This window comes from Hydra viridissima, unplaced genomic scaffold (assembly GCF_058129835.1).
Source record: "Hydra viridissima isolate aposymbiotic clone 2 unplaced genomic scaffold, HvirCarnegie_v1 scaffold_18, whole genome shotgun sequence".
In the NCBI taxonomy this organism is placed as follows: Eukaryota; Metazoa; Cnidaria; class Hydrozoa; order Anthoathecata; family Hydridae; genus Hydra; species Hydra viridissima.
In genome coordinates this window covers 1,116,632-1,260,810 of record NW_028324317.1, presented here as the reverse complement: position 1 = coordinate 1,260,810, position 144,179 = coordinate 1,116,632, and the positions used below count along the sequence as shown (strand labels likewise).

The window sequence follows — 144,179 nt, the reverse complement described above, 5'->3', positions numbered from 1 at the left end:
GAACCGCCTTAAGGAGGCCAATTTAGGCTTCAAATTTTTTTGAAAAAGACAATTGAATACGCAATCCACTTATTTTTTGAGATCAGTGGCTTCATTATTTATCATGTTTTGAATATTAGTACTAATTTATGACTCATTTGACTGATTTATTCAAAAAGTGTACTTAATCCTCTGCATTATTAGTAAAAAGTAACAGTCATATTGTATAAGTTATAGCAAGATATGTTACAAATTTTGTGATTTTTAAACCGCTATCAAAATGAAGTCGTCGAAAGTAACGTATAGTGCCAATAAAGCTTCTAAAATAATGCTTGAATGGTTAAACGACGATCATAGTGAATCAGAAAGTGAGTCTGAAAGTAGTTCTAGCTCAGAAGATTTAGAAGCTGGTGTATCTGCTAATTGTGACAATGTTCATTCATAGGTACTTCTTGGAGAAGATTCAACGATAGTCCAACACATTTGTTTCGATTTTGTCCTTATAATAGACCTGAAGTCAATGCAAATCTCGATGAAAACTCAACTATTTTAGACTGTTTTAAAGAACTTTTTAGCGACAAAATTTAAGATGAATTAGTTAGATTTATAAATTCTTTTGCCTTTTACAAAATGCAGATAGATAGTCCATGTTTAAGTTCATCTATATTTTCTTCTTGGTTAGTAACCCCAATTAACAAATATGATCTTGTTAAGTTTATCAGTGTCATGGTTGCAATGGGATTAGATAAAAGACCTTCAATTAAAGACTTTAGGTCACTAACTGATATATATCGCAGTCCTTGGTATAAATTTATGTTTCCAAGAAATAGATTCGAAGTTGCTCCATCTCAAGTAAGCCATGCAAAAGAAAAAATTGAACCATATATGAAAAATCTTATTGCAAATTACCAAAAGCATTTTATCCATATAAAGATGTTTCTGGTGATGAAATGGTCATTAAATTTAAGGGTAGATGGAAAAATAAACAATATAACCCCAGCAAACCAAGCAAATACCATATTAAAACATTTGGTTTGTGTGACAGTGGTACTGGTTATGCCTTTAACATCCTTATGTATTTTGGAAGCGATACATCTTGTACTCTGACACAAAACAAATAGGACAATCACAAAAAATCTTTGAATATTTACTTAAACCTCTTGGAAAGGGTCGCCATATTTTTGCTGATAGATATTACATAACACGCTCTTTGATCTCCTATCTAATATCAAAATCATTTCACTACACTGGAACCTTAGAAACAAATCACAAGAATTTTCCAGATAATATCAAGTTCCAAAAAGGTTGTAGAATGAAACATTTACAAACAAATTATTATTGCAGTGAATCTGGAACTCTACTATAAATAAAAAAAGCTAAAACACCAGTTATAGCTGTTTCTACTAAGTTTGCAAAAAATGTTGTTGCAGTATCTTCTCATCACAATGTAGTCAGGGAAGTACTAGAAATTATTCACCGGTACAATCTATTAATGAATGGTTGTGATCGTTTACACCAATCTGTTTCACTTTACAGTAATCTTGATAGAAAGACAGTTAAGTGGTAGAAAAAGTTTTTTAATTGGCTGATAGAAGTAACTCAAACTAACTCTTACATATTATGTCTGTTAACTCGTCTGAATAATTCAAAAAGAATTACTCTAAAAAAAATTTAAGGAGAATCTTATTGAAGAACTAGTTAATTCTTGTGTTACCATGCTGCCTGATAATTCTACACTTTTAAAAAGAGTTTGACAAGTTTCAAATCCAGTCTTAGAAAGATTCAACAATACAAGACAATTGATTAAATACGTTGAAAGCGATAGAAATTTTGTAGTCTGTATTACTGCTTTCAATAGAAAGCGCACAAATTTTATATGTTCTGGCTGCAGTAATGAACCTCATTTGCATCTTAACGATTGTTTTTTGATTTACTTTCCATATAATTTTTTTTTTATCATTGGAAGTGCTTGAGTTTTTTTTTTTTTTTTTTTTTTTTTTTTTAAAGCCTATTTTAAAAATATTTGATTTTTTTTCTTTTTAAATTTTCAAAATTTAGTTTTAAATAAATCTGGTTTTAGCTTTTTTCTGTTCTCAAAAGAAAAGTAAAACAATTTTTTATTACTTATGATTACATTGCCTATGTAAGTTGTGATGTCTTTTAAAATATTTTATTCTTAAAATATATAAAATAATTATTGTCTTTTAAAATATTTTATGTTATGTCTTTTAAAATATTTTATTCTAAAAATTTTGAAATATATTAAAAATATTTAATATATAATATAAAAATATTTCTTAGAATTTTGTTTTTGATTTAATTTTTTTTCTTTCAATAAAAAACGTTTTTGAATTCCTTGCATTTTTCAGTATAAAATGCTGTGTATTTAACTTTTATATGTTTAAAAGATCTTTTCTTAAGCTTTCTTTATATATGTATAGTTTGTTGTGTTTTCAAAGAGATTATTACTTGAATTTCTATTAGTTTTGAAAAATGTGATCTTTATTTTTTTTAATTTAGAGAAGTCACAGCAAAAAGTTTTTTAAAAAATTGCAAAAGTGAAAGAGTCAAAGAAATCCATCATGATGCAAAAAACGATTAATTTGCACTTGATGAGCATTGGTAGACTATGTCATTCATTGCAATGTTACCAAAGTAAATGCAATTGGTTTAATAGACACGCAATTTGTCAAAATTCTGTACACTTTCATCATCCATGCTACCAAAATGAATGTTTTTTGTATTTCAAAATAGTGATGTATTTTTCTTGAAGCTACTTCAATATCGAAAGGATCGCCTTGAGAATCTTTTACGCCTAATCCTAATAGATGACAGAGTTAATCCTAATAGATGATAGAGAAAATCCTAATAGATGACAGAGATAATCCTAATAGGTGGTAGAGATAATCCTAATAGATGATAGAGATAATCCTAATAGATGACAGAGATGATCCTAATTGATGACAGAGATAATCCTAATAGATGACAGAGCTAAGGCATAGAAATTTGTATTTTGCAACTTGTACTTTGTATTTTATTTTTCTACATTTAATTAACAACGCAAAAGCATTTTCTTGAGTTGTTTTTAGCGTTAGTTTTATAATTCTGCAACTGACCTATTTATCCTGTTAATCCTCAGAAACTCAGAAAACACGGTTTATAAAGCATGATATTTCGATTGTACCTTATTTCATTTTGATGGACTATTTCTTAAGAGTTAATAAGCTTTCACTTTAAAAAAAATTCCTAGTTTTATATTTTGTTTAATTGAAAATCTATTTCAGGAAAATTAACCGTGTTATAATGAAGAAATCTAACAATACAATTAACGTTGAATATTCCCACGTGGATAGCCGTTACATTTAACTTTAAACTTTCGAAGCAAAAATCAATTATTCGAATTTTTAATCGATCATCTCCTAGACTAAGGTTGAGGCTCGAAGTTAAAATTTTATTTGAGAAAGAAGAGTAGAATCTTACTAAGCTGATAAAACCCACTTCATAAACCAAATTTTTTCACTTACAAAATATTAATCCGTTCTATCATGTTTTTTTAAAATTGATTATCCATTACAAGTTGAAAGATCTAGAAGAGTTAAATCATCTAATGTCATCGAACTCCTTCTCCGCAACAATCCTTTGAATATCCGATAAATAACAAGGTCATAAAATGTGTTAACGCAACCCTTGTTTTAAATAAATTAGGCTTGGAGTAAACATGTTTTTATATGAAACTCGTTTTTATATGAAACACGTTTTTATATGAAACTCGTTTTTTATACGAAATGCTCTTGGAATGTTATTGGTTTCAGTAAAAGAACTTTAAATTTATTTACACTTTAAATTTTATTTTCAAGCTATTTATTTAATCGCTTAATAGATATTTTGGCATCCTTAATATCTGGTTTTCTTTTTATTTGTAGCTTGAACTTTCATTTCAGGATTTTGAAATCCCTCATTTTGAAATCGTTTTTCTAAAACACAAGGAATAGAGTTAACTGACCAACATCTGGCCACGTGCTTATTGTTTAAAAATAAAAATTCATGTAGTGTTAAATGAATAAATAAATTAGCATATTAACAGGAATATTTAGGGATGGATGTAATTTATAAAATTTTAAATAAAATCAAACTTGATATGTGTTTAAGCATCAGTTTTTCAGATGCTAAAAAACTTAATTCTGGCCGCTTCTTACCTAATTCTAGCCATCGGTTCGATTTAGGCATAATTTCTTTTATAAATTACATGTTTTTACACACAAAAAAATTCAACTTAAAGAAGAAACATGACATATAAGCAAGAAACTAGAACACCAATATTCAAGTTGAAATAAAAACAACAAAATAAAAACAAAAGAATAACAAATTGTTCACATTTTCTTTTTTTTTTCTTTTTACGGTTTTAAGTTTTGTTTTTTTTCCTCCTGTTTTTTTCTCTTTAACAAATAAAAAATATTTTCCCTAAATAAAATTATTAATCTTTAGAATAACATTTAGAATAAAAAAATAAAATTTTCAAAATAAAAAAAATGCAATAAAATTTGCATTTTCAAAATAACAAAAAATGCAGTTTTCGTTTTTTTTAATGATTTGAGTGGGATATGTTAAAACATCAGAATCTGGATTTCCTGAAAAGGATTGATTTTTAAATGGAAATTTTTGATAGACACTTGAACCTGTTATTTCTATTTCGTTCATGGTACCATTTCCAGTATTAATATTACCTGAAGCTACATTTTTTACTGGGGATGGATCAGGAATAGTATATGTATAGTCAAAACTCAATATCAAAAAATGCTTTGTTGCTAAAGATATTGAAATAGAAGCCATCGTTTTGCCTTCGCTTTACAAAATAGTTAACAATTATAAACAGAGAGAATGAAATGCAACATTTTATTCCTTGATTTCATTCATCTGTTTATAAACCAAATGATGATAAGCGAATAACTAAAATCCATAGAAACGAATTAAAATTACTTGCTGAAATACATTTTTTAATTAAATATTTCATAACGTGAAATGTTAAAAATTAGGCGTTAATGTGGTATCTCAAGTTTCAGTCTCCAGAACGCTGTTAAGAACCTTGGTTTGTTTCACTTAGAACATTTATAAGGCTATGAATGAAAGCGAGTGCTGATCAAACGATGCTTGAAGTTCAGAGGGAGGGGGGGGGGGAGTAGAGGTATGAAATTACCTTTACACTTGATGAAGTTTCCTAAATGGTCCGTATTTGGTTGAAGCTGCGTAGAAGATAACAACTTATTTAAAGAATCTACGTGAAATAATAATTACCCATTACCATTTTTCAGTATTGTGTCTCGATTTATGGAGCCGCTATATGCCAGCATATGCCGCTAACCTGAAGAGGAATCGTCACCATTCTGGTGCATCACTTGCCAGTATGTATTATTTTTCAGTTTAAAAGTGCTTTCAAAGAAAAGTATTAACAGTAAAAACTTTTTGAAACAACATGAAAAAAAAAAGTAATAATAAAGATAAACGTCTCGCTTATCCAAGTTTTAAAACATAAAAAAGAAAATTCTATAGAATGAAATGTCTTTAGATAGAAGTAATTGAATACATGTGAAACTTTACCATCACAAAGATCCCACGGTTTTTTGAGTTTTTTAAGGAGAAAAATACAAATCTCATGAATTTATGAAGGAGCAAAATACAAATCTCATGAATTGAATACATTTTAAAAGTTGGTTGACGTAATGGAAAAAATGTTCATGAACGAAATTAAATTAAAAGTAGTTCAACCCCTGCATAAAAGTAAAACGAACATCTCACTAAATATAAAAATAAGTAAAACGAACATTGTATCTTCAAATACAACATGTGTATTTTCATTATTATTTTTGATTCAAATCTCTTGTAGCAATGTGCCGATTTTTTTTTGTAATTTGATATTAATTTATTTGTAAAAATATTTAATTTTACTCTGATATTTATTTCAAACGATGAATTACATTCATCAATGGCTTCAAAATCATTTTATATGCATGGTCTTTAGGTTCTGGTATCTGAAATAATGTGATCAACTTTATTGACTAATTTTTTTCTTAAGCTGGTATATTTGGCACCCTGAAATACGATGTCCCAAAATGCGCCCGTAATTAAATTAATTTTTGTTTAATATACATTCAAAAGAAATTTATCCCCTTTTTTGTATTATTTTCAGTTACTTTTTTTATCCATGATCAAGAGTATTTTATTAGTTTTCTTTTTAAAACTTATGTTTATTTGCGTAAATTATAAAATCAGAATTAAAAAGCATTTTTTCTGTTAAAAATACTTTAACAGATGTAACCCAGTAGGCATTGGACGTCTAAGGACGTCCAATGCCTACTGGGAAAGTAATGTTGTGCGTTTCCTCCATTTATATCTACGACTAAAAGATTGTCTCTACTGCCTTTTCCAATATAGATACAAAAAAAATTCAATTCTAAAATATATTCTCTGTTAGTGACTGCTCTAAGTTCTTTCACTTTTAAAGAAAGTAAATGCTACAGCAGAAGGAGAACCGAAGAAGACAGAAGAAAGCACGCACTTTTGTCACTGTAATAACTGGAAAAAATGATAAAAATGAACACAAAGTATCAGAAAAATACATTGAGTTTTATTTACAGCATAATTTACAAAAGACGACACTTTAAATCCTCTTAAGTCCAGAAGTCTGCAATGGTTTTGGATTCTTAATGTTAAAGATACAGTAAAAGAACATAAAATGTTACATCTTGGAACATCTACAAGTCAGAGACAATAAGGCTTTTATTGATTTTCCTAGCAATCTGTATGGCCACTAAAATTACATAGTCTGCCATAAATCTTGCTTTATGATGAATTTCTGGTTACAGAAACCGAAAATTAAAAATTTCTAATCCAAGAGGCCACCAACTGACTGAGATGCTTATTGTCTCCTCTCTGAAAATTGTCTCTCTTGAAACCCAGTTTCACAGAACTTCTTTATTTTAAGGGTAAAAGTGAAAAAAAAAACATTCAAAGCTTCACTTTATTGATCATCAGTGAGAACACTCATCAAAAGCTTTTCAGTAATCAACAACGTTTATCTTATGACTATATTACTTTCAAGTAATAATCATAGAAAAGCTAAGTATTAAAAGATGTCAAAACCTCTAATATTTAAGATATAAAACGTATCAAACGAAATGCAGTTCCATTCAAAAAATAAAATCTTACATGTAACGATGGCAGCAGAATTTAAAATAATAGACATTGGCCTTCTGAGTATTTATCTATACGCTTCCTAGATAATAAATAGTATGGTATATTTATAACATAAGTTTTCTGAATGTTAGGAACACTGTACAAATCTACACGGAATAACCAACTCTAATATGAAAAATCCCCTATGAATCATAAGAAAAGTATTAAAAATCGGTATCAACATTGTTATAAAAATAAATTTAATCTGTTCACCGTGGTGCTTGAGTTTGTATACAAAGGTGAAAAGTTTTATACGAAATGATTGCAACTTCAATTCAAAAAAACTTCACAGAAGTTTTCGTTATTACACGAAAGTAGATTTCTAACTTAGATTTCAGTATCAAAATTGTCGTACGGTTTTGGTTTATTGACATCTCCTTTTTTTACTAGCGTGTCATATTCATCAGTTGTGTCATCCAATTCCTTATCTTCTGGTATTGTGTGTAAATCATCATCTGATCCAGGTCCACGATGCATTTCCATCTCCGAGTCAGCTTCAGAAGGTGGTTTCGGTGGGGGTGGTTCCACCGGATAGGGAGGGATAGAACTGTTAACAGGCGTTGCATCTTTCTCATCGTGACTAACGGTATTGGAGGAAGCTTTAGGTTCTTCAATAGTGTGATAAAATTTTTCGTTACGCCTTCTTCTATAAATAGGCCAGACGATGTAGAGAACAAATAAAACGAGCAGAATTAGGAGGACAAGAACAATGAATACAATAATCGATAAAACTGTTGTTGTGCCAACGAGACTATCACTGTCATCTATAAAACAAAAAACTTCCAATAGAAAAAGCTTTCGATTTCTTTTTAAGCATTTTGATGTACAAAGAATTTAATTAAAAATACTATTTATAACTTTTTATGATTCACTCCCTCACCTTTTTTTTGTTCTTGTTTGGCCACTACAGGATTGTAACCATTTGGCGGAATTTCATATAATGGAGGACGGTCAGCATCAATTGTAATCGCTAAATAAAGTTTAAAGACGAAATTTAATGGTATTATACCTAAATAAACTAAAAGCAGATTGAGTTAAAGCCTGGTTTACACCATCATTTAAAATCCACATTTAAAAAAGTGATTTGTAACATTCAAAGCTTCACTTTATCATTAATAAGAACACCAAAGCTTACCAAAAGCTTTGCATCAACAATTACTCATTGAAACTCCGCTTTACCTGATGATTTATTTGCAACCATGCAAAACCTTGAGTTACATTTTGGAACACCCCTAAAGTCGTACACGAAGAAATCGCCACAGTTTTGTACGTCCACAGAAACAGAATGCTGGCATTGGCAAGGAATTTTAGGTGATTGGAAACAAATAATTCGTTGCACTAACTCGCCCTTTCTATTTGGATGCTTTCCTATCATATAACCTTGGTAATCTGATCCACATCGATGGGTCACAATAGTTGAGTCTGAGGAATTGCATCCTTCTATAATTGTCCACGGTGTATACTTAGAACCAAACCTGTATTTTCCATACAAATGTGCATCACATTTAAAAACAGTGGGACTTGTAAATGACCACAGACGATCAGGATCATGTAAAATGTTATACGAAGAAGAACAAAGATCCTTGGTTTTATGAACGATTGGCTTCGCTGGATCATTAACTACAAGCAATATATAAGAAAATTATGCCATTTAATAGTTTTTACTTATAGATTAATTAAAATTAAATGATAATTTCAAATAACCTCACCCTTAGAGAGGGAATGAGACGGAGCAGTACAGTATCTTGCATTACATATCGGAATTTCACTTAAACGATAAACATAGAAATCGCCACAATTTCTGACATAAATATTTGTGAAAAATTCACATTTGCACTGGTCTGAGTAAGAAAAACAAATTCTTCTTGCAACACGCCCTTCTTGAAGTGATGGATGTGGATCAATCATCCAGCCGCGAAACTCTGCTCCACATGATTGTCCAAACCTTGTTATAGGATTTGTGTTTTTAGTACATTGAGATGCTATTTCTGTTCCAGATTCATCTGTAAACCTTACCCAACCAATCCTAGTGTCACAAGAAACATCGGAAACTTTGTCCCATATACGAGATGATGAAGTCTCTGTCTTATACTGTGAGCATTCTATAGCAGTTGAGTTCCCTGATTTTACTAGAAATATAAAGTGAAAAAATAAGATTAGTAATGAAAAGTAATTATCTTAATAAAGAATTTAAAAGAAAACTTCATAAAACACAAAGCACCTTTAGAATAAATCTTTACAATATTTGACATTAACACTTTTCAGAAACAAGTTAAAGCTTTTAAAACAGTCAAATATGTTCCACTGTTTATTCATATTGTCTCAAACTTCCTTTCTAATGGATCACTTTGTATTTGTATGATTAAATCTTAAACCATTAAAAATTGGCATTTAAATGTTTTTATTACTGTTGCAGTTGTGGCTAAGGTTTTTAATAGGACATACAAGATCAAATGGTAAAGTCAATTCTACATGCAAAGCTTTTGCAACTTATCCAATGGTAATGAATATTATTCTACTTAATATTTTATGTCAACAGGAAAATTGGAAAGCATACTTTTACATAGTAAACAGTCCTTCTCACAATAAAATCATTCATGTAGACCAGATTTAACTTTTTATGGACAATTTAATAACTTTTTATCTACAGTCCTGTGTAAGTACTATTTGTTTGTATATATTAATTCAACTGAAGTGGTTCAAATGGTTATAGACTTTTTGATGTCTGGTTGCTATGTGTACCTTTTTTAGCTCAGTTACATTAGGAAAATGTTTTAAAAAATATTTTTATGCATACACTGCTACAAGTACAATTATTGTTAATAATTATAATAATTATAGAATTTAATGGACAAAAAAAAAACTCAATATAATATTCAATAAAACATATAAGCCTAGAAGGGCCTATCAATTATGACAATAAATTACTAAAAATGAAGGTTAAAATAATTTTACACATCTACTGTACCAAAAAGTAAAAGTGATTTTAAAAAATGCTTCACTAGTGAATCAAATGGTTTCATCATAATTGAGCTTTTTTTTGTAATTACTGATAAGTGGATCTGAGGAAAGAAAAAGATCTTGAAATCCTTGTTACAAGATTCTTGAGCTTCTTCAGAAAGCATTTTAATCAGTAAAGAAAATTGTCGTACAACTTCATGCCTTTGTATTAAAATACAATGCAAACTTGGTGGGATATAATACCATGAATACAATTCTACATATGCAACATTTCTACAGTACGTTTAGAAAGCATCAATTTGCAATCCTGAAGACAATCTTTGTGACTCAACATAGTATCTACCATTACTGGATTTAATTTACATTTGATAATTATTTTTATCAAATGTAAATTAAATCCAGTAATGGTAGATACTATTTGAGCATTCTCAAAAAACCTCCTACCAGTATTTCCATCATTAGTACCTGACTTGGCTGACTTAGGAACATCAATAAAAAGCCCATATTGTTCTTTCATTTTTTCTTAAATTTTTTAATTTTTTAATAAGACAGTATTCTTTTTCTCTTCTGATCTAGTTTGATGTTTTCCAATATACAGTTAGTAGGATATGTGCAAGACAGATTTCATGCAACGTATCCAAGCACATAATGTTAAGAAACCATACTTTAAGTTATCATGATCTAGTCTGTGAAATAATATATATGTGTCTGAGAAAGAAGTTACATGTTATTCATTTCTGAAGGTTTCACACTAAACACTGAACAACATTGACTTGAATATGCCACATCAGACAAAGCAGTGGCAACCTATCATTGTCAGTTCAATAATATGATAAAACTTGATGTTGTCAATTAAGCAAGTAGGCTGCATAATTTTTGATACTCATTGATGTACCTATTTATATAAACAGATGAATGATATAAATAATTTATAGCTATAACTAAAACTATATTCATCTAGGATGTATTACTTTTTCTCTTTCTTAAGAACCTCTAGTTTCCTTCTTAAAACAAAATCATGCAGACTGACAGCATATAGTGGAAAATGGTTTTGGATTAAACCAAACAACATACTTCTCTGACCCATCAAAATCAGATAATTCTAAAGGAACAATTCAGTTGAATCAAAACCAATTTTAGGGCATAATGGTAATTTTTTAATGTAAAGTTTCTGAAGTATCCAGCTCTTCAGCAAATCATCTAGGTGAGCAGCAATATCGCCTTATAAATTTTGAAAACTAACAGAAGCTAAGTAATCAGTTAAACTTGAGCTGTCTCTAATTTTTTTAGTACAGCTTTTGCTTGTTTATTCTACTATCTTGGCAAAAACTACAACCTGCTGCAAACAATAGCTCTGAAGATGATACAGATGCTACTAATGGGTTTAATCTTATTCTCTTTGTTTTACTAGATGCATTATCATAATTCATTGGGGGTCTGCGACATACTTTGGGTATAGTTATAATCATCTTTATTGAGAGCAGGTGGTAAAATCAGTTCATATTCAAGCTATTCTTTGTTTTTTTTCTTTGAAACAAACTTTGGAGCCTCTATATATGTGCCATCTTTGACAAAAGTGCTTCAAGAAAGTTGATTGCTTATCATTGACAGTTAAATTCATGCAACTTCATGCAAATGTTAGGATCAGCTAACTTTAGGTTTTCTTGTACAATAAATATCTATATATTTCATGGACAATATAAAAAAAAAATGATATGTGCAAATTTGCAAGATACTATAAATATTAGTATTAGTAAGTCAGAATAAAATAAACAGAATAAAAATAAATAGCATATTGTGCATGCCACAACAAAAGTTTAGTTTTGCCGTTTAGATTGTAACAATGATTAATAGAGACCAGGATGACATTTGATGATGCTCAACTAAATTTAAATTGTTAATGTACATGTTGGTGAAGGACAAAAGAATAAATTTCTGCAACAAAAGAATATTCAATCATGTAAAATTTTATTTCAGAAATACATCATCATTTGAAATTAATTTATATGACTTAATTTATTTGCAAAATAGTGTAGCAATGGTTTGTTTGAAAAATAATATTTAATTTTGTTAATCAAGCTATCAAAAGCCTATTTTTTAAAATTATTACTTACACTATGCTTATTAGTAACATAAAAAATATTAACAAATTTGGGATAATTCAAAAAACAATAAAAATTCATTTACAAAATAATCTTTTATCAATAGCTTGCAATGTGAACAGCATGATATGCATAAAACAATATTTTTTATAATAGCTTCATAGAAATAGTCAAATTTGAGAATAATTTTTTTTGACTTTTGTTCACCTGTCGGCCCACTGTGTAATGGCAGAGATGACCATTTGAAAAATAGTTTGATATGGATTTCTATATTCACATGAGTACATTCTACGACTTTGTGAATCAACAGTAAGTTTTTTTTTAAAATTATGTTATCATTAAAAGCCACCAGTAGTTAGTTTTTTAAAATTGTCAAAGTCTTATATTAAATCGATTGACAAAAATTGATTTAATCAAACTTTCTGATTACTGATTCTTGATACTTTTTTGGTTAGTGATTTTCATGAGGCTTGAGGCTCAATAGAAGAATCACAGATGATCACAGAAAAACTTGTGAATACTCAATCTTTCCTCATTACAAATTTAATGCTGTTTTCTTAGTTCTTCATAATTTTGAAACATTAGCTGTTTGCCAGTGTAATTAACACAATAATTCACTGCACCTCATTTGTAAATTTCAGTAAAAAATAATCAAAAGTAGAGCATAAAGTGAAAACAGTCAGCACACTTGTAAAAAATTAAAACTAGAGCAATATATCTTGAATTATTTGTTGATTGTTGTAAAATGACAAAAAATAAATAAATAAAAAAAGCATGACTTCAACAAATATCATAATTGATGTTAAAGCAGTAATTAACCTGTTGATTTTCATTTTAGAAGTTTTAAAGTAAAATATCAAACATTATTATAACAATAGCACACAAAGAAATACTTTTTATTAGCTTAACAAATTAGAAGAATATCTCAATTCAGGTCCTGAAATTATGTCCAATCAGCAATCAAATGCCATAAATTAGCCTTGAATTAAGAAATTATAGAATTACTATTTCTATATTACTTATATTAATTCTTCAAGCATTTTCAATAAAAAAAAAAATTTCAATTAATAAGATAAATTAATGCATACCTACTGGACCTTTCAATCCTATGTTTCCAGTGCAATACCTCATCTTTTCAGGTGATGGGAATAACCAATATACAAAGTGGTTTCCACAATTTCGTGCATAAATTGTTTGGTTTTTTTGACAAGGACAATCATTTAAAATAGTAAAAAAACAATGTCTATCTCTAAAACAAACTGTCATTTCTACAATTCCTTCTTCTTTTGTAGGATGTTCCTCCATTAATGTGCCAGCATACTCAGTCCCACAAAAATTTGGAGGTGAACTTTCTGTTCCTAGAAATTTATCAAAGCCTTGTTTCAAACTATTTCCAGCATCACCCATAATGCGATACCAGCCCATCTCTAGATTAATGTCACTAGCACTAGAAGTTGGAATATCCTTTCTGGAGAACAAACGTGTCACATCCTGAATCTCTTTATTTTCAAAGCATTCTTTTGGTGGTACTTCATCTTCAGAAGAAACTAGTACTAAAAAAAAAAATTACGTTTTGTACATTTACCATAGCAGCTTTGAGTCTTTTTTCTCTCTGCTTTTTCTTTAAACAAATGATAGTTACAACAACAAATGAATAACATACAAATTAAAAACATCACCAATGCCAGTCCAACAACATCCTTGATGTGTCTCAAAAGCACCATAATTTAAAACAAACAGTTTTTAAAAAATCTATGGTCAGAAATTTGTAAAAATCTATAACAAGAAGTTAAAAATAATCTTTATTAACATAGTATAAAATAGTGATTAAAACTTTTTTTTGTGCAAATATTTATCATTTCATGGAAGTGGTAAGTCCTATTTCAAAGCAACACCATTCACAGATTAGATAAATATACATTAGGAACACAATGTATATGTTAACCTATAAACAAATCACTGTGAACAAGAAACAAAAAGTAGACTTAAAAGAGATAAAAAAAATAATTTTGAGAAATAAAGTGCATAAAGGATTAAACAGAAGTAAAAAAAAAATTGTAAAAAATTTAAATTATTTTTATATTATTTTTGTATATATTTTAAATTATAATTTTTAAATAATTAAAATTTTTTTAATAATTCAAACTTAAATAACTCAAACTTCACTTTTTTTTTAATTTCACAAGTATGAACCAAAACTTTACTTTTTTTAAAACCTGCTACATAAAAAAAAAATCACAAATAATAAAATTTTAATAACAATAATATTAACAACTATATTTTATAGTTAAATAGCATATATTTATCAACTTCAAACTTTACTACAACCAGTGTTCATATTATACAAAAGAATAACTTTTTTAAGTCTTCAGATTTCTTCATAAAAAATCACTTTAACAATGACAATACAACACCAGGGGAAAAAACATGCCACTGTTTACATTTCTTAAGTGGTCATTTAGACCTTAAAACAGATTGATATATTTTAGAACTTTTAAATAGAAAATTACAAAATTCACCAATACATATTTTAAGTAGAGATTATTATAAAAATAAAGAAAAAAAAAAAAGAAAAGAAAAGAAAAGAAAAATTGTTTAATTCAAAATTAGATTTTAAAGCTCAACCAGATAACCATCGCTTAAGCAACAAGAAAAAGATGAATTACAAAATAAACATGTTAAAAGTTTGATTTATGTCTATTAAAAATATTTAAAACTTATTATATATATATATATATATATATATATATATATATATATATATATATATATATATATATATATATATAGTTTTTATATGCATTTATACTTTTTTAAATTACCGTAACTAAATATTAAATTTAATGAAATAAAAAGTTACTCTTAGACTCTTCAAAAGGTAAAAAAAAAAATCTTATATATATATATATATATATATATATATATATATATATATATATATATATATATATATATATATATATATATATATATATATATATATATATATATATATATATAAATCCACCCTGCTTTTCTTCATTACAGATCAAGCAAACTTAAATTGAAAAAAATACAGTAAATATAATTTACTACTATTTCTCTTTACAAATACATTAAATTTTTATTGTTGTATTTTTATTATTCCTATCTTAATTACATTATGAATTTTTATGTTTCTACCTTTTGAAGAGTTTAAGACAAACTTTTTATCTTTTTAAATTTAATATCTAGTTAAGGTAATTTAAAGAAGCATAAATGTATAAAAAAACTTTAGGAGCAAACTGAAATAATTATCTTTCCTAAAATTTTAAACTTTTTGTTTCAGTATCTTTTTCTTGTTATAGTTAAATGGCTCAACATTACAATGAACGCTACACTAAAAGCATAAGCTTTTTTCGCTTTGAAGGATTTTATAAATTCCTTTTACAATTTTCTAACCATATAGTTTGTGTGCTTAAAATTTATAATAGTCTTGTGCTATAAATTTATGCTCAATCTTGAAGCAAAGCACTTAGAAATAATTTATCGTGGCTCATCGTTTAAATGCTAAAAAACTAACTAAAAAGGTGGTTTCTCAGTGTTAAATTGCACTACATGAAATCATAGGATTTATTAACGTCAGAGTTATAAGGCTGACATAACACGCTTCTAATTTCAACTATGAACTTTTGTAAGGTCAATGTTAAGTTTAGCGGCATGAATTATTTTTTTCAGTCCAAACACGGGGGTTATACTAAAGTTAGTTCAAACTTTTTTTACTTGAAAAAATTGTATAGTAAAAGTTTTGCTTCAAAAAATTTAACAATTACTTTAAATAAACTTTAAAATAGGTTATTATTTTTACTCTAAAAATATTTATACATAAAGAAGTAAAGAAATTTAAAAATAACCCCCGTGTTTTTTTATTTCAAAAGCTCACGCAAATACCAATGAGCTTATCTTTTTAATCTCTTTCTAGACAAATCTCTTAAGTAACCAATTTTACATCAGTCACGCTAGATAAATTGAATCGAATGTCACTCTCTACTCTATCTTATAAAAAGAAAACACGGATAAACAACTCCCGTAGTGTCAAAGTAAAGGATTGGTGTTGATGTTACCCTAATTTTTTAGGTTTGGAAATATTCAAGGTCAATAGAAACGTGCTCAAAACACGGACGTTTTGTATTGCTCAAATTTCAATTAGCTCTTTAAAAAAATGTTGAGGAAGAATTTCAATTATTCCGTCGACCGTTAAAAAGTATAGATTTGAAAAAAGTTTTTTTTTTTTTAATCTATTTCTTCGTAAATTTCTTGCCGCTGGTTTGGGGATATTCTGTAAGCTCTTTTTTTGAGCTGATATAGCGTTTCCTGTATTAATTGCATGTATTATCTGGCTTGGTGAGCTCGTGAATGTATAACTCTGTTTTTCAATCCAGAAGAATGTTTGTGTTGTTCTTCTGTTACATTCAAGTGACTGAACGTCCTTAGCTCTACGGAATGTTAGTCTGATAAAGTAAACGTATTAAATGGAGTTGGGTATCTTTCTTCCATCTTATTATCAACAGAAGTATATAACAGGGTATATGGTGAGCCGGCGGTAGCAGGATTGAAGTAGCCTCTGAGATATTTTTTCTCAATAAACTGCATCTATGAAGCAACCACCATCATCAAACTTTGCTAAAGCATCAAGCACGATGAATACGTTAGTATCGACAGACGCTGCTTCAGCCGATGTAGGGGTTATATTTATAGTTACACCAATATTCTGTGGAGGGACATACTGTAAGAGTATACAAGTTGTTCCTCCCCTCTATAGCTATTTCTGTTTTTAGAGGGTTGAGACTTGGTAGAGCCTTTTCCGTGTGGCGCGCCAAATTCACGGAACTGGGACTGGCGATTAAAACATATTTCAGACTGTCACATGTAAAATTAACATCAAACAACCAGCTGGCTTGTGTACCAACTTGCTGGATCCTCCTATGATGCTGGATTTTTTCATCACACAGAGCTAAGCGTCCTTGAGAACTCAAGGCTATTTCTGCGGCAAGTAAGGCAAAGGAGACAGTCTCGAACTCAACTGCTATATTATATCAACTGCTCCTGTGTCTGTTGATATGATAGCTTGAGATTGATCGCGGAACACGACATCATACTCCAGGTGATCTTCAAAGCTAGAGGGCTGGAAAGGACCCCTCCCCGTAACCATCTCAAATTCTAGGGGAGTGGAATACTTCGAGGGATTCTTAACGTAAGCGTTAGCTGCGCCCGAACTTTAGTCCAGTAGCAGAAGCAGAGGAAGACCCTGACCTTAGTAGGTTTAGATTGCTAGGATCTGCTTTATCATCGCATCCCTATATCAAGCGATCTGAAGAGGTTTGCTGAGAGGGAGACATAAATAGGTTACGCATAGCTCAGTAATTTTCATAGGACTGTAGGCAATTTATTTCACTCCCCTTCATTTGGATTGTCATTTTCTTTACTCTTAACGAGCGTTAAGGTCTGTCCCCCTCGTAAGAGTAACATCATAGACCAAGCGTACTGTGCCAGGAACCACAACCATATCCCTACTTAGACTTGGGAACCGGATCAGCAATGACTGATCCGAAGGGTTAGCGATTGAGCTGACTGCTAAAGTTGACATGGTTATCAACCTCTCACCTCGAATAGAAGAATGGGTACTGATAAAGTGGTGATAGTAGCAATAACAATTGTGATTATAGCAATTGCAATATTGAAGAGAGTGAGACGGATAGCTGTATGGCTGACCGAGTTAGACTGATTATTAATTTAGAGCGTGACATGATCTGCCTCTCGTGGGTTGCCAGAGCGAATGGTTACGATGCGAGTTCTGCGCACCTCCTTTTCCGGATGCTCTTTTTCGCATATCCTAAAGAGGTCGATAACTTGATCGCATCTGCTTCAGGTAAATCCCGGCCGCGAAATTCTGGGGGCTATTACCCAGATCCTCAAGAAACAGGGTGCACAGATGCGGGTTGCAGCTATCGGAAACCATCGTGAGCAATGGATAGTCGAGAGTTTCAATTGTACTCTTGCTGAGAGACTATTCGGCGCGCAGTACGCTAAAGAGATGGTATTGACGGCGTTGGTCTTGAGGAGGCTATAATATTTGTATGCACCTGGCGAGCCGGAAGGAGAACGCGCGTCAGGGTAGGATTTTAAATTACCCCAACTAACTTTTTGCAGAGACCTTTGTATTTTTATTAAAACTAATTTGTTTAACTAACATCAGGAATCGTTTTTCTATAAGTTAAAAAAAAAAATTATAAAAACTTAAAAAAAAAAGAAGCATTAAAGCATTTCTCTCCTAAACAAGGCAACTGTTGCACACAATCTTGCTATGAGCCTTGCAATTGGAACGGTTGCATGAAACAGATTGCAGGCGAGTTTTTCTGTCACTTACACGAGGACACATATGACATCTTTTAATCTACTGTCCTTGTATTGATCACGCTGGTTGCTTTTGGAGTAAAAAATTATTCTTTGCAACTCTTTTTAAAATTCTCTTCTTCCATGTGAAGCCCCATTTTTATAATTTAAAGGAATTGACAAGAACACAATTAAAGCATTGTATGCTACAATATTTAAAAATTACAAAACATTATGAGTAGCCATCGATTGCTTTTTCGACGACTCGAATAGTATCTGACAACCTGGTCAAATGTGTCAACACCACCTTTATATTTATTGTCATTCTGAATGGGTGGTTTTTTATTTTTATCAATAACAATTTCAGTTTTGTTATGAAAGGTTGATAATAATATGGCAGCTTTATTTTTCTTGGGGACATAAGAAACAATAGTAGAATCATTTTGAAAACCGAAAAAATAAGAATTCACTACGGTATTCTGTGTTCCGAGTGAAGTTTTAATTTATACTAAATTATGCGTATCCGCCATGTTGGTTCACAAACAAATTATAACACTGAGCGTATTCAATCCAATAATATATTATATATACTAGATGTCTAACTTGCGGGATTTTATTAGACGGAAAGTGAAGCCGCTTTTTTTGTTTACAAATTGAATCCGCCATTTGTAATAAGGGCAAAAGCTATATCCGACGTGCGAAATAAAAGTTAAAAATGCATGTTTTTGCCCGAATTAGAAATGGCTTCCACGGCTTCACTTTTCGGATCGAAGTTAGACATCTAGTATATATAATATATAACTAAATCAATCTTTGTCTTGAGTATGGCAGAGAGCGATTATTATAAAAACCTTTCAAACCAAAGTAAAACTAGATATAGAACTAAGATCTCAAAAATTGATAACATTGATCCATATAAGTTGAAAAAGACAGATTATCCCTCCGATCCAGACTTCTATCCTAAAATCTCCCATGCTGATATTGTTACATATTTATTGTTTGCACCAAGCCCTGCCACCAAAGAAGAACTTAAATGCTTTAAAAGTTTAGAACCGTATTAGTATTTTAACTATATAAAGACAATATCAAAATAAACAAAATTCCCAATAAGACAAGAAAGAAGACATTTTTCAGTGGTGTAGGCTATTCTACGTGTACAAAAATATCTTATATATAGTTTTTATATGAATAAGAATGAATATATTAATATTAACCAGAAGCAAAATGATTAGAACAAACTCTGTAGTGACTGGCACTAGTATCGATATCTTTACGTTTTATAACAGCAAACCATTTTGCTCTTCGTTCTGTTGACAACAATTTTGTATCTGTATCATGGTGATTAATAACCTTAGGCATTCTATAAAACGACTTCTTGCAGTTTTCAGAACGATTACCGCAATTAAAAATGCAACAGAAGACCATATTTGAAGATATAAAGAGTTTATGAGTTATTCAAGTAAGACCTTTTCTGAAAGAACTTTATACAACACTTTTGTTTTGTTGTTGGCATGGCAGACAAATGTATTTTGATTTTCGTGACGTCATCTTGGAACACAGAATAAACCTCTTTCATTTCTAATTTCTCTTTCATCAAATCAAATACATCATCACAAATCAAATACATAGTCGCAAATCAAATACATCGTCGCATTTCAAATACATCGTCAAATCAATAAATTGACGATGAATAAATCTATTGATCAACAATCAATTAGTAAATCTCGTTGCATTGAGGCAGAAAAAATACAGATACCATCTGTAGTGTTCCAAATCTCTTTCATGGTTTGGGATTTAGAATGAAACACTTAGTAGAAGCAGGCCAATAAATTCATAAATCTCATAGACTGTTGTGTCATTCAATTTTTCTGGTCTAATTCTACGAGCTTCAGAATTAGTGCAGTTAACAACAATTCGAATCACTTCTGGTGTTATAAAAAGTTTAAAAGCAGCATCCACATTCAAACCACAAGTTTGAGCTGCAAGATGCGTTGAGCCACTAGGTTGTCGAATAATATTTTGGGCACGTGACTGAGTAGCACCTATCACTGAGCATGCACATGGCCCCCGAGAGGAGGAGGGGTTGATGGGGAAAATTCCAGGGGCCCCGTGTGTGTACAAATACTTTTTAAAACAATTTTTAAAAGATTTAAATAGTTTTGACTTTTAAAAGATTTATTTAACTTTCAGTTTTAATTCCTGGGTATATAGTTGATCATAATGAGAGTCCCTTTGAAAAACTTCTCCAGGGCCCGAAACTTCTCTCGGAGGCTATGGACATGCACTCCATATTTCCTCACCATTCTTTGATATCATATTTTGCTCTAAAATTTGATTATCATGATCACTTTCTTGTTATTCATCTTCATCATTGTAATCAGAAATAATAGAATCTTCTTCATCATCTAAGTCACCATTTGAGTCATCACTTGAAGATATTTCATTTAAACTAAAAACAATATTATAAGCTTCGAGTAGCATTCTTTTTTGGTCAAATCATTATTGTATTCTGTAATCTCAACTCATTACAATATATATATTCTAAAAAATATATATTTTATTTTTTTTAGTAAGTAAAAATTGTGCAATAAATATAACAAATTTTATAAATAAGTATTATCTAATGTCAATAATGTTTAATTTTTTACATAACAAAACATATGTGACATATGTGACATATGTGACATATGTGACATAAGCATTATCATTTATGACTAAATAAATGATGCATGCGGATGCTAATATTCATTCATAAACATCATGTATATGAAAAAAATAACTAAAAATAAAACAATTAATTAATTTCATGTAACTTATAGTTTATTATTTTGCTAACTAAAAATGAAGAACTTTGGTTGGGGTAGAAAAATACCCCGAGTCGTCATTAACGTAACAATATTTTTAATTATCAAATATTGTTGATAATTTATAAGTAAAGCAAAAGATTTTTACATTTAAAACTTCATTATACAATACTAAAAGATGTTCTGTTGCAGATCAAATAGACAAAATTTGTATCTGCGGCATGTAAAAGTACACCCTTCTGGGTTAGAAAAATAGCCCACCGTCCTTTAAAGGTTAACTAGATATATAATTATTATTTAAAAACAATGAAAAATATATAAACATTAATTTTATAACACAAAAAATTTATCATTTGTAACATTAGGACTTTCTTGTAGTATAGGAGTTTGTAAGGTCACACCGCGGTATGTTGTTTTAGAGTAAAAAAAATGTTGATTGTGGTTTGAATGTGGTTTGAGACTATGAAACATTTTACTTTTTCTTAAAAATCAATAGAAAGCCTCTAAATCATTTTTTAGTGCCACAAATGAAATTCCCCATCCCTAGCAACGGTCTTAGAACCGTCACTGTTTATGAGGACTTTTTTCTTGAAGTAATAAATCGTTTCGATCTTTCCCTGTGATTGTTTATCTATTTTTTAAAGGCATGTATAATTATGGAACGCATAATTTTTACCGCTCCTATCTTGTGAGGCCAAATATCTGAAAAATTTTTTGCTTCAAAATTTTTTCATGCAAAATTAGTTATTTTATCATTTTTGATTGAATCTAGTTATTATTTTGGGATCGAAACGCAAAAAATGGTTTGGAAAGTTGCACCACGCAAACATCGTTTTTGAACATAATATACTAAAGCTGTAGTAATGATAATACAGTAATAATATTGTAAAACAATTAATATAGACCCAATTTCTCAGCTTCTTTTTGCAAAAGAAATTTTTAATGACAAATTTTGTTTCCTCCACTACATGAAAATAATATCGAAAATAATATAGAAAATAATATAGAAAATAATATAGAAAATAACATAAAAATGATATAGAAAATAATATAGAAAATAATATAGAATATAATGTAGAAAATAATATAGAAAATAATATAGAAAATAATATAGAAAATAATATAGAAGATAATATAGAAAATAATATAGAAAATAATATAGAAAATAATATAGAAAATAACATAGAAAATGTTATAGAAAATAATATAGAAAATAATATAGAAAATAATGTAGAAAATAATATAGAAAATAATATAGAAAATACTATAGAAAATAATATAGAAAATATTATAGAAAATAATATAGAAAATAATATAGAAAATAATATAGAAAATAATATAGAAAATAATATAGAAAATAATATAGAAAATAACATAGAAAATGATATAGAAAATAATATAGAAAATAATATAGAAAAAAATGTAGAAAATAATATAGAAAATAATATAGAAAATAATATAGAAAATAATATAGAAAAAAATATAGAAAAATAAATAGAAAATAATATAGAAAAAAGTATAGAAAGTAATATAGAAAATAATATAGAAAATGATATAGAAAACAATTTAGAAAATAATATAGAAAATAATATAGAAAATAATATAGAAAATAATGTAGAAAATAATATACTAAAGTTGTAGGAATAATATAATAAAACTGCTTTGCGTTTATACCTTAAATTAAATTTAGCGCAATTTTAAGTTTGAAGAAAAAATTTTTTTTAACATTTATAATTTTAAATTTTTGATAGGAATACTTCCTTCTTTAAAATGAAAAACTGTTCTGCCATTTTTACTTTTTTAGTCATAGATTGTTTATTCTGCTATTTATCCCCATAGCAAGAAATAACATAATAAGTTATCTCTATATTTTTCTAACATTTTAACGTTTAAATCTGCCGAACAACATTTTCATAGTGCAAAAAAAATGTTGTAGATTAATTTACATCCTAAAAGCTTTTAGAGTTCTAAAAGCAATCAACGGAAATATACTCGCTTTCTGCATCGCAAAATATTTACAAACATTCGCGCGTTTTTGGTGGTGCACATGAAAACTGAAGAGGAAATTTGTTGGAAATTACATTCGCATCTGATATAATTAATTTTATGTTTTCTCTGTCTTTCTCTTACATTTACAATTTATATGCATATATTACATAATTTTTTAACCAGTTATAATAAAAATCTTTTACACATATGCTGACTAATATTCTTATATAATTTTTTTCGGAGAATGTATAAGAACAAAAATTTTGGGAACATTTTTAACAGCGATGAACCGCTTTTATTAACAAGCATAAAAGAAAAGGATACTCAATCTATGAGAAGTCAGACTGCTTCTTCCATGCTAAATCGAAGTAGTGAAATTAGGAATCAAAAGCAAATGAGTAGTTCAGTAATCGAAGAAGAGCATGAAATTTCCAAAATGGCCAATCATGTGGTAGAAGAATCATATAGGTTTATGTTCATTTATAACTTTTACACCTATTAAATTAAGCAATCTGTATTTTCAATTTCTTAAAATTGCTGATAAATCTTTATACCCTAAAGTTATAGATTTTAAACCCTTTTTATCCTAAAGTTATAAATTATTTTATAGGAATATATATGTGTATTAGGGTTATGATGTTTTTCAAAATTACAAGCCTGTGGTGGTAAACGATTTACTTTTAGTTATAATTTTCAAAAATGACTTTTACTTTGTTTAATTGTGAATAAATTGGGAAAAAACCGCATATAATGAGGTGTTAAATAATATAGAATTGTCATACGAATATTCAGTTGTTTACAATTCATCTATTACAAAACTGTAAACATTGTGTACAGTTTATCAGAAAGGTTTTTAATTTCTAAATTACTATTTATGGACTTGCTATTAAAGTATTTATCATTTTTACAATTTCTGTGAAGCTCTTCTATTAGCTCGACAGTTCACTTGGTAACTTTGTAATTCACTTGGTAATTTGAGCAAAGAATATCAAGCACTGATCCAGTGGGTAGAAAAACATCTTAAGGTCTTGAGACACTTCAATTTGAAGAAAGCAGTATGCAGCTAATTGTATAAGTCCTCTGTATAGTACTGATTTGAGAACCGTGTTTTTGACCATGTAGTTGCAATGAAGTCACAAGTACTTTTGAGCTGATCTCTCTATATCAGAAGGAGATGAAACGCTATCAATCCAAAGATTCCCTTTGAGTTCTACCTAGCACTACGAAGGGATAGCAGCTTAACCATTGTCATTGAGACTATTTTCCCTCCTCATAGAAATTATATGCTTTACAGAGTTCAAAAAGAAACTGGAAAATGTCTGTTCATCCTGAGTTTTCACACATTGATATCTTTTCTTTGCCAAAGTAACTTTTTTATACGATGGGACTGCTTTTTGTAGTTGTTAAATTGTGGACCCATTTTTTTTTCTAGCTGATTCTATTGCTGATTTTGGTTGCTTACTATTAAGAAACATGTTTATTTAACTCTGAAAATATAATACATTCAATAAGAAGTAAGAATTAAATTAAAAGTATTACATAATGGTAGGTATCATGAACCAAATCATTTGGATGCGGGAGGTTTTTATATGACCAAAGCAAAATAACTCCAAAATACTGAAATACAGGCAAAAGTTCATTAAAGGCATTTTTTGAAAAAAGTTAAAAAGTCATAACCCTATATATATATATATATATATATATATATATATATATATATATATATATATATATATATATATATATATATATATATATATATATATATATATATGTATATATATATATATATATATATGTATATATATTGCATTTTGTAATATGTTTTGCATTTTGCAACTTATTCAATTACTTTTAAAAAATTTGGTTTCTTGAAGTGGCGAAGTATTTTCATCATACAAGTGTGAATCTCTGCCCATGGAATACAAATGTGTAAAACACCCTGGAGATATTGTTGAAGGAGGAACATTAGCTGTAAGGTGTTTCAAAAAATATTAAATTGATAATTGTTTAAATTTGCTAATGATTTGCATTTCCTGCATAACCTTCATATCTGACTCAAACCTGTCACCATGTTGCCATGGTAGAGAGATGTATAAAGTAATAACAAGTTGTGGTTTATAACACATCTTCCAGGTTAACAGATTCCTCAGATTCTTTTATTAAGTCTTGTTTCATGTAAAGGAGAGGATGAACAGTAATTTTTTACACAACCAGTTATTGGTTTATGACATTCTTTTCTTCAACAGTTCAACAACTAGGCTTGTTTTAACTTAGTCTAGTTTTCTGCTCCCAAAGTTTGTGCTTGTATGAGCTATCATAGATGTTTTTTCACCAAACAATTTGTAAAATATTTTAAGATCCTCACAAATAATCCATTAGTGCTCATAATTTTTGGGTAACTAAAAGTCTTATGTGATCATATTCCTCTTTGAGATGCATAGTGACCAATAGGAATTGCACCAAATAAGTTGTGGATTTGGAGTACTAGACAACTTAAATTCTTCTTTAAACTATCTATATAGAGCTGCCATTCATTTGGGTTATTGTTTGATGTCTAATGCATTCAAAAGTCCTGCTAGATGTTACATGTGAACAAAATGATTGTCTGTTGCAAAGAAGGTTACTTTAAACCTTTTTGTAGGAAATTTTTGATTTTAAGCCAAAAAACAGTTCTGAGTTTTCTTTTGATAAGACCAAATATCTTAATAAGTCATGAAGTTCTCCCTGAGCAAACCTTTTAGGCACTGTCATCTATGCACCTACGAAATCTGCATCTTTACCTTTTTCAATAATCTCCTCTGATCTATCATTTTCATTTTCTTCTAATGAAGGAAGCTGTGTGAAAACAGGTATGAGTATTTGATATGAATGGGGCACTGGGTAAATTGCTGAATTAAGATAATGTGTAGTTTTTTTTTTACCTTCACCATATATGATTGGAATGCCAAATGCTATTTTATTTCAAGTTCCTTTTGTCTATCAGCATAAATTTTCCACACAAAGCTTGCAAATTTTAAGTGGAACCAACAATTTTTCCTTATCATTAATTTTAAGCTGAACATAATCCTTGCATTTTCTCTTTAACATCTAATAAATATAAAAAATGAATATGGCAGCTTTACCAACAATCCTATGAATAACTTTTGATTTGTAATTGAACAATTTAATCTTTGAGTATTTCATCCCAATCCCAAAAAATTATTCAGAAAAAAAGGTTCCTAAAATGTCTTTCTTGTTATAATACTTGTCAATAAACCCTTGTTAATTTGAAATAGTTTCTTATTTTTTAAGAAACTCAATTTAAATTTGTTTTTTCTATTTTCCCTCAGGCACAAGCATTACCAAAAGCTTGGTACAATTTATCATCAACATTACCAGATGAAGTACTCCTCAAAGGTGTGTTTTCTATGAATAATGGGGGGAGGGGTGCATAATTAAAATTCAAATATCTCAAACAGATATAAAAGTTGCATTTGAAATTTGTTTCCTAAAAAAAAAAAAAAAAAAAAGATCTGCATTTTTGTTTGATCCCAAGACTCTATGATCTATATCCAATTTGTTGCAAAATTTTAGCTTACCAGACTCCCTTATATATTCTCTGTTCTAAACCTCCTTAACACTTTTTAATTCCCTAAGCTTGAGGGATATTTGGTGGGCTTTGAAGTCTTACTTAAAAAATGATAGATATTTTTGTCCGTCCAAACAGTAACTAACTTTAAGCAATGAGCTAAAGTCAATATAAGGCCTAAGTACTCAATGTTTGGATGATGTTTGTGGATGAATGGTAAAGTCTTTTCTGTGAGTTTTTTACAATTTAATTTGGCTGTTTATGGGCTCAGCATTATTTTAAATAAAAATGATTTTAGTATGCCCTGCTCAGAAAGTAAAAATCAGATGAATCTCTTTGTTGCACAATATCTTCGCATGTTGTATTTGTAGCATTTTCAGACAACTATCAAGAAAAAGAAATGTTTATCCAAGTTGACAGATGAAAAGTCATAAGATTTAAAAACCTCATTCATGAGTTTGCCAATATTGTTAACTTTTGTTTGCAATGTTTTTGTGTATTTAAATGTTATTTTGGCTTGGGATGCTTATTTTTGAAAGTTGCTGGTATTAATTATGATTCTGCAAGCTGTTCTTTTGAGTAAATAATGGTTTTAAAAATTTTCTTTTTTTTTTCTTTCAAAGTTTTTCTTTCAAATTTGAATTTTTTTCGCAATTAATTTTAAAATGTTTTAAAAAATCTCTCTCAATGCAGGTGTTTACTTATTTTTCAACCATTAATCATCAAACATTAATGATATTATAAAACATTAGGTGTTTCTATGCAAACATGTTGATATTTTTATGTCTTAGGATTGCAAAGCAATTTTATATTTTGTGTCATTGTTTACAGTTGAACAATTAGTGCAAATTTTTAAAAAATTTATAAAAATCCTGTTATCATTTTTGTTTAAACAAAATACTCTGTCTTGAAAAGTTCCAAGCTTTTAAATAAAAACTTTTTTTGTTTTTAGGAAAATTAAGTGATCTTCAAGTTGAAGGGATACTATTTGCAGTTAGTGTTTTTTAAAATGTTTTAGAGTAATGTACAATTGCAAAATAAAAATATGGAACAAAGCTTTTAAAATGATCGATCTGCATTTGTCTATTCTATACTTTTTGATTTTTTTTTTCATAAAGATCAAAGCAAACCAATTTCATTTTAGTTTTTTTTTTTTTTTTGTAGTGTCAACGTCATCATCTCATTCTTCCTGATGGTAATCGTGCAGGATTTTTCTTAGGTGACGGTACGGGTGTTGGAAAAGGAAGACAGGTCAGTGATTTATATTTAAAAGTAAAATCATCTGTCAGTGATGAGAAAACATGTTTAAATAAGGAAAGCACAAAATGAGTGAAATGAGTCCCTTTGCTAAAGTTTTTTGTTTGTTTTTTTTTTTACTGACTGCTTAGAATAATTCCATATCAACTCAGTAAATATTTCAAACTTTTTATCCAATTTTGGTACAATTGTTGAAGTTTGGACTCCCGCTTCAGAGTGTCTCTTAAGATATTTAAAATATAAATATGATCTAATTTACTGTTCAAGGCTAAATTACACTATAGCTTAAAAAATGAATTTCATAAAATCCATAGACTTAACCATTCAAAAGTTATGCACTTAGAGTCGATTTGTTTTTCAACATTTATTAACAGTTGCTTTTGTAATTAGCATTTCAACAATAAGGCAGCTGCAAAAAGGATAAAGATAATTTTAGCAAATAATATTATTTAATTTTAGATTAAAAAAAAAAAGAAAGTATACAAGAGTTTAATAAGCTGAATCATAATCTATTAGATTGTTAAATTAGATAATTTGGATAACAAATGCTATGTAACTTCATATAGAAATGCTGTATAACTTTATATATAAATGCTATGTAACTTCATATAATTGCTGTGTAACTTCATATATATAAATGGAAAGACTGCACTAAAAAAGTATGGAAAAAAGCATTATGAAAAGCGACTAGAGTTAGTTCATCAGTTTTGTAACAATGGCAAGTACAGAAATTGAGGTTTTGAAATTTTGTTTTCTCAGACCAAAAAATCAATTCCTTGAATTTTTCAATTTTACCAAAATTGTATGGTTAAACAGCCTTATTAAGGCAATATGGAATTGCTCTTTAGGAAAACTTTAAGAATTGTTAAGACTATAGGAAAAATTAAGACTATAAGAAAAAAGTTTATCTTTCATCTATATTATTCTTAAATTGTGCAGATTGCTGGAATGATATTTGACAACTTTTGCAGAGGAAGAAAAAAGCATATTTGGTTTAGCATTTCTGGTGATCTTCGACATGATGCGCAAAGGTAGATTTTGGTAGCTTTACAAATATTTAAATAATAGTGATGATGATAATCATGTTGATCTTGATCATTGTATTAATGACTTTAAGGGATTTAAATGACATTGGTTGCTATGTTACCATTATTGATGGTTGCCAACAGTTAGACAAAGGGCAGAAGTAAGAATAGAATTTATACATATAGTTTATGGAAATTTATAGATTTAATTTTGAAGTAAAAAGAAAAATTCTTTTAGATCAATTTTTTTTTCAGAGCGTTTGGTTTAATCACAGAATACCAAACAGGAGTTTTATTTTCCACCTACTCAACTCTTGTCTCATGCACAAACAAAGGTTTGTTTGAATTTATTTTCTTGGAATTTATTTTGAATTTTCTTGGAATTTTCTTCACAAGTTTCTCAACTTATGTAAGTTAGGCATTTCAAAAAGGCAGCCACTGCAAAATATTATTTGAAACTTGAATCTAAATTACGGAAAGATTGCTATCATTTTTTTAAATTACAAAAGTATTCTTCATTGTACTCATAGACTTGAAATTTAAGAGTATTTTTTCAAAAATGTCACAAGTGAAAAATTGCCTTAGAGCTACTGTTGGTTTCCTTAACGTTCATTGCATGTGTCAAAACAGCCAGAAAGGGTCCTATTATTATTCTATGTTAAATTGCATACAAACTTTAAATGGGCTGCTTTTTGTTTATCTAAAGTTCAAGACAAAACATTTGATTTACAGTTGGATGTTTTTTTCTTGCATATAGAATAACACTTGAAGGTAGGGGGGTGGGTGGGGGGGTGGGTGGGGGGTGAAGTGACACAAGGAAGAAAAGAAAGAAAAAAAAACCATCAGAGGAAAAGTATCTTTAAAATATCTTTAGGAAAAAATAAATAAATATAATGAGATATGCTTGCAGGCACGCTGACAAAAGATATAAAGCAGTCATTTTTACCATGCTTGATATTGAAGGTGAGTTAGACTAAGAGTAGATGAGATAAGAAGTTGTTTTATTTGATTGAGATTTAGTAATTTTAGACTTAGTTCAGATGGCTTTTCAATACTTTTCACTGGTGCTATTGTTTAAGTTAGTTTGGTCTCGAGGGCCCAATATTATTTATTACTAGCATAATATTTAGAAAGGATCCAAATGAGTTCATTTAATAGTTTAGTTCATTAAAATATAATTTCAGAATTCATGTAGCCTAAAAATAAATTGATTTAAACATGTTGAACTTTAAAAGAGGTTCCCTTGTAAAAAAAAAGCTTCTAAATTAATTTTATTTAATTTTAGTTTTCTATTGAAAAAAAATATTCTGATTAAAAACAACCTTTTGAAAAAATGAAATTAATTATGCTTAAAGAAAAAAAAAAAAAATTAGAAATATTTGTTTTAAAGTAAGAAAAATTTAGAATTCTCATGTTCTCATTTTATCATTCTGCATTAACAATCAAATCTAAGTTTAAAAGTTTCTGAATTGCTGTTTAATATTCTTACTTCAGGCTCTCAAAAGTCCAGTAGACTTGATCAATTGATTGCTTGGTGTGGAAAAGATTTTGATGGCTGCCTCATTTTTGATGAATCACACAAAGCAAAGCATTTCATTCCAGTAAACTAATAATACTGATTTTTTATGAAATTTATGAGTTGCTCTATTTTTCTTCAATAATTGTGTATTGAGTATAATTTATCAAATACTATATATTATCCTGTTCATTTTTTTTTTTTTTTTTTAAGATTTCATATCTAAAGTTTGAGAAATCTCTATTGTTAGAATATATTTTATTGATTATATGATTATTCAGCCAGTCTCAATGTTTTCATTCATTGATAGCTTTATTAATGATTATTAATTATTATTATAGCTTAATTGATGATTTTCATTTGACATGATTTTTTAAAATCTAAAAATAAATTCCTATTTCATAGGGAAAAGAAAATTCAAGTACTAAAATTGCTGTTGCCGTAACAACAATACAGAGGTAAAAAAATATATGTATATTTATTTTCTTGGTAAACTATTTACATTTACTTAATGCTTTTTTTTTTTTTTTTTGTAGGTTGCTTCCATCAGCACGGGTTGTTTATTGCAGTGCAACTGGTGTCACTGACCTCAAAAACATGGTTCAAAATTTTATGATTTTTTTTTTTTTTTTTTTGAAATGTAAACAAAACTTATTTTTCAACATGAAAAATTGAAACTAAGTTTTCTCAAGTAAAATTTTTGTTTCCTCTCAGCTGACATAATAAATCTTCTTTGAATTGCTCCAAGTTCTTGTTTGCCAAGGAACATCTTTTATCTCAAATAAGGAACTTCTCCTTTATCTTCTGGCAATTGTAACTTGTCTCTGTCTGATCTTATTTACATTATAAATGCAATCACTGCACCTTAGTTACCTAGTGTTTGTAGGCAATTAAACTAGAATTTCATTTGTTTAAATGCTTTTGTTTTTGAATAATGAGGTTTGTCTTTAAATATTGTCTCTTGTCTTGTTAAGTGATATTTTTAAAAGTTTGAGTTTTATCGAGCACATATAAATTTTTTACTGATTGGAATTCAGTCATTGTATTTACAACTTTAGCATAACACTCTTGCATATATTTTTTTAATTCTAAACCCATGCACAAAAGAGACAACAACCTAAACTTAACCATATACATGTAGTAACCATATACATGTAGTTTACACATTTTAATTGTAGTATTATGATAATGATAGATAGATAATGATAGTATTTATGGCTCATCAAAAGCCACAAATACTATCATTATTGACTTAAGAATAGAAATTTGAATGCATTAAAGTTTTCAAATAAGTATTGTTACAGTATTTTCATACTGGCTGGCATCACTTGATGGATTTTAGAAAAAGATGTTGAATTTGTTATAATTACAAATAAATACAGATTTTTTTAAAAAAATTTTGTTTGTAATTGTTTATAAAAACTTTTTGTTTACCTGACCTTTTTTTTTAAATTTATATAAAATTTTGGTTTTATATTTTTATGTAAAGATTTAGTTTTTATAAATGTAACTAAAGAAAATATCAAATAAATATGAGACCTTATTTTTAACATAATTTTAAAAAAGTATTTATTGTTATTATCATTTTGATTGCTATTACTATTGATAGCTAAAATAATCATTTTTAGGCTTTCATGGAAAGACTTGGATTTTGGGGAACTGGAACAACTTTCAATGATTTTGAAAGTTTCCATCGCTCTCTAACTGCCAGGGGATTAGGTAAATGCTTGGTATTGATGTTGTTTCTGACGTTTTCTAATTAACTTTGCTTGACTCTTTAATTTTTTTTTTCTAATTTTTTTTTATTTTGAATAATTAATCTTTCTTTATCCTCCCTGTTAATATGTGAACTGACTGAGCTCAAAAATACACAGTTTGATGCTACATTTTTATCATTTTTTATTATTTTGAAATAATCAAAATTCAAACTACAGACACAGGTTGTTCCATGAAAAAAAATATTTACACAAGACTTTTTGAATAATGCAACTGTTTGTATTTTTATCTTGACTCATTGAAACACTTTCTTGTAGCATAAATTAAAGTGCAAGTATGTAGTATCAGAAATTTAAAGCTGTGTTTTATGTAATTTGTAGTTTTAAAAAAATTGTAAAAAATTTACCCCTCAAATAGCTGTGTAGTAAAATGTTTAAACTTTTAGTTATTATTTGTTATTTACTATTACTATTTTAGTTAGTTATTTTTCAATATGTATTAGGAGCTTTAGAAATGTTATCTATGGAAATGAAAGCAGCTGGGATGTATCTTTCTCGCGGACTGTCATATCAAGATGCAGAGGTAGGCCTAATTGTGTCTGGAATTCCTTTAATTTTTTTGTATTTTAATTGGACTTTAAAAATATAAAAACCCTTTGAATTAATAAATTTTATATGAAGTTTATATAGTAGGTATGTGTGCAAAATTTTTAAACTATTCAGCTATTTAATTATTTTACATCATTGTAAAGAGCTTTAAATCAGTATAACGATGGTGAAAATTTTATAAAAAACTTATGATTCCACTAAAAGTTATGCCCTTTTAAGTGACAAAAATTCATTATAAGGAATGCTTAAGAAAACTGCAACCAACTTAAAAAATTAGCGTTTGGCTTACAGTGGTTTTATAATAGAACTTCATTGTTTAGTTTTTAGCGCATCACTTTGCCTCAATTATATTTTTATTCAACTAATAACAGAATATGGTTTTTTTTTGTGTGTTTGTGTGTAAATCATGTTTTGAATACTATAAAAAAAATCACCAATATTTTAAATAAAGTTTCATTTTTCTAAAAAAACAATTTTTTAATGAATAAAAAAGTCAAATATACAAAATGTTCATAATCTTGAATTCCCCCCCCCCCCCCAACCTTTACAACAGAAGAATATTTGGTACCTTTACTGCGTGCAAAAATAGAATATGAGCGTGTCATTATTTTTAATAAAATTTGGCAGGTACATAGAAAATAGATATATAAAATTGATTCAAAAATTAGAAAAAAAAACCATCATCTCTTCAATGTCAATTCATTTCCAGAACAGGAATGAAGTTTTCAAAAGCAATGAAGTCACTAAAAATGTTAGTAACTGCAAAAAAAAAAACAAATTGCAATAAACTTACAACACTCTACTTTTAAAATATTATCTAAGTCAATATAAAAATTCTAAAAAAAAACAAGAAAAATCCATCCTTACGATACCTACTTCGAGCTTGTGGTGAAAAAATGGTCACAGATTTTATCTTTAAAATCGGTGCCGTAAATCACAGATACGCACGTACCTATATATAGGCTAGATAATGAGAAACAACAGCATTATATTTTTTCAGTAACAGATTATTTAAAGTATTTTAAATTTATTTACATAAAAATTATTTAAGTTGTATTTGCCTGTGATGGAAAAATCGCCTGAAATTTAATAGTTAATTCTTATTACTTTCGAAGCAGATTATGAAAAAAATTTTGAAGTGTCTACCTGAAGAAGTTCAAGTTTAAGTAATAGTTATGTGTTGTTGCGTTTGTAAGTGGAATATTTAAAACTCTTAACATAAAAACAAAGGAGTTACCTTGGCAACTTATTATTTGTAAATGTGCTTTATACAATGTTTTTACTTTATACAATATTTGTCATTTTCTAGATTGAGAATCTCAACCTGAATTAATTATCAGGACAAGTTTTATTTAACGAATTTTTGTAATATTTGATATAGATTTATGCTATTATGCTAGTTTGTTAATAATTTATTATAAATTATGCATTTGTAACACTTTTAAAATTGTTGGGTCAATGTGACCCATTGGGAAAAATGAATTTAGGCTGAGATTCATTATTTTTGTGGTCTTGTCTTTTTTTTTATTATTATTATTTTATTTGTTATATTAGTTTATAATTTTTTAAATTAGTTTCAAACAGTAGAAGCTGTGCTTACAAAAGAGCAAGTTGAGATTTATGACCGAGCAGTTAAAGTTTGGTGAGTTTTTTTTGTCTATATAAACATTGCTATATAATTTACATTTATTTCTTATTATTTACAAATTTTAATTTTGTTGCATTTGTGTGATAAGTTATTTTTACAAGTCAAGTATTCCACCATTTGTACAACACTCTACCTATGATTCAGCAATTCATTCAATAAATAATAAGCAAAATATTGTTCAGAAATTTGTTTTAGATGCTTTTAAGCATTTATTTAGCTAAGCTAAAGATAAATTCTAATTAGATAAAGTTTATTTAGATACTTAGATAATAAATAAAAGGAAAGTACTGTTCTGATAATTTTCTGCTCGTACAACTTTTTTTTTTTAACGTACAACTGCTCTTATTACCTTCCTTTCTAAAAATATCCAGATTTGTAATAAATAAGTTTCAAACAGATTTTAAGGTAATTTTTAAGTTACCCTTCTGTACTTTACTCTGATTTATAGTATAAATTGATAAATATGCCTACATAAGTATTGACAAACAATATTATAATGGAAAACCAGTTTTATCTGTTGCACGTTAGATATAAAGAGCAAAGTATATTTTCTTTTAATTGAGATTTATATTATTAGTTAATGTTTAAACTTTTTTACTGAAAATTTCTTTTACTCTTACTACAATGAAATTTTTTCAAATGAACTTTTAGTTTTGTTTTTGTAATTTGTTTTACATTCAAAATAAACTTAGGAAAGAGCTGAAGAGAAGTTTGAAAGTTGCTTTAACCCAAGTAGGTGTTTCTAACATAAGAATCTGGACTCAGTATTGGGGGTGTCATCAAAGATTTTTTAAGCAACTATGGTAACTTCTGTTTGTCATTGACTTTGTTTGTTATAAATTTTATTCTGTTTGTTAGATAAGGTTTCAAATAGTTTAACAACCCTTGAAATATGTTCAGTTCATTTAGGTTTTTTGTAAATGTTTGTTATTATTTTACAACTTAACAATTTTAAATTATTCTTTAGTGTGACTATTTTAAATTAAGATTAACATAAATGTTGGGAAAGATTATGTTTCTAAACTTTTACTGTTCTGTTTGAAACTGCGCTATTGATCTTTTTTTTTTTTTTTTTCCGTCCTTTTTTGTTTTTTGTTGTTCTTTTTTTCTTTTTTTCTTTACTTCCTACCTTTAAACTTGTCAAATTAATTCTTTCTTTTATTTCTTTATTATTTACATATTATTTTTACAGTGATCACGGCCTAAACAGAGAAAAACATTTTCTTTTAGCATGAGCATGAAGACTTGTGAGATAGTAAAACTGTCAAAACAAGCATTACTGGAGGGTTACTCAGTTGTCATAGGCTTGCAAACAACAGGAGAGGTGTTTTTTTTTTTTTTTTCATTTTATTTTTTTCATTTTTTTAATCTATATATTTTTCTCTGATCTAGTTTTTTATAAATTTTTATTTAGGCAAGTCTTGATGCTGAGCTTATTGAGAACAACCGTCATGTAGATGGCTTCATGTCATTAACAAAAGAAATATTAAAGCGATTTATTTTGCAAAATTTTCCTGTGGAAAAAGTTACAAAACCAGTGAGGTGTTTTAAATTGTCTCGGTTTTTCTAAAGTCAAAGTCTCTGGAGGTGTTAGATTTAAAATCCATATTTAATAGGGTGAGCTGAGCAAACCTGATGAGTGGTGTTTAAAGGCTAAAAGTCTTCTTCTGAATCATGTAGAAAACATAAATCTTCCAAACAGGTTCATTATTTTTCCTTTTAATATGTGTGTAGGTAGATAGGGGGTTACATCTATTCAGGTTTAATTGTAGCTAATGGTATTCCTTTTTAAAATTAAAAAAGTAATAAATAAAAAAGTTAGAAAATTAGTAAAAAAACACAAAAGTTGCTTTAAGTTCTATGCACATGCACTAATTGTCCTGACATTACACTGAAGATGAATTAGTTAAGTGGGAAGAATCTATGTATATTCTGAAAATTTCTGGTGAAAAACTCCAAAGTTAAGTGCAGTGTCAACTTAGTCCTGTAGCCAACTATGTATGTATGTATGTATGTATGTATGTATGTATGTATGTATGTATGTATGTATGTATGTATGTATGTATGTATGTATGTATGTATGCTTTTACATACATATATACATATATTTGTCACCTGACTTAAAAGAAACAAATTTTTAAAATTTTTAGTTAATGTTATTTTTAGAATTTTTTTAAAACATATGTTTTTTAAAAATTTAGTGCTCTTGACACAATTATTGATGAACTTGGTGGACCTCATTATGTTGCAGAGATGACTGGTCGTCATGGTTTTATTGGAAGATATAATAAAAATGACAAATTGTGTTATCATCTTCGTTCAAGTTCCCTTAAATCAACTGAAACTGTTTCTGTCCAGGAGGTGATCTTTGTTGTGAAAGACAGGGTTGCCACTAAATCAGGGAAATCAGGGAAATTCAGATACAATAAGGGAAAATCAGGGGGGAAATAGTTGATTTTGGAAAAAATCAGGGAACTTTTAATTTTTCTTTAATGTTTTAAAATGTTTTCTAATAAAAATTTTCCTTTTCCAGTGTACCAGGGTTAATGTTTAACATTTATAAATAAAATTAATCACATTGCGTAAATTAAAGGAATTCCAGACACAATTAAGCCTACCTCTGCATCTTGATATGACAGTCCGTGAGAAAGATACATTCCAGCTGCTTTCATTTCCATAGATAGCATTTCTAAAGCTCCTAATTCATATTGAAAAATAACTAAAATAATGATAATAAATAATAAATAATAATAATTAAAAGTTTAATATATATATATTTGTATTTACATTTATATATATATATATATACCTCTTCAGAGTTCAAGTTGATGGGATTCTACTGTAGTTTTTATATTTTTTTCAAAGACCAATTTCATGTGTTGATTGAAGTATTTGATTATTTATTTTAATTTTCAAACAAATTGATTGGTTCATTACTCATTGGGGAATTATAGTTTTTGTTTTTTTAGAGATAAAAATGCTCTGAGGTTAATGGAGAAGTTAAGTTTGGGTGTTTGAATGCTGGAAATATCAGGTGGAGATAAGCAAAATTTTAGCAAAAATCAGGGAAAATCAGGGAGAAAAAAGCAAAATTTTAGCGAAAAAAATCAGGGAAATTAGGGCATTTTGTTCTTTAATAACGGTGGCAACCCTGAAAGAAAAAAGCTGTGTTTTTTTTTTAAGTTTAAGATTTTTTTTAAAAAAGTTGCTTTTTATGTGCTGAAACTATCTTTAAACTCTGGTACAACCCAGGTACATGCAAAACATTTCCTAATTGAAAAGTATTGAAAATGATATGGAGCTGTTTTAAATGATATGAAAAGTGCTGCCAACTTGCCTAAACTTCAAAGTAAATAATCTGGGTTGTATGATTAGTAATTATTTAATGATTTCTAATCATACAACCCCCAAGAAAAAGTAAGTTATATCTTGATAAAAAATATGTAACAATCAAATACCACTGCGGTAATAAAAAATGTTAAATGATAGCTGAGTATTGGTATATACAGTCTTGTGCAAATTAATTGCATCAAAGTTAAAGAAAATAAAAATCCAGGAAATTTTAAGTTTTCTTATTCTAATAAAATAAAAATCTAAAGAAAATAAAAACTCATATTTTATGTGTCCTCCTAGTGTTGCTATGACTTTCTGCACACGATTCTGCATGGAATCCACCAATTTTTTAAAAATGTTTTGGATTTCTGTGTCTTCAAACCAAATCTGAAAGAATAGTGGTGGTAAGCTTAGTTTTAGTTGTGCAGTTTTTGCAGTCTTTTTTTTTACAATTGCCCAGAGATTCTCATTTGGATTAAAATCTGGGGAGTTGCCTGGCCATTTAAGTGTTTTAATATTATTTTTTACCATGAATTTCTTGACTTTTTTGGATGTATGGAATGTGGCTAAATCCTGCTGTAATATTCCGTTTCCATTTGGAAACACTTTTAACATCTCTAAAATTAAATGTGTTTGCAGAACCTCAATCTAAGTGTCAGAGTTTACCATGCCAGTAACTGGGTAGAGTCTTCCTGGTCCAAAAGCAGAGAAACAACCCCAAAACATCTTTTTTTCTGGATGCTTGTCATATCGTTTAATGTGTCTGGGTTGTATAGGCTCACCATCAGAACAACAAACCAACTGTGACTGCTGGCCTAACACTTTAAAATGTGATTCATCTTGAAATAAAACCAGTAATCAATAGATAAACAAGTTAACTTTAATCAAGTCTCTTGAATTTAATAGCTTCAATTTTTAAAGTTGTATGATTATATAAGTATAATAAATAAAATAGCTGTAAATTTAACAAATATATTTTGTCATACCCTTCTCCATTGTTCTTTAGTCCACTTTTTGTATTCCTTTGCCCACAAGAGACACTTTTTCTTCATGACATCTGTAAGTAATGGTTTTTTAGAAGATTTTCTGGCAAACCTTCTAACAGCTATCAACCTCCTCCACACAGTACTCAAGCAGACATGGATGTCATGCAAAGTTAAATCATTCATTAGTTAGTCATTGTTCCTTTTTTGGATTTTTGATATTCTCCAGCATCAGATATCAGTCATCTCTCTCTTAGATAAGTTGCCTGTTGCAATGTAATGCTTCTTAATCCGCTAACTGTAGATTGGTTTATTGAATATGTTGCTATCTCCTGTTGAGATTTATTAGAATATTGAAGTAAAGTTAATATTTTTGATCTTTTTCTTTGTGTAGTGTCCATCTTTGTTTATTTATCCTTCTAATCACAATTAAATTAAAGAAAACAGAAAATAGCAACAAATAAAAAGAAAAAAAATCTTTGATGCAATTAATTTGCTTAATACTGTAAATAAATTTCTTCTTCACCAATATGACATAAGTAAACCTTTCTAGTATAATTTTGTGCTGTAAAAACATGTGTTTAAATAATTTTTTCTTATTCTTTTAGAGGAATGCATTTATGAACGGAGAGAAATTTGTTGCTATTATATCAGATGCAGCCAGCACTGGTAGTGTTTTTGCACTTTAATTTAACATTTGCTCATTGCTGTGTTTATTTTGGACTACTTTTTTGGAGTACTAAGTATCCAATTCAATAAAGTTAAGTTTTCCAAAGTTACCAATGCTTAAATGACAGTTTAGGTGCCTTTATTTTGTATAAAATATGTAATAATCTGTTAAATTTTATTTCTGCTTAATGTTTTTTTAATTTACTTTCAGGTATTTCACTTCACTCTGATATACGTGTGAAAAACCAAAGACGGCGCGTGCATATCACTGCTGAACTTCCATGGAGTGCTGATAAAGCAGTACAACAGCTGGGAAGATCTCACCGATCAAATCAAATATTGTAATTTATTTTAATGATCATTATTTTTAGTATTAGTATCTTATTTTTAATGTTATTTTTATTATTTAAGAGAACTCATTACTATTTTTTATTTCTCATGAAAATATAAACATATTAAAAAAATCCCATTTCTCAATTTTTAGAGGTCCTATATATAAATTGTTGACATCAAATCTTGGAGGAGAACGAAGATTTGCTTCGGCTGTTGCAAGACGATTGCAATCATTAGGTCACTATTATAATTAATATCAAACAATTAAATTAGACAAGTTAAAATGTATAATGAAAAAGTTTATTTTAAAATGCTTTTAAACTATACCAAATCTTTTATTTCTTTTGGAAACCTGGTTAAACAACCAACAATATTTTGGTAAAGTGTCACTTACTTTAAAAAGATGCTTTTAGGTTCAAAATGCTTCATTTAGAACTAAATACAATTGATAGGTTAAGTTTGCTTTAGAATTTTTGTTAAATCTTGTTTAATAGGTGCTATAACAAAAGGTGACCGAAGAGCTGCAACAGGTGTAGATCTCTCTCAATTTAACTTAGACACCGCATTTGGCAGGCAGACACTTAAAACAATGTATGATGCAATAACTAGGGTAAAACTTTTTGTTAAATAAGTTATTCAAATTTTTCAAAATAAAAATTTACTTTCATGACAGATCTTCATGTAGTTCATATATAATTTTAATTTTTTTAGAATGAACTTTGCCCTGGGGTATCTCTTAAAAGTGTGCTAGCAAATATAAACATGGATTGTTCACTGGAGACATTCCACAATATTATGAAAGTATGCTTGCTTTTAAACTGTAGAAGAAAAAAAGACTTTTTATGTTTTGTTTTTAATTTCATTTTATTTTTTGAGGTACAAGACTTCTTGTCATAATAAAATTTTCTTCTTTTTCAACAATTTAAATAGTTTTTAAAAAAAATTGTAGTATTAAATTTTCTTTGGGATGCTTTTTTGAAAAAATAGTTAATTTATAGTCTTGTTTATACGACATGGACATAATTGAACAAAATGTAATTGGAGGTAGTGTCGCTGAAAAACATGCAAAGGACTTGGGAAAATTTCTAAATCGCATTCTTGGGTTAGAAGTACAGAAGCAAAATCTTGTAATTTTCACTTTTTTCATACCTTTCTTTCCTTAAACTTTTATTTTTTAAATAATATTAACTAATAAAAGTTATATTTATTAAATATAATTACAGTTATGCGCAATTATTTTATTCATATGGCCTGAAAATTTATGTTACAAATGTTATCTTGTATTTTTTAATAAAATTTCCCTTTGCCAAATTATAAAACTCAAATTGTTAGTATTAAGTTCGAAAGAATTTTTAACATTAAAACAACCTGCAACTTTATAAAAGTTGTTCACTTATTTTTTTTCAGATATTCTCATACTTCTGTCAATGCATGGAAGCAACAACCGCTGTTGCGAAGCGTGAAGGGAGGTTGGAATGTTGTTTAAAATTTTTTACTTTATTTGTTTTTAAACAGAAAACTGCATTACAATACATTTGTTTATATATACACGATGTGTGTGTAAATAAATATGTATGTGTGTGTCTAAAATAAGATGATTTGGACAAAAAATCTTATATGATTTAATTAGTCACATAAGAAAAGAGGAATTGTTATACTTGAAGAAAAATCATTGAAAAATAACAGCAGGAAAAAAACCAGTCCGACTTGTTTGTCGCTATCTGTTCCTGGGGGAATCCATCAAATGCATAAAGTAAAGTAAGAAAAAGTAACATGCTTATGGCAAAAGAAATTAAATTTTCCAAATTTATTAACTCAAATCAAACATGCAAAACTGGATCAAGTGCTGAAGACCTTAAAAAATGTGTAAAACTATGATTCTTTGAATGAAGTTTTTGAAATCACAAAAAAAGATGATGGCTTTGTAGTGAGGATAAAAGGTTGTAAAATCTTCAGATGAAAAAGCAGAAAAATCAGAAAGCAAAGGTCAGTTATGCAACTGGGAAGGCTGTGAGTACAAAAACTATACATCCATCAAAAAGAAGAAAAATGTCATTGGAGTCTAATGTAAAAGCAGCAGCAACAGCGATCTTGATTTCTGAATCAGAGACAAACACAGAATATTGAGAGTTTGAATATTCTGAAGAACAGTTCATAAGTACAAGCAAAGTATACAACAAAACTAAAACTGCAAACAAATTAGTAACATCTTCAAAGTTGTCAACCAGAAAAACATTTATCAACAGTTATCTCAAGATGGGATTTATGTTCAGACATCTTTACAATCTAAAGAATCTAAAGAATCTGGCATATTCAGATCCATTTTAAAGAAGCTGTTAAACTTAAAGAAATATAGAGAACATTGCATTTTGAAAAATGGTCACTGCATTTTGATGGTAAATGTATTAAATAACAAGAATAAGGAGCGTTAGTGTTGAAGAATGAGTAAAGAGAAGTTAAGTTAACAGCATTAGATCTACCAGACAGAAAAAAATATACTGTTGTCAAAGGCATAACATCCATTCTCGATAATTACAATTTATGGAAGATTATAAAGATGATTGCAGCAGACACTATGAATATGAACACTGGAAGAAGGAATAAGATTATCACTCAGTTTTAAAGGCTTTCTTTTCGAGAAAAAAAAACAGAAAGAACCATAATTCTTTGGTTTTCAACACCCTTGATCAAGTTCTTCACCTAGTAAAGGATGAAGATAATGGAGGAAACAACATGTTACCAAACATCGAATTTTTCCCACTTTTTCTGGAGCTTGTAAAGAACTACAAACAGCTCAGGATGAATCTCAAGAATGCTAAAGAAGTGAAACAGCAGGATGGTGTAATGACATGAAATTGATAGTTCTTTATCTAGAGTTTTTCGGTTTTTTGAAAAATCTGGAGTATTTGCTAAAGTAAAGTTTCAGAAAATACAAAACTTAAGTAATGCAAGGTGGAATTCCTGAGCAATGCTAGTTCATTTGGCATTCATACTTCTACCAGAGAGATGAGACTCACTACATGACATTTTTAAACTCATCTTTTGTGCATGGTCAGACCATTAGTTTACTGACCAGATGATTATCAGAAGCTATATAGCACAAGAAAGCTTTAAACTCTGTGAAAAACTTTTGTAGGTAGGAATTATTGAGACTGGAAATACCCAGAACAAATCAGTGTGCAGAGCGGCTAATCAAGTCTCTTTAAGAACTTTTTGATGTCTGTAAAAAGAAAGAGAACCTTCAGCTTAGATTTATTTTGTTTAACAAAACATAACAATTGTATACTATCCTTTAATTGGAGTAGATACTTCACTTTTTTTTTTTCGTTTTATGCAGTAGCTTTTCATTCTTATAGAATTGATATTTAAGCTTGTATTCTTACATTTATTTGTTATTTGTTATTTGTTATTTTATTTGTTATTTATTAGTTATGCTGTAGCAACAAACTGTTAAATGTTTAAAAACTACATAAGTACTCTCAGTTTACAAAAATTAGAGTTAAAAAATTTCGATCATAAAATTGCTTAGTTCTTTATCCATATGCATGGTAAAATCAAATTTTTGGTTTGTGGGTTAACTTTTTCAACAAGGAACACAAATATATATACACACACAGATATATATATATATATATATATATATATATATATATATATATATATATATATATATATATATATATATATATATATATATATATAGGTTTAATGATGGCGTCACTGATATTTGTGGCAACTCAATTGTTAAGAATGGTGAAGCTCAAGTTGTGTTTAAGGAAACTCAAACCAGTGCCTCAGTTACTCAGTAAAACTTTTTTTTTCAAATTTTAATCCATAGTAATTTTTAAAAACTAATTATAATTTTAAAAATATAACAATAAGTATATTGTACAATACATAAGTAAAAAATTAATATTTGATACTATTTCATAGGCATGTATTAGTCATGGTTGATCGTGGTGTATCTTTTGAACAAGCTAAAGAAAAATTTAACAGAAATTCAAATGTAAACTGTGGGTTTTATCGATCTAAGAGAGATCAATATGGGAAAAAATTGTATTTACTTGCAATACAAAAAGAATTAACTCCACATTTGTTTATGGTTACGAGGTAAATGATACATTTGATCCAAGTTCACACTTGCTTATATTTTTAGTATATATTGGATCGTATAGTTGCTTAAATGAATGTATACTTGCTTAAATTTAAGAATACATTCGATCCAAGTTCACACTTGCTAATATTTTTAGTACTGTTTTACGTTTTTCTGTTTTATAGACCAAATACTGGGGTATCTCCCTTTGAAGAGGATAAAAATGATTTGCTGCAGAAATATGAAAAAATCTCTCTGGTTGAAGCAGGTAAGGTAGGGGGGGGGGATCTGGTATTTTCAATGATTATGCTGGAAAATGGCTTAAGTTAAAAATATTTAAATATTTTAAATATTGTAGCTAAATATTTTTAAATCAGAATTTAAACGGCTGTATATAGTTGTTTGCAGAATATTCATAATATTAAGAACAAATTTTAGAAGAAGGATGGAATGAACAATTTGAACAAACTAAACATGGCTGTATACATGGAGAGAAATGTAGATACAAAGGAAGTTGTCAAAGTATGACGTGTTTGATAATCATTTGATTTAATCATTTGATCATATGAATCTTAGTTTATAGGAAGTAGAATTTTATTTTTAACAGCTCAGTAGGTACTTAAAAATAACACCAACAGAAACAAGCAAAAAATAATAGTTTTATTTAAGTTATTTTAATGTTTTTATGACAAATAAAAGTTCTGCGGGTTTTTTCTCTTAAACTTTGCACGTTTTTTACTTTGTTTTAATTTTAAATTATTCTGTTTAAGTTTCCGTAAATATTTACTGTATAAAAAAAAAAAATGTGCAGTACACACTTGTCCAAAATGGGAAATAATTACTCCGAAGCTTCCCGAAAAAACCCTTTGGAGCGAAGTATCTACATATGTACTCTCAGAAAACACATTTTTTATTCACTAAACATTGATCTACACTACATAACAGATCCCTGATGCATGGGTAAGTCACTAAAATGTTTATAAAACTTCAAAATCAAAAGTAAAATGATTGTTTAGCAAGTTTAATTTTGATTTTTTTTAAAATGATTTAACAATTGTCCACTGTAGATTGCTTTTATTCTTTTTATTCTATGAACACATAACAAAGAAATAATGTGAGAAAACAATGTGAGAAAACAATGTACTCTTTAAAAAATTGAGTTGGGGGCAGCTTTAATGTTAGTTAGTCAAGCTTTTTTGAAAAATTAAAACATAAATAAACTGAAACAAAGAGACGATGTTTTCTTGATAACTTTGCATTAAAGACGCTTGCTGTTGAAATCTACTATGCAACTCAGCAACTTTTCTGGATAGTCTGGATGACCCAGAGGCCTTTTGTATCTCTCCCAGTGGGTTCGGAAATTGTGATGAAGGGCTTCTGTTGTCTGTTCGCTGAATGGTCCAAGAGACTTTTTGTGACGATCAATGAAATCCTTGACATGAAAGAAGACAGTGTGGACTTTTGGAGTCACACTTACTTTTGGCAAGGAGAGGAAAGCCAGTTGAAATTGGTCAATTTTCTTTGAGTAGTTTGAATCCAGATGATTTCCAAAGCAGGCATTCACAACTGCATCAAACTTTCTCAAAGTGTCGATGAATGGAAAAACATGAAAAGCTGAACAATTCTCTGCTTGTCTTTGAAGAAGGTCAACATTTTTGAGGAGTTTGCGGCATTCATTCCCAGCAAACTGCCCTCCGTGAAAAGGCTGTTCTTTGATATGAAGAGCTTTAGGCCATTCTTCAGCCTCAGGCCAGGAGTCCTTTAGTGCCTTGAACAGATGGTTCACTACACCGAGAAGGAGATGTAGCTCCATTGGTGGTATGATGTCAAGAACAAGTGCATTGTCAGAAAAATCCAAGAGGGGCTCATGCACCACATTCTGAAATTGTTTAGCCTTTTTCATGTCTAAACCAGCTGCTTTAAATGAGGCATAAGATCTTCTGATGGATCCAAAGGTTCGAAAGTTACCATTCTGTGATAACCTATTGTGGTCAATGTCACACCATGTGCAAGGGTGTGAGCTGGCATGTGACTGAAGCCCACACACAAGGTTTGCCACCTTCAGGTCACTTGAAAGAAGAAAGTCAACTCGCTCAGAGAAGATGAGAGATAGTATTGTTCTCAAATTCTCATAGTTTTCTGGTACATCCTCTGCTACAGCAACAAGAAGTTGAGATTTCACACCACTGTCTTTTGCTGCAAAAGATGTAAGTGTCTTCTTGTCTGGTGGAGCTTGAACTTGAGAAATCAATTCATCTTCTTGAATCCCAAGGCTAACCTTGAGGAAACCACCACCACCGTCAATTCCAAGCTTGACTATGTGCTCTTTATACACTTGTCTTTTGAGCAAGACATCATTGAGAAGTTCAGAGAGATTCTTGCAGTGAACCACAATTTGTTTCTTTGTCTGAGACTTTTCATGTGTCACAGTTATGTTTGTGTGAGTGAAATGTTCAGATAGTTGTGTACCTATTTGATGGAATTTTGCCCGGAACTGAGGTTCAACAACTCTGGCTTGTGCAACATGGTTCAATGTTGAGGCCAATTTTTTGACGCTTGCATTAGACAGCCCTGTGTTTGTCTGAATGTTTGCAAGGTCTTGGGCTTTTAGAACTACTTCATCACCAAAGAGTCTTTTTGCGCTTGCTGCACCTGTATTAAAAACATTGCTATGAGTAGGAGCAAATTTTTCACATAAACAACCAAGTTTTCTTTATGGAAAGTAAAGTTTAGATTTGAACTGCAAATTTTATTTGTTAAAGGTTTTTTCTTTTGTAAAAGACAAAGACAATGACAAAGTTTTAATTACTATCAGATAAAAGATTTGCAAGTTACTGTTACCTGGAGTAATTGGCAAAGGTCGCTCACCACCACTTTGTGCTATTCTTAGGGTTCCATGAGGAGAAGCCTCTTTAGATGAAATGACTGCTGAAGCAATCTGTTCACTGACTTTGGAATCTTTTGATGCCAACATCTTTATGTTATGCCTGAATGTGAACTGATTGCATTGATGAGGTACTCCTCTTCCAATTAAGGAGAGGCAATCAGAACATCTTCTTTGGTCTTGGGATGGTAAAGGCTGTTGTGGCATTTCAAATGGGTGCTTTTGCAATGCTTTCAGGTGTCCAATTTTGCAAATGATGCAATCACACTGCTGTCCTCTTGTCTCAGGCCTAGGCATGACAGATGAGAAATCAAAAATGGGAGGGACAGAGACATTCTCACCATTTTTCTTTCTCCTCAGAAGCAGTCTGCAAGAATCACACATTCCAAGTGGGACTCGTGTGTCACAAAAGTCAACATCCTGAGAAATCAGACTCTTGACTTGGTCTTTAAGAAAACTTGTTAGCTCCCTAGAACATTTTTTCATACAGAGGAGACAAACTGACTTCCGACAGTCTTCATGATTTTTTGCTGAGTTTGGCATTTTTGAGTTGTGCATTCCGCGAATGAAAACATGAATATGTCATTAAAATGCCTTTTCCCGAAATTTGGTTCAATATTTTATTAGGGATGTGCCACTAATACTTAAGAACTGATTTTTTCATCAAATTTTGAAAAAAAAAATTAAAATTTTTTTTGGCAAAAATCTTATTTTTTAAACTGAAATTTCTCGCTCGGACGGTCATGAAGGATTTCATTTTTTTCATTTTTCTAATCAGGAACATATGTAGATACTCCGCTCCAAAGGGTTTTTTCGGGAAGCTTCGGAGTAGTTATTTCCAATTTTGGACAAGTGTGAATATTAAGTATGTTATATAACTATCTGTTATAAAATTTATTAGCATATATATATGTATGTATGTATGTATGTATGTATGTATGTATGTATGTATGTATGTATGTATGTATGTATGTATGTATGTATGTATGTATGTATGTATGTATGTATGTATGTATGTATGTATGTATGTATCTATGTATCTATGTATCTATGTATGTATCTATGTATCTATGTATCTATGTATCTATGTATGTATCTATGTATTTATGTATGTATGTATGTATCTATGTATGTATTTATGTATGTAAATTAAAACGTTTTTACCTTAAATTTTTTTTTTTTGTAAAATATTAAAAATATTGTTACATTTCACTTGTTTGTTATGCAGTTGGTTCACGATTAACGGAGATACATCTTCTTACTGGGTGCATCCTGTCTATTCTACCGGCACTAGAAACTGTTGTGGCAAAGTTTGGACATTTCTATCAATTACCGTAAGAACATTAGTCTTTTTGTAGATAGGTAACTCTAAATAAAGGCTCGCACAAAAGAGTGTAGGATAAGAGAGTGTACACATAACAGCGTTAAACAATAAAAAAAATGTGTTAAATGAGATTTTAACGAGAACCGTCACTGAGTTTTGATTCAGCTAGTTTTAAAACTTTTCGCAGGTCTCTGAACACATTTGTGAGAATTGCAAAGCGGCCAGGCTGATAGCTATTAAATGCACGTTACCCCCGTCACGCATATTTAAGCTTTAACTTGAGCCGGATAGTTATCTAAAAATAAAAAAATGTCTGGTAAATATTTTCTTTTTAATGCATTTTTTAAATTATGTTTCCAAATTACTTCCTTAAATATGGGATAAGTGATTTGAGATGAGATTAGAAAAACGTTTGAGACTTAAAACGGCAATATACCAGATGAATTACAGCTAAAAAGAAACTGACCAGCATAGTTATGTAACTATATATTTTCATACTATTTATTGTTTTCAGGGGGACGACGCCCTAATTGACTTAAGCTAAGAAGAAATTATCTTCAATAATTCTTATTCTTAATTATTCCTAATTAATTATTAACCCAAACGAAAAGTCTTACATTTAAATGTTCAAAAAATAATAACTTTCAGAGACAACAAAAGAAGTCATATAAACCAGCATTATACTATTTATATATTTTTATAATTATATTATTACTAAGTATTTATATATTTTTATAATTATATTATTACTAAGTATTTATATATTTTTATAATTATATTATTACTAAGTATTTTTCATTTTTTGTTCTTTTAATTGAGATCATTTTTATTTCGGATTCCGTGAACGAGAAAATGTCCACCGTCATGTAAAATCGTTTTGTAGTTGTTTTTCGGTGAAGTGGTTACATTTAAAGAATTTGATTGCTTTCCATCAACCAATTGACATAAATGTAATTTTTTCAATATTTGTTTATAATTTTTTTAATATTTTATAATTGTTTCATTTTTTTAGTCGTGAATATCGTAATTTACGCGTAGTGCGTATGAAATTGGATAACGGCGAACGATTGGTCGGTTTGAGATATCCCGACATTCTCATTCCTGAAGCAGAAAATTTTTTGAAAGAACAGAAATTGTTACAGCAAGAAAAAACGGTCCTTTTTTTATTTTTTAAATCAATTGATTGCATTTTTTTTGGCGTTTTTTTTTTTCTTCATTCAAGTCTTTATATTTTTAGGGAAGAAGCAATCCATTTGTTATCGAAAATGAAACTCCGGTGAACCAAAAGGAAAGATTGAAAGCTTTATCGATTCCAACCACAATCAAAAAGTTCTTCAAAAATTCAAAAGCCGAAACTAATTCTAAAGACTTCGTAGAAAGTGATTTAAAGAAACCAACCTCGACACCAGGGACGCGTGTAGTGAGTAACTTGAGTGTTGAAAATAGCGCCTTAAAAACTAGTTCAGTCAGTCTCAAGAGAAAACAATCGAATATTTTAAGTTTGTTTAATTCTCAGAGTGTAAAAAAGAAAACTAAAATTGAACGAGTTTGTCCAATATGTTCAAAAGACTTCGAAGGTTTGACCAATCATGACATAAACCAGCACATGGACACATGCTTAATTGAGTAAATAATGGTCATTTAAGCTTGCATTCTGAACCTTTTTTATCAATTCTTTTTAAAGTTGTAAATGTATGTATTTTTTTTCAATTTCCAATATATTTTTTACGCGCCTAAAAGTTTTTGATAGACATGCAACATCTCAACTGATTCTGTGTCTACGGAAAGTTGCCACACAATATTGCTAGGTTCTGAGAAGATGTTCTCTGGTAAGGCAGACATGGCAGTCTTTTGATGGCAGTTTCAAAGATCAACAACTCACTTTTTTTGTAACAGTTTTATATTAAAATTTAGTCAGGAATATTTACTTTTGTATTCCCTTAATAAAAGAATTCTGACTAAATAAAGTTCTAAATAAAGATGAAAAAGAACAATTACATCGTTTTGCAAAAAAAATGATACTACACCAAGTTCGTTTTGCAAAAAAATGATATTACACCAAGTTCGAAACTGGCTAGTCACACTTTTTATGCACCATTTTGGCAGCAAAGCAGAAACATACACCCTTAGCTTTTGCAAGTCAGTCGGGTTTCGGGTTTAAAATGGTAACGCTCCTGATCGGAAGTAAAATATCGATCTCTTTTTTGAATTGACCTAAGCAAGAAAGTCCACCGTTTCACTCCCTCGTCCTTTATGCGTAACCATGGCACATGGGTTACGCATAAAGGACGAGGGAGTTGGTGGTAATTTTGTTTCAATTCAGCAAAAATTTTCAAACTTTTTAAGTTTTGTTAAAAATTGGTTCAGTTCTTTAGTTCGATGAGTTCTTCCGGAGAAATATAGCACCTAAATCAAAGCAGTTTTAAAGATATTCAAATTTTAAATATATTTAGGGCTGATTTACACTGTAATTAAATTCTGCCTCAAAAGTCAAAAAATCGTTTGTTAAAATAAACCAAGCTTTTTTGAAGCTCGGCCTTTTGAAACGTCACATAATTAAAATTTCGTAATAATAAGATAATAATCTTATGAAAAAAGTCCAGCTTTTTCAAAGCTTCGTTTTTCAAAAGTCTTATTACGTTCTGACTCGAAAAAGAAAAAAAAAAACTCAAAGTTTTTAATCTTATATTTAAGTAGAGACCAGACTTTGGTTTTCGATTTTTCACGATTAATAACGGTTAAAATAAAAACTTTTCTATAAGTTATTTTTTAAAAATCTAATTTTCCGAGGCTTATTAAAAATGAACTCTTTATGCGTTTAAAACAACCAGGTTTTCATTTACACGTAAAATTGTTAGTTAAAATTTGTTTTAATCGAATTAAATCGATTTTAATCGAAAAGCAGGTCTGCGAAATGTCTTGAAAAAAAATTACAAGACTTGTAAGGTATCACAATTTTCTTCTGAAATCCTGTAAATCTGTATGTTTAAATGTAAAAATTAATTTAAATTAGAGTTATTTTAAAGAACTTATACAGAAATTTTTATTTTAATCGTAAAAAATCGAAAAAATAAAATCCGGTGTCTAGCGTTTATGAATAGGAGTAGAGTTTGCGGTTTTTACTACGAGTGCCATTTTGCTGAATTATTGTGCTATTTTGTGAAATATTCTCGATAAATGAATCGCGTTGTTCACTTGCTCAATTTGAAGTAAGGTAAAAAGAAACCCAAGGCTTTTGAGCATCAAAACAGCCGTCAGATGTTGTTATTAATACTAGAAATAAGTCTAATAATTAAATTAATTGATTCGGTAAATTAATTAATTCGGTAAATTAATTCGGAAATAACGCGCCCGTGATTTTTCTGATTGTTCACCTGGTTTCTTGGGGTCGCAATCAACCGGAGAAAACGCCATCGTCACTGTCAGTTTATATAAGCTTAATGCTCGCAATATTTGCAAATCATCTTGATTATGCCTGTAACTTACTATACCTATATAATTACTTTGACATAATTATTTTTACAGGATAGTTACAACTCGTAGTTCTTTTTATCAGGTATCTCTAAGCTATAATTTAGTTAGACAATTTTTACTTTGAACACTGTAACGTTTTTAATAATGGGTTGATGTTTCCTTAGGCCTTGGGTAACTTTAATAGTTAGAGTTGGTTTATAAAAATGCGTGTAATGAGGCTAGTTAAGGCTTTAAACGATCTAAAACGGCATGTAAATGCAATTCAAAGATTCGACCATAAGAAAAAACCAACATGGTTTTATTTTCAAAATTTTTTTTAAAAATAAAACCATGTTGTCAAAATTAACTCTAGCTTACCTTTTATCAAGACTTTTTTAAAAGTCCTTCTGTTTAAAAGATTCAGCGTAAAAAAAGCTTTGTTTTTTTTTAAAGAATGACATTCAGACTTGAAAAAGTCCAACTTTTTGAACGTAAAAACAATATTACGTTCGTTTTTTTTTTAAAAAAAAAAAATCCAAATCCAGAATTTGAAAATAATATTTAATTATTTTCTTAAACAGAGAAGGTTCCATGGTGTAATGGTTAGCACTCAAGACTCTGAATCTTGCGATCCGAGTTCAAATCTCGGTGGGACCTTGATAGTTTAATTTTATCTTGATTTTAGTTTTTGATATTAAATCAAGATTGTGTTGTTAAAAAAGAATTCTTGATCAAGCAATAAATGTAAAAACCAATTTTGAAAAGTAGTGCTTTACTACTTCCTTGTGCTTATTGGTTTATATTTTACTTTAAATCTACCGCTTACTTCACTTGGCCTCCTTTGGATAATGTAACAGAAATCAACAGAAACAATTAACATTTAGTGAAAAATTTAAATGAAATAGTTCTTAAAATTTATTTTCCATAAAAGTAATTCGTATGGTGGTTATTTTTCCACTCAAATGATTCACGTGATCTCCGCAAATCCCCAACTTTAAATTGTGTTGGTGGTTTCACCTTGGTCACATTTAAATATATATATATATTTTAATTCTAAAATAAAAATTTTAAAACATAAGTTAAAATTATAAAAAAAAAACACACACACAGTTGTAAGCATTAAATAGCAAACTTTCTATTTGTAAAAGCCATACGTACACAATCATGCTTCAATTGTATTAAATAGCAAGTGAATTCCAGAACTGAAAAATGTTCAAATGACGGTAAACCATATTTATAAGAGATGTTAATCAAGAGATGACTCTCGCTTTCATTTAAACGGATGCATCAACAAACAAAACTGGAAATTTTGGGGAACTGAAAAATGCACTTTTTTAATCGGTGTTATGGCCTTTTTAATTATTGATCCCAATTTCTTTAAAAATGAGCAGGGCCCGCCAGAAATAATTGACGGAACAACAGAACAATTGTTAAAATTTTTCACTCCTAGCGGTCAAAGATAATCATAAAGTATGGTTCCAGCAAAGCTACTGCACACACTGCCAGGGCGACGATGGATCTCCTGCGACAAATTGTCTGTAAAAAAAATAATTTAAAAAATGTTAAGTTTGTTTGGCATCCGCGTTCACTGATAAACATCAGTAATATTTCTAAATAAATTAATACAGATTTTTAAAAAACGCGTTTACAAAAGTTACTTACGTTTTATATTATTCAAGCTCCATAAAAACGATTTATTTTTTTAAACATAAAAGTTTTTAAAAAGTAGTTTCCACAACCACATGGTTCCATGGTGTAATGGTTAGCACTCAAGACTCTGAATCTTGCGATCCGAGTTCAAATCTCGGTGGGACCTCGACTGATACTTTTGTTGAGCCACTATTTTTATGATTGATTATGATAGATTTTAATGCTGATTAAGAAACAAAAAAAACAAACAAAAAATATGTCTTAAAATCAATGTAAAGTCCCTAAAAGTTAATAGAAGAAAAATTAACAACAATTATGTCAAAATTATCTTCTAAAAGTAGTGACAACCTGGTTTTTATCTTTTGTTATAAAGATTTCCAATAACAGAACGTTATGCGAATTCTATCATGCTTATACAAATCTTTTTAAGTCAAATGTACCATTTAATTGAGCCATCTTGGATTCCCTATAAAGTCTTCACTGAACCTGATTTAATCAAATCATCTTGTAAAGACACCCAGATTACCCTGACTGAGAACCCTGTCTCAAAAAAATGTTTGGTAAAGAAAAGTGGTAAATATATGAATCACTTGCAAGTCAAATATTTCCATAATGATATCAGGTCACGCAGCAGGTGAAATTTTCCCACCTTTTGTAGTTTATAAGGCTACTAATCTGTGGTTAAATTGGTATGTAGGAGGTCTTAAAGGAGCCAGATACTATTGCACAAAAAGTGGATGATTTGATTGAGCAGCTCTTTGCCTCCCTTAAAAAGGAGTTAAGAGTTAAATTTCAGAATAAGTTTAGAGAAAGGGACTCTTATGATAAAGAAGCTCCAGAAGACACCTTTAAGATTTTCTTACAGCACAAGTTTAAATCTTTGAAATCTGTAGGAAGTAATAAACGAAAAGAGAAACTTTCTGTTCCTGCAGGTAAAAGTATTAGAAATGGAGAAGACCCAGAAGAGTAGCATGACCAAAGTTCTTGTTCAAAAGCATGCAGTAACATAGAAAAATGAAATAGACACCAAAAAGAAAAAAAGAGAAAATAACTTCAAAAAACTGGATATCTGTGCGAAGAGAGGAAAATGTGTTTGTTGTATTTGCTTATGAAGGTGAATTTTTTCCTGGTCAAATTACAATTGCCAAGAAAAATTGGTGCAGATGTAAAATCAATGGAGAAAACTTTCGGCGTTAGGAAATGGTCTGAAATACATTTTTTTATAAACATGTAATTTAAAAAATAAAAAAAAAAAAAAAAAAAATTAGAAAGGTAATTACCATGAATAACGTTCTGTTTTACATCAAGGAACCTTAAAAAAAAGCAAAACAAGGTAATAAGAAAAAAGTAAGAAAAAAAGAAGTTCCTTTGTACCAATCCTATATCATAAAGTTATTCTAATTTTGTTAATGATGTTGTGCAGAGCCACACACCCTGGTTAACTTTACACAATTAATTAAACAATAAGGGTCTGCGTCTCGGAATCGTTTTCTCGAAATGAACCGGAACAGGCATAACGAGACGAGAAATGTCCCGGAATAAAGTTAAAAACCGGGACAATAAATTTTCTTTCGGAATTTAAAAATTGTATCCCGGATATCATTGTCTCGTCTCGTCTCGAATAAAAAAAAATATCGAGACGCAGATGCTTATTAAACAACCCTGAAAAACTACTTCTCAATGTGTAAAAAAAAAAAAAAAAATTGATAATTAAAATATATTTCAGACATCCTAAATAAATGATTGGCTGAGATCAATATAATAGAAGTTTAAAGCAGATTATTTTAGATGAAAAGAACAAGAATCAATTTGAAACTGTAAAAGTGTCTTACTTTGCACAAATATTTGTACAAAGTAAGAGACTTTTGAAAAATCAAGTTGTTTTTTGTTTAAGGCTCAAAATAATCTTAAAACATAGAAATTTTTTTTTTTACCTAACAAGACAATAAATTCATTTTTGAATACTTTCAAAGCTTTCTTTTTTTTATTTTTATTTTTAACAAAACTGAATGTCATGTTTAATAGTCGTTTTTGTATAAACTTAAATTACAGCATAGCAACAATAAATCACAGAAGTGTTTCCCGGAGAATTTTGTAATACATAATCATACATAGGAATTGTACATAGGAATTTGTATTCAGGGAAAAACTTTGGGAAGAATGGGAGGCCAGCTGTCTAGAAAAACCTATTCTTAGTAAATCTGGTTATAATTATATTTATTAAAGATTAATCAATTATTTTTCACGGATAAAACTGCTTAAACCAAAAGCCGTTCAAAATTAATAATTTTCTAGTCTCTCTTTAAAAAAAGTTTCATTCGTCATATTTATCTCTATATTCATGCTTCTCATTTCCTTATCCTAATTTCTATAAGTTATATATTCATAAAATCTATAAGTTATATATTCATAGTTTTTGCCTGATCAAAAACTATTATTTAGTAATTGACAGAAGCATTTGCTCGTTTCTGTTCCATGAAATCTTATTCAGATGAGTGCTATCGTCAAGTACGAAACAAAAAAACAAAAGGAAAACAACTGAGGGGGGCCAAATTTCCAGGAAAAAGTTTGTTTTTTATTCAGTCTAAGATACCATTATTGAGACAACAAAATTTGCTGACAAAAAATGCATTATGGTTAACGTCGTAAATTCTTCTTTAAATGGAACTTCCTGAAACTTGGCTTACAAATGTTGTTCATAAGTTACATATTGCTAATGCTATTACCGGTCTTGAAAGTTGCAAAAGAACATTGTTCTGCCCTGATTGTAACAAAGCATGATTAGTTAATAATTTTAATTAATAATTGTTTTTTTAATTAATAATTAATAAAATTAATTTATACTATTTTATTTTATATTATTATATTATATTATATTATTTTATTTATATATTGTAATATTAATTAATAAATAATCAATTAATAATTGTTTTAAATTTCTGCTATGATTATTTTAATAAATCAAATGCCTAACTTTTAGGGTTGCCAGGTGTCCGGTTTTGAACTGGACAGTCGATTATTTCAATAGTCTGTTCTGTAAAAAGCAAAAATAAATACCGGACTTGTAAATGTCTGGTTTTTTCAAAATTATGGAATATTTGTTTTTTCTTCATTTGATTGTTTACGCGTTACTTTTAAAAAAACAGCCAGAACTTATTATTTTTTAAAAATAATAAATTATTTTTTAAAAATAATAAATTATTTTTTAAAAATAATAAATTATTTTTTAAAAATGATAAATGATTTATAAAAACTTTTTAAAAAATAATAAATTATTTTTTAAAAATAAAAAAATTCTGTTTATTATTAGTGAAAATGTTTAGTTACATTTAATTACATTAAACGCAAAGGAATTTAATTTTCGAACGTTCAAATTTTAGAATTTTTATTGGAGTATTGCAAGTTTGTGTAAATAATCAAATAAATGCAAACAAAAATTTATTAAAAAACTGTATAATTTTCAGTTTTTATGCATCTACAACGAGCAAGAAAAAGGCGCCTCATTAATATAAAACAATTTTGTTTGAAATTTAATTCCTAAATAAAGATATTGTTTTTACTTTAATCAGGCGTCACTTTCACAATCATATATATTAGAAGCACGTAGCACGTATTAAAAACTTAAAAAAAAAAAATTAAAAATTGGTATTATATTGTAGTGTAAAAGTAATAGTAAAAGGACTTTTAACTTTGATAACTTTTATCAAATTTGAGCGAAAGTGACGGGGATCACAAAAGTTTCTATATATCTTTTTATATTTTATTATTAAAATTTAGAAAAAAGTAGGGGGTCCCACGGCTCATTATTCCTTGTACATCCTCATAAAATGTTTTGTAGTATTAGCATAAATATATTGTTCCGTCTTTAATTCTCCAAATGAAACAAACTGGATTTTCACGAAAAATGTTAGGTGGGGGGGGGGGGGGGGGCTCGGATGGATGATGAGAAAGTGTCCGGTATTTTTAGAAAAGAAATCTGGCAACCCTACTAAGTTTGTAGAAAAGTAGGGAATTGAGTTGCACTAAACATATCCTAAATATTGCAAAATTATGAAAATTCTCAACCCAGATTAGTTTTTACCTAAGGGGAAAGGCTATAGGAACATACATACATACATACATACATACATACATACATACATACATACATACATACATACATACATACATACATACATACATACATACATACATACATACATACATACATACATACATACATGCATGCATGCATGCATATGTTTGTATGTTGTGATAAATTAAGATTTTTTTAAAAATAATTGTTATGATAAAATTATTGCTGTAGTGAGTTAACATCTTTTAAAAATTTATAAAGTTTGTTATGGAATTTTATGAAACTAACTCTGATAATCCTGTAAAAGATGAAAACAGAAGAAATTTGGAAACTAATGACTTTAAAGTTAAAGATTCATTAACAGAAAGCTCTGAAACAAATTCACTTTCTGACGATGAATGTGACAGAAATGCTTCATTACTAAAATTTTTACAACATAATTCAGACAAAAATGCACAAGGCACTTTATTATCCAAGTAATTTTTGTATTAATACATATTGATAATATCTAATACTATTGTTTATCTGCAAAATCTGCTAGTAAAGTTTAATAGTTGGTTCTAATAATTCTTCTTAGTAATAGGACTTACCTTTTTTTAGACTTGTCCAGCGTTTTCGTGAGCAACCACCTCAACCAAAAAATGAACGCTTAAATGGTATTGAAAACTTCTGGTGGCTTTCATCTCCTGATATTTCTATAAATAAATCCAGAACACAAACATCTTTTAAAAAGTCTGGTTGTTCCTCTTATCCATCTGATTTGCAGAAAAATTCTTTTGCTAAAGTTTTTAAAGTAAAGTTTGAGTTTTATTGTTATTTACTTATGAATTGTTGTGGATTTGTTAGTTATGTGTATTTATCTACTTTATTGAATTTTTAAATACAATTAGTCTGGTGTTTTTATACATTTGAGAATTCTGTAAATGCTAATCATATTTATTCATATTTATATATTCCTAATCATATTTAGCTAATCATATTATAGATATTACTTTCCATATAAAGTATAAAATATTTCTTTTATATTTTAATAGTAAATCTCTTATTTATTATCATTTTTTTAAGCAAGGATGAAACCTTAATGACAGATGAGGAAGAAACAAAAGTAATACAAGAAAAAGCTGAAAAACTTCTTCATCTTAGGTTTATTTTCTTCTTTAAATTTCATCTCAGTTTTTTTAAGATGAATTAAAGTAGCCGCAGAGTTTAGGATACAAAATATAATTATGTTTTTGTGTGTTATGACATTTTTTTAATGTTATTTCGTCAGTGCTGCAGTGATTTCTGCGTCAAAGCTGGATACTGGAAGGTTTAGTGAAAAACATGAAAAATATTCTTCTGATAACAAAAGTGAAAGCCCTGAGACATTGAATTCTCACTTAGGTCTTGGGAAAAATCTTTTGACTAACGTCTCTCAACGATCTCTCAGACCAGAAGAAGATATTTTGTACCGATGGAGATTGTCTCGTAGAATTGAGAAAGCTAAAACAATGGAAAGAAGTCCATTTTTACACAATAGTCTAAGTGAAAATCATTCACCTAAAACTTTAAGTAAAACAGGCAAGTCGTCAGCTTATTGTGAGTGTCTAAAAAATCCAAGTAATGTATCACATAATAATCAGTTTGTAGATTCTCAAGGTAAAGAACTTATGCAGTGTCAAGACTGTCTTGATATGACAAATAAAAAAGATGTTTTTAGTTGTATAAATCAACAAGTGGAAACTCAAAACCTTCCTTCACAGAAATTATGTGTTGGTTTCAATGAGGTTTGTGTTACTAAACAACCTTGTCATAACTGTGTTACTAGCCATAGTCTAAGATCTTGTAAGACATTTCATTGTGGGAAATTTACGATGCAACAAACTGCTGACAAGCCTAATTTTCCCTTAATGGAAACAAATGAAAGTTTTTTCTCCACTGAAGCTTCTACCCAAACCTCAAATAGAGCTACTTCTTCAGATAAAAGAGTTTCTATGCAACCATCAGGACCTATTTCTGAGAAAAAAAATTCTATGCAGCCTTCAGATAGTACTGCTCCTATGCGTAAAACTGTTTCTACTCAAACTTTTTGTATTCTTTCTGATAAAAAATCATCAAAGCAATCTTCAGACGATTCGGATTTCAAAAAACAATCTACTCTAGCTTCCAACACTCCTACTAATACAAAAACTTTGCACAAGCATACTGACAGTCCACTTAATTGTAAAACAATCTCCAGCCTGTCTAATGAAGGTTCTATACTTTATGTAAAACCAACTCATAAAAATTCTATACAACCCAATCAAAGTATTGTACTCTCCAACCAACCTAAAATTGAAAAGTGTGTTGGCGATGGAAAAACTGACCGATTTCACACAAATCTTTTGGATCCTGTTATAAACCAAGTAATGAAATCTGTTTTATTTTGTTTTGTCCGTTTTTACATATTATAATATTGCTCATATAAAAGTTTTCATGAAATTTTTTGCCTTTAAGGTGCTAAATGACCGTATCTTTGTCATGAGTGTAGAAGATAACAGTGTTAAAGAACCCTTACTAAAATTCAAATCCAATTGTAATGAAAATGAATTAGATCAGATAAAAGACGAAGAAAGATGTCAGGTTAAAATTGGTATGAATCATCATAGTGCTACGTCAGTAGTCATTCCAGAAGTTGAGCATCTTAAATTACATGAATCCAATTTAATGGACAGTTTGATGAATGAAGGTATTTTAATTTTAGTTCCTAAATTTATAAAAGCTCTTTTTCATCTTAAAGAATAACAAAAACGACTTTTAGTTCTTCTTTGGAACGCTCAGCAAATTGTATAGGAAAAGCCACTTTAACAAACCCTGTTGATATAGCCCTGCCATAAATATTGTAAAACAAATTTGGTCAGTCTTAAAATCTAAATAATTTGGAAAACCCCTATTACTCTTCTTTGGTTAATTCCCACATCTCTTAGTCAACGTTGAGCTGTGGGGTGATAAAAAGAATTATTGCTGTAATTGCATTACATAAAGTGGGAGATATTTTTAATATACAAAAATTATGTCCACAAAGATTATTTGATTAGATTTAAAGATTTGATTAGCCTTCTGGAAGCCCAGATTTAAATCCTCTGACCTACAAATTTTAGAGGGTATGATCTTTAGAATAACATTCAAATTCAGAGAGCTTAAAGATATTAGTGAAGAAAGTAATTTTCCGATGGATCTATTGTGTGCTACAATTGACATTTGGTTGTCACACTTAAAAACCTTCCTGAAGGCAAAGGGTTTTTTCAAATAAAATCTTTTTATAAGATATGTTGATGTAACAAAATAAAAAAAAATTTTTTTTTTACTTTCAAAAAATTACATAATTTTATGGCAGGTCTAGCTAATATATTAACGATATGTTAATATATTATTTAGAGAGCAGGAAAAAAAAAAGATTTCTTTCTCTTGTTCATAATGTAGTAATATAATTTACTTTATTTCTCACTGCTCTTAAATTATTTAATAAAATTATTACAGAAGAAAAATTTTTTCGGTTTACAAAAATGCAAGTAATTGTAGAGATAATATACGGAGATATTACAGAGATAATATAATCTTAACTTTCAACATCATTATTAAAATTAGATAAGCAGAGCCAGCATAATGATGATGGAAAGATATAAGGATATTTTTGTTTAAAGTGGTAATGAAACTTACATATTGTTATAATAAATAGTAAAGTAAAAAAAAAATTTTTTGGTTACAATTTTTGTTGTTGTTATTTGTAACAATTTTTTAATCAAACGTTTAGTAAGTTCAAGCGAAAGTGAATTCATCGATGATGAGATATTAATAGAGTTGAGAAATCGAAGGAAAATTTTAAAGAAAAAATTGAGGTAAGAAAACTGCGTCTGTGTGAAACTCATGTTTGTTTGTTTGTATGTATGTATGTATGTATGTATGTATGTATGTATGTATGTATGTATGTATGTATGTATGTATGTATGTATGTATGTATGTATGTATGTATGTATGTATGTATGTATTTATGTATTTATGTATGTATGTATGTATGTATGTATGTATGTATGTATGTATGTATGTATGTATGTATGTATGTATGTATGTATGTATGTATGTATGTATTTATGTATGTATGTATGTATGTATGTATGTATGTATGTATGTATGTATGTATGTATGTATGTATGTATGTATGTATGTATGTATGTATGTATGTATGTATGTATGTATGTATGTATGTATGTATGTATGAATGTATGTATGTATGTATGTATGTATGTATGTATGTATGTATGTATGTATGTATGTATGTATGTATGTATGTATGTATGTATGTATGTATGTATGTATGTATGTATGTATGTAAGTATGTATGTATGTATGTATGTATGTATGTATGTATGTATGTATGTATGTATGTATGTATGTATGTATGTATGTATGTATGTATGTATGTATGTATGTATGAATTTATACATTAATTTATTTTTGAATAATTATGTGATTTTAGCTCAATAAACAAGACAATTCAAAAAGACCGATTAATTGCATAAAATGTTTTCATTTCGACGTGGGTTTGAGTATTTTTCTTACGTTCTACGATGCATAAGCCAAATAAAACCAAAAATTGTTTTTTGAAAGTCATGGTGAATTACAACATAATGATTTGTCAAGAGAAAAAAAAAGTGCGTTGTTATTTATTGATACTTTTTGTTCATTAAAGAGTTAAATGAAGTATGATTTTTAATTTTATTTTTAAAAAATAAATTTTGTTTTTGCACTTGCATTTTTGTTTTTTCTGAACTAAATTTTCAAAAGTTGTAATTTATAGTTAAGTTAATTGTTGTTCTTTAAGACAACGAAACGTGTATACTTCTTAATTATGACTTAATAATTATGAAATTAGGTAAGTTGACAATCTAACTGCCGTTTGTCAAGTTATAAATAAATGGCAAAGTTCTTTTGTCAAATTCGATTGTGCGGTAATAATTTTTTTTTTCAATACTGCAAAACTAAAACCCCGACTAGACTTGGTAAAACAAAAGTTGGGTTAGTGAAAGAATGGTTAGACTTTGGACTTCCGATTAAAATCGAAAGTTCATTAAATGATTAAAATATTAACGCTTCAGTAAAAATTTTAAGCAAATTTTGTTGCAACAGTTTTCAACGAGCAAATTTTGCGCAACACTTTGTGATGCGAAAAATTTGCTCTAAGCAAACGCTTCATAACAATTCAAAGAGAAAAATGAAAAAAAAAAAAAATTTTTTTTTACTTTTTAGTATCAAAAAAAGTGTATCTAACAAAATCGCCATTCTGAAGTTAATTACTGATCATTGTGTTACCCTTCCTATTTTTCTTCGATTAGAGTTCTGTCACTAGATGCACAGTTTTTAAAATATTTTAGTTGCCCAACTTGCCCCTTTACTCAACGTGTCCCACCCTATCGTAGCAATTGCAACGTCATTTCGGTTTAGAAAAGGTTTTGGAGATGCAATTTGTCAATGTGATGTCATTTTACTAAAATAACAAATTAGACGGAACTACGGATTAAATCGCCCCCACCCCCCAAAAAAAGTTAATTACAGGTTGAAACCAGAAAATTCATGCTGAGGTGTTAGCATAAAAAGACTCTCTCCACACTACAATAATAAATATTTCAGAGTTTATTGTAGTTTTTTTTCAAATAAAAATTTTAAGAATAAATTAATGTAAATTTTATCAAACAAACAAAAAATTTGATTTTGCCATTAAAAATAATTCAAATTGCGATGCAGATGACGATGATGAGATGCGATGATAGCGTACCGTTTTTTGAAGGTAACACTGATGTAGCCTTTATTTAGACTTTCATTATATAACAATCTATCATGCAATTCGTTTAAAACAAGAACAAAGTACAGTTTTTTTATGGTAATTTTTTGGCGGGAGTTTTTCGTTGATGTTCCTCAAGAGCAGTTTTTTTCTCTTCTAGTTCATTCTTTATCTGCTTTAATTTCTCAAGTCTCTCTGCTTTTGTTACCGTAACAAGTGTAAACTGCGATCGCGCAGTGCTTAATTTACTGTTTGATAAACGAAGAATTTCCTTAAGTTTAATTCGCTCATTGCTTTTGGGAGATGAATTACGCACAGCCTCGTTTTCAGTTATCACCTGACCTTCTAAAGACTTAATTAACTGCGTTAACTCAACAGCTTCACGCGAAAGGTGCGCGAATTCGTAATCGATTTCGTCTACTTTTTCTTGTAACTCTTCAATTTGGCTCACCAAATATGTCTCAAAGAAGTCTTCATCCGCCCCATCCGGTTGTCCTCTCATTTCAGAAGAAACCGGGTTTAATAGAGCAACTGGTGTTCGTGCAGTCGCCATAGTGCGAATATTCCTACGTGATAAATCTTGAGATTGATGAAGATTGATTCTAGGGACATAGTCAGAAACTGGGCGTTTATTGATTGCCTATAAAAAAAACCCGTTAAATATCATTTATATATCAATAATAAAATTAATACATGATTAATAGCCAGAAAAACATGCACCAACAATCTGAAAAAAATACCAAAACCTTTAACTACCTCTAAATTTAGTTGCTCTATTCTGCGGTCAATTTCTGTTCCAGTCCCTTGGAGTTTCGATTCCTTTAGCTTAATCTCCACAGGTCCTAGAAAACCTTGGACTTTGTTATCGATAATAAACTCTCTATATTTACACAGGCGCTGATAAATAGCTTTTTCACTAAAATTTTCACTTTGATCATATTTATTTCGCACGAGCTTTATGTTCATTAGATCATTAACAACATTTTCTCGTGCGATTTCTTCATGGGAATCTCCAAACAGTTTCTCCAGAATTTTATCTCCAGAATATTCGTTTTCAGGGACGTTATTCAGTGCTTTGTTAAGAGCGTTCGATTTTTGGTATCGTGATAAAAATAGATCCATACATACTACACTAAGAGCTTTATGAAATTCTATAAGGAATCTTGGATCTGAATCGTTACGTATATCTTTAACGTGAATATGACAGAGAGAATGTATTAAAGTCAAGATAAATTCACCAACATTGTTCAATTTACTCCGCTTCAAATACAAAATATGGTTATTGGCATCATAATGGAAAGAATTGTTGTAAGGATTGTTGTTTATCAGACTGTTACTCGGTAGCGTTTCTGCAAGCAGAACATCAACTGGATGATGGGAGCAATGAACAACTAGTAAATCCCGAACGAAACATGAAAATCTGTAAATTACGAAATCACGAGCATTAATAGAAGTTAAGTCCACCGGAACCAACTCATCGTTTGGTGAAGACTTTGAATCTAAAAACAAAATTTTTCAATAAAAACAAAAAAAAAAAAAATTTTTTTTTTAAAACCACAATTTGTTGCAATTTATTCATCTCAATGTCCCAAAAGAAATTCAAAAATTTTCAGTTGTTTTGAATATTTATTACGAATTTAGCTAAGAAAAAAGCAACAAAAGGGCTTTTTTCTGAACAGCTAGCTAACCCGGTCAGATTTCGAGCGCATGAAATGCGACATGTTCGTACTATGAAAGTTCAAATAAAGCACACGGATAGAAGCATTTACAGCGGATCTATTAAAACAATATTTATCGTTGAGTTTTTTTTGTTGAAGAATTCTTAAGCTTTAATCCAAGATTTGTTGACAAGCAAAAAAAATTATACCTTGTTGCTTTTGCGGAGCTTGTAGGTTACTTTTGCATATGGTTTCTTTTATATGACGGATTTTATCATAGAGAGGCGATTGCAAAAGTAGATTGATAATAGCATCGTCATTTAACGGCGCCGTCATCAAATATGATGTTGGAAGCTATGGAGAAAACCCATAAAACTTATTGATAAAGCTTTTCGAAATATGAAATATGTATTTCATTAAATTCGCCCTTTTAACACAGAACAAACTTAATAAACATTTTTTATTAAAATGTCTTGTTAAGTACAACATTTTAAAATTTCCATGATCAACTTTTCGTCAGAACCAAACATTTAAAAGACAATGTGTTATTGTTTTAAAAGACAATGTGTTATTGTTTTAAAGCCGTTAAAACCATAATTACGGCATCGAAAATTAAGTTTAAAAAAAATTAAAAATGCTCTCATCGGTAATTTTTAGTTTAACGGTTAAAGTTAGTTTCGCATTAAGGGGACAATTGTAGCTTTATTGTTTAAAAAAAAATTTAAATAACCAATCTAATAAGTTAACTATATGGTATTTACAAGTTAACTTCGCTTGAATCGTGAAACAAATTTAAGAACCTGGATTGCGGGAGGAGGAGAATTCGGAATCGAAGGCAACTCAATTGACGATTTGATGTTCAAAGTTTCTTTTAACTTGTCTGCAACTTCAGCGTTTAGCTTATCTTCTTCGCTGTCTATTTTTTCTTTCAATTCTTCTTTGATTTGCTCTGACCGACTCAAAACCTCTTTAAGCTTGGAATCTCGTCTTCCTTTGCGCATCTTTTGCAAACGGCTTTCGAGTTGACCTTGCATGCGAAGCCTATCAGCATCCATTTTGTTCATAACCTTTGCAATCCCTAGTGAATTAAATTTACTATTTTAAATTCTTATGCTTTGTTAGTTTAACAAAACTTAATGAAAACTTTATCTATAAATAACACACCTTCGCTGTGTTGCTTCAAAAGGGCTTCTTGTTCTTCCTTTGAAGCTCCTTCTTTTATGAGCTTGGCAACTTCTTGCTTAGCTTTCATTTTTTTCTGCTTTAAAAGAAGTTCCTTGCGTTCAATCAATGCTTGAATAGCCAGCTCATTTTTTTTGCGTTCTTCTTCAGCTTCTTTCTCAATCTCAATATCACATTGAATCAGTTCCTGCTGAACACGATCGTTTTCTTTCGCTTCAAAATCTTTAAACATAAAATAAAAAAATAAGAAAAACTCATTTAATTCATTATAAAAAATGTAAACCCACATCAACGTGGCCCCCCTCAACCCTAATATTCTTGCCCAGTTTATATAAGATTCACAATAGTGACCACTTGTAATACTCACTTAACCAATTGAAACTTACAATACTCACTTAACCAATCAAAAAAAAACAAAAAAAAAACAAACAACAACTTCAAGAACACATATTTGAACCTTCAATTTCTTTTTTAAGTTTTTCTTCGTTTAATCTTTTCTGTTCTTCCAGATTCTCCCTGATATCTTTCAGCTCTTGGGCAGCCTTTTGAGCTCTTTTTATTGACGATTCTCTATCATCAGTCAAAAATTCCGATAAATAGTCGGCAAACTCCTAATTAAAGAAATCCATAAACCGATTAGTTGAATTACAATCGCAAAGTTATTGAAGTAGAACACAATAGTAGAAGATCTTAAAGTATACAAATTACAAAAAAGTAAAAATAAAATTTAAGCTCATATTATAAAAAAATGTAGCAAGATGTACCGTGTAGTGTCTTTCTTTGAGATCAAGCTTCCCTTTTGCATATCTTAACTCCCAATCTGCTAATGCATTCTTCTTTGCAACTGTTTTCTGATCTGCATGTTTCTTTTTCAATGTATTTAATTCCATTTGCTGATTATTTAACAGCTGAGCACGAAGCTGTTCACGATCTTCTGGATCACCAGTCACTGTTTTAGATAAAAAAATTTTTTGTTTCAAAATTGTAACGATCATTATCATAATATTAAACAATGAACAATGGTTATTATAGCAATCAGTGAATCTGTTTAATGAACTGCTTAGTTCATAACTTTACTAAATACAAGGTGATTTTACTAAATACAAGGTGTATTGGTAACTTATGGAAAAAAAGTGAAGGTAGGGCTCTCTTCCGTTTAGTACCATTACCATGACTACTTTCATGGTATCTGACAGTAGGTTTCAGGAGATATACATTTTTGTCCAAGAATTGTAATTTTTTTAACAATGAATTTTATTGTTGTTATTCTTTTTTAAAAAATAATTAATGATGATAAACTAAATTTAATTGAATTAAATTTAAACTTTTTATTATAATATTTTTATTATATTATACTTTTTATTTGTTATATATTTGTTATTCATAAATGTCTTAAGAAAACAGCTTTTTATATTCATCAAATGACAACCAAAAGATTCCACATCATCATTACACAAACATTTAATACATAATAAATCTATAAATATTTGATAAATCTATAAATATAGATCTACAAATATAGTTTTAAAAATGTTTGTGTAAATATTTTGTCATTTGGTGAATATAAAAATCTGTTATCTTAAGACATTTTGAATAACAAACAATTATCTCATTTGAAAAAAAAAAAATCTAATAGAACAATAATCTGTCATCTGAAGATATCTTTAATAATCTGTCATCTGAAGATATCTTTAATAAAAAAAAAATTGCTATGAGCAGTCCACATTTAAACTTGTTCAAAATGCATGAAGAAACAATAGAGTATTATTAGAGAGAACAATAAACTAAATAATGCACATGAATAATTATATCAATAACTAACATTTAACTAATTACTAAATACATTTTTGAAGTCTAAATTAGTTTTATAGTAATTTAAGCTGGGTTATATTTATAGATATTTATGATAAATGTATCAAAAAGTTTTTCAAGTTTATTAATTTAAATTTGATGAAAAAAAAGCAAACAGCAAAAAACGCACTTTCTAACTCTTTGAGTTCATTTTCATGCTTTGAAGTAAGTTCATCAACTTCATTTGAGTGTTTATCGCCGAGCTTTTCCAACAATTCATCCACTTTGATTCGACGCTCTTCAGCAAATAGTGTATCTAGCTGTGCCATTTCTTTGGTGTGTCGAAAATCCAGCACCTAAAAAGATACCAAAATTTAAAATCTTATAATAAAATACAGATACAACTTTGTTTTAATGCTGTTTTTATTATTATTATTATTATTATTATTATTACTATTATTATTATTATTATTATTATTATTATTATTATTATTATTATTATTATTATTATTATTATTATTATTATTATTATTATTATTATTATTATTACTATTATTATTATTATTATTATTATTATTATTATCATTATTATTATTATCATCATTATTATTTATTATTATTATTATCTAAAATATTTCATTAGTAACATTAACCAAAGAATTTTCTTAATATTTCTAAAAGAAAATACTAAATTTTAAAAGAAAACTTAACTTTTTTTTATAAAAACAAAAATATAAAATTGAAACAACTTCTAACTTTTTTAATTATAAATTCAACAGCATCGCTTCCATTATCTCTAATTGCATCTAAGATTGCCTGACGTTCGGCATCCATTACCTATCACCAATAAGAGCAGCTTTAAATTGCAAGAAAATCACAAAATAAATCTCTAAAATTTATGACAACATTAAAATAAGTATTCATATTTTACTGCTAAAAATTTTATTACTGCTTTTCGTTCAGTATCAGCTAACTCTTTTTTTTGTTCTAACATCTCCCTTGCTAACTGATTTTCTTGCTTTTTTCTCAAAGCATCAAGTCTAGCTTTTCTTTTCTCTTCTAATTTTTCCTGCAATGATTTGCTTTGCTTAGCCTTGTCTTCCTCAAGAGCTTGCCGAAGGTTCTCAAGTTGTTGTTCGTGAGTGGCAAGTAGCTATGAATGCAAAATTAATTACAAACTTTTTAATCAAGTAAAAAAAAAAAGATTTGTTAAAAAAAAAAACACAGGAGAAAAAAAATCACTTGTTGCATCTCTTCTGAAGAAAGGTGACTTCTGGCATTCACTTCTGCTGCTTGCTTGTTCTTTGTTTCTCGGATCAAACGATCTTGATAATCTTCAAATTGTAACATTGCTTTTTCCTGTGCTTCTTTTTGTTCCTTTGATAACCGATCTTCAGTTAACTCTGTTTCCTCTTGATGCCTTTCTTTAATTTCTTCTAGGGCACGTTGCTGCTCTCTTAATAAAGCCTAAAAATTGATTTTTTATCGAAGAAATATACTGGAGTTTAAAGATTTAGTTTTAAACTACATCCAGAGTTTTAACTTAAAGGCGTGAAATAAACAATTTGCAAATTCTAATAACTTAAATTTGAAAACAAAAGAAAGAAGGTTTGCAAATAGTTAATTTATTAAACATGGAAAAACCTTAAACTAGTTCCTGAAAATAAATATAAAGTGAGTTTTATGCGCAAGTTTCAGAGTACAAATTTTGTTAAAATTTAGTAAAATTTTGTACCTTTTCCTCTTCAGATTCTCCCTTTGTAACACTTGGAATATTGATTCCATCTACATTTAATAGATAGCTTTGAGAGGCAAGAGCACTTTGCTCAGAAAGTAATCTGTGAGATGTCTCCAATTCTTGGTTGTGCTTTATTTCTTGAAGGCGACGTTGTTTCCGAGCATTTAATTTAGCCTGATTTTGAAATTAAATTCAACTTATAAATCCGTTTAGAATTATTTCATTAATCATGAAAAAAAGAATAAAATGCTATCATTTTAACACTACATTACTATGACAATCTTCAAGAAATATCTTTCCATAAAATTTATTGACATAAAACATTTTGATGCCTTTTTTCATACTTTTACCAATTATCTTATGAAAACAATCATCACTTAAGCTATAAAACATATTACATGTAATATAAAATATCATACATAAATATTTGGTGTTAAACACTATGATAAATAGTTCAAAACAAATTATCGCTAGCTATTTGCTATCCTTCACTTTTAGATTTGTTCTTAGTATCTTTCTTATAACTAAATTCCCTGTGGCTCTCTTATTTAGAAAGCTTGGGAGCCATAAATATTCTGACAAAATCTCCTGCTAGATGGTGAATTATAGAGATTATATTACTTAAAATTCAAAATATAAGTTTTAGACCTGCAAGTCCTCTATGTTCTTTTGTTTTGTTTTTTCTAGCTTATCCATAATTTCACCATTATCTCTTCGAAGCTGATCAATTAGTGCTTGAGCAGTTTCTTTATCCATGTTTTTATCTTTGGCCAACTAAAAAATGGAAGCAGGAAAGTTGAAAAATAATTTTAAATACAAAACAACAACTTACATAGCAAAAACAATACACCATGACATAATCTGCTAGTGACAAGACATAAAAATTAGTCATAAATTTATCGCATTTCATTATGTAATTTAAAAAAAGGCTTCTCTTATGATTTTGTTTTTACTTAGTTTTCTTCTTTACGCTACTTAACACAAAGTTAACAAATTAAATAAGAAATTAATCAAAATGGCTTCTTTTTTTTTTTTTTAAATACCTTTTAAAATCAAATTACATTAACTTTATTGATAAATTAATTTTATTGATAAATTAATTTTATTAATAAATAATAATTATATTAATAAATAATAATTTTATTAATAGATGATTTGGATGCTTATGAAGTAAAAAAAAAAAAAAAAAAAGTTATAAATTATTTAAAAAAAAAACAAACTCTTTTTTTTATTATCTAAAAAGAAGGTAACAAAGTTATTTAACATAATTTATATAACACACAAAAAAAAAAAAATCTTTACCTCATTTAAGAAGTTTTGATGACCTTTACGAACTGCAACTTTATACTCCTTGTTAAGTTTTTTGATTATCTCAGCAGTTTGCTCAGATTGTTCAGCTGCAAATTGATTCTCAAGAACCTCTCTTTCTAAGTCCTGTTGTTTAGCGAGCGCTTCTAAATCTTTTCCTTCTTTGATTGCCTGCCATAAAATAACAAAAAACTTCTACTGCAACATTTAATATAAAAAAAAACAAAAAAAACACAATTTTGTAATGAAAATCTTTTGTCCTATGTATAATTATTTGCAATATAATTTAGAAAGAATTACCAGAGCATTTTCTTTGTCGTGTTTTTCTTGAAGCTCTTTCAACTTTGCTTGTTTTCTTCTGAGTAATTTTTCATTAAATGTGGCTAACTGATTGGCTTTTTGCATTTCCATGTCTTTTAGCAGCTTTGCATTTAGTGTATTCTCTTGATCAATTAATTTTTGCGCCTCATCAGCAAAAATAGATTTATTTGCAACTAAAGAATCCTAGTTAAAGAAAGAATTACAGTAGGATTAAAAAGAAGTAATTTTAAAAAGTGAAAAATAAGGCAATAAAAAGAAAATTAAGATAAATAAAATTAAAAAAAAAAACTACATGAAGTCAAAAAAAAAAAAAAAGGCAACTAATCTATAACTAAGATTGAAACACAACTGAAATATCTTTTTTTAACCCTTTGCACTCTAGCCTAGTAACTCATAGAGTATACCAATAACTCCAGTCGCAAGAGACCTAACAGTTAAGAGCGCTGAGTCAGTAAAACAATCTTGTCCCCCGTAGTTGCAACGGTGGATTTGATGTTTGCATTTTAATGTCACAAATACAGCAACAACGAAGTGCAAAAGGTTAAATTCTAAAATGTTCCATCGATGAGCAATGTAAAATGCGCTCCATTCAAACAAACTATGTGATAAATTTTCTTACAACAACGTAATATTTGGTTTAGTGGAAACGTTTACATCATACATTAGTGCACATTTTTTCCCCGTTTTTTAAATAGCAGGTCATTCAGAGAAACCATTAATATTTTATTTAAAGATGTTTTGCTTACAAAAGCCTGCTGAGATGAAACAAATTTTCACACAAAACATGTGTCATTTTCTGTTTCATTATAAAAAAAACTAACTTGATTAAAATAAATTACATTAACAAAATTCAAACAATAAATTTAAAAAAAAAATTATTTTAATCATTTAACATAAAGATAAAAAAAAAAAAAACTAAAAAATTACCATCTGCTTCATAAAACATCTGCTCATCTGATTCGCATATTCTTGTCCTTCTAAAGTTTCACGACTAGCTTCAGCTCCTGAGATCATTTCAGAATCACTTAACGCAGCTATTTCAAACACATTCTGTTGTGAGGCAAGATTTAAAGCAATATTAGCTGAGGTGTCAAGATCAGCGAGTTTAATATTGTACTTCATTGCCTAAAAATTTAAATCATAAATGTTGATCTTGAATACTAACAAAATATTTATTTTAAAACCATAAAACTAAAATATCTTAAAATTTTAAGACATGACTTTGTATGGTTTATTGAAAATAAATTTCTTGTTCTTCACAGTTTGCAAAGTAAAAAATGTCATCTTAAAAAAACCCTACTAGCTGCTGATGATTCCATTGCAATGCATTTAATTTCTTTTCTCTGTTTTCTCTCAACTCATTCAACAAAATATCTTTTTGCTTTTCTTTCTCTTCATTGAATTTTGCTTCAAACTGCAAAAGTTCTTCATTATGTTGATCTATAATAGCTTGCATTTCAACAGGAGAAACACTTCCAGCCAATTGTTGTGCTAACCGCATGGCCATCTTTTGCACAATGTCTTTACGCTCTGCATTCTAATTGAGTGAAAAACAAACACAAATGTATGGATAATTAAATCTGAAAAAGGTTTTCATATAATAACTAAATAAATATCAAATCAAAATTACCTTAAAATCACTAAAGTCATTCATTTTCTTGTTTTCTTCATCTTGCAAAGCATTCTCCAATGTCATTTTTTCAGCCATCATTGTGTTGATGAGGCTGGTATAATCTCCAGCAGAAAACTGAATATTCATTGGGGAACCATCCTTTTTCTTTATATTAATTGCATTATTCATTGAGGGATCATTTAATACTCCAACATCCCAAGATAAACCTCTAGAAGACTTACCTTCTAAACGATCCATGTTAACAGTGGGTAAGAGATCAGAACTAATTAACTCAGCATTTTGATGGAGCGGAAACCCTAGGATTTGATCTTGATATAGCAATGGGTTCTTACTGATTGGTAAAGAAGCATCTTTTGCAACATCTACAGCTCCACCCCACAAACTGCCTAAAAATAAAAAAAGATCTAAACTTTGTGTGGTTGCATTTACTAAGGTCATTCACTCTGCCAAAAGTAAAAGTATTAAGTATTGTATATCAAGCTTTACAATTATCAACTTATTAATGTAAACTACCTTTAACACCAGGATTTGGTCTGATATTTCCATTATATTTATCAAGTAATGCCTGTAGTGATTTTATAAGATCTGCCTGTCTTGTAGCAGTACTTAATGGGTTTTTTGAGCCATCATGAGACACATCTTTAAAAGAATACTTTTGGATAAATAATTTGATTTTTTAAATTTTTTTTTTTAAAAACAAAAAAGAAACACATGCAATATGTATATATATATAATATAAACTATATAATACCTCTAAATTGTCCAGCTTCATTAAGCTTATTTTCTTTTCCAATTTTTATAGCAGAAGCATCAAAGTTATCTAGCATTTTTTTCAGCCCCTCAGTCTGCTGACTAATTCTATCATAAAATCCTTGCAAGTCAGTTTGATGGTTTGCTAGCTGAGAAGAAATATGTAAAGTTTGATCTTCTAATTTATCATATAAAGTGCGAACATTGAAATTTTCCAGAAGCCCAGTTTGAGCAGGAAAAGAAAATTCATTATATAAAACATGAGGTGTGTCCACTGAATACCCATCTGGAGCATCATTAACATCAGGTATTGGAACTACTGGTAAAGGTGCACCGAGTGATTTATACTTTGGAAGCAAAAACGATATTGGAAAAATCCCTGTAATACAAAAAAGCAAAATGAATAACAATACTATTGATATATAATAACAATGTTATTGATAACATCAAAAATAATGATAATAATGATAACTATTATTATCAAAAAAATAAAAATAAACTGTCACAAAGTTCATAAGTTGAATCTGAAAATTTTACCAAGAGCCCTCGGTCTCCACAAAATTGCAAGAATCACCAAAATAACAGTGATAACGAACATGAGTCCAATTATAATCCATATTGATTCCCAATTTGTTGATTCATTTAAAACCTGAAAAAAATGTTCAAAAATTAGTTTTCGTCTCAGTTATTAACTGGATTAAAAAAAAAAATTTAAAAGCAAAACTATTTTTCTTTAATAAAATATATGGTGTAATGCACTATAGAACAGTATAATATATTAAATGAAATAATCTGTCATGCATGTTCTGTATATACATCTCTTAACTATTCCAGCTCTATTTCTTACCATTTTTACACCAATTCCAAATTTTGTTAAAACTAATGGAGCAGAAGCATCCATTCTATCTGGGCAGTATGATCCTCTTTCTGGAACATAAACAATGGTTTCTCTTCTATTTTCTGCATTGTCATAAAAAACATAGGTTCCAGGTTCAGCAAATACATTCAAAAATGAATTTATATTTAAGTCTGTGGTCTGAATAAGCAAGTTTAGTTGACGAAACTGTCCATAGTCAAACCCAGGGTTAGTATTAAAAAGATGATTTTTGTTATACTGTGGATAATGACTTGATGATCGATTTAATTGGTTGATACTGATTTTGAAAAAGACTGCTTGACCAACATTGACACATACAACAGGGGATCGTATACTGCGCATACCTTGTGAAGTAAACATATCATCCATACTCCGCTTATATCTAGAAAGACTTGTATTCACTCTAAGATCTTGTAAAAAACTTAACACTTCTTCAGTAGTTGCTGGTAAGAAACCAAAGCTTCCTTCATTTTGAAATTCAACAAATTCTACATTTCTTAGAACATAATCAAAATCATTTATTCCATATTCATTATAAAGTGGAACCAATGTCGATTTCTCTGAATCAGGAGTGTTAATAACCATATAAAGAACACCTGATACTTGACGCTGAACTTTAACTACTGGAGAGTTAGCCAGGCATGAAGCATTGCAGATTTGCTTTAGCATAACATAGCTATTACAGGTGCATCGTCCACCTGTGACATTGAAATCACCACCTTCAGGTCCACAAGAAGGAAGACAGTATTCTGAATTGATCAAACTTAAATCAACGCATTGTAATGTGTTAGAATCTCTCATCATTCCATCTTGGCATCGATCAGCAACCTGCAGAAAAGTGGCAAATAAACTAATGTAACTAAAATAGCAATTCATAAAAGTTTTCAATTTGTCATTTTGTTAAATGATGAAAAAATCAAGATGCTTTTTAAAGATATTAAAAAAGACACAAAGCATTCTTTTTAAAATTTTACCAATGGCTGACAAGATTTATCGCTGTTTCCTTCCACCAACTTTATGTCAGAAATATCATAATAAACATAGCCACTTTCACACACACAAGACCCATCTGAAACTTGAAATGAACGATGCAGCCCTTTGCATTTACACTTTAGTTGACCTTCTATACTTATTGAGCTGCTACCACAAGGGCGACAGGCTTCCATACCTTTTAAGTGATTAAATGTGTTCACTGGACATGGCAGGCAGTCACTTGATTTACTAGCTCTTGTTTGATTACCATACATACCAGGTTGACAAGGTATCTATAAAAACAAGAAAAATTATTTTTATACAAAAAAAAAACACAACTAAAAATCTTTTTATACATTCATTTAATGTTAATGTTAAGAAGTCAAACCCCTTCAGCTGAAGCTTTTGGACAGTAAAAACCTTTAGGACAAACATGCTTGTAGGGATCCTCTGTTCCTTGAGGACATATGTAACCTTCAGGACATTCTCTACAACTTAACCGAGATATATCATTGCCATAGAAGCCAGCAGGGCATATCATGCAAGCAAGATCATGAGATGTGCGATTACCAGAAATCGCTATTGCTTTGTAGCCTAAGTTGCATATTTGAGGAGAAGAACTTCCTGGAGGGCAATAGTGAGGAAACTCACAGATTATTGGAATGTCTGTTCCATTAGAACAGTAAAAACCACCTGAAGAATAAAAGGTATTATTATAAAAGATTAAATGTAGAAATTTAAATTCTAAGAGATAAAACTAAATATTAAATCACTTTAAAATTGTAAAAATTTAATAAAGTAAATAATTTAATGTAATATATAATTTTATATATTTATATACTTGTGAAATTTACCTGGACAAAGTAAAGGATCACCAGTCATTTCAGGGCAATAAAATCCCCCGAGACACTTTGACTGAATTTTTGATCCTTCTTTACAGAAAAATCCAGAGGTACATGGAGTTCCATAAATATTTTCATGTCCAAATGGACAGTAGAATTTAGCTGGGCATGGTGTGCAATCTGAGGCATTCTTAGCACCTGGTTTAATTCTTCTAGTTCCTGCAGGGCAATACATAGGGGATTGCCCTTCTAAGCAATAATATCCAATTGGACATTCACTAGAAGAAAAGTTAGACATACCAGGGATGTTGCAATAATAACCTGCAGGACATGGCAAACAATCTTGCAGTGCTTTACTTCCAACATTGTTTTGGTAATAGTTAATAGGACAATTAGTTGGAGGTCGACCTTCCTCACAATATTTACCCAAAGGACAAAGTAGAATGGTTGAATTTCCTACATTTAAAAATCAATACTCAATATAGATAAGATAAACCATCTGTGTTTTCCTTTTTTTTGAAGACAAAAATGAAGAAATGAAATAAAAATGATTTTAATAAAATTGCAAGGAAACAGCAGTAAGTTGCCCTAGCCATTTGACAAGTCTCTGATTTCAGGGCAATAGTGTCTTGGGGGATACTATTGACCTGAAATCAGAGACCATTTCACTGCCCCAGTTCAACTGTGTAACATCTAAAAACCAGACATTTTGAAAATGACTTTAAAGTTTTAAAACCCAAAGAATATGCCTTTCAATCAAAGAACCATAGTTAAAGTTAAAAAGTTAAAAAGCAATGGAAAATAAATTATTTTGATATAATGCAGTGTTGCACAGGAAACATCCTCCCTTATTGATCAGAATAAACGCACCTCAAAATGACTAATTTAGAGATGTTACACTGTTGAACTAGGGCAATGACTTCATCTTTCAAGAAAAGGAGAGGGGAGGGAAAAGCATAAATTGTAAAACAAAAAAAAAATTTTAACCTCCAAAACACTGTTGACCTGCAGGACAAGGCCAACAATCAGAAATGTTTCCATAGCCCCCATAAGAAGATTTAAATGTTCCTTCAGGGCAGGGTTCAGGAATAACTGCTCCATAAGGACAGAAGAAACCAGGAGGACATGGACCTGCTTTTATATTAGGTCCTGACAAAGGAGTTTTAGGTGTTGGAGACGGACTTCCAGATTGACACAAGTAACCAGCAGCACATTTTTCCCTTATTGTACCTTAATTACAAAGCAAGTTTTATAAGGATAGATTAGCATGCAATACAAACCCAAATAGTCAACATTGCAAATAACTTTATAAAGGAAAAGAAAAAAAAGACTTACCCATAATGCAAAAATGACCAGCAATGCATGGTCGGCAATCAGTATCTTTTTCCAGCCCAGTCTCATTATCATAACTATAAGTACCATTTGGACAGAGAAAAGGAACTTTAGTTCTTTCAGTACAAAAGTATCGAGGTGGACATTTTTGAAGTTTTGCTACAGCATTCTCACAGAAATATCCAGGAGGACAAACTTCACAAAAAGACTGTTTTGATGCAAGCTGGTAAGTGCCTAGCATAAATTTTTTTTTTTTTAATAATTATTTTAGCAATCTATTCTACTGATATTGTGTCTATGTTGAATGTAAAAAAAAACAACAAACTTGGTTTTAAATGGTTAAAAATGGTTTTAAAATACAAAAGTGTAACTCATTATGCCACATAAACAAAACCTATTTTTAAAAACTAAAAAAAAATAATTTACCAGTTTCACATTCCAGCGGAGCAGCTGATCCTTCAGGACAATAATATCCAGGATTACATGTGTAATTATCTGGGTGAGATTTCTGTTGACCTTCTGGACAAAACCAACCAGCACCACACTTTGCTGTTGGTTTTTCAAGACCATCCTCTTCACAATACCAACCAGGTGTACAAGAATAACAATCTCCTACCTTAGTTGCCCCTGTTGTGTTTCTGTAAAACCCTGCTGGACATTGCTCAGCAAAAGCAGTACCTGCTCTACAATATCTACCTACAGGACATGGCCCATTTTTAGGAAATTTTGGATTACTTATATCTGGAGCAGGACTGTTAGAACCTCCTGCACATATATATCCAGCACTACATTTTCCATCAGACTTTGATTGACCACCCATACAATATTCACCTGGAGGACATTCTTTACAACCATCCACAGATGTCAAGCCTAATTCTGAACTGAATGTTCCAGCAGGGCATAGTAATGGTCTTCCACCTGGGCAATAAAAACCTGGCTGACAGCTGACAGGATTTGTCATATTATAATCTAAACACATGGAACCTGCTTTACAAGTAAGACAATTTCCTTGTTGTGGTAGAGATTGGTAAGTTCCTGGTGGACAACTTAGTTCTTTTAATGTACCTAATGAACATGTGTTATGTGTATACATATATATATATATATATATATATATATACATATATATATATATATATATATATATATATATATATATATATATATATATATATATATATATATATATATATATATATATATATATATATATATATATATAATTTTATTTGTTTTATTTAATGATTAAAATTAAATGTAGGTTTTCAATTCAAATAAAAAACCCTAAATTCAAATAATATTCCTTTAAAGCAAACCTTCTGGGCAATAGAAGCCAGGTGGACATGGATATCCTCTTGAAACATCAACTCCTGTTGGAGTAGGAGAATCAGAACCAAGAACACATACAAAGCCTACAGAGCAGTTAGGTGGATTAACTAGAGCTTCTATTCCTGTACCATTGCAGTATTTGCCAGCTGGACAAGGTTGACAGTCAATAAGTTTTTTTAGTCCAATATCATCAGAAAAATATCCACGAGGACACGGCTTAGGAGTAGAAGACCCATTTGGACAGAAGTAACCTTGCGGACAAATATCATTGTAGAAATCAAAAATCCAACCAGTAGCTGGGATATGTCTTATAGGTTGAGCTACTTGGGAGCCATTAAAACAGAAGAAGCCTTCCTTGCACTCACCAGTTGGTATTGAAATGCCAGGAAAAGCGCAGTACTTCCCTTCTGAACACAAAGAACACTGCTCAATTTTTGCATAGCCTCTTTCATTACCAAAAGTGCCTTTAGGACAAGGAAAATCATATTTGTAGGCTGTGTTTTTTGGACAAAAATGACCCATAGGACATAACTGAGGTGAAACAGCTGCATTATCTTCGTGATTACAATAGAAACCCTCTGGACATGGTAAGCAATTATCTTGTGCTGTCTGATTTTGATACGTACCATTCAAACATGGTGCAGGAGCCTCAGATCCTTCAAGACAATAGTGACCAGCCAAGCATTCAAATCCTATAGGTCTGGATGAAGATTGACCACCAGGACAGTAATACCTTGATCAATACCAAATCGTAAAATTATTTGCACTATTTTCAACTCTTTAACATTCAAAAAGATTTATTATGAATAATGTTACTGTTAGAATTATCATTTATATTTGAAGCTTATTTTCCATAAATATCATATAAATATCATATAAATATTAAAAGTGAATATTATGTCTTGAATACTTTACATTTTTATACCATCAATGAATTTAATTTTTTAAATTTATATTTTATTTTAAATTTAAATTTTATTTTTTACTACTAAATCTAAATACATATCAATAAATTCAGCTATCACTTAAACTTCTGGTCCAAAGTTCATTTGATTCCTAAATAAGCAGCTGACATTGAAAAAACTAAACCTGAAAAGTTAACTCACTTTGCTGCACATTTACCAGCAGGTTGATCTTGTTTAGTACTGTCACAGTAAAATCCAGGTGGGCATCTTTGGCAGTCACTCTTTTGTTTATTTTTGGTACTGTTTGAAAATGTTCCAGGTTCACAAGGAGTAGGGTATTTAGTCCCGCTCTCACAAAAGTAACCAACAAGACATTCAAATTGAGTAGGAGATACAGAACCTTCAGTACAGTAAAATCCAGCTGAGCAGTTATTAGTGGGATATGTAAGCCCTTGGTTTTCGCAGTACATTCCTCGAGTACATAGAATCGGGATTGGGGTACCAGGAGGGCAGAAATAACCAGCTGGGCATATGCTACCTAAATAATGTGATAAAAGGATCAAATTTCATAAAATTTTCTTGAGAAAATTTTTGTGAAGAAAATAACTTTAAAAAACTATCTTGTTTCCAGAGTGTTTATTTAACAATAAGATTGGGTAAAATGTTAAAAGTTTAAAGTAAATTAAGAAAAATGTCCTAAATATTTTAAAATACTTTAAAGGCCTGTAACTTGGAATAATAACCAGATAAATCAACTTTGCATAAATAAATCTTTCATAGTTAAAAGCAACCACAATCACCTAAACAAACAAAATAAACATGCCTTTAGTCTGGTTTACATCTGGACACACACATAGTTGTGATGAAAAGCATGTAGAATCTGTACCATTACTAATACCCAGATCTCCTGGCTTCTCGGACATTGCTCCTCCTTTACAAAAGTAACCACCTGAACACCAACCGTTAGGAACAACACGACCAAATCCTTCACAATACTGCCCAGGTGGACAAAGCAAACAAGCATTTATGCTTGTTGATCCTGTATTATTATTAAAAGTACCAGGGGGGCATTTGTATTGTGTCGCATACTGAGTACCCGTCAAGCAATAATGACCCATAGGGCAATCAAATGGAGTTATAGTACTTCCATTACAATACTTTCCTAAAATATTCAAATAATGCATTCAAAGATATCAAAGCACAATAGATAATTTTAAAAAGTTGTCAAGGCTAAAAAGTGAGTAACATTAGTGTTAATAAAATAAATATATTTTAGAATCAAAATAAATAATGAGAATAACTCACCTTCAGGACATTTTTCACAGATTGCTGTTCGCAGTATACTTGCAAATGTCCCAGAAGGACAAGGTAAAGGTAATGAAGTATTTCCTTTGCATTCATGTCCAAGAAAGCATTCTCCACCAAAACCAGTATGATCATCATTCTTTGGATTTTTTTTATTTACGCCATTTTGACACCAATACCCTGGCTCACAAAAACCAGTTGGTTTTGATAACCCAAGCCCTTCACAATATGACCCAGCAGTACAGTTGGTACACTGGGCAGAACTACTAAGACCTATTTGAGATCCATAAGTTCCTTCTGGACAAGGCACTTTGTTATAACCAGTTCCTTTTAAACAGTAAAATCCTTGTTCACAGAGATCAGGAAAAATTTGGCCTGTACATGAATAACCCTCAGGACAAATTTCACATTTTGCTGAAGCTGCAAAAAAATGTAAAAGTCATTAATGTTAGCCCACTTTTTTACATTAGTAAAAAACAGCCAAATCTTACTTTTAAAAAGTATTTTTTAATATTAAATGACTTTAAAAAATGATGCGAAGAGAATAGCACCAGAAATATGAATGCAGTAATTCTAATAGCTTTTAGCTCAGATACCAAGTTTTTTACATGTGTACACTTTGTAAATACTCTTTATGTTGTAATAAAGCTGTAAAAATGTTGTAAAATTAAAAATGGAGTTCAAAACTACCTGTAAAGTTAGTGTAAGTTCCGTTAAGACATGGCTGGGGCAACTTTGAACCTTCTTCACAAAATGAACCCATTGGGCAAATGTTACCAGTGAGACCATCAGTTGGGTTAGATTTATTAGCACCACCACTGCAATAGAAACCAGGATCACACTTTCCTGACACAGCTTGCAAAGCAGTAGTACCGCAAAAATAACCAGGATCACACACTGTACAAAATTAAAGAACAAAATGAGCTCTATCCGTATATATCTTTAAATTGAAATTATTTTAATTGTACTAAAAAATTTTGTAAACCATAAAACTCACGTTGGCAGTCCTCAAAACGTGTTCTTCCAGTTGCTGGTTGATAAGTTCCAGGAGGACATGCAAGTGGAATTCCCTCAGGACAATAATAACCTTTTGGACATAAACTTCCATACGTTTTATTAACAGGATTAGATTCATATGAACGTTCAATACACCAGTGACCTGGATTGCACTTTTTAAACTCTTTTGACAATCCAGGCAAGGGGCAATACCATCCTTCTGGACACGGTGTGCAACTTGACTCAGTATGCAAGCCTACTGAGCTACCAAATGTGCCTAAAATTTCCCACAAGATTACCTTACAGCAACATTGTTTAAAACTGCAGGACAGTAAATTTATACTGTATCAAAGTTTAAAGTCATTTAAATAAAGACCTAAGCTTAAAAATTACCTGCAGGGCAATCTTCACCTTGTATTGAGCCTACCAGACAAAACTTACCAATTGGACATAAATTACCCATTATACCATCAGTTGGCTTGGGAGTATTGGAACCCAATACACACACGAAACCTAAATAATTTTCAAATAAATTTTTTACCATAAAGCTTATCCATCAAAAATTAAATTATTTATAAAAAAAAAAAAAAAAAGGAAATACTATATTTTAAAAAAATATATAAAATTAAAAAAAAAAAAAAGAAAAATTATAAAAATAAGCATAAAAACATCTATTTTAAATAGCCAGTAAAAATTATTAGATATTAAAATAACCTGCATCACACTTTTGTGTTACAAAAGTGTTTCCTAAACCACTGCAGTAATACCCTGGATCACACTTGTTACAATCAGCTTCTCTTGAATTACCAGATGTATTACTGTAAGTACCACTTGGGCAAGGATTTTGTTTTACTGTGAAAGTGCCTTTTGGGCAAAAATAGCCAGGAATACAAGGGTCAGGTATAACTACACCAAGAACTCTTTGAGCAATAGGGTCACATGAATATCCCTCTGGGCATTCAATACATTCATTTTGACCAGTTTGGTTTTGATAAGTACCTAAATTATTTTAATTTGAAATTTAATCTTTAAAATAGATATATTTTTTATTATAAATTAGATAGATTACATTATACATAATTTGGTACATACATAACATTCATTACATAATTAAATACACATATACATATAATAGATTGTCATTTACCAGGAGGACAAGGAATAGATCTTCCAACACCTTCAGGACAATATGAGCCAACCTCACATTCATAAACATTTCTTCTTGTAGATCCAGGAGGACAGTAAAAACCAGGTGCACATTTCAAGGATGTATACCACATTCCTTTTTCAGGACAATAGAAGCCAGAAGTACAGTTTTTACAATGTTCTTCTTTAAATTGCTTTGTAAAAGGGTTAAAAGTACCAATAGGACATTCAATTTCAACAGGAGATCCTTGAGGACAATATCTACCTTTGCGACACTCTGCTGATTCTGGAGAAGTGGAATTAAAATCACAAATATAACCCTCAGTGCAATTTCCTGATGGTTTTCCTAACTTTTCATTAGCGCAATACTTTCCACGATCACACAAAGTTGGATATACAGACCCAGGGGGGCAATAAGAACCTGCTGGGCATATCCCACCAGTATTATTTATAGAATAAATTGGGCATTTATATAGATCTGAGATGTTAAATATTAATTTTGAAGACCATGTAGGAGTTGGAGTAAATGCTCCACTAATACAGTAATACCCCTCTGCACATTTACCTGTTGGTTGAATATTTCTGGATCCGCTACAATAATGTCCACCAGTACATGGCATACACTCTTGAAATTTGGAGCTTTGTGTGTTGTTGTTAAATGTTCCAGGGGGGCAAGCTTGAGGTTCATAAGTTCCTAATGGGCAAAAATGACCTGCTGGACACACATCACCATATGATTTGTTTAATGGGTTAGACTCAACAGCACCTCTTGTACAGAAAAATCCATTTTGACAGTCACCTGAAGGGCTGGATAAACCAGCTTCACTACAAAACTTTCCAAAATCACAATTTGTACATTCTTCTTTACTTTTCAACTGCATTTGATTTCCATATGTTCCTTTGGGACATGGTTTCTCTTGTTCTCCTTCTTCACAATAAAATCCTTGTCTACATGGCCCACCACCTTCAGATATATTTTTGGGTTCAGGAGTTGTTGCTCCATGAATGCAGTAAAACCCTGCATGACATTTATTAGTGGGAGTATCTTGTGCTTCTTTATCACAATAGAACCCAGGAGTACATGGATGGCATTGCTTGTCTGTAGATAAACCAGATTCGTTCCCAAAAAAACCAATTTGACATGGGAAATCATTATAAAAACTAGTTTTCTTTGGGCAATAATATTTTTTAGGACATGTAATTGCTTTTATTGCCCCACGACTACCATTTTTTTCACTAATAATTTCAGGCTGACAATAAGATCCTGGTGGGCATTCTTCGCAAACTTCTTTTCCATAATTTGATTGATAGAAACCAGCACTACAAGGATGTTGAATCTTGCTTTGTTCTGGACAAAAATATCCTGGTTCACAGATTTCTTCTGTTGCTGTAACTGATCCTGAAGGACAGTAATAACCCCTTGAACAATTACCAGTTGGTTCAGCCAGCCCACTGTTAGCACAATACATTCCAGCAGTACCTAGTATTAATTTCTGGAATATGCTGACTATTTTTTTTCTACCATTATAAAACCACCAAACAGTGGCGAAAAAATATTAAAAGTATATAAAAGCATAATAATTGCATAATTAAACTAATACTATTAACAAAATTAATAATAAAAAGATGAATTTTTCAATTATCAACGTTTTTAGCGAATAAATGTTTGATAATGATATAAATGAACCAAAAAATTAAAATATTCCTTACAAATAGTGCAAGCAGAGATATTTTTATTCCCATAATCAGGTGAAAAAAACCCTTTATCACATGGCAAAGGTGTTGTACTCTTTGCAACACAGAAGAATCCAGGTGGGCAAATATCACCATAGGCTTTTTTAAATGGACGCTCTTCAGTTGAACCTCCTAAACAATAGTAACCAGCAGCACACACATTTGACACTGCTGATAAACCATTTTGATCACAATAGTACCCAGGTTCACAAGAAATAGGCACGCTTGAGCCTGGTGGACAATAGGTTCCTCTTTTACATATACCCCCTAAATTTGTATATATATAAAAAAGAACAATAGATGTATGAAACACATGATAACAATACAAGTTTAAATAAAAAAGACAAGTTTAAAGTAAAAGCTTGTTTAATTTTATAATTTAAATTTCTATTTTATTATAACTAAATTTCTTTTTAAATAACTGCTGTTTTTAATTACTTTCTTTTTTTTTCTTCTCAAGAAAATTCCCCAAAAACATATTAAAAGTAAATAATAATGAAGAGCTAAAAAATGGTTTTAAAAAAATTTTTGGTGAAATTTCAAAATATCTTGTATATGTTAGTAATTGATTTATTAGTTATTATTTATTACCATGAAATTAAAATAAGATACAACAAATTTAATAACAATATAAATATCACGCTATAAATATCAAAATAAATAAATGTCCAAGGTGTGGAACAAAGTCCCAACTTTTACTTTGTTACTTTGACTTTGTTACACTTATAATTTGTAACTTATAAAATTCTAACATAATTAAAAGTTTTTATTATATTTTAAAATACTAATGTATAAAAGTAAAATAAAATCATTCACCAATATTTCTCGGTTTACAATTCAAAGTGAGATTGAATGTTTCATTTCCATATGGCTTGTCAGTCCATGAGCCACTTAAACAATAGAAACCACCCAAACAAGTACCAGTAGGCTCTGAAAGACCAATTCCTCTGCAAAACATCCCTGAAGGACAAAGCTTACAGTCATCTACAGTCGAACCTCTTGTGAAATTTTTAAATGTGCCTTCAGGACATGGGTACTGCTCTCCATATGTTGTGCTAAACAAATTATTTATAAATTTCAAAGAAAAGCAAAAAAAAAAATAGTAAATACAAAATTGCAAACGTGCAATAAAAAAAAATTTTAATATCAATTCGGTTTTAATGCTTATTTTACTCACAACTTAACAAACTTTTGAAGAATAAATTATGTAATATCAAAATTAAAGCATATGAACTATCTTGTATGATATGCAAAATCATATGTAAAGACATTATTATAATTCTTACTTTTCAGGACAAAAATATCCTTTAGGACAATCAGTATACTTTTCATGTCCCCAACAAAAAAATCCAGAAGGACATATGAAGCAAGATGCCTGACCAGTAATGTTATTGTAAGTACCTGGTGGACACTTTAATGGCTTTGCAGTCCCTATAGGGCAATAATAGCCAGCAGGACACAAACCATAACCACCTTGAGTGATAGATGGGTTTTTCATAGAAGAGCCATATTCGCAAAAGTATCCAGCATCACACTCCCCAGTTGGGTTTGATAGTCCAGTTCCATTACAAAAATATCCAGCAGTACAATTTTGACAGTCACTTACACTTTTTGCATGAGTAAGAGCATTGAATGTTCCTGTAGGACACTTGACTGGGGACAGATTACCAGCTGGGCAGAAAGAGCCAGTAGGACAAATACCAGCAACTCCCTTATTACCCCCAGATGGAGTAGCTGAATCAGACCCTTTTAAGCAAAAAAAACCTGCTTCACAAATTCCAGTTGGAACAGTTGAATTAATTCCAGCACAAAAATAACCTGCAGGACATTGTAAACATTCACTAATTGACGAAAGACCAATGTTGTTGCTGAATGTGCCTGTTGGACATGGTTTTTTGTTGTACCCAGTATTTTTTTCACAATAGAAACCTAAAAGAAGTTCTATCTTTTAACTGTTTTGAAATTTAAACAAATATTATTTATTATTTTATTAAAATATCATTTAAATATGGTTAAATTTATACAACAAAAGCAACCATTAAAAAAAACCTGGTGTGCATGGTTCTGGGGTAAATCTGTTCACACAAAAACTTCCAGCAGGACACTCAAAACATTCCCTTGCATTTGTTTCATTCATATATGTGCCAGGTGGACATGGAAACTGCAACCCATACTGACAAAAAGATCCTGCAGGACATGGATGACCTGAAACAAAACACTCAAGTGATTTCTTTCTTAGCATTTTAGTCTCTATAAGTGTTTACTTTTTCAATTTAGTTTTTTTTATGCTATTTTTTTTTTTTTTTAGTTAACATTTTCAAATAAAAAATTACAAATTTTAAAAAAATAAAAAATTGAAAATAAAGTGCAACAAAAAGTTGCAAACTATAATAATAAGTCACCTGATACCATATCAGTAGGTTTTGGAGATGAGCTGTTCCCCCTGCAATAATACCCATCACTACAATTTCCAGAAGTAGTGGTCATATTATACTCACCACAAAATTTACCAAGATCACATGATAAACATTCTTCAACATTGTGACGTCCCTCTGAAGGATTGTATTTTCCTGGAGGACAAGCTTTCATTTCTACTGTACCTTCTTCACAAAAAAATCCTAAGAACAAAATTTTTTTCTGCAAAGTTTCTCAAACAAACTTCATTTGTTAATAAAAAGCATTTACTTAAATTTTTTTATTATTTCTTCATCTACCTTTTGGACAAATAACACCGGTTATTCCATCATTTGGATTATTGATGGAAGCCTTGCCCTTACAAAAGTAACCAGCTGAACAATCTCCACTCCATGAAGATTTACCAGTACCACTACAAAACTTTCCAGCAGGACAATCCTCACAGTCTTTCTCAAATTTAAGACCAGTTTGATTACTGTATGTACCTAAGTTAATAATTATGCTTTGACAAAATTTGAGCAAGCAAAAAAATCTTTATCATTTAATTTATATATATACATATATATATATATATCATATACATACAATATATATACGAACTTGAAGCCTTACCTTCAGGACAGCCTGTTTCTTTTCCTGTTATTGCTTCAGCCAAACAATAATAGCCCTTAGGACAAAGTTTTGGAAACTGAACCTCATATGAACAGCTTGTTTCATTTAGTACAAAACCATCACAATAAAAACCTGCTAAGCACTTTTTACAAACTGCTTGCTCAAACTGGTCCTGATAACTTCCAGGTAAACAAGGATGTTGTTTTGCAGAGCCAATTGGACAATAATGACCCGGCATGCATCTAAGTTAAGTTTGTGTTTTTCTTTTCTTTTATAAGTATTTCTTTTATAAGTACAACTTTTATAAACATAACTTTAATATACTTAAACAGAAATATTTTCACATCACAATTCTAGCAAAATAATAATGACAGCAATAAAGTTAAATTATTTCAACTTTATATCAAAAGAAAAAGGTTATCTAACCTGTATTCAAAAGGTCTACTACTATTTTGACCTCCAGGGCAATAAAACCCTTCAGAACACTTTCCGCTTGGTTCAATAAGACCTTGACTTCCACAATACCATCCAGATGTGCAAGGAAGACAATCATCAACTCCTTTATTTCCAATTGAAGTAGAGAAAGTTCCATATGGACAACTTATGGGTGCAGATGAACCAATTGGACAATATTTCCCTTGTGGACAGATACTACCAGTAATATTATCAATAGGTTCTTTTAACTTAGCTCCTTGAATACAATAATAACCTGGATTGCAAAGGCCAGTGTAGCTTGACAGCTCATCTTTTTCACAGTATTTACCTGGATATAAAGATGAATATGAACATGAGAATAAAAGATGAATGTGAACAAAAAATTTTCTAATTAAATTTAAATCATTAAAATCATTAATTACATATGATGCTGTATTAATTAAATGTTATATTGATTGTATATTAGTAAAAGATATTTAAACTAAAGCTAGCATTTAGGAAATTAAAAAAAAACCAAGTAAAAAAAGAAAGAACTTCATTTGTAAAAAAATATATAAGATAAATCATAATACTGCAAGCAGAATCAGTTATACTCATAACCCATAATCAATGATATAAAACATGTAGTTATAAACATACCTGGTGGACAAAGTGTTGGTTTAAAGGAACCTTCCTCACAAAACTCTCCCATTTTACATAACCCACCGGTGCTAATATTTAACCAAAAACAGGAATCTGTGTTATTTCCAAAGTCAACTGGTTTTGGTGACCAAGCACCTCTACTACAGTACCACCCTTTGGCACAAGAACCAAATGGTTTTTCTGCACCAGCATAAGGACAATATTTGCCTGGATCACACAGTATACAGTCATTTAAACTTGTCTTTCCAGTTGCATTATTGTAAGTGCCCATTGGACATGGAAAATTTTCAGCATATTTAGTATTGGTAGGGCAATAATGACCTTTAGGACATTGATACTCGCATTTTGTTGAGTTTTCCAAACAAAAATAACCTTTACAGCAGTCTTCGCACTTGCTTTGACTTATTCTATCATTGTAAGTTCCTTTTGGGCAACCAAGAGGAAATGATGAGCCTTTGAGACAAAAATGGCCAATTGGACATGGTCCACCTGATTCTGTTACTTCAGAAGGATTGGGAAACTTAGACCCCAGTTTACAATAAAAACCTTCCCAACATTCACCAGAAACATTACTCAAACCACCTTCACAAAAGTATCCTGGATCACAAAGGGAACACTCATCAAATGTTTTAAGATGGGTCTTTTTACCATAGCTACCTCTTGGGCATGGTATAGGGTTGGTGGTATTTAATGGACAATAACTTCCCAGTGGGCATGGTCCATAGTATGGATTATTTAAAGGTGGAGTTTTACTAGGAGATCCAATATTACAAAAAAAACCTGGAGCACATGGACCTTCAGGAGCAGTTGCATTAAAATACGGGCAATACATACCACTGTGACACCGTTCACATGCTGAAAAAAAAAACAAATTTATTTAGAAAAACTCACAATTTTTATCATAAAAAATTATTAAAGAATTCTAAGGAATTATTTTTAAAGAACCCAAAATTTTTAAAGAAGTTCTAAGTTAGAAATAAAAAGGTAAATATGTCAGTCAGCTGTGTGATCAGCAATATACATGAAATATTTTGAGAACAAGCTTTCATAAGAACAAGCTAAAAATTTCATTTTGATTTGTCCATTGATTTTTTTAATTTTTTTGATTCAACATGTTAAAAAAGAGAGAGAGAGAAAAAAAAAAGTGATTTAGTGATTAAATTTATTTTTAGAAATAATCATTTGCAACTGATGCTCATGTAAAAGTAAAGTATTAAAATAATCTGCTCCTTCGTTTCCAACACCAATAACAAAACTCAGTGAAATAAAAATGATCCGTTTAAATATCTTTGCCAGATTTGGCTCACAACGAATACTTCTTTTTAAAAATTTGTCAGATAAAGAAGATAGAGCTGTGTTCAAAAATACAGTGATTGAAAATATACAGACTTTCTAGTTTGTTTTTTTTACTAAAATTTAAGAAGAAACTGGAAAAATATTATTCACAAAAGAAACTGGAAACTAGCTGTATGGGGTAGCAACTAAATAACTTATTTTTAAGAGCAATTCCACAAATTTCCATAAACTGAAACTTTATTTAAATTTATTTTAAGAGTTCAAAAAAAAGGGGTGTCATACCCAAACAAATTGTTTTTGTTAATTAAAAATGATAATGATATTATGTGCTTTGACAGCTATTGATACAGCTGTAAACAAATACTTTTTTTAAAAACTTAAAATTTACTTTTAACATGGGCTGTGGAAAGAATTGCACTAGGGAAAAAATGTTTGTTAATCAGAAATCTTAATAAAAAATGTAGAACCTATAAAGAAATTCTTCTGAATTCATCTTTTTTCTCTGAATTCTACTTTCGAACATTCACCTAGAAGGGCTGCCAATGCATCAAAGTAAATGGCTGCCAATGCATCAAAGTAAATGGCTGCCAATGCATCAAATGAAAATATGAAACAAGAGGAAGAAAGAGAGAATTAGAAGATTACAACTGAGAGACAACATCAAAACTTAAATTTAGCCAAACAGAATCCAAAAATTTCTTTTACCAAAATCAAATAAAATTTGAATTTGATTGCTAATACTGTGGCAATAAGAAGACAGTACAAGCCAAAAAGTTTGAAATGCTGGAGAGTGTCACTTCTGAAAAGACATGTTGAAAAGAGTGTTTAGCCATTGATAAAATGATACAATATCTTATGGTCTGAAAAAAGCAAAATCATCCCTTTTGGTTCTGCTGGTGCTCATTAGTCAGAAGATCATTGTAAACAGCTTACAAGCCCCAGTAACATTACAGACTGTTAAGCATGGTAGAGCAAAAATCATTATTTGGGGCTGTTTCTCATACTGCGGAGTTGAGTCTATGTTCTAGAAGAAAGGAATAATGAATAATTACCTGTACAGATATATTATTCAAAGAAATATGCTACCTTAACTGACTACAAAATGCCTTTAAAATGAGTATTTATGCAAGATACCTAGAGCAAACAGCAAAAATTTGTAGACTCAATGCAATTTAGCTGTTATTTAGCTGTTTAGCATTAAAAATAAAGGATATTATACATACTAACATGCTCTTTTACTACCAAACCCATTTTCTGATAGCATCATTTGTGAATTTTTTTATGTAATTCAAAAAAAGTTTAAAAACACTTTTTTTTTTAAACAATGAATATTTATGGGTTTAAGAATATTATATGAAAGATTTCTACTTTCAAAGCTTTTCATGCAAACTGTAAAATAAAAAAAGTTTTTTTGCCAACTTTTACAAGGAATAATTTGTATTGCTTAAGATAGACTTTGTAAAGATAAAGACTATTGACAATTTTATCAAGTTAAGTTTTACATAAATGAATGAATTTTTATCAAAAATATATACAAACTTACAGGAAATATTCTGAAGACCTTCTTTGTTGCTAAAAGTACCAGGAGGGCATGGCTTCCAATTGAATCCTGTTTTTTCTTCACAAAAAAATCCACTTGGACATGGTATAGGTTTTGTATGATCTCCAACACAATAGAATCCAGGCGGGCAGGGCAAACATGATTCAGCAAGATTGTTATTCATATAGGTTCCATCCTAATATATGTTAAGTTATTGGAATATATCTTTTCAGATGTACATTTACTTCTTATTTTAGTATACATAGATTCATAGATACATACATAGATACATAGATATAGATACAGATACATAGATACATAGATTCAGATCAATGTAAATACATACATACATACATGCATACATACATACATACATACATACATACATACATACATACATACATACATACATACATACATACATACATACATACATACATACATACATACATACACACACACACATTTATTGTACTTTCTTCTTTTTATTCATTTTAACTTTGTATGGTACCTAAAGTTTCATGCCTAGTAGTAACCATCATCAAGAATTGACAAACAAGCTAAGTTTGTCTATAACTTACATAAACAAGCTAAGTTTGTCTATAACTATTATAAAAGCAGTTCACTAAAAGATCTTACTTTACAAGGAAGAGGTTCACAAGAATTGGGAGGACAATAATGACCAGAGATGCATTCTCCTCCAATACCATTCTTTCCTTTAGGATCTTCTGCTCGACTTTTGCAAAAGTATCTTGCTTCACAGACATCTGTTGGTGTAATGAGACCAGGAAAAGAACAGTACATACCACAGGTACAATTTGTACATTGATCTGAACTTTGAAGTCCAAAGCGATTGCTGAATGTCCCAACTGGACAATCAAAAGGGATTTCAGTTCCCCTCAAGCAAAATTTGCCTTGTGGGCATGCCATTCCAGTTTCATTAGTAGGTATAGGACCTTTTGATCCTTGGATACAATAATAACCAGCATCACAATAACCAGAAAAGGTTGAGGATGAACCTTTAAAATACAAACTTTAACATCTAAGTTAACTTATTCATTTATACATTTTTAACTTTAAATACCTAAAGAAAGAATGATCTATTTTAAATCTTAACATTCTATTTACTCAAATACAGTTAGCAAAGTATTAGTATAGTATTAGCAAAGTACTAAGCTGTACATAGAAACAACTTTATTATACAGAAAACATCGTATCGTAAGCATCGTTAAACATCGTAAGAAATATAGTGATATGATTTTATACTTATTTAAAAAACAAATTTTTTTTTAGAAAATTTTGTATTACAGGATGCATATTGAATCATAACTATTTCTTTTTTTTTAAAGCACTAAGTATAAACAGTTTATACTTTTAATAACATAAAACTATCTTATTTACCAAGACAAAATTTTCCCGCTGGACATTTAGAGCATTCATCACTACTTGTCAACCGTGTTTTATTCCCAAATGTTCCTGGTGGACATCCAAACTGTTTTGCATATTTTGTCCCATTTGGACAAAAATAGCCTTCAGGACATGGGTATTTAGAATAATCAATAAGGGGTGAAGATGAATTTTGCAATTCACAATAGTAACCTTCAGGACAAAGTCTGCAATTAGATTGATGAGTATTAGGGTTCCATTTACCAGCTTCACACAATTCAGGTGCAATAGAACCTTCTCTACAAAAATGACCAGGGGTACAACTAAACGCTTCTGGTTTAGAACTAAATTGTCCACCTGGGCAAAAGTATCCTTCACTACAAGGACCAGTAACAGATGTATTATTATATCCTTCACAAAAATATCCAGCATTACAAGAAACACAATCCTCAACTTTTGAATTACCTAAAAGATATTACAAACTTGTTCATATTATTCATTTGCATTTATGTATTATTGATTCAAATATTAGGTATTCAAGGTTTACTTGTATGAAATAACTTCAAAAAATATTTTTAAGTAAAAAGTTAATTTAAAAATTTTTTTATAACCATAATATTTCTTATATAAAAAATACCAGCAAATATTTACATTTTTACTTATTGTAAATAACTTTCTTTACATAATAACAATAACCAAGCTAATACCTGTAGCAAGTAATACCTGTAGCAAGTAATACCTGTAGTAAATAATACTTGTAGTAAGTAATACCTTTAGTATTTGAGTAACTGCCTGGTGGACAAGGTTTTGGATGTTGTGTTTGTTTAGGACAATAAAAACCAGCTGGGCATAAGTCACCAATTTCCTTGTTCATTGGGTTTTTTGTATAGGACCCTATGCTACAATAATGACCAGCGTCACATGGACCAGTATAATTTTGTAAACCTTTAGCCTCACAGAAAAATCCACCCGGGCAAGGAAGAGGGTTAACAGTACCAGGAGGACAGTAAAATCCTGAAGGGCATTCACCACCTAAATTTAGTTTTAAATAAAATTAGTTGAATTAAACTAAAAAATTGTGACAAAAGAATTACTAAAATGACCCTCTTTACCTTCATGAACATAGTTAAAAAAAACAATCATTAAATAACTTTTTACCAGTTAAGTTGGCTGGACATATACAATCAGACGTTGAATAATTATGACTATCAGAATTTGGTGTAGATGTTCGTGCTCCCAACAAGCAAAAATAACCACCAGAACAAACACCTGAAGGTTTAATTAACCCTTCTCCTTCACAATAAAATCCTCCAGGACAAGGTGTACAATCTTCTACACTCTTAGACCTATTCTTATTGCTAAATGTACCAGCTGGACATCTAAACTGTGTTGGATATTGTGTTCCTTCTGGACAAAAATGGCCAAAAGGACAAGGAAAAGAAAGAAAATCTGATTGATTAGATGGGCAAAAATATCCAGCTGGACATGACCAACATTTTTCTGCCCCTTTTTGAGGCATGTAAGTACCTGGTTTACAAGATTGAGGCTCTGAAGTACCACTAGGGCAAAAATGAGCCACAGTACAAGGTCCACTAGTTCCATCATCTATTGAACTATTACGATTTGAAGAACCACTTTTACAGTAGAAACCAGCATCACATAATCCTAAACACAAGTGTTGTATTATTGTCTATTGATATTCATACATTTTGAAATAATGATGCATCTTTTATGAAATAAGGACATTTATGAAAATATTCAAGAAAAAACTGAGTATTATTCATAATTATGAATTTTAAAAAAGCATGTGCTTCATTACATTTTGAACCACTGCATGTGAACAACAAACCTGATGTTGTACTTTGACCTCCTTCACAGAAGTGCCCTGGTGTACACTTCTTACACTCATTTGCTTTTGTGAGTCCTTCAATATTTGAATATGTACCTTGAGGACAAGGTGTTGATTTATAATCCCCTGTACCTTCCGGACAAAAATAACCAGCAGGACAAAGACCACCTACTCCTGAGGATAATGGTGGTAAAGGTTTACTTAACGATATCCCAGCTGAACAGTAAAATCCAGCTTCACATGATCCAGATATATTTGCTATTGGAAATACAGTTATAGCTAAACCACCACAAAACTTTCCGGGAGGACATTGTGTGCATTCCTTTGAGTCAGCCAAACCACCCTAAACCAAATTTATTGTTTGTTAACCCATGATTTAGTGAGATTATAACAGAAAAAAAGATTCTGAGATTATGAAAAGATTATGATAACTTACACTTGAATCATAAGTTCCAAAAGGACATGGTTTCTTTCTAAGAAATGATGTGCCTTCTTCGCAATAGTACCCATTAGGACAACGATAAAGTCTCTTTCCATCATCACAATAAAAACGTGGAGGACATTTGATACATTCAGAAAAACCAGTTCCATTGCTAAAACCAAATTAATATTAGACTGCAGCAAAAGAAAATTTCAATGGTATTAGTATGGTATTTTTAAACAAAGAACTTTATTTCTCTGTTTATTTTTCTGGACTAAATGCCCAAAAATATCTAACAAAATAAGGATGTGTTTAAAAAATATCTTAAAGTCATGCATTTTCATTTAGTATTAACTAAGATATTTAACCTGTATGATCCTTCAGGACAAATTTTTGGCTCAGATGATCCAATGGGACAAAAACTTCCAACTGGGCATATGTTTCCTTGGGTACCATCTTTTGGCTCAGGTGTTACTGAGCCTTTTTTACAATAATAACCTGAAGAACAATTTCCAGTAGGTTGTTCTAGTCCTGGTGTTGAGCAATATGATCCTGGAGTACATTCTAAACAGAATGAATCATTAGTTGCGCCATATGATGGATTATAGGTTCCGGGCTTGCATGGAAACTCTGTTGGTTTTGATGTTCCTTCTTTGCAGAAATGGCCCCGATGACAAATTCCACCATAATCCATATCTTGATAAATTCCATTTGTAAAATTTCCCTATAAATTTAAAAAATATTATTATCTAAACTTTTAGGGAAGTAAATATTAGTTGATATTGTATTTCAAAATAAATGAAAAATTAATCTACAACAAAAGTGATTCTAAGCACTCCTGTTATTTTTATATATGCATACCGGATTAGGAACAGGTGATTTAGATTGGCAGTAATATCCTTCACTACATTTACCAGAAACATCTGTCAAACCTGTCCCAAAACAATATTTTCCTGAGGTACAAAACTTGCAATCATCAACAGCACCTCTTGATATTTCATCGTTGTATGTTCCAGCAGGACATGGTATTGGATCCTTAGTACCTTCTGGACAGTAATGTCCTTTTAAACAATTGTTTGGGATGGCAAGTCCAGTTTTATTACAGTAGGATCCCTTTGGACATTTATCACATTTGGACATAGTAGCAGACGACTGGAAAAAACCAAGTGGGCAAGGAATAGGATATGACGCTTGCTTCTCACTATAATGCCCTGGAGGTGTTTTATGCTGATTAGGTCCAGTTGCATTACCACTACAGTAATGGCCAGGATCACAGGGTCCAGTAGGTCCATCTGTAAATGTACCAGCACAATAAAATCTACACAAAGAGATTTTAAAATATTTTAAAAGAGACTAAATTTTTTTAGCATGAAAGATAAAATTATTTTTCTAGTTAAAATTTTTTTTTAAATATTCTATTTTCCTTGATTGCATTATATATCCATGCATCGTTTAAATTGATATAAAGCATTTTAAAATAAATCAAGCTATTTACAAATATTTTTAAAAGATTTTTTGGCATGGTATAGAATATGAAGACACTACAAAATTCTATGACAACAAAAAAATCTCTAAGAGTCTGAGTTTAAAAGTCATCAATCAAAGTCATAAAAATTCGAAGATAAAGTAAAAAAGAGCAAGTATTAAACAACAATGATCTTAGATTGAAAACAATAAAAATTGTACTCCCCAAAAGAAATTATATTAGATTGAAAAAAATTGGCAATAAAACACAAAAACGATTCTAAAATAATTTGACTGAGGTTAAGATTTTAGAATTTTAGGCAACTGTGATGAGATTACATTTTTACAACAAAAGTATCAATTTGAAACTAAAAAGAAAAACACATGGACAGTGAACTTTTATTATTCTCTCCGTACTCAAAAATATTTGAACACATCAACCTTCAGTTTTTAACCTCAACTGTATTCAGAATCTTCAAAAGGTATTTGGAAAAGGCTTACAATGGTTTTCAACAGTTTAAAATAAAAAATGTTTTTCTCTATATTCTGAAAACTTGTTGGGCCAACCAATTGTTCACATACGCACAAAGAAAAAAAAAAACTTAACTGCTATGCAATAAAAAACCATTAAAAGTCATTGTAAAAGTTTAGCAGAACAAAAGTTCCATGTAGTTGACTCATGACTTATATATGTATATATCTTACTTTATTTTTAGTATATATAGTATAAATAAATACTAAAAGTATATTTAAATGTATTACATGCATATAAATAGAAAATAATACCCTGCTTTACAATCAAGGCAATCTGCAGGTGATTTTGCTCCTTCATCACTGTTGTATTTCCCAATAGGGCATGGGCTAGGTTTTTTTGCTCCACGAAAACAGTAGCCTCCTTTAGGACATAGACCACCAGTAATTCCCCCAGAGGGAGCCTTTAAAAAAAAGGAAAAATTTTTTAGACTCAATAATCATAACTTAAAATACAAACATTTTTGATAACCAGTAAAACTTTGAGCACACCGATGTGAACGCAGCTCCTCTGCAAAAAAATCCAGCATCACATTCTCCAGTTGGTGCAATTTTGCCAACACCAGCACAGTACATGCCTGCTTCACATGCTGTGCAGTCTTTTGATCTTTTTAATCCTGTAGAATTCCCATAGTATCCTGATGGACATGGCTGTGGAATTGTGGATCCAGTTGGACAAAATGAACCCTGTACAAACAACAAACAACAAAGTTAAACAAGATTTAGTATTGTGAGATACTTATTTTTTGCTCTTTTTATTTTAATTTTTATCTTCTGTGGATTGGGAGAGAATGCCCAAGATTATACAAGAATACAAAATACAAGAAAGAACAATTTTATTTTATCCTTGTTATGCCTTACATTTTGTAGTGAGCTGCTTTCAACTTCTATGAAACATTATGGGAAAATATGATGTTCAAAGTAAAATGTAAAAAAACCTGGGGACAGTCTTTAGGAAAAGGTAAACCTTCTTCGTTGCAATACATCCCTGCAATACAAACACTACAATCCATACTGGATCTTGCAGCAGATGCATTACGATAAAATCCAACAGGACAAGGGTTTGTATTCTTTAATCCAGTTCCAACAGGACAAAAGTAACCAGGTGGACATTTTCCAGCAGGTTCAGTTAAACCAGCTGGTTCACAGTAATATCCAGCTGGACAAAGTTGGCAGTCTCTGATATGTTTTAAATTTAAAAAAGTGTTAAATGTTCCAATTGGGCAAGGTCTTGGATCTGGATCCTAAACAATTAAAAAAAAAAAAAGTATTAAGTATAAAGAATGACATACCCTAAATACTTTACAAAAAAATTCTGGAAAAAAAACTCACCTCATTTCCTTTTAAGCAATAGTGACCTTTCTTGCATGGGTTGACTGCTGGGTATGGTTGGTGTGATAAACCTTCAGGGCAATGCATACCTGCTGGGCAAATAAATTTACTACTCATTACTTCATAGCTTGTGTTATTCAAAGGGCAGTAATATCCTTTCTCGCATGCAGAACATTCAACAGCATTCTTATCGGAATATTTTCCCAGACCACAGACAACTGGCAAGATTGTGCCAATATTTTCACATTTATATCCAGCCGTACATGACTTACAACTTTCTAAAAAGAGAAAAACTGTGTTATTTATCAATATGTATGTATATAATAATATGCTATTTATCAATATGTATGTATATCACAATATGCTATTTATCAATATGTATGTATATAATAATATGCTATTTATCAATATGTACGTATATAATAATATGCTATTTATCAATATGTATGTATATAATAATATGCTATTTATCAATATGTATGTATATAATAATAACAATTAATTATCTAAAAAGAGAAAAATTGAAACATTTTTTTTTTCTATAATTTTCTTTTATGAAATCTTTTTTTTCTTATAACTTTAACAAAATGTTGATCAGAAAAACATGCTGTTTTTTGATCATAATTTCTAAAAAATTCACTTTATATATAAAAAGTAGATGCTTTACCCTCAGATTCTCCATTTAACTCATCTCTGTAACTTCCTTTAGGACAAGGTTCTGGGTTTGATGTGCCTGTCATACAAAAATGACCTAAAATACATGGTTCACAAACTTCTGAGCGAGTGTTTCCTTGACGCTTTGAAAAGGTTCCTTTAGCACAAGGAAACTGTGTTGAATGCTGAGTACCTAAAAAAGAGAAGTTAAATTGATTTATTTTATCCCAGAATGAGGAGTTAACATTGCAAATGACTACATAGTAAACTTAAGTTGTGTAGTAAACTTTGTCACATCAAATAAATGCATGTGTGATCTGAGGTGTAAAGTTGTCATCTATGGACAATTTGTTTATTGTTAAAAAAGATAGGAATTCTTTCGTGCCTTTGTGTGTGTGTGTGAGTGTGTGAGTGTGTGTGTGTCATAAAAGAAGACTTTCAAAGTTCTAAACTAAATTGATAACTGTATTTATCAATTAAAACTCTTCTTATTGACAACTGCACCATTCAACAAATAAAAAAAGAAAAAGAAAAATGAAAAGCTAATATTTAAACAAAGTTTTCTAAAGGCCAGACATCTCTTAATACAGTAATTTATGTTTATTGTTAGTTAGTAAAAAAACTAACAATAACTGGAAAATACAACTTTAAAAAACAAACAATTTTATAGCTAAAAGTGTAAGTTTTTTTGTTACCAGGAGGGCAATAATGACCAGTTGGACAGAGACCACTTGGGGAAGATGCACCTTCTAGACAAAACCAACCTTTAGGGCATTCTTGGCAACCTGCTTCACTTTTTAAATTTGTAAGATTTGACCATGATCCAGCAGGACATGGGAACTGTTTTGGATGCCTTGTTCCTATTTTACACCAATGACCTAAAAAATTAACAGTAAAAATAAATCCTCACTATTCTGTCACTCTATTCAGTGTTTTAACATGAGTAAATGTTACCTGAAAATATTTTCTTTTTTTCTTACAAACAACTCTTATAAAACTAATCAACAGCTTATAAATTAAAAATAAATGCAAAAAAATTTATGCTGAAAGTATTTTTATTTGATGCATAATTTAATCAGCAAATTAAGAGTACCTTAGATCCAGATTATGAACCCTTTTTTCAATATTCAAAGACTGAAAAAATTTTTGTAAAATGTTTTGTACAGTTCCTTAACTCATTAACTTTAAATGTTAAATGGACATATTTATAGATGCATGCAAATGTTAAGGATATATTTATAGATATTGCAAATGCTAGAATCCAACTAATAATGAGCCAATATTAGACTTTTACTAATATAAAATTTACCAATCAAAGGAAGCACAGTGTTAATAAATACAATCTAAGACTTCTGTGGGTCATAAGACATACACAATGCACAGGGCTACAGAATATTCAGAATTTGATTTTATCAAGTTGGCAATAAGTTCTCAGTTAATATTTAATCAGGTAATAAAATTAACAATAAATAAAAGATTACAAATTTTGAATAATTATATCCTATTTTATATTTTTTTGGGCATAGAAAGTAAAAACACATCAATTAATAGTCTAATTGTAAAAAAATAAAAAATTAAAAATTACTGCACTTATTTACCTGGAGCACATGGCCGAGGTTGCTTTTGTATCCCCCCTGTTCCTGCATCACATGCTTGACCAGCTGGGCATAGAAGGCAATCAGCATCTGATGTTGCATTAAAAAAATCTGTGTATGTTCCATCAGGACAGCGATTAAAAGTTTCATTTGGGAAAACAGATTTTGCTGGACAAAAGTGCCCTGCCATGCAATGGACAGATGGATATACTAAACCCCGTTGAGGGCAAGCCATACCAGAAATACAGTCAATACAACTCTTTATGTCGCCTTGATTTTGCAGTGGATTATAGGTGCCAGGATTGCAGGGAATTGGTGAATCAGATGCTTCAGGACAATAAGAACCTGCTGGGCATAGTTTACAATTTCCTGAAGCTAAATAGATAGAAGATTTTATTGTTTAAATTTAAAAAGAATTAACATTATAACAACTTTTGGCAATTTTTAAATTACCAACTCTTATAATAAAAGATACAAAATTTACATGTGGATCCTTGCTCTTCATTGTAAGTTCCACTAGGACACTTGTTTTGTGTTGCAGAAGTTGTTTTAAATGGACAGAAATGGCCAGCAGGACACAATGAATCACCAGTAGGATCACCGCTAAAACAATAAAATCCTGCCCTGCAATCTTTACACTGTGTAATTTTATCATTCCCAAGCTCATTGCTCCATGTTCCAGCCGGGCAAGGATTAGCAAATGCTGTTGCAGTAGAAAGTGGACAAAAATGACCAGGAGGACACTTAACCGATTCTGTTGGATAGCCTGCAGTTGCTTCTTGACAATAATACCCTGGAGGACAATTAATGCACTGTAATTGACTTCCAGCACCTTTAATTGAACCATATTGTCCTGGGGGACATGGTATTTGGTTATTATTTTCACAATAGTAACCTAGTGGACAAATTCCAGCAGTAGGTTTTTCAGTTACACTTCCTTCATCACAAATATAGCCAGGAGAACATTTAGTACATTCTACACTTGGTTTATCAGAATAATAACCAGCAGGACAAAGGACAGGGGGTTGATCCTTACTTTTGCAATAATAACCCTTTGGACATGGAGAACAAGCAACAGATCCTGCTAAACTGTAATAACCAGCTTTTTCACACGGAAAACCTCTTTGTGTTTTATTTGGACAATAATTTCCAGCCTCACACTGTTTACATACCTAAAGATAAAAGTTAAAGAAAAAATGCATGTAAATAAACAAAAGATATGAATACAAGAAACTGGTTTCTAGAACAAAATTATGACAGATAAAACATGGATAAAATAGAAGCCTTCAAATAGTTTTAAAACTTTATTTTTATATCGTAGCATAGTATTTTGTAAACTATAATGTAACAACAGTCCTAACATTTACTCAAAAATTTCTTGAAAAGGATTGTATTGAAAACTTAAATTCCTTTTTCAATTCAGTGTGCATTTAAAACTCTGCTCATTTTTAATTTGTTCAGAAGAACAAGTTGAAAAAAGGGGTAAAAGAATGAATATCTTCACCAAGTAAAAATGCATGAGACATCTTTAATGCCTAAGTTTACATTAGATACATTTCATGAGTTGTTACAGGATGTGATAAGTTTCTTTTTGATGGTAAAGTTTTTCTTTATGTGGAGAACAAAACTTATTTTCTTATTCTCAGACTTATTTTCCATGGTGTCCCAAACAACTTTATTTCAACTGAAGATCTGACAGGGATTTTTCACTTAATACAAGGGTGCTTATTCCACAACTTCATCAGACTGTTGTTTACTGTTTACACTTAATCATTTTGCCTACTCAATGGCAATTCACACAACCTAAGGTCAAATTTTTAATAGGTATTTACATTTTACTCATATGGTCATTTTGATTTTTTGTTTTTCATGTTTTGTTTTTCATGTTTTTTTGCATTAGTAATGCTGCTTTGATTTGGAAAAAGCTAATAAGTTCCTAAAAAAATATTTGTGCTGCTCGCTTCTATTTTCCATAATCACTGGTTTAATAACAACTCTTCCTTGAATGTGATATCTTGAAAAATGTGATCTAGATTTGAGATGGTTGCTTACTTTAAGCAAAACCAAATCGTTTAAGTTATTTGTGATGATGATTCTGACACTTTGTGATATTGCCATGTTAGTGTATAGCCTTTTGTGATTCTGGTCTATAGTGTTAATAATGTAATCTAAGTTCATGTTATCCACTTATATATATCTTGGTTTATATAGAATTGTTTGCAAGAAACAAAATTATTTGCCTAAAATTGATATATATATACAGCCATGTTTACATTTATTAAGGTGATGATGATGATGATGATGATGATGATGATGATGATGATGATGATGATGATGATGATGATGATGATGATGATGATGACCTTAACTAACATGGTTCTCACGGTTAACTGTTATTCAATATACGAAAGGCTCAGTGGAAAAAGTAATTGCTCTGGCTGTAAATAATACAAAAGTAATAGCTATGGACTTTCAAACCTGCTTTACCCTGTAACTAGGATTTGTCAAAAATACTACAAGAGGTAGCTGGCAGTGCAAAACCTTGGTATACATGATGTATACACAGGAAATACCTCTATTCACATTTATTCAGAAAAATTTGCTAGTAAAGGACCTAAGTGTTGTTGTCTTGAACACAACATAAATTACTTAAGACCATAAAAAAACTAGTGATTTTTACAAATAAGTGTTTTCGCAGGATAAATTGGTATATTGGTATACTGTTGCTAAACTCATTAAAATAACAAACAAATACCCAGCTCCAGGTCACAGAATACTCTGTGACAAAGGTAGAATCTGGCATAGTCAATCTTAATTCAAAGGCTAATATTCATAATTCTTGGAAGATTGTTTATCTAGAACATCCATTTACAGATAACTTAGAAATTAATAATAAACCTTAATCCCGGTAAAAGATTTTAAATCTAGCCTAGACAAGCTTGTCAAAGCTACTGAGGGTATTGCCAGTATAAGAGGAATTTCATTTGAATGGCTTAAGAAACCTGTTGCCAAATTTCAATGACTGGTGCTCTTGCTACAAATTTGAATTTACTGAAAAGAGGGAAATCATTCAACTGCTTGATTTCTGATAGGGGCAAACAGAATAAGCGGTTTGAGCTTAAACTTTCAACAAAATTTTCATCTATTTAGGATTTAAAACAGCATAATACCAGCTGCTTGAATTGTAAATACATAGAGTTTAAAGGGCATTATTATAGACTGATAAAAACATTTTCATTAGCAAAAGATTGCTTGTAAAGTTAAAAAAAAAAAAAGTTGAAATTAAAAATTTAGAGCTAAAATCACTGAAGTGCAAAACTTCACCACAAAATCAACATTTTTTTAAAAAAAAAAATTAAAAATTTTTCAAATATGTAGAAGTGTGCGCTTAATGAGAGAAAATGTTGCAGTTCATTTAAAGAAATACCAGGTATTTCATGTTAAAGACTTTGACCTCATTTTTCTCAAAACTGACAAATTACATTTAAGTACTTGCTGCACTAAGCCCTTCATGTTTACTTTTTTTTTTTTTGGTATCATAAACATATCTTGTTTCATAAACTGTTAGCCACAGGTAAAAACGTTTTGGTATCATAAATATATCTTGTTTCATAAACTATTAGCCAAAGGTAAAAACATTTTGGTATCATAAATATATCTTGTTTCATAAACTATTAGCCAAAGGTAAAAACTTTTTGGTATCATAAACATATCTTGTTTCATAAACTGTTAGCCAAAGGTAAAAACTTTTTCGTATCATAAACATATCTTGTTTCATAAACTATTAGCCAAAGGTAAAAACTTTTTGGTATCATAAACATATCTTGTTTCATAAACTGTTAGCCAAAGGTAAAAACTTTTTATAAGATGTTAACACACAGTTTCTTAGCAACATTTGTTCTAAGGTAGTGATTTTTTTTTATCACTCAACTTATTCTATTATCACTCAACTTATTCTATTATCACTCAACTTATTCTATTATCACTCAACTTATTCTATTATCACTCGACTTATTCTATTATCACTCAACTTATTCTATTATCACTCAACTTATTCTATTATCACTCGACTTATTCTATTATCACTCAACTTATTCTATTAACTCTTTGATAAGTAGCACTAGGAAACTTTGGTTGTCAGCTGTTAATTACTTGAATTTCAAAGAGAAAATAAAAATATAAAAATCAAAGATAATGGTTTATTTAGTTATTATTTCATTGTATTTTATTCAAACTTCTTTATGAATATTATTTATGTTTACAGAATATCAATAATATCTTAAGTGACTTTTATAAGATAAACTTTTAGAGTTGGTTATAAATTTATGCTATTTGTTTATTTATATGATATTCATTATTATCTTATCTACTTTCATTATCATTATATTCATTTCCATTATTTTGAAATAGCTAAAAATGAAGTTAATATGTAAACAATTATGCAAGATTAATTAAAAATACAAAAATCACCCCTATTCCTAATGGGGAATACCATCCTTTTGCACAAGCGATCTGAAGAGGTTCATTTAGACTAGGACATGCAAAACCAGCAGGGCAAGGTGTACAAGAACTCTGTCCCATCAAGCTAAAAGAGCCAGATGAACAATTCAAAATAGTTGCGCTATCAGTTTTCGGACAATAGTTTCCAGAAGGACAGAGTGTGCATGCCTGTCAATAAAAGTATAATTATATCTCAATAAATATTACTACAACAGCCACAACAACAACACAAATTATATCTCAATAAATATTACTACAACAGCCACAACAGCAATAAAAATTAAAATCAATAACCATATGATAAAAACAATACTTAAGCAAATTAACAAAAAAAAATTTACAAATGGTTTGATGTATAGAGGTTAATACCATTTGAGATCCAATAGAAAATGATCCAAGTTTGCAATTTTGTGGTGGAGAAGTAGTTGTTGAACATTCTTTGCCTACAGGGCACGAAATACATTCCATTGCATTTCCAGTTGAATAGGAACCCTAAAAATATGATGTAAAGTGATGAATAATAATAACTTAATATGATGTTAAGTTATAATTTGATTGATCTAAGACTAAAAATTATGTCTTTAACTTTTTAATGGAAAAACATATAATGCATTCTTAAATATTTAATTAACACTGCAAATTATAAGTTAACATAACATAATAAGTTATAAAAATATTAGTATTACGCTAAAAACAAAATGATACAAAGAAATAAAATGAAGCAAAGAATACAATTTTTATTCAAAGATTTTAAGCTAAAAGAATAAAAAAATAAACTTTAAATATATTACAAAAGGACACTGTATGTTTTTTGAACCATCTGGTGAAGGACAAGCCCACCCAGGTGGACATGGTCTACAAGATCCTGCATCAGAGTAAGTACCATTTACGCACACAGTTGCAGCATAAGCAAATGGAGAAGGGCATGTATATCCATTAGGACATGGAGAACATTCTGCTTGACCTTCATGGGAAAATGTCCCTTAAGAAAGTAATTTTGAAATTTTCGTTAAAAAAGGAGTTTTTAAAGTTGATATTTCAATCTAAAACAATATTAGCATTCTAAAACAGCAGTTATTAACCTAATTATTTAATATTTATTTAATACTTTTGTAGTTTTACTAATTCTAGTTTTGTTTTAGTATTGAACTTTTGTAACATGTAAAGTAGTGAAGAAAAAACTTTTGTAGCGTGTAAAGTAGTGAAGAAAAACTTTTGTAGCGTGTAAAGTAGTAAAGACAAACTTTTGTAGTGTGTAAAGTAGCGAAGAAAAACTTTTGTAGCATGTAAAGTAGTGAAGAAAAACTTTTGTAGCGTGTAAAGTAGTGAAGAAAAACTTTGTAGCGTGTAAAGTAGTGAAAAAAAAAAACATTGCATCAAACTTTTCACAAGCAAAACTTGTATAACAGATCTTTTAGCAAACAAAATAATTAACAAGCAAAGCAGCTAGATAATGAAAGCACAAAAAATTAAAATGTATTAATGTTATTTTTACCGAAAAAAAAATTTGCTAACACAAAACAAAATGTCGATAAATTATATTTCTAAACTTTACTACCCTTCTAAAAAGTCTAAATGTTTTTTAAAATTAAGAAAAGACTTTTAAAAAATATAAAAAGGTATTATTTTTAGTGGGTTCTTAAATAAAATAAAATACCATATGGACAATCAGTAGTGGAGTTAGTTGAACGAGAGCTGCAAGATTTACCAGCAGGACATAGACTGCATGTAACTTGACCACCCAATGAAAATTCACCAGGACGACACACCTCAGGACGCTTCTGTGAAATTGTAAATATCAAACAATAAAATTAATGAAAAGTTATTTAATAAAAAAATACCTATGCAACAATACCTACATCAAAAAATAAACATTTAAACTATTGTTAAAATAAGAGTTAAATATATTAAACAATATAAAAACATCAAAAAGTTACAAAAACTCACATCAGTATTCAAGCACTTGTATCCTGGAGGACATAATGTACAAGAAATAGCTGATCCAAGACTAAATGATCCAGGGTTGCAAGGAACCTTTTTACTTCTGCAAGAGATACAAATTTGGTTAATGGAACTAAGTTTACCTAGTTAGAAGCCATCATGATATTACGCTAAGCATTTCATAAACTTAATCTCCTTAGTTATCATTTTCAAGATGAAATTTTCTTTACAGTTATAATCTTGGAATCCCCTTAAATTAAATCCATATAATCCTAAACACATTAACATTACAAGCAGACATTACTGGCTGGTACAGTCCATATTATGAATAGGATGCGGTAGGGCAATAGCGGCAAAAAAAAAATTATGCATGAGTGATGAAAAGCAATTTCTTTATTTGGGCAAGGTATGTAATAGTGCAAACAATCCTTGCAATCAAAGAAATTAAGTTTTGCTAGTGCTTGAAATAACTTGGTTTTAACTCATTTTCTTGTGATTATTTCACTAACTATTGCAGGGAAAATGATGCCTGTTAGAAAATAATGCCTATCATAGTTAGTTTGAAAATGATGCCTGTCATAGTTAGAAAATGATGCCTGTCATAATTAGTGGAATAATCAAAATGAACTATTTCACAGACATTTTAACAAAGTGTTGTGTAAAAGAAATGAATTTGACAGATGCCAATGTCAATTTTTCTTTATTTCAGGAATCACCATTAAAAATACAAAAATATATTTTATAACTTTATATTTTATAACAAAAACAATCAATAAATGTTTAATTTTAAAAGTTTAAAAATTTGAAGTCGGATTCATGATTTTTTTTCTCTAATTTCATGCCTTTAAAACTTTTCTTAGCATTAGATTAATGCAGAGTTAAAGAAACTGAAAAAACAGAAGCATGCAATCATATGACAAGTGTTTTCAATATTATTTACGAACTTTAAAGTAAGCAGTGAAATAAATGTGAATGTGGAAAATTAAGTAAAAAAGTTAGATTTTTATGCTAGGGACCTGAACTACAATTATTCATAGCATATTTTATGAAAATCGTGTAATTATACTATGGTGTAAGCAATTACTTAAAGTGGAAATTGACGTAGTTTCCTTGAAATCATGTAAATATAGTTTGAAATCATGTAAATATAGTTTTAAATCATGTAAATATGGTCTTTTTTTTATGAAAACATTTTAGGTATTTTTGTTAAGTATAAATTTAATGTAAAATTAAAATGGGTGTTTTTTTTATCAAAGTTTTAGTTTTGTAGAGCAGAGTGTTTATAAGTAAAGAAGATTCACAATTGCAACATATTCTCTGCAAAAAAGCTTTAAGTTACTACAGCTTTTTTTTTTTTTCCAATCCCCTTCCAGGATGATTTTATAAAATATACATGCAAAAAAAAAAAGACTAGATAACATCAGTCCTAGTGAAGATGAAGACAAAGTAGATGCAAAAGAAATTATCAACTATGGCATAGGTCTAATCATTTACAAATTATGGTTTAAAAAATAAAAGTCTTTGTGCTTAGCTTCTAGCAAATACAAAAGCTAAACAAATAATTCAAAGATTGTTTAAATAAAATAGAAAGGATAATCAGTAAATCAGCTTACACAGGATGAGGGCATTCATACCCAGCTGGGCACTTTTTACATGTAGTTTGGTTTCCTTTTTCATCTGTGTATTCACCAAAATGACAAGGCTGTGGTGAAGTAAAAGGGTTTGGGCACATATACCCAACAGGACAACTATTGCATGTTGATTCTCCATTTAAAGAATAGGTTCCTAAGGGACACACTTCAACATTTGATGATAAAGAACATGCTTTTCCAGCAGGGCATGGAGAGCAGTATGCAACACCCTAAATTATTTACAGGTAAATGTAGAAAAGAATTCCAAATCTTTTGCCATTTGGTCATAATAAATCTGCTTGCATGCTGTTTACTTACATTGAGACTAAATGTTCCATCCTTACATGCTTTTGGAGTTTTTGATGGGTCAACACATGACATTCCCTCAGGACATGGTAAACATGATGAGTTACCACCTGTGGAATAGGTACCCAGTTTACAAAGAAGAGGAGGCTGTAAAGGGTCATTACAAGTGTAACCAAATGGGCATAAAACACACTTTGAAATCTGGAAGAAATTTTAAACTTTTAATAAGAGCAAAAAATAAAAATCAATAATAAAAGGTTTTTAAAACTACAAACCTCATCACTGTTGCTCCAATATGTCCCCTTTTCACATGGGATTGGTGAGGCAGAAGGATCAATGCACGAAAAGCCAATTGGACAAGGTAAACAAAATGTAGCTCCAGCTTTACTGAAAGTGTCTAAAATAATTTAACTTAAGAAAATATTTTGTTTAAAAGTTTACATCAAGTCTAAAGGTACAAAGAAAGAGGTAAAAGAAAGTCTAACATGCTGTTGAGTAAACTGTTTATTTTCATGTTCATTTTGTGATTTTGTTTCTGGCACTTTGCAAACAACAGAATGAATTTCTGTTGAACGTTCATTTGGGCAATAGTAGTAAAATCCCAATTTTCTTATCTTAAAAAATTATCAGAGGGAAATATGGAACCAGTTCATTTAAACTCATAAAACTTTTTAATAAGATTTTAGCAAAAGTTTCCTTTCTTTTTGTAAAAAAGCATTTTTTTTTAAATTTAATTTACTGGCCAATGACTCATTGAAGTTTCACTTTATACATAAGACAAAAACTTTCAGGCATTTTACTGAAACTAATGGTTGTTGCATGCATATCTCTGAAAGTTTTATAATAATAAATTTTATAACAATAAATTTTATAATAATAAATTTTAAAGATAAATATCTCTTTAGGCACTCTCTGTACATAGACTCTAACAAATAAAAAAAACTAAACAAATAATTCAAAGGTTGTTTAAATAAAATAGAAAAGATAATCTGTAGATCAGCTTATAAAGGATGAGGGCATTCATACCCCCAGCTGGACACTTGGAAAGCTTGGAACAAAAATTTTTTATATATAAATAAACATAGTATAAGAAAAATGAAAAAATCGGCTTTTCTTACTAGGGCTACATTTATGACAGACATCATCACCAGGCAGACTGTAAGTTCCTGCTATGCATGGTATTGGTGGCATACCGATTGAGCACATACTACCACTAGGACAAGGCAAGCATAATGATGATGCTTGTGTACTGTAATGTCCTTTTGCACACATCTTGTAAAAATAAAAAACACATGTATATAAGTAACAGGGTTCATACTGAATATTTTACATAAAATTCACTAACTTTGAATTTTTCCTGATTTAAGTCAAAAAATGTCACATTTTTTGCTGGTCAAATTTTAACAGTCTAATCATTAATCAATAAGTTTTTGAATTTAACTAAACTTAATCAAATTTTTTAATAATTTTACATTACATTTTAAATAAAAAATTAATTTTTAATGTTGCACTTATAATGTAGTAAAAAATTTTAAATACTAGATTGTTTTCACACACCTGACAAAAAATGCTCCCTGCTATACTGAATGTGCCCTGTTCACATTGCCTTGGAGCCTCACTAGCATTAAAACAATGGTATCCAGATGGGCATAATTGACATAAGACTGAACCCTCATTATCAGCATAGGTACCTGAAGGACAGCTGATTGGTTTACTAACAGATGAAGGACAGTAATGACCTCTATAACATAAATTGCATGCAGTACCATTTGAAAAATAACCAGCCTGTAAAAGACAAGTTTTAAAAAAATTAAATAAAAGTAATTTCAAGTTTTTAAAAAAAATAAAGCACCAATAGAAACTAAACAGAAAAATGAAATATGCAATATGCAAAAGCAACCTTAGATTGACTCTAGCATAATTAAATAAATCTCTTATATCTCTTATACCTTCTCACTGCATCTAATAGGCAGTTTAGAGGAATCAATAATTGCTGAGTCAGGTGACACTGATAGACAATTTACTTGTGCTTCTTTGTTTTGATACTAAATAAATATAATAAAAAATATCATAAAATATATAATAAAAAATATAATAAAACATAATAAAAAGTTTAGAATAAAAATTTGCTAAAAAAAATTCCAATTAAATTTAATGCTTTGTTTACATTTTTATAATAATTTTTAAAATTTAAAAATTATAAAAATAATATATAAAAATAATTTAGGTTTTAAAAATATGAAGTAAACCTCGCCATCAGAACACTTGACTGGTGGCTTATCAGGAAAAGGACATTTATACCCTGCAGGACATGAGAGGCAGTGGTCACTTGCATTAGAGATAGCATAAAAACCTGTCGGACACTAAAATATAAAGAAGTTAATAAAAATATTCATACACAGTACTTTATCGCTAAAATCAAAATAACAAACAACAAAGTTTGTGATGCTAAAAGTTTAAAATAAAAACTTTGACTTTAGAGAGAAGTGCAGAATGTTAGATTGTCTCTTCACAACAGGCATAAATAAACATCAAGAAATAAAAGTGTTTTCCAGAAAACATTAAAATTTTCTATTAAGAGCCTGAAGTGATTTTTTTTTTTCAGAAATGCATCACACAAACTAAAGATATAACAGCCCTGCATTTATGCAACTTTTTTTTCTAGTGCTCAAACTAATTTAAGAATAATCTATATCAATTCCAATTTCCCTAAATTTCCCTACAATTAGACTAATAAAAGATAAAAATTGATCTCCTATACTATAAATGATGATGTAATCAAGAGTTCATTACAAAATATACTATTTATGATTTTGTGTTTACACACATTTTGACTTAAAATAGATATTTAGGATACATAAGCTTTTCTGGAAACATCTGCTTTATAAAATCCTTTATGAAAAATTACAAAATGTGTCTCATTACCTATATATACTGTTGCGTGTCTCATTATCTATATATACTGTTGCGTGTCTCATTATCTATATATACTGTTGCGTGTCTCATTACCTATATATACTGTTGCATGCAACTTTGATTTAGTTGATTTTTATCTAAACAGTTCTGTCTGTACAATTTTACCAATTTCATGCAACTTTTTATAAATTCTTAAAAATTGCTTACCTTTTCAAACACTATAGATAAATTTTAAAATTTTAAAAATCTTAAATAACTAAAATAAATACTATTTAGAAATCTTTTATTTTTTATGTCCCACCAAAATTTCTTTTTTTTTTTTTTATTTTCACAGGTCTTGAAACAAAAAGTTTTTTTCAAAAATAAATGACATAAATTTAATGATACTTTTATGATATTTATCTGAAAAACTTTATAATATCTTTCCCAATACATACATACATACATACATACATACATACATACATACATACATACATACATACATACATACATACATACATACATACATACATACATACAGTAGCGTCCAAAAGTAATTGGACAAGCACCTTTTTTGTTATATTTTCTCATTAAGTTAACATTTTTAAATGAAATTTCGCGTAAGCATATCAAATTATGCTACAATTATGAAAAACAAAACAAAAATTTCCTTTTAGGAGTAATTACTCAAAATTTTGCTAAAAGAATGGAAATGATTGGCTCAAAAGTAATTGGACAAACTAAATTCTAACAATGTTGATATAACTTAGACTATTTTAACTGCTTTTTCTGAAGGCAGATTTTTATAAAAACATTCAATGATCAATAATTTCCAATGGGACATAATGAATATTTAAGCGAGGCAGTGAAAAAGTTGATTGTACAAGCATCTAATAACGGTAAGACTGTGTGACAAATTTCAATAGATATGAACATTCCGCGATCAACAGTTGGTTATACATTAAAAGTATTTCAACAACGGAGTTACTTCCAAGTTTCAACAAAGTCAGGACGCCCAAAATCAACAACTTTTCGCCAAGATAATGTTCTAGTAAGATCGTCAAAGGCAAATCCGCGCAAGAGTGCTAAAGAAATTCATAGAGAATTTACACAGTCACATCAAATTTCTCGTTCTTATGCAACAGCAAAGCGTCGCTTAAGACAAAACAACCTTTTTGGCTATTGTCCTGTTAAAAAACCTTTTGTTTCTGCAAAAAATCGTAGAGCACGGTTAAAATTCGCTAAAGAACATCTAAATTGGACATCAAACCAATGGTCGAAAATACTATGGAGTGATGAGTCAAAGTTTAATATGTTTGGTTCTGATGGAGTTTAATATGTTCGACGTCCAATAGACCGTCTTCGAAATGACGTTAAGTACCAAGTTCCTACAGTAAAGCATGGTGGTGGTTCAGTAATAGTTTGGTCATGTTTTAGCCGTGATGGAATAGGTCCAATCTATCGAGTTCAAGGCATTATGGACCAAAACATGTATAAAGGAATAATCAAAGATATAATGCTGCCACATGCAAAAGACAAAATGTTGCGTGGTTGGACTTTCTAACACGACAACAATCCAAAACACATCTCCAAGCTGACGGGATTTTTTGCTCAAAAGAAAGTTTGAATCTTGGAATGGCCGTCACAATCTCCGGACCTGAATCCAATCAAACATCTTTGAGAACATATTGAGAGAAAAATTAGTGTTTGGAAACGATTTAATCAGCATGATTTGTTTGAGTTGATTAAGCGCACTTGGGAGGAAATACCAATTGATGTTTTAATTAATTTGGTTGATTCAATGCCGCGTAGATGTAATGCTGTCGTTGCGGCAAAAGGTTTTCCAAAAAAGTACTAGGATTATGCACAGAATATATACATTATGTAACAGAATATAACACTATGTAACATTATATATATTATTTAACAGAAATCTTCATAAAAAATGCTGAAAATTTATCCTTTGTCGAGAAAGTTTTTTTTTTAAACGACATATTTAGTTTGTCCAATTACTTTTGAGCCAATCATTTCCATTCTTTTACTAAAATTTTGAGTAATTACTCCCAAATTAGGATTTTTGTTTTGTTTTTCATAATTGTAGTATAATTTGACATGCTTATGCAAAATTTCATTTAAAAATGTTAACTGGATGAAAAAATATAACCAAAAAGGTGTTTGTCCAATTACTTTTGGACGCTACTGTACATACATACATACATACATACATACATACATACATACATCATACATACATACATACATACATACATACATACATACATACATACATACATACATACATACATACATACATACATACATACATACATACATACATACATACATTAAATATATATCAGAAAATGAATATTCATTTACTGATTTTTATGCAACATTATATATATTATGCGACAAGATAAAGAGACAAGTTATTATTTTTAGCAATTTGATTTTTTATAAACTCTTTAAAATAAGCATTTTGATGGTTACCAATTTATTTTATTAAATGCGGATACATATCTATTCTATCATGAAATATATTACGCACTGTATTTAGTTATCAAAAAAAAGTCAACTAAAACTTACAGGATTGCAATTACTTTGACCAACTGATGCAGAATAAAAACCAGCTACACATTCCACTGGATCATCTACTGTGGTTTGACAAGCATGACCTTAAAATTTATTTTGAAATTATACATTTTACAATAGCTTTAGAAGCGCGTAAAAACTCATTACACAATAAATAACAAACTTGAATAAACTCGTATTTTTATTTTATTTTTATTTTACAGAGTATTTTTAATAACATAAAATAAGTACAGTATTTTTTTACTCATTTATATAAATTATTAGTTAACCTTTAGGGCATAGTTTACACTGCTGAAATCCTACTTCATTAGCATACCATCCACTAGGACACTCATATGGAACTGATAATCCAATGACAGGACAATAGTGGCCCTTTGTACAATTGATACAATCCATCACTCCTTCAGGAGAATACCAGCCACTGGGACAAGCCAGCAGAGTTTGAAGTCCATTTGAAGTAGGACAGCTTAAAAATATATGAATAAATATAAAATGAAGTCCCCATGTAGTGCCCCCCTACCCCCTTCACTAAAGTTTTATGAAAAATATATCAAATCCACTCACAAATAGTAAAATTTGCTAAACAACAGAGTAAGACATTAATTTATGCATAAAACAAGATAATAAAACATTAATTTATGCATAAAACATACCTATATAAACTATTTCCTTAACTAGATAAATGAAAATTATTACTTTAACCAAATCAAAGTATCTTAATGTATTTTTCTTATTCAGTAGCATCTGTTTCAAAATGGTTCACAAACATAAACATTTTTTTAAAATGTTTATGATGTTTTCAAGTACACAGCAAAAAAATTTTACCTAAAACCTGCAGGACAAGTTAAGCATTCCATCATTCCTAATAAACTGTACATTCCATCAGGACATGAAACAGGCTCTTCAAAAACACTAACACAGGCATAACCAACAGGGCACAAAAGACAAACTGTTGCATTTACTTTATTTTGAAAAGTCCCATTGGAACATCGTGTAGGATAACTTAATCCATCAACTTCACAACTATGACCTAACGGACAACCTTCACAGTTCATACGATCACTTGCAGCATAAGTTCCTTTTAAGCATTTTTTATAACTGATTTTATCAGCGCAACTGTTAAAACAAATAAAGTTAGATAAGTCATTTGTGAACTTTAAATATTCTTAAAGTTTTTCAGTAAAATATTTACCTATATCCATCAGGGCATTTATTACACATTGTTGATCCTTTAGCACTATAAGTGCCATTTATACACGAAATGCAGGTGTTGTTAAGGAAATAGGTTCCAGCACTACATGGTTCACAACTGTTGTTTTCACTATCGGCAACAAAACCTGGAGTGCATTTCTGTATATGAAATAAACAACTTTTAAAACAGGTTATATAGAAAAATGATTGCCATAGAAACAAACAAAAAAGAAGCATTACTTATCACTAGAAAATAATTTTACTTATTCACAGTACGTAGGAACACATTGTTAGACTTTGCACTAAATCCCCAGAAATTTTTGATTTTAATCAGAATGAAAATCATTTACTCTTAAAATGTTAAAAACAATTTTTATCAAAGTGTGATTAAATTAAAAATGGGAAAAATATTGGCCCCTATGGTTAAATATGAGTCAGGAAAACTTGTTTATCAAGACAATAAACATGCCTTAGTATTTTAGCAGCACATCACTTATGATATTAATTTTACAAACCATTTTAAAATCAATATCAAAGTGATGTGCTGCTAAATTTTTATATTACAGATTACAAAAAAAAAATTACTTTTTTAGAAAAAGATTCCTAACTGCATTTTGGTAATCAGCAGGTGAAATTGTTGTGGTGTGTCATACTCAGTCATTATCAGCTGAATGATAACTTCTGAGCCACAATTAAATGTATGGTGTAGTATCCCATGAATTCAGTAGCAAATTCATCAAATTAATGCTCATTAAATCAGAAACATCCCTTATTACTTCAATTTGCTCTTTTTATGGAGCATATGGTCTAAAGTTATCATTACTAATTACTAATATAATGACTCATTGTTCTACTCCACATCTTATTGTTCTACTCCACATCTTATTGTTCTACTCCACATCTTATTGTTTAAACTTTATTTATATACTTCATATATATCAAAGTTTAGTCTCTGCCAAGGTTATTGGAAATATAACAAAAAATTGTGATTCCTCAAAACGTTAAGAACCATCACTTCAAACTTTTCTTTTTTTAAAAACCTCTAAACCCATCAGCAGCACAACATAGCAGCACATTCAAGGAAAAGTTCTGTCCAGTTCTATCAAATATTTGACCACAAAGGAATCAGGGAACACCTTAATTTTGGAAATATCTGGTCCAATGCACCGTTGACCATTTTGTATGACCTCTTCTCCTAACTTTTAAAAAGCTAACCATTACACATATTAGAATTTTTGCACAGATTGTATGTCCAATGGATGGCTGATAGTCCAAAATGTACAACCAACAGAAGACAAAAACAAGAAAATTACAGAACTTGCAAATAGTCCTGGTTTTCATATACTGTTACAGGTGGTACAGACAAAACTTTAAAAAAAATTTGTTTGAAAATAAAGGGCCTGAGCTTTAGTTTGTCAACAGATATATAAGTAAACATCTGAAGAATATCCTACCAAGGTCAGTGTCATATTGAATGCAATACTTGCAACAAGTTGCTTAAAAACATTGATAGCTTTGAGTTGCTTTTTTTTTTTTTGAATCTGGTCTTTGAGTTTCTGCTACCAAATACATTCAAGTACTTAGAGATTTTGAAAAGAACCCGGGGTCACCGGGGTGTTTTACCCCAACTTTAAAAATAGAATATTACTTTCACTAGACACTTGAATAATGTAATTTTTTAATTTTTTGTAATTTTATACTGATTTACAGTGTTACCGAAAGGCTGTTTTAGAAAAAAATTAAAAATCTTGTCAAAGATTTAGAACAATTCTTTACGAGCCATAAAAATTTAAAGGCACTTCATTGAAGGTGCATATAGTTGAGCAAAATATTATCAAACTCATTGACTTGAAATACATAGTCTTCAGTACAATAAATAATTTTTATATTTGATGAAATAAAATTGTAGTATTAGTAATTAAATGCTTAGCATTTGTTTCAACAGTTGAATTATGGCAACTTTTAGTTAAATAAACTTGAATTTTTTTTGTTTTCTTATATCCCATAGATTTTGGCTACTGAACTGAATGAGCTCCAGAATAAATTCATCAAGATTTCAACCAGTTTTGACAAATGAAAAATTGAAACTGAGAGCACAGTTCAAACTTTATTGAAGCACTAAAAAATACAGTTGTTGATTACAACTACAAGCACTTTTAAGGTAGCTTCCTATTTTCAGGAATGTAGTTTGTAAAATGTAAACATTAAAATTAAAGAACAAATATTTAATATGAGTTTGTAATGTAAAATATCAATAATAATCTAACAATAAATGCCAGAAAAATATTTTTATGGCATTAAAGTGATTGTGACAAACCCTACTCAACCCCGGATAGCCCTCCCTAGAGTATAGTTCCTAAAAACACTTTTCAATTTTTTTTACTTTGTGTGTTTGTTAAACTCAAATTTCATTTTAGATCGAATTTTAAACTTCATCAAAAAAAAAAAAATTCTCATTCACAAGTTACAACATTTAAAGTTATTTCAGGGGGTAAATGGGTTTTTAAACTGTTCATAAATCTTTGATCTAAGTTATGGTAGAATGAAAAAAATTTATATATTTATAGTTTAGATCTAATCTTAGGAAGGGGGCAATTAGAGGTTGAGGCAGGGATGAGTTAGCTTCAATTATCCTAATTTTTTGCAAGTCATCTTCATTAAACATCAGCATCAACATACTAGATATTTCAGTATGCCCCATACCTCTTTGTCACTTATCCTGAACAATTAAACTCCTGGGTACTCTTTAAAAAACATGATTTCACCCCCTGATAGAAAAAGTTGTTTTTAACATTTTTGGAACAATGTTTTTTGATAATAATCAAAACAAAAAAAAATTTCTAGGAAAATGTTGCAAGGTCTTAGACCATGTTCCTATGCACCATGTATTGCATTTGTTGGAAGAACATCATGTTGTGAGAGCAATTTAATTTAACAAAATATATCTTAATAAAATTTAGCTTAAGAAAACTTATTTAAAAAAAAATTTATTTTAACAAAATTTATTTAAAAAAATTTATTTAAAAAAAAATTTATTTAAAAAAAACTTATTTAAAAAAAACTTATTTAAAAAAAATTTATTTAAAAAAAATTTATTTTAACAAAATTTCAATTACTTTTTCATTCTGCTTTAATCAAGTTTTTTAACCTGATGCTTTTTTTGGTTCAAATTCAATACAAATTTTTCACAAATCCTCTCAAAATAAAAAAAGAAATTACAAATACTTGATAATATATAATAAAATTTTAAAATGAAACCTAGAATACCTGGGGAGGCACATCTGGGGTTATGCAAACAAAGCCATTTGGACATGGCATACATTCCATTTGTGCCAGAAGAGAATAGGTTCCCAGTTCACAAGGAGCAATAGTACTGTTAGCAAGGCATTTAAAACCAGCAGGACAGAGTGTGCATGAAGTGGAGCCTGCAGTACTGTAGGAACCTGTAGGACATCTCTAAAAGCATATCATTACATATATATATATATATGATGTGTAACTTTGTGATGTTTAAATTGGATTAATAAAAATTTACTAACAATGCATGAATCCTGAGAAACAGCTGAGACCAATGGATTAAATGTACCAGCAGGGCATGGATTTGAAGGTTCAGATAACCCTTTGCAACTGTAAAATCAATTTTAAATTTTGAAAAAATTTGAACATTACAAAATAATCATTCTTAATAAAATAAGTTCTAAATGAAAAAACATAAACTTTATTTACAAATATCCTGATGGACAAGGTGAGCATCCAACAGAATCTTTCCAAACCATCCCAGCAGAGCAATTGGCAAAAGAGCATTTTGTGAGATCACAAGAAGATATATCTGAATATATATATATATATATATATATATATATATATATATATATATATATATATATATATATATATATATATATATACACACACACACACACACACACACACACACACACACACACACACATACACACACACACACACACACGCGCACACACACACAGTTGTTTTGAGAAGTAAATTACAGAGGCAAAGGAGTGCTATGTTATGAAAGACAAATAATAATATAAAACAAAGTCTCATAAGAGATGTCTACTTACTGTACACTGGAACAGAATAATGTAACAAGATGTTATTTGTTATAGTAATACTGAGAGATTATCTATTCTGGTAATCTGGGAAGAAGGTAATTTAAAACACATTATTGTGCAAAAACTTTGTTCAGGGAAATGGTAACAATATTGTAAGTGGTGCTATAAAATGTTTTGAAGATTGGAGTTTGACAAACATAATATAGACCATGCCTTTCAATATGATTGCCAGCAATACTACTAGTAAACAAGGTGTATACATCACAATTGAATCTGAGCTTGGAATATCACTTCTTCAAGTATGACAACATCACATAAATGAAATTGTTACAAGTGTCATCACAATGGAATCTATTAAATCCCAACTATTTTTAAAAATTATTGAAATAGCTATGTCTTTTGGGTCAGACAGCTATTTCAATAATTTTTAAAAATAGTTGGGATTTAATAGATTAAGAAAAATTTGAGTTTGATAAATCAAATTTTGCAGAGACATCTACAATTATGTTCTGTAAGAAAGAAATACAGAAGACCCACCCACAATCGGATTATCTAAGTTTAATGAATTAACTACTTTATTCATTGGAGATATATCATCCCGAGTTCATTTAAAAAAATCAGGTGATTTACATCATGCCAGATGAATAGCCTGAGTGATAATGCAATCAAAATGGTGGATTGAGTCCTAACCCAAAAGAACCAAAGAAGAACAATGTGGAAATATGTGCAAAACTGGTTTGCTGCACCTATTGTAGCAAAAGCAACTAGAAAAGACCTGGACTATTGGTAAAAGCTTCAGATTTTGAGAAGCTTGCTATTGAGAGGTTTTGAAACAGAATCCACTTCAATTTTCAGGACTTAAGTCTATAAGAGAAGGACTTTCATCACAACAAAAAGTAGAACATTCTTTAAAAAATTGTAACTTTCAGTGCCATTTTTATCAAAAAGATTAAATAAACATAACAAAAATGAAGACTAAAATAAGTAAAAGCTGTACATTGGCCGCGTGAATGTTGTTAAAGACAATGCAAAAGAGCTTTGACCATTCTTTCATCGTGCATCTCACAAACAAACAAATAATAGCTGCAATTCAATGAGTTTCCACAGTAAACCAGACAGGTAATGAGGGGACAAGTTCCTGCATTCTGATTAGTTGTTGATGGGATTTGTGTGGACCAAATGGAGACATCACATTAGTGAATTTTTATTTAGTAGTTAGTGAATTTTAATAAAAATAAAAGATCCCCCTCTTCCCTTATGAGCTTGGGCCAGTATTACTTAATAATTAACTTACATATATGCATATACAAATTATATGTAATATTTAATTTAAATGTTGTATAAATTAATGACTGCCAATGTAGGATAATTGCATTAAGAGTGAGTGATGTAATTTACCTGCTGATGTTTTTTGCATACAAAAAAACAAATAAAAAGTTGCCGAAATGATTTTTAACCAAAATAGAATTTTTAAATCTTTCATGATTCTTAATAGAATTATTTAATTTTATGTTACATTTTACCTTTTTCAATATTTTTTAACAACAATGTAAACACGAGGGCATTTTGATTTCGATCGCGTGCAATAAATAACGTTGGATACGCTTTTAGAGAGAATAGGATTGGCCGCTGAAAAAACTTGAAACATTTTTGCTTTTGTACTCCGTCTCGACAACGGTCACTTTAAAAGCGCGCTATCTCCTTAACAACATTGGAATTTGTAATTTAAATTTGTTTGTTGATAGGAAAAAATGATTTAAAAAAATTGAACTTTTTTAGGAGAGAATTTGGAAATAAGTTTTTAATATGATTTTTTACTGATGTTTATTATTTGCTTGACTTTACTTTTATAATATTTCTCTATCATTTCTCTATTTTTAACTTTATTTTTTTTTTAATTTTTATCGTAGCACGCAGGGGGAGGGGGTTTAGAGATAGGGTTAGCTTTTGAGAGTTTTTAGACCCCCTCTCAGAGTACCCGCCGGACAAAGAGACCGCCAGGTTTTATATTGTGGCACTCTAACCAAACCTTTTTTAATAAGGCTTCAATCCATATTATTTCAGAAAAAGTTGTTATAAAAAAATTTTTTAATGGTAATCTATAATTATAGTCAAATAAACATAAGCAGGGGAACATGGGGCAAGATAACGAACGTTTTGAAAAGCACTTATATCTTAGTCAATAACTATTTCAACAAGTAAAACTTTATCAAGCAGTGATAAAAATTATTATGCGTTACTAAAGCATCAACAAAAACCTTATAAAAGTTGAAAATGGGGCCGGAAAAAACTCATTAACTAATGTTACCTCAAATCTTTACTTTAAAAGACTTTTAAAAAAGTAAATTCTATGATACCATTACCTTCTCAAACAACACGATATCATAAATTCATAGTTTATAATATAAGTGATATAAATGGTTATGTAATTTTTAAATCAATTAAACTATATATTTAAAGAGGGTTATGCAAAAAAAACCTACTAATCAGTTCGTAGCAAATTCAAACACAAGAAAATACAGCAAATGTCAAATACTTTAATGCATAATAAAGCAATGTAATAATGACGAAGCTACACAACGGTTACTACAGCACAAGTTTATAGTAAAACATGTACTTCGGCGAAGCGACGAACGAGTCATCTTGTCCCGTTGATCTTGCCCCTAGGCTACACAATCTTTAAAATGATTCAGAACTCTACATAAATAAGTTATCATAGCTTAATCTCACTTGTATAATAGTTTAATACCACTTGCATGGCTTCCAAATTGAACAGACTGAATGAGAGTATCTCGCTTACCTTTAGCTGGTGATGTAATGATGAAATAAATTAAATACAAGTGGATAAATTTTTTTTCTTTCTTAAAATCGGAAAAACCTTGATAATACTTATCTTTCATCCGGAAAATAATAATTGTAAAGAAAGCATAAATAGAGAAAGTATAAATAAATAAATCATAAATAAATCTAGATATAATCTTCTTCTCTGTATATCTCCGTTATCTCCGTTATCTTCAAAACTCAACTAAATGTAAAAGTTCACTGTAGCTGAGAGAGAAGAAGATACAATCTTAACGGAGGGCGTCATCGTGCCCCATTCGTCATCTTACCTCATGCTCCTCTTTAGAAAGAAAACTACCCTTTGTATCACCTTTATTAATTAATTTCTAAGATAAAGCTTAACCTTTCCGTAATCTAATAATTTTCAAATTGCAGACAGGTAACTTTATTAATAATTAGTATTTTTCTTTTTTAACTATGATTTCTATATATTGGTGTTGGTGGGAAAAGTACGGTGAAAGGTCAAAGTAATTAAAAAAAAAAAAAGAATTAAAAATAAACTAAATTACGGTTGCTTTTGTTCTTAAAAAGCAAATATTGCCAAACCAACCATAAAGTTAGTTTATTCAAGATGGTGAATATTAGCGATTTGCTGTAAACTTTTGTACTTTCAACTTCATATTAGAACACTTTATACTAATTTGAAAACCTATTTTTTACATGATTTTTAATCAGTATAAATTTCTCTATCATAATCAATCATAAAAATATGGAGGAGAGGGGGTAAGGGGAAGGGGAGGGGGGAGATATAGACGAATAGAGCCCATTTGTTTTAGGTTTTCTTAAAGATCAGCGGGTGAAAAGTTATTTTCTTAGCACTTCACTGTATTTTTAAATTTATTTAATGTAAAGAAGTATTAAATTTATTTAATGTAAAGAAGTATTTGATTTTTTTAATGTAAAGAAGTATTAAATTTATTTAATGTAAAGAAGTATTAAATTTATTTAATGTAAAGAAGTATTTGATTTATTTAATGTAAAGAAGCATTAAATTTATTTAATGTAAAGAAGTATTAAATTTATTTAATGTAAAGAAGTATTAAATTTATTTAATGTAAAGAAGTATTTGATTTATTTAATGTAAAGAAGTATTAAATTTATTTAATGTAAAGAAGTATTAAATTTATTTAATGTAAAGAAGTATTTGATTTTTTTAATGTAAAGAAGTATTAAATTTATTTAATGTAAAGAAGTATTAAATTTATTTAATGTAAAGAAGTATTAAATTTATTTAATGTAAAGAAGTATTAAATTTATTTAATGTAAAGAAGTATTAAATTTATTTAATGTAAAAAAGAATTTGATTTTTTGATGTAAAGAAGTATTAAATTTATTTAATGTAAAGAAGTATTAAATTTATTTAATGTAAAGAAGTATTAAATTTATTTAATGTAAAGAAGTATTAAATTTATTTAATGTAAAGAAGTATTAAATTTATTTAATGTAAAGAAGTATTAAATTTATTTAATGTAAAGAAGTATTAAATTTATTTAATGTAAAGAAGTATTAAATTTATTTAATGTAAAGAAGTATTAAATTTATTTAATGTAAAGAAGTATTAAATTTATTTAATGTAAAGAAGTATTTGATTTTTTTAATGTAAAGAAGTATTAAATTTATTTAATGTAAAGAAGTATTAAATTTATTTAATGTAAAGAAGTATTAAATTTATTTAATGTAAAGAAGTATTAAATTTATTTAATGTAAAGAAGTATTAAATTTATTTAATGTAAAAAAGAATTTGATTTTTTGATGTAAAGAAGTATTAAATTTATTTAATGTAAAGAAGTATTAAATTTATTTAATGTAAAGAAGTATTAAATTTATTTAATGTAAAGAAGTATTAAATTTATTTAATGTAAAGAAGTATTAAATTTATTTAATGTAAAGAAGTATTAAATTTATTTAATGTAAAGAAGTATTAAATTTATTTAATGTAAAGAAGTATTAAATTTATTTAATGTAAAGAAGTATTTGATTTTTTTAATGTAAAGAAGTATTAAATTTATTTAATGTAAAGAAGTATTAAATTTATTTAATGTAAAGAAGTATTAAATTTATTTAATGTAAAGAAGTATTAAATTTATTTAATGTAAAAAAGAATTTGATTTTTTGATGTAAAGAAGTATTAAATTTATTTAATGTAAAGAAGTATTAAATTTATTTAATGTAAAGAAGTATTAAATTTATTTAATGTAAAGAAGTATTAAATTTATTTAATGTAAAGAAGTATTAAATTTATTTAATGTAAAGAAGTATTAAATTTATTTAATGTAAAGAAGTATTTGATTTTTTTAATGTAAAGAAGTATTAAATTTATTTAATGTAAAGAAGTATTAAATTTATTTAATGTAAAGAAGTATTAAATTTATTTAATGTAAAGAAGTATTAAATTTATTTAATGTAAAGAAGTATTAAATTTATTTAATGTAAAAAAGAATTTGATTTTTTGATGTAAAGAAGTATTAAATTTATTTAATGTAAAGAAGTATTAAATTTATTTAATGTAAAGAAGTATTAAATTTATTTAATGTAAAGAAGTATTAAATTTATTTAATGTAAAGAAGTATTAAATTTATTTAATGTAAAGAAGTATTAAATTTATTTAATGTAAAAAAGAATTTGATTTTTTGATGTAAAGAAGTATTAAATTTATTTAATGTAAAGAAGTATTAAATTTATTTAATGTAAAGAAGTATTAAATTTATTTAATGTAAAGAAGTATTAAATTTATTTAATGTAAAGAAGTATTAAATTTATTTAATGTAAAGAAGTATTAAATTTATTTAATGTAAAGAAGTATTTGATTTTTTTAATGTAAAGAAGTATTAAATTTATTTAATGTAAAGAAGTATTAAATTTATTTAATGTAAAGAAGTATTAAATTTATTTAATGTAAAGAAGTATTAAATTTATTTAATGTAAAGAAGTATTAAATTTATTTAATGTAAAAAAGAATTTGATTTTTTGATGTAAAGAAGTATTAAATTTATTTAATGTAAAGAAGTATTAAATTTATTTAATGTAAAGAAGTATTAAATTTATTTAATGTAAAGAAGTATTAAATTTATTTAATGTAAAAAAGAATTTGATTTTTTGATGTAAAGAAGTATTAAATTTATTTAATGTAAAGAAGTATTAAATTTATTTAATGTAAAGAAGTATTAAATTTATTTAATGTAAAGAAGTATTAAATTTATTTAATGTAAAGAAGTATTAAATTTATTTAATGTAAAGAAGTATTAAATTTATTTAATGTAAAAAAGAATTTGATTTTTTGATGTAAAGAAGTATTAAATTTATTTAATGTAAAGAAGTATTAAATTTATTTAATGTAAAGAAGTATTAAATTTATTTAATGTAAAGAAGTATTAAATTTATTTAATGTAAAAAAGAATTTGATTTTTTGATGTAAAGAAGTATTAAATTTATTTAATGTAAAGAAGTATTAAATTTATTTAATGTAAAGAAGTATTAAATTTATTTAATGTAAAGAAGTATTAAATTTATTTAATGTAAAGAAGTATTAAATTTATTTAATGTAAAAAAGAATTTGATTTTTTGATGTAAAGAAGTATTAAATTTATTTAATGTAAAGAAGTATTAAATTTATTTAATGTAAAGAAGTATTAAATTTATTTAATGTAAAGAAGTATTAAATTTATTTAATGTAAAGAAGTATTAAATTTATTTAATGTAAAGAAGTATTAAATTTATTTAATGTAAAAAAGAATTTGATTTTTTGATGTAAAGAAGTATTAAATTTATTTAATGTAAAGAAGTATTAAATTTATTTAATGTAAAGAAGTATTAAATTTATTTAATGTAAAGAAGTATTAAATTTATTTAATGTAAAGAAGTATTAAATTTATTTAATGTAAAGAAGTATTAAATTTATTTAATGTAAAAAAGAATTTGATTTTTTGATGTAAAGAAGTATTAAATTTATTTAATGTAAAGAAGTATTAAATTTATTTAATGTAAAGAAGTATTAAATTTATTTAATGTAAAGAAGTATTAAATTTATTTAATGTAAAGAAGTATTAAATTTATTTAATGTAAAGAAGTATTAAATTTATTTAATGTAAAAAAGAATTTGATTTTTTGATGTAAAGAAGTATTAAATTTATTTAATGTAAAGAAGTATTAAATTTATTTAATGTAAAGAAGTATTAAATTTATTTAATGTAAAGAAGTATTAAATTTATTTAATGTAAAGAAGTATTAAATTTATTTAATGTAAAGAAGTATTAAATTTATTTAATGTAAAAAAGAATTTGATTTTTTGATGTAAAGAAGTATTAAATTTATTTAATGTAAAGAAGTATTAAATTTATTTAATGTAAAGAAGTATTAAATTTATTTAATGTAAAGAAGTTTTAAATTTATTTAATGTAAAGAAGTTTTAAATTTATTTAATGTAAAGAAGTTTTAAATTTATTTAATGTAAAGAAGTATTAAATTTATTTAATGTAAAGAAGTATTAAATTTATTTAATGTAAAGAAGTATTAAATTTATTTAATGTAAAGAAGTATTAAATTTATTTAATGTAAAGAAGTATTTGATTTTTTGATACAAATTTTAAAATATTTTGATGAAGTACAAGTTCTACATAAGAACAAAATAAAAAAAAGATGAAAACTGTGTAGGGTAGGGCGGGGGTGGGGGGGCGAGTTGAGCAATTTTTGCTAAATCTAATAGATCTCTTGAACGGTGCCTCGAATTTACATCATTTTTTCACTATTAGAAAAAAATTTTATCTGCTAAAAATTGCTTAAGAAAAAAACTTTTTTTAGATTTGTTTGAGAAAATATTCGCTAAAGTTTACCGAAATGCTCAACCTACCCCAACGCGGCAAGTTGAGCAGCTGCGTAGGGTAAGTTAAAAATAAAGTTAGTAAATTAAAATTTTTATTTCTGAACTTTTGGCTTATATATTTTATTGAGTAAGTAATATTTAAATAAAAATATTTTTAAAAGAAGCAAAAGTTTAATAGTTTTAAATCACATTTACAAATTTTTGAAAAAAAGGGTTTCAGATATTATTTTTAACTGTTAAGAGTATTTAATAATGATTAATTTAAAAGTGTTTTATGGACCTTAAAATGTTTACTTAGCGAAATTTGTTTCTCCGTATCTGATAATGCCGCTTTGTTAATCAATTTTATTATTTAATTTAACTAATTTTTTTCAAACCTGCTCAACTTACCCCGACTAGACTTGGTCACACAAAAGTTAGGTTACAAAAAGAGGTATAATACTTAGGGAAAATGGATAAGTATAATCGAAAGTCAAGTAAATGGCTGAAATATCAACACTTAAGTGATGCCAAATAAATATTTTTTTGAGAGTCTAAGAGAAAAATAGGAAAAATATTTTTTATTCTTTTTTGGTTCAAAATTGAAAAAGTGCTCGTGCATCTCAGCTGACCGCGGTCCAACAACCATTTGATGCGCATTGTATTACCATTATATAAACCTATCTTTCATCCATTAGATGTTTTGTCATTTGATGCGTAGTTTTTGAGATATTTTAGTTGCCCAACTCTCCCCGATGCTCAACTAGACCCGCCCTACCCTAACAAACGTATAATTATTTTCATCTTTCTTTTTACGTTAACATTTACAATGAACTGTTTTTATTTTTACATAATTTCCCATGAATAATAGATATGAAGACTCCACGGGATGAAACGACAGGGTCACATTTTGTCAAACTGCATGACCGATGGAATTTACATTCCTCTTTTAAATGTCTAGCTTTTCTAACGTGTATTTTCCAAATATCCACATTGTATTTTTGTTGGCAAGTTCCATTTTTCTTTTCAGCTACAACGCAGTTTTGAGAAAAAATCTTACTTCTTGTCAAGGCACAAGACACAGGACTTTAAGGCCACGACCTACATCTTCGTAGGAGTCCCTAACTTTCATGACGTTTAATAAATTTTGTCTTAGGGACTTCGAGCGATTTGCTCGGGGAGCTTATGTTGTTATCGGTGCTATTTTAATTATTATAAATAGCGGGTTTTCGGATTCTGTCTTGGAGAGTTAATCTCTGATAAAACTAGAAGCTTTTTATTTTAATTTTCTGGAAAATCAACTTTGAATCTGTTACTGTTGGTACCTTTACCTGGGTAGTGTGTTACTGGCGATACGTTTAACAATGTACTCAAAATATTTTATCAAGCATCGATATTTGGTTTTTCGGTTTTTAACGGGATAATAACAAACAAACAAAATTTAAAATTGCACATTTAAAATAAAACTAATTTGATATAATTTTTTATATTCTGACATACAAAGTTAACTTTTAGAAAAAATGGTGATACCTCGCAATCCTTATGTTATTTTGTTTCTACCCTTCAAGGCATTTTGCAGAGCTGCTGTTCAATTAAAACAAGTTTTAACTAAAAAGTCTACATACGAATATAAATACGTCACAGAAAAAATCAGGCATAAAGAGTTCTATTTTAACAAACTTTAGAAAATTTGATTTTTTCTTGAAAAATTGATATAAAAACTTGTTCTTTATTAATTATTATTTTTGTTTAAAACCGAAAAACCAAACGGTATTCTTTATGTCAGTTTCGGAAATGTGGGATCTAGTGTGGCTGTTTGTCTTTTCTGCTTTGACCAAAGAATGACATAACTTAAATTTGTTTATTCCACTTCTCTGAGGTGGATTGTGGGAAACTTTTTATTTCATTAAAGACACTTCATTAAAGAATTATAGCATTATCTCAAATGTAAATTCATTTAATTGTTGAGAGATGACTTTTGACGATGGAAACCGGTTCCAGACCAGACACTTCATGATCAAAGCGCTTAACTACAGGTCTATATGGTAGCCGCTAAGCATAAAAAGATGCAGTTTTTCCTAGGCACAATTGAAACCATTAATCAGATGGCCATGACCAATCCACGCAAGCTGCAGAGGCATTTTGTCGTTGTCATAACGAAATTTTCGACGAGAAATATTTCGATTTCCATTTATATTTTCATAATATACTCAGCGAGTTACGTAATACTAGGATAATGACGGAGAACTCTGAAGATATAAAACTCGCATTAAAAATAGATCAAAATCATTCAAACATCTTTAATGAGAAACCAGCAATCTATTTATTTGAACTTTGCCAGCTTGAAAGACAACTTGATTTGAACGCTTTTTGATTTTTTTTATGAAAGTTTTTTGTTGTGATCTTTAAAATAATATTGTTGACATTAAAACTACAGCAAATAATATGGAAGGTTGTTGAGTAATGTTGGGAGGTGTATAATGATTATACGGAAAAAAATATATATGAATATGTGAAAATATATGTAAAACAAAGCTTTTCTACAGCACCATTTGAATATTACACTGGTCTGCGTCAAAAATGTTCCTTGGGTTTTCTTAGGTGATTCTTAATGAAATTCGCCTTCTAAATCCGAATCTAGGATTCAAATTTGTCAAACAGGTCAAGTTTTTAAGATACATACTTAGGGCTCTATACCGCATATAACAGTTGAGTGTCCATTTTATTGCAATTCCTAGGTGACAGTTGTGTATTAATATATCTATAAACAGTATCTAAAGTATATTTATAAAGTCTTATTTATCATTGTCAAATTTTTTACAGGCTTATATATGAGATAAATAAAATTTATTTCATAAAAATGAATAGAAAATTTAAACAAAGTTCCGACAAATTCTGCTATGTGTGTGGAAAGGTAACTTTTAGTGATCAGCAATGCACCATAATTACGTTAGTAAAGTCCCTTTACAGTGCATATTTTGGAATAAGGCTTGGCAATCAAGACAAAAGCTTTCCCCACATATATGCTGCAAAACCTGTGTCGTAGCCTTAAGGCGATGGAATGAGGGCACAGCAAATTGTATGTCATTTGGTGTACCGATGGAATGGAGAGAAGGCAAGGACCATACCACTGACTGCTATTTTTGTATGACCAATCTTCAAGGTAGAATAATTTCTTAAAAGAACAATATTTAACTAATCCAAACATATATATTTTTTTTATAGTCTAAGGGCCTGTATATATGAACAAGGGCTAGCCCGTTTGCCGAGCTAGCCCGGAAAACGAGCCAGTTTTCAATTTGCGTTTATTTGGATTTTTTGCCAAAAAAATAAAAAATGATATCGAGGTCAGCCTGGTTTTTTCTAGCAGGGCTGGCCTCTTTATCAGTAAAATAATAACTTTAAAGATGGCGGCTAGCGACAAAAAAAAAACACATTGCATTTTAACAATATGTTTAACTGGTATTATAACCCAAATAATGCTTCTTAAAAGAAATCACTTCAAAAGATGAAACAAGCAAGAGAGAGGCGCCTTAAAAGAAAAAATCGTGGTTGCTGGGTTAAAACTGGCAGAACTGATTGATGGTGGCATAGTATAACAACTGGTGTAGCTCCCATTGATGTATCGAAAACAAATTTTAGCTTTCACGGTTTCTTTTCATGAATTTGGTTTCAGAGTTAAGCCCTTATTTATCTCCTGACCCTTTTTCACCTAACTCTAGAGCTCTACCAGCAGATAAAAAAGTAGCTATTACTTTATATTACTTAAAAGATACTGGATCTTTGGTAAATTATAAAAGCAAAACAACTGAAATTTTAAGTACACGGAAATTGCCAGTTTTATTATTAAATTTATTATTTTTCGCGGAAGGTTTCAAATTTAAAAAATGTAAGAATTCCCAAAACTTGTACGCATACGTACAAGTTTATATAAGAAATTAACCAGCCCGTTTGCCGAGATCTCGGCAAAAAACAGTGAGATCTCGCTATCCGGGCTACCTTGTTTATTCATATAAACGCAAAATAAAATTAAGTTAAAATATTGATGACGTTGATATCTCGGCAAACGGGCTGGCTCGGCAAACAAGCCAGCCCGCTTTTCATATAAACCGCCCCTAATGAAGTTTGAATTGTTTATAAAAATTGTGTTGAAATTCAGCAAAAAAATTCTTTAAATTATATAGAAAAATGGATAAAAATCTGAAAATAAATATGTGAATTTTTTCAGGTGTCAATAAGAAAAACAAACACATGGTGATCAATCCTGATATTCCATCTGCCGTTAAGCCAGTACCACATGGTCTAGGAGTTCCAGTTCCTTCTCCACCTGAGAAAGGAGAACTAGAAGAGGATATGGAAGGTGTAAAAAATGAAGACACTGACATAACTGCAACATATGAGCCAACGTCTAGCATGACTTTGCCAAGACCACTCAAAGTCAATTAAATGACTTGACCAGAGATCTTGGTCTTTCTAAAGAGAATGCACAACTTCTTGGTTCCCGTCTTAGTGAGAGCAATCTCCTCTCCAAAGAAACTACCTTCTATTGGTATAGAAACAGAGAAGAAAAGTTTCAAAGATTCTTTGAAGTTGATTCTTCTAGCTCGTTGGCATATTGCAATGATGTAAAAGGCTTAATAGAGGCACTTGGCGTTCCTTACCAACCAAGAGAATGGGGTTTTTTTATTGATTCCTCTAGCAGAAGCCTAAAGGCTGTAATCCTACACATTGGTAATAAAATGGCATCTGTACCTATTGGACATTCAGTTCAGTTGACAGAAAGCTACAAGAATATGAAAATATTGATTGATGCAATCAAGTACTCCAACCACAATTGGCAAATATGTGGTGACCTAAAAGTAAAATACTTATTAAGTTTTCTTGTCAATATAAAGCTTTCCTTTAAAAATACTTTAGCACCTGTTGGTAATTTTTTAGAAAGAAATAGAAATATATTTTAACTTAATAAGATTTGATTTTTTATGAATAAATCTTTTCTTTTCAGGTTGTGTGCTTTCTACTTGGGATGCAAGGGAGGGTACACAAAATACCCTTGCTTCTTATGCTTATGGGATAGTAGGGCAGATAGTCTTCACTATAAGCAGAAAGACTGGCCATCTCGGGAAGCTGAACCACTAGTCCCTCCAGAAAATGTTTTACTTCCTCCTCTCCATATCAAACTTGGTCTGATGAAAAACTTTGTAAAAGCACTGAATAAAGAAGGCCAAGCTTTTAAGTATCTATTGCAAAAGTTCCCACAGATCAGTGATGCCAAGCTACATGCAGGTATATTTGGAAGGCATTAAACGAGATGCATGGCGAACGTTCAGCACAGTAATTAAAGGATTTCTGGGAAATAAAAGAAGCTCTGAATATGTTTCACATGTCAATGAGCTCATGAAAAGCTTCGAAAAACTGGGAGCTCGCATGTCAATAAAAATGCATTTTCTCTAGTCACATCTTGACTATTTTTCTGAAAACTGTGGAGATTACAGCGAGGAACAGGGTGAAAGATTCCACCAGGATATAAAAACGATGGAGATATCAAGGACGTTGGGACACACACATGTTAGCTGACTATTGTTGGTGTCTTAAACGTGACGAACCAATAACTCTTCACAAACGGAAGGCATCAAGGACTTCTTTCCTCTGGAAATAGATTTTTTCTTTACAGTATTCGATTACTTCACAAGTTTTTTTAAGTTTAAAGTTAATAAAGGAACTAAATTGAGCCTTTTTTCAGGTCACCAATAAATATTCCAATGTATTATATGGATGAAAATGAGAGATGAAAAGATCTTGAAACTTATGTTTTTCTCAAAAAAAAAGGAGGTGTCCTGTATTTCAATAACCTAACCTGATTGAGCAAAAAGAATGTCATATTCCGGTTTAGGAGGCCAATTTCATTAGGAATTACCTTAGAAACCCCCATGAACAGAAATTTTTTTTTTCAAACGCAGCCCTGTGTTATTATTACCTGGGAATAGTAAGCTAGCTCATATAAGTGATTCATAAAACAAAAAGTAATGTGTCTAAATGCTGTTACTCGTTTGACGAATTCTGTATATCACTTTGCTGATCCTAACGCCTACTCAAGATTTTTTTTTCACAGTCCCAACAAATTTTAGCCCCCCCCCCCCCCTGCTAGGTATGATCCTCAAACCAAAGGATGGCTTTTTAAAATGAATTTACGCACCAATGATTTGAAATTAAAATCTCTCTTATTCTCATTGTTTTATGTTTGGGAAAATTTTTTTCTATTGTACAACTGTTGTCTGATCGGATCTGCTGTTTCACTGTTACCATTTCTTAATTCAGATCATCTTGTCACTACTCTAATATTTCAATTAGTCTAAAAATTAAATATTTCGGATAGGCGTTAGGATCAGCAAAGCGATATACAAAACTCGTCAAGCGAGTAGCAGCATTTAGACACATTACTTTTGGAAAGGCTAGGGGCAGGTTGTTCGCAATCGGATAAGATTGGTTCTGAACTAGATGGACTTTGGGAAATGCAATTTATGGTCAACTTTGAAGTTATTGGAACTAACCATTTAAAGAAGTTTGGGATTCAACCCGAACATTTACATGCTGCTAACAAACAGTTGATATATTCTGAACGTACGTAACGAAATCTTCTGTATCAGCATTAGAAGTATCTTCAGGTAAACCTAAACATGGAGCACTCAATTGTTTTGGTTTTTTCCAAAAATCATTTTCAATTAACGGACAGAACAGTGAGTTAGTTTCTATAACTTTATTTTTGGCTATGTTGAAACTCACAAAAGCTTAACTTATTAAATAGACATTCATGAAAGCTTTATGTGTGTTATGGTTACAAAATTAAAGTGTTACATTGTAGAACAGTTTCAGTATTCAAAAGTTTGTGGACAATTAAAGGTAACCCTGTACATATTACGATACATGAAAATGGAATACCATACCACATCGGAGAGCCACTGTGCTCAGTAGCTTTTCTACTGCTTGATATTAGAGTTTTGAAATTCTTAAGAGCTTTTTTAAGTTCGTTTTATAACTCGAACGTATGAAAGAGATGGGTGTTATCAAAAATAGATCAACATACAGACTGATGCCATTCAATGGTGGTTGTGAATAAACCAAATTGGATTGCTCCGTATTTGTACTGATTTGACACAATTGAACAAAACCAGCAAGCACACAACGTTGAAATAACGTTGATCAACGTTATTTCAACGTTGTTTCAACGTTGTGTGCTTGCTGGGAAGACACAAAACGCGATTTTTATGATAGATTGACCCAACTAGGAAGTGGGAGTAAATAAATGGCTTAATAATAATCAAATTAATATCAAATAAAAAAATCTTAATCAAATGTTTATGTTTTTCAAGTTTTTTTTTAAGTTTTTTTTGTTGGTCTTTGATTCATCATCAAGGGAAACATGATCATTTATAATTTCTATGTCTTATTCTGCGTTTGTCTGAAACAAACGAGATAATGATTTTGCTGTTTTTATCGCTGCTTTTTTTATGCCATTTAAAACTGATCATGCAGAGCTCTTAGATTCCTTTCATCATTTAGGTTCATTTTTGCGGCAAATAACTAAATTGCAAAGCATCTCTCTTAAGAAACTCTTTTCTCTTTTTTAAATGCTTTTTAAACCATTAGACTTTGTCTATTTTCCAGTTCAGCAAGTATAAAGCGAAAAACAGTAAGAAGAGATGCATCATCTCTTCACAGGGCTTCAACTACCACTTGGGTATATAAGAGTATGGGTATGAGCACGTTTTAGATCTTTCAAAAATTTAAAATCTGTTTCACTTATATTCATTTTGCCTGACAAATCTACAAAGGTTTTAGATATTGCACGTTGAAGCAGTAGAAGCCTCTCAATCATATTCAGCATCGAGATCCGACGAGCTTTCCAGTCACTCAAAAGTTGCAGCTTTTTTTATGTTCTAGAACTACATATTGCTGCAATATCTCGTTCGTGCGATCTATTACACGAACTTTCTTTATCACGGAATCAATTTTCGGGACAAGAACTAGAACTCTTCATCAGGTAAAATTAGGGCACAATTATCCTTCAAGCGGTCTTCATCTTCATGTTTGAAATCCACATTGCCACTTTAAATAACCTTTCAAAAGCGTCACCCGCTGATGGTGAGTATTGTCTTTAACATTGGCTGAAGCAACCAAAATTGAAATTGACTCGTTTTTTTGTTGCAATTTTATAGGTTATAGTTTTAGTTTTGATTTATGAAACAGGCTTTTGTGAAAGATAGATTTCCTAAGTATTAATTGTATGAGTGAAATGGCCGCTTAAGGGTTGCGGCAATATCGAAAAACTTTAAAAATATGTAAATAGCTTTTGGTAATGTAAAACCTTTATGCATTTTGTAAACTCGTTTTAAAAGAGAGATTATGAGTAGGTTATGAGTAGATTATGATGTACAGTTGTTTGTCAGCATCAAATGATTTACATAAACTTTTTCAAAGTTGATTAAAACTTGGAAAAAAAAATGACAAAGTTACCGAAACTAAAATTAAAATTCAAAAAAATCTTCTTATCGCAAAATGTAAAGAAAAAATTTTACACTAATCTCTTCCGCCCCTTTGAATTATTTCCTCTATTATTTGTGTTATTTCTCCTTCTTCATCTAAATCAATCGTTTTTTTATTATTTTTTTTTTGATGGGGTTTTAAAAATATTTAAAAAAAAAATTTCTTAGAGCTTGGTTAGTTTGGATTCAATTTTTTACGAGTTAACAATGGCGGATAATTTATTTGATTTGTCTCAAAATTCAGAAGACGATGATATATTAGCTGTGTTTTTAGCGCAAACGCAACAAGAAGAAGAAATTCCTAACAACCAAGAGCAAGCAAAAAACTACATTAAAAACAGAGATATTGATTTCAACATTAAGTCTGCTGTGGCTAATAATAAAGTTCTTGCTTTCACGAACGGAGCAAACATTCCAGAAAGAGGTACTTATAATATTAATGAAATCAATGAATTGATCAGATTTGTTGAAGCGAAAATTGATTCGAGAGAAAAACAAGAACAATCTAAAACAACTACTTTTGACTGTGATTTTAATGAATAATTAATTGAAAAAAGATTATTTTTATCAAAATGGAAGCTTTCCTTGAAGCCTGTGCCAACGTATTATTTTTTGAAGGAACTGAAAACGCAAAAAAATACCGAAGTACTCCAGTACATATCATTAACACTTTTGGTTGTTGCGGGGACTTCTTCGCATGGGAAGGCAAAAAAATCCACGAAATCAAGCACGAAGGATGTGGTATGGGAATACATTTCCATACTCTTGTATTACTGCCATCTCAGCCAGACGGAACCCCAGTTCAAACAGCTCGGTCTATCATTAACCGCTATTTCGCGAGCTGTAGCCGCGGAAGGTGTCTCAGATGCGACAAGTTCCTCTTTAAAAGTACTGAAGCAGATGAACGCAATTGTGAGTGCACAAGCGAATTTAGAAATGTTGGAGGTTGCAAGCAGTGCCTGCATACTAGTAGAGCCGCTAATTCCACTTGTTGTCCAGATTGCGGAAACCATATTGTTGTACGACAAATTGAATCTCGAGAACGCTTTGGAGTCATCGAGGCAGAAGTTCCTTCATAAATCTGGACCATGTCTTAGTGGCTGCCAAGAGTGTAACGTCTGTTATGCTCATCTCACAAACACTTCAAAAGGCCCTATTTACTACAGGAATTACATCTCCAAGTATAAACTTGAACCTCCAACCATCGAAGAATACAATAACTTCTATTCCAATAAAAGAAAAGCTCACTTCGAATACAAGAATAACTTCAAGCGTACTAAAGGAGAATTTGAAGAATACGGATTTTGAAAATGAGGTATACCCTTCAATTTATCATTCAAAATTTGAAAAAGAATCTGTTATTAGTACTAATAAACATAGTACTTCTTTATTTCTTAAACTGTTTATAAAACATAAAATTTGTTCTATGAGGCATTTTTTATATATTTTAAATAGCGAAAAAGATCTAATGGAAAATTATTTAAAATTACCATATAATTTAACAAATCAAATTATAAATAAGGGTTTGACGGTTGCTCAATCTAACTTTATTCCTGTAACTTTTAATGACACAAGATTTTACAAATTTTTTTTTTTTAAGAACACCTTTATGAAAAACTTCTTTAGAAGAATGCAGAGGATCCTCACTATAGCTCTTGTCATAATTACATTACTTTTCCTTTTAAAATATAGTTTTGATGAAGCTACTTTGTGTGCACATTTAATTAAGCCGGAAAAATGATAAATAAGCCGGAAAAATGATAAAAGTACGAAACTAAAAGTAAAATTCAAAAAAATTTTTGTATCGTAAATGTAAAGAAATAAAGTTACACTAAGGAACACCAGAAAAAGTCAGGAAACATCTGATATGCTCCAGATATTACAAAAAATTCATAACAATCAGGAAAGATTGTTTTCCTTGGTCTATTGTCTAGCGTAACAACTTTGAAAGTAGTTTGAAAATAAGTTGGGTTACAGAATAAGTTGTGTGGAATTTCTAAAACTATATGCAATTAAACACATTGTCCTTAGGTTTAGATTTTTTTATATTACGTCATAGGATACTTGTTCATACCATGGCGGTTCGTTTCTAAAAAGATAGGCCCCAACCATGCAGCAAATACTTGAACACCATGCAGTTACCCCAGCTGTGATTCTAGCAATTACTGCACCAACATTGAGCGGATTAACACACGCTGAAATGCTACCAGAAAGGCATGTAGCTGCACAAAACTAAACAACACAACACCTTGGTTTTAATAGTTCCTCCAACATATTTTATAACTTATCTCTAAAAAAAAGTGTCGTTAAAAAAAAATTTAATACAAATGTTATTAATTGTAACTGATAATACTAATTTTATATTGGTATTTTAATATATTTCAAGACATTAAATTGCTTATTTGCTCCAATCTCAAAATCTTGAAACCAAAAAATGTTCTAGCCACTCCGTTTTTTCTGTAGACGCATTAAAGAATAAAAAGAAAGAAGGTCTTGAATTAGAATCAAGTTCGATATCAAATCACGATATTGTTGATGTTGACTTGCATCCAAAGAAAACTGTTAAGAAAATAAAGGTGAATAAAGACGTTTCAAAAGAAACGAACTTTTGAAAACAAGTTTGAAAACAAGTAAAGATGAAAAACTTTATCTAAGTTTAATAATTTCTGAGCATCTAAAAAATACTTTGAAATTGTGTAAAGGGTGATTCATTTAGATGTTCCTTTTTCAACAATGAAAAAAATTTCTTTCAATTTTATTGAAAAATCTGTAAATCATTAAAAAAAAATTTTTTTAATTTTTTTTTTAACATAACTTCTTCTAAGTGTTGTCCTTAACTACGGATCACAGGGTCCATTCTAAAAGTGTAGTTTTCTATGAGGCGTTCCAACATTTTTAGTGGTATTTAGCGAATGACACCAAGTGTTTGTTTCCAACTTCTCAACCGTAGCCGATTTCTCAAAGTTGACTAAATGAGTTAAGTAAATTTGTTAAAAGCCAATTAAAACTTGGAAAAAAATTAGATTATTTAAGTAGTTTCTCTGAAAAAAAATCCTTAAAAGGATAGGGTAGGGTCCTCTCTGTACCTCGTGTCATAATTACTTTACTTTTCCTTTAAAAATTAGTTTAGATGAAGCTTTTTTGTATGCACGTTTAAATAAGTCGCAATAATCAAGACAAGCAAAATTGGCATAAATTTAACAGTGTATTAGGCTAAAATACCTAATTCTAAAAATCTTCATATTGTTAATGCAAGGGAAAAAAGTTACACTCAGGAACACCAGAAAACCTTAGGAAACTTCTGCAAAACTCATTTATTTCACTCAATCAAACTCGCTCATTCAAACAAGTTCATAATAATCAAGAAATACTGTTTTCCTTGGTAAATTGACTAATGCAGTAACTTACAAAATTGTTTGACAGAGAAAGTTGGATTGCAGTATAAGTTATTAGAAATTTCTAAAACTAAATGCAACTGGTAGAAAAAATATCAAACAACATTGAAGGGTCTTTTGGTTTTGATATTATGCATCTCTTTAAACTACATTATACTCTATATCATATTCGTCTCTAACCAGATTGAAGTCCAGATTTGAGATCAGATAGGCCCCAACCATGCAGAAAATACCTGAACACCATGCAGTTACCCCAGCTGTGATTCTAGCAATTACTGCACCAATATTGAGCGGATTAACACACGCTGTAATGCTACAAGAAAACCATGCAGCTGCACAAAACCAAGCAATGCAACACCTTCCAGTTACCCCTATCATACTTTTTTACTTAATCTCTAAATATAAATATTATTTTAAAAAAGTTAAATATAAATGTAAATATTTGTAACTGATAGTATTAATTTTATCCATATTTTAACGTTGTATGAGTTGTTAATTTGATATTTTTGTTAAATTTGTTAAATTATTTGTTTCAGTCACAAAACCTTGAAAGCCAAAAATGTTCTCATATATAAATTATATATAAATTATTATATACAAATATAATAATTTATATATAATTTATATATGAGAACATTTTATATATATATATATATATATATATATATATATATATATATATATATATATATATATATATATATATATATATATATATATATATATATATATATATGAGCAATAGACGCCTTTAGGGAAAGAGAGAAGACTTCAAAGTTAATTAGAGAAGTTAAACCAAAAAATAATGGGGAACAGGTGTCCACTGCAAAAAAAAAGCATTTTAAAAAATTGCCTCTAAGAGTTTACAGAACTTGAACTGATGCATTACATAAAAATAATTAATAGTCTGCTAGTTGGCTGAAAAGTACGCTACCTTGACAAAAGTTCTTTTTTTAAGATTCTATTAGAGTCTTAGTGACTTTTAAAATAAAAATTCATGTAGAGTTCCTTTAGACATTTTAAAACTAGTGTAGGTTGCCAGCTAACATTTTTATCATCAAGATTTATGTTAAAAACTGCTTGATTAAGTTTTGAAAGCAAACAATATTACCCAGAACACATTGTTGAGTGATTCCATGTCAATAAGCTTAAAAAAACGAAAACCTGCAATCTATTTCGCCCGAAATTTGCCACAAAAACGTTAAGTGATAAAATGTAAAAATAAAACGTTTAGAAATAATAATTAGGAAAGACAGTATGTTTTGTCCTTCAAGTTCCTATCCGTTCAAGATTTACAGGTTCTTGAAGCTTGGTCAATTTAAAAATGAAAGTGGACAAGAGATAAACTGTTAACTTTTACTTCTGATGATGAGGTATTTGTAATATTGGTATTACGCTGATGAGGTGCTTGTAATATTGGTATTACGCTGATGAGGTATTTATAATATTAGTATTACACTGAAATTCGATACCTATGTAGTTTAAGATGTATTTGAAAATTGTAGTTTCTTATCTCTCAAATCAACATAAAATAGTTTATTTCAAGATCCATATAAATATTGCAATAAAGTTGTTTTAAGATCCACGAAAATATTGCAATAAAAGAGGGTGTAAACTACAAAATCTCCAAAAAAAATCACTGAAAAAAGAAACGTTCTGTTTAGATTTTCTTTAACATTGAATTTATACCTATTCTTAGGACTAATTTTGTTTTAGCCTCACGTTTAGCCTCAAATTTTGTTGAGATCAATCAAGTTAGAATTCATATCATACTGACAACAAAAAGGTATAAAAACGCATTTTTAAAGACATTTACAGATTTTATATATGCTTTACATCAAATTTTTTAATTTATGAAAGCAGGCTTCGAAAATATGTCACTAATTTTTTTCAAGTCGTCTTTGGCTAAATAAAAATAGTAGTAAAGTCCTGTTTGATAGTTGGTATTTTGATTTAGCAAATGATGTGGACACCTGGAATCCAACATTGGCTATCCAATGAAATCTGTACGTATGAACTATTTTTAGAAACTTACTGATATGACACAGTTCATAAATTAATTACGGAAGTCCTATTAATGAAAAAGAAAAAACAATATTGGCGTGTTTAACTTATCATTTTATATTTATCTACTTTGGCTCAAAACTCCTGGAATTAGAATTTAAAATAATGGTGATATTAAAGCGAAATATAATTTTTTAGGAATAGTTTTTCAAAAACTAATTAAAAACAAATGGTAAGTGCATCTTCCGATCGTTGGAATTATATTATATAAAGGATGGGCATGAAGTGAAGTTGATTGCGCTTAAGATGCAATGTAAATCATATTCGAGTTATATGAAAAGAGTTTACAGTCTTTCCTAAATGTCTCAAAACATTTGAGGCAAATTTCAGCGACTTTAGTGAGGTAGGATGCAACTCCCTTGTTTTTTTGATTAGGAATTTATCTATTACATTTATCCTAAAAAAAAACATCAAATAATTCAGCATGATTAATAATTATGCTGAATTATCTTAATATAATTATATAAAATGATAATTTAAAAAAATAAAAACTGAGCGGAAAACTCTTTTTAAGGGAATAAAAATATTTCATTTGGTATTAAGAAAAATAAGGAAAAATATGCCAAAACACATTTTGTAGGTTTATTGACATAATGTCTATCAAAACAAAAGTTCACTTACAAGGATGCTTAAACAAGAGTTTACGTTTTGTAAAAAGAATCAGAGGCGCTGCAGAGTTAAAAGTTGAATTCACGATCTATCTTAAATTAACTCAACTTGGCTTTATTTGAGTTTCTTTTGTGTGCGTGTGTTAAAAGTTTTGAAACCTGGATAAAATATTTTTAAGAGTGGACGTCCCGTATTACGTCCCGTATTACGTCCCGTATAATATTATCCCGTTATACAACTCAATATAATTCCGAGAAAAAAACGGATTTCAAAGAAATGCCAATACTGGCATTTCTTTGAAATCTGTTTTTTTCTCGGAAAAAAGCAAATTTCAAAGAAATTTGAAGTGGTTACATTGTAATAAACAGCAGTTTGTTTCAATTCGAATTAGGAAGCTAATTCGAATTGAAACAAACTGCTGTTTATTACAATGTAACCACTCAAAAACATTAACCAATATTTTATACAGAAACAAATAAAAATGAAATGACGCCAACGCTCAAAGCAATATAACTAATATAAAAAGCAAAAAACAACAAAAAAAAGAAATCTGAGAAGACAGACCGACAAACAGTGAAGGATTGAAAAGAGAATATAGTTTGGAGTTGAGTTTTGAATTACGAAAAGAAGAGGTGATAACAGAGTTTTTAGGTTTTACGAAAAAAAAAGTAGAACAAACCATTTATAAACAAATAAAAACCGTATTCCATTTGGCACAGCAACAAAAAGGAAGAAGGATTTTATAAATAGATACAATAAATGGAGATAAATGGGCAGAGAAAAAAATAATAATAAAGAAAATGCTTGTACTTGCAGTCTCCATTTTATATCATTTAAATTGTTTTACAAGAGTGCTTTGATATCATTGAATAAGCGAGTCATTATTTATAACTAGCATTTTATTAGGAAAAAAATCAAACAATCGATTAAAACTCAATTTTCAAACTTATTCTGTTTCAATAAAACAGCAATAAACAAAAATAGAAAGTTAAAACGTCATGAGCAATTGGTTAATCAAGAACAAATTGGTTACTTGAGAATAAATATAGTATTATTGTTCTTAAAAATTAGAGATGTTAAAAACTAATTCCTTATCATTGAAATAAATCTATGCTTCCAGAAATGAAAAACTAGTGAAGAAGAAATTGTATCATTAAAATAAGAAAAGCTTAACAATCAGATGAAAATAATTTTCCGAAAGACAAAAATACTAGGAAAAAGAGAAGAAAAAAAAAGCAAGTAATTTGGTGAAAATAAATTCATATAATTTGAACTTCATGACTGGTTTAAAAAAAACAAAAAAGTATTCAACTGGGTTCTTTTTTTTTTCATAGAAGATGAAAAAAAATGATGAAAAAATTGAGCTATGAGATTTTTTTCACACATGACATCTTCTATGAAAAAAGAAAGAATTCTTCTCTCTTATTTTTGATGAAATTATGATAAGGTTTA

The 144,179-nt window shown here is 29.5% G+C and overlaps 5 protein-coding genes and 2 non-coding genes across 11 annotated transcripts; 4 read left to right on the top strand and 3 right to left on the bottom strand.

The window, feature by feature from the left end:
- Positions 1-6,980: 6,980 nt before the first annotated feature.
- Positions 6,981-14,095, bottom strand: LOC149876750 (uncharacterized). Its single transcript, XM_090074976.1, has 6 exons — positions 13,936-14,095; positions 13,361-13,825; positions 8,919-9,338; positions 8,389-8,829; positions 8,090-8,179; positions 6,981-7,973 (listed from the first exon to the last, which is right to left on the bottom strand). Exons 1-6 carry the CDS (start codon positions 13,994-13,996, stop codon positions 7,537-7,539), a joined length of 1,914 nt encoding a protein of 637 aa, XP_089931102.1. The 5' UTR covers positions 13,997-14,095; the 3' UTR covers positions 6,981-7,536.
- Positions 14,096-23,444: 9,349 nt separating this feature from the next.
- On the top strand, positions 23,445-50,115 carry LOC149876748 (uncharacterized). Of its 3 annotated transcripts, none has more exons than XM_090074966.1 (33): positions 23,445-23,884; positions 25,294-25,390; positions 26,749-26,815; positions 27,940-27,980; positions 28,152-28,238; positions 29,184-29,275; positions 29,362-29,430; positions 29,525-29,604; positions 30,764-30,870; positions 31,191-31,243; positions 31,322-31,385; positions 32,414-32,504; positions 33,004-33,083; positions 34,684-34,751; positions 35,450-35,560; positions 35,988-36,081; positions 36,172-36,294; positions 36,374-36,459; positions 36,959-37,118; positions 39,682-39,742; positions 39,954-40,083; positions 40,227-40,312; positions 40,570-40,685; positions 40,787-40,876; positions 41,074-41,202; positions 41,483-41,544; positions 43,779-43,880; positions 44,009-44,185; positions 44,354-44,436; positions 44,607-44,690; positions 48,281-48,386; positions 49,389-49,530; positions 49,614-50,115. In XM_090074966.1, the coding sequence occupies exons 1-33, from the start codon at positions 23,661-23,663 to the stop codon at positions 50,004-50,006; spliced, it is 3,555 nt and encodes a 1,184-aa protein (XP_089931092.1). In that variant the 5' UTR covers positions 23,445-23,660; the 3' UTR covers positions 50,007-50,115. The 3 variants fall into 3 exon arrangements, with proteins under 3 accessions (XP_089931092.1, XP_089931095.1, XP_089931094.1); XM_090074969.1 differs by having other exon boundaries at positions 23,658-23,884; positions 36,177-36,294; XM_090074968.1 differs by lacking the exon at positions 25,294-25,390 and having other exon boundaries at positions 23,750-23,884.
- LOC149876749 (uncharacterized) lies at positions 45,388-47,595 on the bottom strand. The gene is made up of 2 exons (XM_090075100.1): positions 46,997-47,595; positions 45,388-46,879 (listed from the first exon to the last, which is right to left on the bottom strand). Exons 1-2 carry the CDS (start codon positions 47,593-47,595, stop codon positions 45,427-45,429), a joined length of 2,052 nt encoding a protein of 683 aa, XP_089931226.1. The 3' UTR covers positions 45,388-45,426.
- Positions 50,116-52,414: 2,299 nt separating the features above from the next.
- On the top strand, positions 52,415-52,486 carry Trnaq-cug (transfer RNA glutamine (anticodon CUG)). Its single transcript has one exon. It is a non-coding gene; the product is annotated as a tRNA-Gln (tRNA).
- Positions 52,487-53,573: 1,087 nt separating this feature from the next.
- Positions 53,574-53,645, top strand: Trnaq-cug (transfer RNA glutamine (anticodon CUG)). Its single transcript has one exon. It is a non-coding gene; the product is annotated as a tRNA-Gln (tRNA).
- Positions 53,646-57,385: 3,740 nt separating this feature from the next.
- Positions 57,386-62,319, top strand: LOC145191772 (uncharacterized). 2 transcript variants are annotated; one of them, XM_090075130.1, is made up of 7 exons: positions 57,386-58,030; positions 58,155-58,347; positions 58,624-58,697; positions 58,825-59,938; positions 60,030-60,261; positions 61,327-61,411; positions 62,050-62,319. In XM_090075130.1, the coding sequence occupies exons 1-7, from the start codon at positions 57,822-57,824 to the stop codon at positions 62,090-62,092; spliced, it is 1,950 nt and encodes a 649-aa protein (XP_089931256.1). In that variant the 5' UTR covers positions 57,386-57,821; the 3' UTR covers positions 62,093-62,319. The 2 variants fall into 2 exon arrangements, with proteins under 2 accessions (XP_089931256.1, XP_089931257.1); XM_090075131.1 differs by lacking the exon at positions 57,386-58,030 and having other exon boundaries at positions 58,241-58,347; positions 58,620-58,697.
- Positions 62,320-63,194: 875 nt separating this feature from the next.
- Positions 63,195-121,998, bottom strand: LOC145191207 (uncharacterized). Of its 2 annotated transcripts, none has more exons than XM_090074890.1 (83): positions 121,876-121,998; positions 120,128-120,230; positions 119,941-120,028; positions 119,669-119,857; positions 116,403-116,560; positions 116,036-116,326; positions 115,480-115,676; positions 115,205-115,293; positions 111,970-112,083; positions 111,670-111,765; positions 111,278-111,505; positions 110,839-110,992; positions 109,996-110,117; positions 109,733-109,921; positions 109,397-109,644; positions 107,790-107,886; positions 107,500-107,623; positions 106,634-106,824; positions 106,212-106,334; positions 105,813-106,010; positions 101,827-102,514; positions 101,346-101,717; positions 100,443-100,625; positions 99,761-99,940; positions 99,094-99,371; positions 98,700-99,005; positions 98,254-98,448; positions 98,017-98,165; positions 96,628-97,084; positions 96,135-96,490; positions 95,782-95,938; positions 95,346-95,688; positions 94,655-95,161; positions 94,268-94,528; positions 93,512-93,961; positions 92,750-93,129; positions 92,114-92,306; positions 89,272-90,129; positions 88,624-88,960; positions 88,198-88,439; positions 87,885-88,070; positions 87,573-87,788; positions 87,220-87,375; positions 86,457-87,099; positions 85,987-86,225; positions 85,147-85,437; positions 83,438-84,916; positions 83,005-83,289; positions 82,684-82,803; positions 82,292-82,567; positions 81,985-82,191; positions 81,295-81,714; positions 80,809-81,151; positions 80,191-80,523; positions 79,072-79,817; positions 78,182-78,820; positions 77,759-77,989; positions 77,411-77,653; positions 76,436-76,879; positions 75,970-76,274; positions 75,584-75,874; positions 74,580-75,437; positions 74,270-74,381; positions 73,734-74,111; positions 73,496-73,621; positions 72,980-73,368; positions 72,650-72,886; positions 72,277-72,474; positions 71,329-71,532; positions 71,023-71,199; positions 70,369-70,494; positions 69,718-69,894; positions 69,225-69,449; positions 68,932-69,135; positions 68,739-68,819; positions 68,173-68,338; positions 66,956-67,140; positions 66,649-66,802; positions 66,174-66,413; positions 65,810-66,087; positions 65,219-65,363; positions 64,108-64,850; positions 63,195-63,991 (listed from the first exon to the last, which is right to left on the bottom strand). In XM_090074890.1, the coding sequence occupies exons 1-83, from the start codon at positions 121,958-121,960 to the stop codon at positions 63,446-63,448; spliced, it is 24,018 nt and encodes an 8,005-aa protein (XP_089931016.1). In that variant the 5' UTR covers positions 121,961-121,998; the 3' UTR covers positions 63,195-63,445. The 2 variants fall into 2 exon arrangements, with proteins under 2 accessions (XP_089931016.1, XP_089931017.1); XM_090074891.1 differs by lacking the exon at positions 121,876-121,998 and adding an exon at positions 121,475-121,660 and having other exon boundaries at positions 80,191-80,527; positions 80,813-81,151.
- Between the last annotated feature and the right edge of the window lie 22,181 nt (positions 121,999-144,179).

Coding starts and splice junctions, on each gene's coding strand:
- LOC149876748 (XM_090074966.1), top strand. CDS start 23,661: ATGTATAAGAACAAAAATTTTGGGAACATTTTTAACAGCGATGAACCG. Junction 28,239..29,183: donor GTGTTGGAAAAGGAAGACAG/GTCAGTGATTTA, acceptor TAAATTGTGCAG/ATTGCTGGAATGATATTTGA. Junction 31,244..31,321: donor GCCGTAACAACAATACAGAG/GTAAAAAAATAT, acceptor TTTTTTTTGTAG/GTTGCTTCCATCAGCACGGG.
- LOC149876750 (XM_090074976.1), bottom strand. CDS start 13,996: ATGGTGCTTTTGAGACACATCAAGGATGTTGTTGGACTGGCATTGGTG. Junction 9,339..13,360: donor AGGATTGAAAGGTCCAGTAG/GTATGCATTAAT, acceptor TTATATTTCTAG/TAAAATCAGGGAACTCAACT. Junction 8,180..8,388: donor GGTTGCAAATAAATCATCAG/GTAAAGCGGAGT, acceptor AACTTTATTTAG/CGATTACAATTGATGCTGAC.
- LOC145191207 (XM_090074890.1), bottom strand. CDS start 121,960: ATGAAAGATTTAAAAATTCTATTTTGGTTAAAAATCATTTCGGCAACT. Junction 94,529..94,654: donor ATGTCCAGCCAACTTAACTG/GTAAAAAGTTAT, acceptor AACTAAATTTAG/GTGGTGAATGCCCTTCAGGA. Junction 71,200..71,328: donor ACGACAAAGAAAATGCTCTG/GTAATTCTTTCT, acceptor ATTTTATGGCAG/GCAATCAAAGAAGGAAAAGA.
- LOC145191772 (XM_090075130.1), top strand. CDS start 57,822: ATGGAATTTTATGAAACTAACTCTGATAATCCTGTAAAAGATGAAAAC. Junction 58,348..58,623: donor CTTTTGCTAAAGTTTTTAAA/GTAAAGTTTGAG, acceptor TTTTTAAGCAAG/GATGAAACCTTAATGACAGA. Junction 58,698..58,824: donor GAAAAACTTCTTCATCTTAG/GTTTATTTTCTT, acceptor TTATTTCGTCAG/TGCTGCAGTGATTTCTGCGT.
- LOC149876749 (XM_090075100.1), bottom strand. CDS start 47,595: ATGCCAAACTCAGCAAAAAATCATGAAGACTGTCGGAAGTCAGTTTGT. Junction 46,880..46,996: donor ACTCCAGGTAACAGTAACTT/GCAAATCTTTTA, acceptor CTTTCCATAAAG/AAAACTTGGTTGTTTATGTG.